The sequence below is a fragment of the Esox lucius genome, chromosome 9, assembly GCF_011004845.1.
Source record: "Esox lucius isolate fEsoLuc1 chromosome 9, fEsoLuc1.pri, whole genome shotgun sequence".
In the NCBI taxonomy this organism is placed as follows: Eukaryota; Metazoa; Chordata; class Actinopteri; order Esociformes; family Esocidae; genus Esox; species Esox lucius.
This window is the reverse complement of record NC_047577.1, coordinates 24177272-24321450: the sequence shown is the minus strand read 5'-3', so window position 1 is coordinate 24321450 and position 144179 is coordinate 24177272. Positions and strand designations below refer to the sequence as shown.

Genomic DNA, 144179 nt, shown 5'->3' with positions numbered 1-144179 from the left:
CATTTATATATGGGTCCTATTGTGTTTCCAAAGCATGAAAAGGTTGCCCTGAGGGTAATGTGGAAGTACATTAAAATAATGTTTGAATTTGTAGTTGAAGGCAATGATTTACTGCTGTTTGATATATCTTCTGTATCAAAAGCAGACACTCTATGAGTTCTCATACAGAAAATGAATCAAGGAAATCAAGGAAATGATCAAGGAAATCCAAAATTACATTTTATTTCATATGTGGAGGATGCATTAACATTATTCATTTTCTATTTCTTCACAGATAGCCGCCCCTTAGTCCAATAATTCTTTAGGAAAAGGGGTGGAATAAATCACAATACAATTCTTAATAGCCAATGTGCACAAATTCATGGCTTCACATACCTTTTGTTTTCTGCCATAGCCTGATGTCATTGAGACAATTTCACGTTGAGACAAAAACACTTAGTTGGTAGATCAGCTTTTTCATGCTTAGTGCCCAATGTTTGGAATGGCATCCAGTCGGTACTTCGTTTGGATGTCTTAATGCCCTCGGGTCAGTTTGTTGCAATGGCTAAGGATTTTTATATTGACAAAGGTGTATGTTTTAACTAACCGCAAAAACCATCAAGCGCTACAACGAAACTGGATCACATGAGGACTGCCCCAGGAAAGGAAGACCAAGAGTCACCTCTGCTGCTGAGGATAAGTTCATCCAAGTCACCAGCCTCAGAAATCATAGGTTAACAGCAGCTCAGATTAGAGACCAGCTGAATGCCACAGAGTTCTAGCAGCAGACACATCTGTAGAACAACTGTTAAGAGGAGACTGCGCGAATCAGGCCTTAATGGTCAAGTAGCTGCAAGGAAACCACTGCTAAGGAGAAGCAACAAGCAGAAGAGATTTATTTGGGCCAAGAAACACAAGGAATGGACATTAGACCAGTGGAAATCTGTGCTTTGGTCTGATGAGTCCAAATTTGGTTCCAACCGCCGTGTCTTTGTGCGACGCAGAAAAGGTGAATGGATGGATTCTACATGTCTGGTTCCCACTGTGAAGCATGGAGGAGGAAGTGTGATGGTGTGGGGGTGCTTTGCTGATGACACTGTTGGGGATTTATTCAAAATTGAAAGCATACTGAACCAGCATGGCTACCACAGCATCCTGCAGCGACATGCCATCCCATCCGGTTTGTGTTTAGTTGGGCCATCATTTATTTTTCAACAGGACAATGACCCCAAACACACCTCCAGGCTGTGTAAGGGCTATTTGACCAAGAAGGAAAGTGATGGAGTGCTGCGCCAGATGACCTGTCCTCCACAGTCATCGGACCTGAACCCAATCGAGATGGTTTGGGGTGAGCTGGACCGCAGAGTGAAGGCAAAAGGGCCAACAGGTGCTAAGCATCTCTGGGAACTCTTTCAAGACTGTTTGGGAAACCATTTCAGGTGACTACCTCTTGAAGCTCATCAAGAGAATGTGCAAAGCAGTAATCAGAGCAAAGGGAGGCTACTTTGAAGAAACTAGAATATAAGACATGTTTTCATTTATTTCACACTTTTTTGTTAAGTCCATAATTTCACGTGTTCATTCATAGTTTTGATGCCTTCAGTGAGAATCTACAATGTAAATAGTAATGAAAATAAAGGAATCACATTGAATGAGAAGGTGTGTCCAAACATTTGGCCTGTACTGTATATTATATTTGTGTTTGAAGTTTTTAATAAACATTTATTATAATAACACATTTCATAGTGAGTTTTATCTACAGTACTATGTGTAATTGAACATTATGCACTTTTAAGGGGTCAGAGAATTATGGGTGAATAATTGGATAAACAAGAAAATGGAGACTGATTTCAAGACTGCTTGTAAATGAATTAGCCTAAGGTTAGCCATACTGAGGCTTGTGTTTGGCTTTGATTTATTTCTGATTTATCTGAGAATGGACAGATTGTTAAAAAAAACTCTGTAGAATCCTTTTTTTAAGTGCAAAAAAGGCAAAGTCAAAACGAATAAAGACTAATATATGTGAAAATGACGAAATGACCTAAAAAAACACAGCATTGTCACAATGCACTAGAAAGGAAATTACAATGTAAGCAAGGTGTTGTAACAACCAAAATAAGTCTTTCACTTTTACATTGCAGATACATAACTGTTTACGTAACCAGTACTAAACCAGCACCAATACATACGTTGTCAGTACATTTAGACAACGAATTGTGTTTGCTGGGCCGCAGCAGCAAAAAAGCTGGTGGGCCGCGGATGGGCCGCTGGTGTGTTGCTTGCTGGGTACACAGAGTAAAATCAATGAGGGATGTCTAAGTTGTCATCTATACAGACTCGGGACATATATTTTCCACATGAGGCTGCATGGTTAGGCATGGCACTCCTCTTCCCTGTAGCATTTTCTTCAGCTTCCGCTTCATCTTCTACTTTTTTTGCGTCTTCCAGCCTTGGCCTTGAGATGCTTATGAGCTCTTAAATGCTTCCCTTAACAAGATCCCAATGGAGAGACAGGGAAACACACTGCTCAGCAATGGACAGCATGTTTTGCTCAGACACAATAGCCTTACACATAGCCAAAACTGTCATGATCAAATGGTTGGAGCACAAGAAACTCTATAAGTAACTCCATTTGAATCAGGGGAGTCTTTGGAAAATGTGGATGAGTTTTGTTATGGAAATGTGCATTTGAGAAATGTCTGTCTTTCCATTGGCTGGTATGTAAATCTTTACTTTGATTGTAAGACACATGTCTGTATAATATCATTAGGTATTTGGGCCATGTCCTCCTGCCTAGACAAAGAAGGGTGTCAGTCCTTTCTGTTCCTTAGGAATGTGGTCCTTGGGGGGAAGTAAGGTCAGTTGGCCCCTTTAGGTAAACACAACAGTAAACATTATGGCAGGAAGGATAAGGTGGGGGGACAGCCCGCCCTTTGGGTAAAACCTATGTGACACAAGACAGATGGGTAACAACTTACCACACCCCTTTTTCACTGTAATAAATACATATTGTGCATGTATGGAGTCTGAGACTCCTCGGACGATTATGTTGGTAAGCGTTTGACGCGTCTCTCTTATTTGCAAATAATATTAAAATGGTTACCTCGTGCTTGGAGAATTTTGTCTTTGTACTTCCTTATTTAAGAGTGTCGATCGATGGAATTACCATCACAGTTTAGTTTTGCTGTGAAATGCCCACAGGCTACGCCATCATCCAAAACCTAAGCTAAGATCTACCTCATCGGGTGCACTTACAAATTATTTCAGCTCCACCCTCCTGAAATCCCCTGGTGTTGTGAAACTGGAACGTAACTAAGTGCATGTTACTGTAGACATTTATCTGTAGTGTTTGGAATTCCCCTGTTCCCCATGAAGAGCTGAATAATCTGATATGCTTTATTGTATTTTATGGGTTATGGATCAAACTTTAAAAGAACATTGTAGAAATGGTTGTCCTTGTTTCATGTTGGACAACAACTGGTGGCAACACCCCATCCATTGGAATATTTTGCACTGATTAAGTGGGACAGTTCCTGTCCTTTGTGTTCCTTGTGTTTGCTGAGGTAAAGTAATGCTAATTACTATTTGGGTGTTCTAGATATGTCTGATTGTCATCATTAAAGAGACCTCCCAACGCATTGTGTTGTAGCTTGCTATTTACCCAAAGACTTCTAACTACAGTCAGATCCAGAAATATGTTAATAATTTTGCCTCTGTACACCACGATGGATTTGAAATGAAACAACCAATGCAAATGAAGTGCAGACTCAGCTTTAATTCAAGGGGTAAACAAAAATATTGTATGAAACGTTTAGGAATTGCAACCATTTTCATACACAGTCCCCTTATTTCAGGGACTCAAATGTGATTGGACAAATTAACACAATCATAAATACATTTTTCATTTTTAATACTTTGTCAAGAATCCTCTGCAGGCCATGACTGCTTGAAGTCTGGAATGCATGGACATCATCAAAAGCTTGGTTTCCTCCTTTGTGATGCTTTGCCAGGCCTTTATTGCAGCTGTCTTCAGTTGTTTGTTCGTGGGTCTTTCTTGCCTTAAATTCTGTCTTCAGCAAGTGAAATGCATGCTCGATCGGGTTGAGATCAGTTGATTGACTTGGACATTGCACAATATTCCAATTCTTAGACTTAAATTCCTGGGTTGGGTTGCTTTCGCAGTATGTTTTGGGTCATTTTCCATTTGTTGAGTGAAGCACCGTCCAAGCAACTTCACTGAATTTGGGTTTAATCTGAGCAGACTGTATATCCCTATACACTTCAGTATTCATCCGACTGCCTCTGTCTTCTGTCGCATCATAAATATACACTCGTGACCCAGTGCCATTGGAAGCCATGCATGCCCAAGCCATCACACTGCCGCCACCATATTTTACAGATTATGTGATTCAGATCATGAGCCGTTACAAACCTTCTTTATGTTTTGTTCTTCCCATCATTCTGGTACAGGTTGAGCTTAGATTAATCTGTCCCAAAACTGCTGTTCTGGAACTGGGCTGGCTTTTTTTGAGGGGGGGCAAAGTCTAATCTGGCCTTTCAATTTTTGAGGCTTGTGAATGGTTTGCACCTTGTGGTGAACCCACTGTAATTGCTCTCCTGAAGTCTTCTCTTTATGTTCGACTTGGATAATGATATACCTACTTCCTGGAGAATGTTCTTCACTTGGCTGGATATTGTGAAGGTATTTTTTTTTACCATGGCAAGGCTCCTATACAGTCATCCACCACTGTTGTCTTCCATGGACGTCCAGGTCTTTTTGTGTTGCAGAGCTCACCAGTGCGTTTTTTTTCTCAGAATGTACTAAACTGTTGATTTGGCCGCTCCTAATGGTCCTGCTATGTCTCTGATGGATTTTATTTCCAGCCTAAGGATGGCCTTGAGAGCTCCTTTGATGGCATGTTGTGGGTTCACAGCAACAGCTTTTAAATATGAATGCAACACCTGGAATCAACTCCAGACCTTTTACCTGCTTAATTGATGAGAAAAGTATAGCCCACACCTGTCAATTAAACAGCTTTTGAGTGAATTGTCCAGTTTCTTTTGGTCCCTTGAAAGAGAAGCTACATATTAAAGATCTGTAATTCCTAAACCCTTCCTCCAGTTTGGATGTGAATACCCTAATAGTAAAGCTGAAATATTGCACTTTAAGCCCATATTCATTATTTAACTGTAACTTTCATATATTTTGGTAAACACACAAAATAACAAAAATTATTTCTGGACCTAACTGTAATTACTTGGGGATAAAAAGGAATGCACTAAACAAAGGCTCAGTATGTTGGCAACAGACAAACAGTACTTTACAAAGGAGCTACACAACAGAACTGAACAGAGCAGATGAACAGATACACAGGTGAAACTCATCAGGACAAACACAGAGAAGAAGGCTATGTTCAAAACAACAGTGAAACAACATTACAAAATGAAACCAAAACATTAGAAAAAACATAGGTAAACCCAGACCTCACATCTGGGTTTCTAAAGTTTATGTGTAGCCCCAGGAACACATATGCCATTTTATTGTATGGTTCATGTTAAACGACCTACACCATATGGGCGCTTATGATAACTGATATAAGCACACTAGGGCTGTAACAACTAATCGATAAGAATCAATAATCAAAATAGTTGCCAACGAATGTCATTATCGATTAGTTAGGTCTACAAAAGACGCAGCAAAAATATATATATTTTGAAAGATAGCGGAGGCTGTGCTAGCGAAGGTGGTAGCTACACCGAAAGGATGTCAGGTACAACCAAAAACCAGTTTTGCCAGATATCGCAAGAGAAACAAGCAACCGGGACTGTCAAAAGAAGCCCAAGGCAACCATATTAAAGCTGCAGACGATGCCCAACATTTCCAGCAGAAAATGATAATGATAGCACTTTTTGCACGCAGTTTATGCACGTTTATTTTTACTTTATAGCTACTGCCTCCAGTTGTTTGAAGGCACTGTAAAGGGATAAGAAAAACACTGAACTAAAAGTTCTTAAATAAAACACTAAAATAATTTGTATTCTTTCTATCCGATTAATCAAAGTAGTAATCGGCAGATTTATTGATTATCAAAATAGTTGTTAGTTGCAGCCCTAAAGCACACACACATGTAAGTCGAAGTGATCAGACTTGTCATCCCTGAGTTCTGAGTCTCTGACCAGTCTGGGGGGTGTGGTGGAAATTACCACAAATTATGGAGAAAAGTCTGAATACTCAAATTAAACATTTAGTGATACAGCAATTGCAGGAAACAGTGGTTAGGCCAGGTCCAACACACTGGTTGGTGAATGATGATCGGACTAAATAGGAGTCACCCAGTGGGTCAGCCCCCTTCCCAGAGGTGTCACCCCAGTGGGTCACCCCTCTTCCCAGAGCCCTTGGGCTTTCTCTTTGCAGGAAAAAATAACAGTTTAAACAATTAACAACTTAACGGTTTCCTCTGACCTAGCCATCTGTCCAGTTCATTACTTCCTTATTTACCCCAAGAAACAACAAGATCCTTTCATGTATTGCAAGCCATAAATAAACGCCTGTTGGTTATCTTTTTGTCATATATCAAATTTCCTTTTCCAAAGTGGACACAGGAACACTTCATTTTACTGTTAGGCTCCTGACGAAAGGAGTACTTCCTACATTTTATGGTAAATTACGGTAACATTTAATTACAAACAGTAAGGAGTCAGATGAAACACTGCCAATTTTGCAGGTTTTCCCATTTACAAAGCATGTAGAAGTCTGTCATTTTTATCATAGTTACTCTTCAACTGTGAGTGACAGAATCTAAAACAAAAATCCAGACTCATCACATTGTATGATTTTTAAGTAATTAATTTGCATTTTATTGCATGACATAAGTATTTGATACATCAAGCAAAACTTAATATTTGGTACAGAAACCTTTGTTTGCAGTTACAGAGATCATATGTTTCCTGTAGTTCTTGATCAGGTTTGCACACCCTGGAGCAGGGATTTTGGCCCACTCCTCCATACAGACCATCTCCAGATCCTTCAGGTTTTGGGGCTGTCGCTGGGCAATATGGACTTTCAGCTCCCTCCAAAGATTTTTTATTGGGTGGCTAGGCCACTCCAGGACCTTGAGATGCTTCTTACGGAGCCATTCCTTAGTTGCCCTGGCTGTGTGTTTCGGGTCGTCATGCTGGAAGACCCAGGCACGACCCATCTTCAATGCTCTTACTGAGGGAAGGATGTTGTTGGCCAAGATCTCGTGATACATGGCCCCATCCATCCTCCCCTCAATACGGTGCAGTCGTCCTGTCTCCTTTGCAGAAAAGCATCCCCAAAGAATGATGTTTCCTCCTCCATGCTTTACGGTTGAGATGGTGTTCATGGGGTTGTACTCATCCTTCTTCTTCCTCCAAACACGGCAAGTGGAGTTTAGACCAAAAAGCTCTATTTTTGTCTCATCAGACCACATGACCTTCTCCCATTCCTCCTCTGGATCATCCAGATGGTCATTGGCAAACTTCAAACAGGCCTGGACATGCGCTGGCTTGAGCAGGGGGACCTTGTGTGCGCTGCAGGATTTTAATCCATGACGGCGTAGTGTGTTACTAATGGTTTTCTTTGAGACGGTGGTGCCATCTCTCTTCAGGTCATTGACCAGGTCCTGCCGTGTAGTTCTGGGCTGATCCCTCACCTTCCTCATGATCATTGATTCCCCACGAGGTGAGATCTTGCATGGAGCCCCAGACCGAGGAAGATTTACTGTCATCTTGAACTGCTTCTGTTTTCTAATAATTACGCCAAAAGTTGTTACCTTCTCAACAAGCTGCTTGCATATTGTCCTGTAGCCCATCCCAGCCTTGTGCAGGTCTACAATTTCTGATGTCCTTACACAGCTCTCTGGTCTTGGCCATTGTGGAGAGGTTGGAGTCTGTTTGATTCAGTGTGTGGACAGGTGTCTTCTATGCAGGTAACAAGTTCAAACAGATGCAGTTATTGCAGGTAATGAGTGAAGTGTACCTATGATAAAAATTACAGACCTCTACATGCTTTATAAGTAGGAAAACCTGCAAAATCGGGCAGTGTATCAAATACTTGTTCTCCCCACTGTATATTTATATTGATTTATCACTAAGGTTATGTTCCCTTACACTAATTTCCCTAGCTGTCCCCCGGTAACCTTCTAAGTGGTAAACCTTCACTAATTTCTCTCACCCTTCACTACACAGACAACAGCTAGCAGAAATAGTCCTCAAAGGAAAGCCTGGCAGCTGATCTACTGAAGTGTGTCTGGGATTTTCATAAACCTTTTTTTTCAGTTCAAAGTTGAGACAAAAAGTTGTGATCACAAGTGCTTAGATTTTGCACAAAACTAAAATGAAAAATGATTGGCAGCCTTCTGGAGAATTCTCAACATTTATGCAAGTGATTCTCATCTGTTGGATTATTTAACTTGCAGAAAATTGGAGTTGCTGGAGGTCTTTGGATTAAGGCTTTGTTTACAGATAACCATATGAAGTTTTCAAAGAATAGAACATCCTACCTGCAGTCAAATCCCATATGGAAAATATATATATTTTTGCAATGCAAAATGCATGTATTCCACCTTTTATTCCGAAAAGTCTGTCAAAATGTATAAATATATTTAAAATGTGTCCAAATCAATCAATCAAATTTATTTATAAAGCCCTTTTTACAACAGCAGTTGTCACAAAGTGCTTTACAGAGACACACGGCAAACAATAGTAGTGTTGAATTTCAGTGGCTAGGAAAAACTCCCTAAGAATGCCAAAATTTAGGAAGGACCCAGGCTCAGATACAGTGTGGTTGTTTCAAGAAGCACAATACGACGATACTTGAACAAAAATGAGCTGCATGGTCAAGTTGCCAGAAAGAAGACTTTACTGCACCAATGCCACAAAAAGCCTGGTTACAATATCCCCGACAACACCTTGACATGCCTCACAGCTTCTGGCACACAGTAATTTGCAGTGACGAGACCAAAACAGAGCTTTATGGTCACAACCATAAGCGTTATGTTTGTAGAGGCATTGACAAGGCCTATAGTGAACAGAACACCATCCCCACTGTGAAGCATGGTGGATCACTGATGTTTTGGGGGGGTGTGAGGTCTAAAGGCACAGGGAATCTTGTGAAGATGAATGCAGCATTTTATCAGAAAATACTGGCAGACCATTTGCATTCTTTTGCACGAATGCTGCGCGTGGGACGCTCTTGGACTTTCCAGCACAACAATGACCTTGAGCACAAGGCCAAGTTGACCCTCCAGTGGTTACAGCAGAAAAAGTGACAAATGCAATATATAGCCGCTATTTGTGGTAGAGGTAAACTTAGTAATAAACGTTAGTCAGTTTAAGTGTATCAATTTCATTCAAGAATGGCCAATTGACTATCCTAATGGCCAGTTGCAAAAGAGGATTTGTTCAGGATAGAGACAAGAGGCTATACTGACACCCAGCAAAATTATAGCTCCGTGGTGTACTGGTTAATGACACAGCCTTTCACATGGGCGACCCGGGTTTGAATCTCAAGATGGGAACACTTTTTTTATTGCGGGCCGGCTAAACTAGGCTTGCTTGGTTTCTTGTTCGGAGAGCAGAATGGAAGCAGTTTTGAGAGTTAAGTAAACAGTGGCTGTCCCAGGTACTTCTGTGAGTATATAAAGAAAGTGAATGACGGATTAAGAGAAGCTTTACAAAAAGACAGCAGGTAATTTAATACCTATGGTACAGGGGGAGAAAGAAAAAGCCTGTACTCTGGTGGAATGAGGAAGGCAGTGAGAAAGTGAAGATGATCACAGAAAGACTCACTTACTTCCTGGAGAGTAGAGGACTAATGTCACCGGATCAGAGTGGGAACAGTGGAGCCGGTACTGTACCTAGAACCAGAGGGCCCAGGAATATAAGGAAGAAAGCCTATGATGGAAGTTATTTCTTTGGGTACCAGCTCATGTGGGAGTGAAGGGTTATAAGGAGACAGATGTTCTGGCCAATTACGCTCTCAAACATAAAACTGTTGGCTTAGAATCAGTAAGGCAGAAGTGGATAAGATCAGTGGTGAATCACAAATGGCAAGAGATGTGGGACAGTGAGGAAAAGGGTAAAAATCTGTATAGAAAAAGGTTTGGGGCAGGAAAGTCCTCTGGGCAAGATGGAAAAGAGGAAAACATAATTACAGATTAATTAAGACTGAAATAGGGATATACAAGTCTCAATAGTACATTACATCGGTATGAACGCATCAGTCTGGGAGGTGTGGCAATTGCCAGATTGAGATGGAATCAGAACATATTTTATTTATGTGCCAGAGATATGGGAGGGGAAGGAAGGGATTTCTGTTGGTTGTCAATGATAATTCTGAAGAACCAGGTTTAGGCAAGCTATTGAGAAAATAATTTGGGGATGTAGTATTTAACAATTATTTTGTTTCCCTAGGGAGACGAATAATGGGGAGGACCTTCCCTGTCTCTGTACAACCCTCTAGTCCAGTTGGTGGCAGTAATGCACATTAAAAGTTGGTTGCCAAAAATTCACAGAAGAAGCATATTATTATTTTTATTATTATTACTATTATTTGACTTCATCCTGTGGGCTCATCTGGCCCCGTGTCAATCAGAGTTTTCAAGCGTCTAACTTCGACACACTATCTTCAGTTGTTACATAGCCCAGGGGTGACGATCTGTCCGTTTTGGTTCGCCAACCACCTGAAAGGAGAAAAACACAAAAGAAGAAAAACACGGGAAGTCGATTTGGAGACAATTACTACTTTGTGTTTCAAATAGCCCTTGAAGACCAAGTGAATTGAATAGGCCAGCTAAATACCTCTCTCGACTGAAAATGTCTAAACTACAGACGTTTCGTGTGTTTTTAAATGAGCGCTTAGCGGCGGCTACTGTGGAGATTTTGGGTGCAGTTGAGAAAACAGTTGCGGAATACCAAGAGGAGAATGATCGCTTACGAAGACTGCTGCGAATTACACCGAAGATAACACTATGTAGAATTGGTTCGTATGTAGATTTACTTATAGCTAGCTAGTTACAGATTAAATCAGGATCTGGGCAGAGGTGATTTTTTAATGACGGGTTCTCTGAGGCCAGTATCGTTCAGTCGAAATTCCCAATATCCAACTGTAAACGTATTACATATTCGAATTCTATATTTTTCATCAACTTAGACAACTACAATAAAATAACTTGGACATTACTGTCAATCGCAGGTCTTCTGATACAACAGCAGTACTATCCCAATACATATTGACGGCAGTAATGACTAGTGGGTCATGCGTTATGTTAATGGTTAAATTACGTTCTTAGGTCCTGGTTCAACTATACTAAGTGAATGAACAGTTTAGTCTATCAGTGATCACATTTCATAATTTAGTTTTTTAAAAATCACCATCTTTTGGCGCGTCAGAAGGCCCACAGTAGGGACAGATGTGTGTTGGGCCAGTAACCAAAATGTCGCTGGTTTGAATGCTGGCATGGCGGACAATATGGTGTTGTGCCCTTGAGCAAGACACTTAATACCAACCGTAATTACTTACAATATGGTTTTTGAAACATCTTTTATTTTGAGAAATTACCTTATAAATACAATGTACACTTAGGTACATTTGGTTTTGTATGATTGCTAGACCTTTTGTTTGGTGTAATGAATATGTTCACCTTCAAATTATGGACATGCTTAAGCTGTTCCTCCAAATAGTGTGACAACATACACTTCTGAAAACTAGCTAGAAAGCCTCTATACATTTCAAACTGTCTAGGTCAGGGATATTCAACTCTGGACCTTGAAGCCAGTTACACTTCAAATGTCCATTTGCAACCATTTCATTAGGGTCTTATTTAGACCAAGGACACCAGGTGGTGGTAAAACAAAGCCTGCACTCTCTGGACCTCATACTGTAAGAGTGGAATACCCCTGATCTAGGCTTTATGAGCCTTTTTATGTCTGAAAATTGTGTAAATAAACATGGAATGCATGTACCATTCCTATATTCCACCAGAGGGCAGCTTTACCTTGGTCATATTTAGTTAGCACCACCACAACAATGGCCTGGGCCACTAGCTGTATTGTTCCCTTAAATCAAAGTGATCAAGTGGTTGGTTGTCAATTCTTCTGTGTCTTTCCCTCTCTATCAGACTTTCTTTGTGGAAACATTTACATTTAAGATACCTTAAAAAGGCTCTAATCCAGAGAGCTTAATAGTAGTGATTGTATACATACATTTTCATTGTTTTTGTACTGGCCCACCCAGACGAATCATACCAACAACCCTGCTGTGGCAAGGGCCAGATTCTTACAAAATGAGCAGGAACCCCACAAGAGTACTGACATTTGTAATATGTCCTTCAAATTAGCTTTTATTTTGTCATAAGTTAAGAATCATGCACATGTTTATAACAACATGCTTCAATATGGATCCACTCCTGTAATTGTAATTTGTTTGAGTGGAGAAGACTAAAGAAGGACTGTCTCATTTATAACAAGCCCTTTTTCATATTAATTCACTTTTCTTTCCTCAATTACCTTTGACCATAGAGAATGGAGAAGTTGGGTACATTTGTTTGAAAATATCCCATCATTAGCCTTGGTCGGAGCCAGTAAACTTGGGTAGGAAACCAAAATATTGGAAACTACTGTCTTATGAAATGGGACGACATGACGGTTAGCCTTTTTTGTAATTAATATTGATCTTCAGTGAGACCTGCAAGGTGAGTTCATTTCCCAACTGTGCATTCATCCTGTTGACATATTAAACAGGTATGGGCGAGCATGGATTAACACCTAAATTATAATGGTAAAAAGAGGGTATAAAAATGTAATGTAAGTTTACAGATCTTGTTTAAATTTCTCCCATGGTTAAAAAAAAACATTATGTGCATTTTAACATTATTGTCTAATGACAACACACCAAATGTGGATGTGTGTGTAATATGACTAAGAAATGCAAAGAATGTATTACCCTAAGGAATGCCATATTGAATTGGAATGTTAATTTACTTTCATACCCCACAATGGAATACATATAAGGCTGTATAAATAATACTGCATCTGTTCTCTTCGCTTTCTATCCAGAATCCCTGGAGAACTCTCTCACAGTCTCTGAAGAACCGGTTCCATTTGAGCAGCAGTGGAGCCCCACCCTGGGACAAAAGGCCTTAGAGTCCATACAGATTAAAGAGGAGGAGGAGGAACTCTGGACCAGTCAGGAGGAAGAGCCACTACAAGGACTGGAGGCAGATATTATACAGTTTAAATTCACTCCCCGCTCTGTGAAAAGTGAATCTGATCAGGGTGATCCACTTCAAACCCTCACTGTTTCCCAAACTCAGACTGTGAGCAGAGAGTGTGAATATAAACCAGGAGATTTCAAAACTTCTGAAACTGGGACCTGCCTAAATGATCTTGATGTTACTTGTTACCCACCCGATAATCAAAACAAGGAATCCAGCCACACCACATCTAAAAAACCAAAACGTTGCCGTGACTGTGGCGAAACGTTTGCTCTGAAAGCCGACCTGCAAAGGCATTTCACTCTCACAAAGAGACCGAGGGAATGCAGGTTTTGCCAAAAACAATACAACTCCACTTGTAAACTGAAGGCCCATGTCCAACTCTGTCACGTGGAGAAACCGTGCCCAATATGTGGCAAGAATTTTAAATACAAAGGCGTTCTGTCCAGGCACATGATGAATCATGCAGGAGATAAATCAGCAGGATATAAACCTTATACCTGTGTTCACTGTGGAAAGAGCTTCAGTCAGAAAGGGCACCTAACCAATCATGTACGGACTCATACAGGTGAAAAACCGTTCAGCTGTGGATACTGTCCGAAAAGCTTCAGTCAGAAAGGACATCTAAATGAACATATTCGAACACACACAGGAGAGAAACCGTTTAGCTGTGGTGACTGTGGGAAAAAAAGCTTTAATCAGAAGTGGCTTCTTACCGAACATGTACGGACTCACACAGGAGAGAAACCATTTAAATGTAATGACTGTGGGAAAAGCTTCAGTTACAAGGGGGACCTAAGGAGGCATAAACTGTCTCACACAGGAGAAAAACCGTTTACCTGTGGCGATTGCGGGAAATCTTTCAATCATAAAGGACACCTAACCAAGCATATCCTCACCCACACTGGTGTGAAACCATTTAGCTGTAGTGACTGTGGGAAAAGCTTCAACCAGAAGGCAGCCCTAAAGACACATATTCTGACGCACACAGGAGTGAAACCGTTTAGCTGTGGTGAATGTGGAAAAAGCTTCTATCAGAAGGGACACCTAACTGAACACATTCGCACTCACACAGGAGAGAAACAACATGTCTGCTCAATCTGTGGTAAAGGGTTCACCCAGAAAGCTCATCTGGTGAGGCATGTAAATAACGTCCACAAGGAAAGAAAACTGTATGAAAACGGAAAAGAATAGACAGGCAGGTGGATGTAATAGAAACAAAATGCTTTGTCAACCGACAGGGAAAAATGTAAGAATGTGACCAAACGATTTGGTGCCAATTCATTTGATTGAACAATGTAGTTTATCATGTGTTGTACATCAAGCTTTATTGCTCTCAATTAATGGTGATCTGTGACATGCAGTGAGGTTTCTAAAATGTCTTGGGGAATTGAATAAATACATGAATGTGAAGAACTTGAATAGGTGATGTTCATTTCCCCCTTTCTGCAATAATAATTAAATATACATGTCCAAATGGCACTACAAAAATTTTGAATTTTTCTACTTGCCAGGGAAATTAGATTTGCACACAAAATGCTAGAACCATTAAACAAATTTTAAGTCAGTTAGGCCCCATGTATAACTTTATTTGCGTGTGTATTTTGTTGTGTATGTTTGTATTTTCTTTCTGATGTAATTATCAAAGGTGTTATTCAGTAATCAGTGGAGATTGTTATGATGGGTCTGTTGTAAACTAACTCAAGGGTTCTGAAACCTCAGTGAGGGAATTTCTTTTTTGATCCCCTGCTGATTTTGTACGTTTCCCACTGACAAAGAAATGATCAGTCTATAATTTTAATGGTAGGTTTAAACAGTAAGAGACAGAATAACGCAAGTATAATTTGATTTGCATTTTAATGAGTGAAATAAGTATTTGATCCCCTCTCAATCTGAAAGATGTCTGGCTCCCAGGTGTCTTTTATATAGGTAACAAGCTGAGATTAGGAGCACACTCTTAAAGGGAGTGCTCCAAATCTCAGCTTGTTACCTTTATAAAAGACACCTGTCCACAGAAGCAATCAATCAGATTCCAAACTCTCCACCATGGCCAAGACCAAAGAGCTGTCCAAGGATGTCAGGGACAAGATTGTAGACCTACACAAGGAATGGGCTACAAGACCTTTGCCAAGCAGCTTGGTGAGAAGATGACAACAATTGGTGCGATTATTCGCAAATGGAAGAAACACAAAAGAACTGTCAATCTCCCTCGGTCTGGGGCTCCAGGCAAGATCTCAACTCGTGGAGTTGCAATGATCATGAGAACAGTGAGGAATCAGCCCAGAACTACACGGGATGATCTTGTCAATGATCAAGGCAGCTGGGACCATAGTCACCAAGAAAACAAATGGTAACACACTACGCTGTGAAGGACTTAAATCCTGCAGCACCCGCAAGGTCCCCCTGCTCAAGAAAGCACATGTACAGGCCGTCTGAAGTTTGCCAGTGAAAATCTGAATGATTCAGAGGAGAACTGGGTGAAAGTGTTGTGGTCAGATGAGACCAAAATCGAGCTCTTTGGCATCAACTCAACTCGCCGTGTTTGGAGGAGGAGCAATGCTGCCTATGACCCCAAGAACACCATCCCCACTGTCAAACATGGAGTTGGAAACATTATGCTTTGGGGGTGTTTTTCTGCTAAGGGGACAGGACAACTTCACAGCATCAAAGGGACGATGGACAGGGCCATGTACCGTCAAATCTTGGGTTAGAACCTCCTTCCCCCAGCCAGGGCATTGAAAATTGGTCGTGGATGGGTATTCCAGCATGAAAATGACCCAAAACACACAGCCAAGGTAACAAAGGAATGGCTCAAGAAGAAGCATATTAAGGTCCTGGAGTGCCCTAACCAGTCTCCAGACCTTAATCCCATAGAAAATATGTGGAGGAAGCTGAAGGTTCGAGTTGCCAAACGTCAGCCTCAAAACCTTAATGACTTGGAGAAGATCTGCAAATAGGAGTGGGACAAAATCCCTCCTGAGATGTGTGCAAACCTGGTGGCCAACTGCAAGAAACATCTGACCTCTGTGATTGCCAACAAGGGTTTTGCCACAAGTACAAAGTCATGTTTTGCAGAGGGGTCGAATACTTATTTCACATCAAAATGCAAATCAATTTATAAAATCTTTGACATGCGTTTTTTCTGGATGTGTTATTCTGTCTCTCACTGTTCAAATAAACTTACCATTAGAATTATAGACTGATCGCTTCCATGTCAGTGGGCAAATGTACATAATCAGCAGGGGATCAAATTATTTATGAACTAGCACAACCAGTCCAATTATTAACATCTTGGCTGCTTGATTAAGGTGAGCTAGTTCAGGGCTGCCACACAATTGTGAGTCGGCTGGGGGTCCCCAGGAGAGGTTGAAGAACCACTGTTCTATGGGACCCTCAGCCACTCCATGTGCTTGATCTTATTCGGAGCTAGCACCCCTGAGTTTCATAGTCAAAATTATGAATTGTAGGGGCATTCATGTGCATTTTTCTTGTAATTTTGTTATGATTTCCTAATGGATGTGAATGGATTTGGCATTCATTTTAACTCAACAGTAGGAAGATTGAATGAGCACATAAACACCCTCTTTGTCACTCCCAACCGTTGGACATTTGCCACTTAACTGTCATTTTCAATGGTAATTTAAATATGGTTATTTCTGAAACTTCATTCTGATCATGTTTATACCAGTATAACATTTTCCAAATTCAATCACTGATCTTAAATGGTGGAGCCACCATACAGTCACGTGTTTCAGAGAACAGAGCCAAATCCTTTTATTTCTGCACTGGAGAGTCAACAGCAAGACAAACCTCCAAAAAGGGAATGTATTTGCAGGTGGTGGCCACAGACCATGACTCTCTCCTTATCCTTCCTCATGGATTTTTCTCTTATTTTGCATTTTGCTAGTGTTCCTGCCACTACTCGTAGCATGAGGTGGTACCCCATTCAGGTTGTACAGGTAGTCCAGCTCATCCAGGATGGTGCATCCATATGTGCCGTTGCAAGAAGGTTTGCTGTGTCTCCCAGTACAGTCTCAAGAGCATGGGGGTGACGGGCTGTTACACAAGGGCAGCACCATAGAAGGTCATCAACCCAGCAGCAGGACCAGTATCTCCTCCTTTGTGCAAGGAGGAGCACTGCCAGAGCCCTACAAAATGACCTGCAGCGGGCTACTGGTGTGCATGTTTCTGACCAAAGTGTCAGATACAGACTCCATGAGGGTGGCATTGTGTATCGGTGCATCCAACGCTGCCAAGTAGCGCCACAGACTGTCCAGGAGCTCACTGATGCCCTGGTCCAGGTCTGGGAGGAGATCCCCCAGGACACCATCCGCCATCTCATCAGGAGCATGCCCAAACGTTGTCGGGAGTGCATACAGGCATGTGGGGGCCATACACACTACTGAGTAACATTATGAGTTGCCATGATGAAATTCATGCAAGTTGAAACAGCCTCTGATTTCAATTGTTTACTTGTGTTTTCGGTGTGAGTTTGAATCCAGCCCTCAATTGTTTGGTGATTTTGGTTTCCATTGACCGTGATTACGTCATTTTGTTCTCCACGACTTAAACAATGTACAGTAACGATTTTTTGAACTGTATAATATGTAGTTCATTAAAACCCGATGTGTAATTTAAGTGGTCCCTAAATTATTTTTAGCAGTTCATATATTTTGTGGGATGCTTTCTAGACTAGGCAACTGGCCAGCAGTTATGACCCCTTAGTTTTTTGGTATTTCAATAGAAGCACTAAGTAGACCAAACCCAGCTGATATCAGTCTGATATCTATGGGAGACACGCCTTATTAAGCAGAACATATCTTTTTTTTAATTATAAAACTGCCTGAGCTGGCCATCAATAAAGCCCTGCAACTATGACCCTAATCACCAGACATATTGAGAACGTTTCACAAATATGCTTTCACAAGCACCCTATGAACATCAGACTGAAACAACCCGATCATACAAGCATGATCCTGTGTCGCATGGGTGACAGGGTTTTGTCATGTGTGGCCCCTCATCTATGGGACTCCCAAAGAGCCAGGTTCAATTTCCTCATTTAAAAAAAAAAACACAATTTAAGGCAAACTTATTCAAGCTACCTTTTAATTTGATTCATATTTTATGTATTTATAAAAAGAAGTTATAACTTTCATGTCTTAGAATGTTTTATATTTTTTTGATAACTCTTTTTATATAAAACATTTTAGAATGTTTTATATAAAAGCATTCTACAAATAAATCATTATCATTATATCCAGACAATCAGCTGCAGAAAAGTTACCTGGATTAGATTGGATAAGGCTGCTTTGCCCTCCGTCTGCAGCTGTTTAGTGAATTCTCCTGTATCTCTGTGCTTTCACCACCTTCTCCCATCCTTGTACTAATATCCTTGGACTCCTTTCTTGCTACAGCCTTTGGAAACCTTGACTTTGTGTAACCAAAATGTTGTATATGTTGTTTATGTGTATATGTTTATGTGGCAATATATGTAACAATCCCTGTATTGTTTTTTTGCTAGTTATGCAGAGTTATTATTCTGTGTAATATTTTATCTGTATGTAAAATGACATGTTACATAATTTAATATTTTCTTGGCATAGTTATGAGTACTTGACTGTTGCTCTCAGTAGTTATTTTACTTACCATTGAAATATATGGGCCAAAGATGGCGGTGAATCAGGTAATTTGCCCACCATAGCATTAATATTATGCATTGTTAGCTAAATTAGCTACCTGATAGTATGATAATGCTATCTTTTGTTGATTATGTATGGCTTTATACTATATGATGTGTGTCACAAAAAGGAAAATAGTGACGTGTTCTATATTCAGCAGCAGTGTGAAGTAAAAAACAAACATGAGTGGCACAGATTCAACATGTATATTTATAGCATAGTTCTCAATAAAATGTGGCAATCAAGTTCCATACATCAATCCATATTCATAGTTCAGTTCTAATTATTTGTGTCCCACTATTAGCCTTGTGATTAGCCCCCTGTCTCAGACCCAAGGTCTTACACTGCTATATTATTGTGCTGGGGGAGTAGGGTGTCACGTCCTGGCTGTGCCCCTAGCCATCTCTGCGCTGGGCTCGGGGCATAGCCAGGACAGGACAGGAGGTGGCCTTTAGCCACCTCTACTCCTTTTTTTGGTTTCCCCAATTGGAGGCAGGTGTTAGTTATTGCCTCCAATTGGGGACCCTATTTAAGTTTAGTTTGTAGGCCCCAAGGCATGGTTCATTTTGGTTTTGTTTGTCCTGTGTAAGGAATACCCACGTCACTGGTTGCTGCCTTTTTGTTTTGTTGGAGTCCTTCTTTCCTTTTTCATTAAAACATGGATTACCCTTGTGACCTTTAGTCTGCGCCTCTGTCCTTTAACCACCACAGCCGTGACAGAATGAACCACCAAAAAAGGAACCGCAGACGCACGAGGAAGACCCGCCATGGCCACAGGCAGCGCCCCCCGCAGCCAGCGCCCCCCGCTGGCTAAAGGCCACCTCTACTCCTTTTTTTGGTTTCCCCAATTGGAGGCAGGTGTTAGTTATTGCCTCCAATTGGGGACCCTATTTAAGTTTAGTTTGTAGGCCCCAAGGCATGGTTCATTTTGGTTTTGTTTGTCCTGTGTAAGGAATACCCACGTCACTGGTTGCTGCCTTTTTGTTTTGTTGGAGTCCTTCTTTCCTTTTTCATTAAAACATGGATTACCCTTGTGACCTTTAGTCTGCGCCTCTGTCCTTTAACCACCACAGCCGTGACAGAATGAACCACCAAAAAAGGAACCGCAGACGCACGAGGAAGACCCGCCATGGCCACAGGCAGCGCCCCCCGCAGCCAGCGCCCCCCGCTGCCCGGAAGCCGCAGCCAGCGCCGCCAGCGCCGCCAGCGCCGCCAGCGCCCCACGCTGCCCGGGAGCCGCAGCCAGCGCCCCCCGCTGCCCGGAAGCCGCAGCCAGCGGTCCCCGGGCCGCGACGGGCGCTGGCTGCGGCTCCCGGGCAGCGGGGGGCTCTGGCTGCGCTGGCTGCGGCTCCCAGGCAGCGGGGGGCGCTGGCGGCGCTGGCTGCGGCTCCCTGGCTGCGGCTGCCCAGTGGCCGCAGCCGACAGCTCCTCCCGCTGCCCAGTGGGCTCCCGACCGCAAGACCGGGACGACCGCAGCCGTGGCCGCAGCCGACAGCTCCTCCCGCTGCCCAGTGGCCGCAGCCGACAGCTCCTCCCGCTGCCCAGTGGCCTCAGCCGCCAGCTCCTCCCGCTGCCCAGTGGTCTCGGCCGCCAGCTCCTCCCGCTGCCCAGTGGCCTCGGCCGCCAGCTCCTCCCGCTGCCCAGTGGCCTCGGCCGCCAGCTCCTCCCGCTGCCCAGTGGCCTCGGCCGCCAGCTCCACCCGCTGCCCAGTGGCCTCAGCCGCCAGCTCCTCCCGCTACCCAGTGGCCTCAGCCGCCAGCTCCTCCCGCTGCCCTGTTTTCACTGCCGCCAGGACCCGCCGTGGACTGGCCGCCGCCCGTGTCCGCGGATGACTGGCCGCCGCCACCCGGGCCCGCGGATGACTGGCCGCCGCCGCCCGGGCCCGCGGATGACTGGCCGCCGCCGCCCGGGCCCGCGGATGACTGGCCGCCGCCCCCCAAGCCAGCGGATGACTGGCCGCCGCCGCCCGAGCCAGCGGATGACTGGCCGCCACCGCCCGAGCCCGCGGTTGACTGGCCGCCTTGTCCCGCAGCGCCTTCACCTGCCCAGGAGCCCCCGCATCGTCCCACGGCGCCCTCGCCTGTCCCGGCCTCAGCGGCGCCCTCGCCTGTCCCGGCTCTCCCTGACCCTCCGCCGGCTCTCCCTGACCCTCCGCCGGCTCTCCCTGACCCTCCGCCGGCTTCCCCATCTCCGGCTCCTTCGCCGGCTCTCCCACAGGGTTCTGACCCTCCGCCGGCTCCCCCGGCTCCTGCTCCTCCACCGGCTCCTATTCCCCCGCCGGCTCCCCCGTCTCCTGTTCCTCCGCCGGCTCCTGCTCCCCCGCCGGCCGTCAACCCTCCGCCGGCTCCCCCGGCTCCTGCTCCTCCGCCGACTGCCGACCTGCCGCCGGCTCCTATTCCTCCGCCGGCTCCCCCGTCTCCTATTCCTCTGCCGGCTCCTGTTCCTCCACCGGCTCCCCTGTCTCCTATTCCTCCGCCGGCTCCTACTCCTCCGCCGGCTCTTCCGCCAGCTCCGGACCCTCCGCCGGCTCCCCCGGCTCCTGCTCCTCCACCGGCTCCTATTCCCCCGCCGGCTCCCCCGTCTCCTATTCCTCTGCCGGCTCCTATTCCTCCGCCGGCTCCCCCGGCTCCTACTCCTCCGCCGGCTCTTCCGCCGGCTCCGGACCCTCTGCCGGCTCCCCCGGCTCCTGCTCCTCCACCGGCTCCTGCTCCTCCGCCGGCTCCTACTCCTCCGCCGGCTCTTCCGCCGGCTCCTGACCCTCCACCGGTTTCCCCGTCTCCTACTCCTCCGCCGGCTCTCCCTGACCCTCCGCCGGCTTCCCCATCTCCGGCTCCTTCGCCGGCTCTCCCACAGGGTTCTGACCCTCCACCGGCTCCCCCGGCTCCTGCTCCTCCACCGGCTCCTATTCCCCCGCCGGCTCCCCCGTCTCCTGCTCCTCCGCCGGCTCCTGCTCCCCCGCCGGCCGTCAACCCTCCGCCGGCTCCCCCGGCTCCTGCTCCTCCGCCGACTGCCGACCTGCCACCGGCTCCTATTCCTCCGCCGGCTCCCCCGTCTCCTATTCCTCTGCCGGCTCCTGTTCCTCCACCGGCTCCCCTGTCTCCTATTCCTCCGCCGGCTCCTACTCCTCCGCCGGCTCTTCCGCCAGCTCCGGACCCTCCGCCGGCTCCCCCGGCTCCTGCTCCTCCACCGGCTCCTATTCCCCCGCCGGCTCCCCCGTCTCCTATTCCTCTGCCGGCTCCTATTCCTCCGCCGGCTCCCCCGGCTCCTACTCCTCCGCCGGCTCTTCCGCCGGCTCCGGACCCACCGCCGGCCCTTCCGCCGGCTCCGGACCCTCTGCCGGCTCCCCCGGCTCCTGCTCCTCCACCGGCTCCTGCTCCTCCGCCGGCTCCTACTCCTCCGCCGGCTCTTCCGCCGGCTCCTGACCCTCCACCGGTTTCCCCGTCTCCTACTCCTCCGCCGGCTCTTCCGCAGGCTCCTGACCCTCCGCCGGTTTCCCCGTCTCCTACTCCTCCACCGGCTCCCCCGGCTCCTGCTCCTCCGCCGGCTGTCGACCCTCCGCCGGCTCCCCCGGCTCCTGCTCCTCCACCGGCTCCTACTCCTCCGCCGGCTCCTACTCCTCCGCCGGCTCTTCCGCCGGCTCCTGACCCTCCTCCGGTTTCCCCGTCTCCTACTCCTCCGCCGGCTCTTCCGCTGGCTCCTGACCCTCCGCCGGCTCCCCCGTCTCCTATTCCTCCGCCGGCTCCCCCGGCTCCTACTCCTCCGCCGGCTCTTCCGCCGGCTCCAGACCCTCCGCCGCCTCCCCCAGCTCCTGCTCCTCCGCCGGCTCCTATTCCCCTGCCGGCTCCCCCGTCTCCTGCTCCTCCGCCGGCTCTTCCGCCGGCTCCTGACCCTCCGCCGGTTTCCCCGTCTCCTACTCCTCCGCCGGCTCCTCCTTTTTTTGGTTTCCCCAATTGGAGGCAGGTGTTAGTTATTGCCTCCAATTGGGGACCCTATTTAAGTTTAGTTTGTAGGCCCCAAGGCGTGGTTCATTTTGGTTTTGTTTGTCCTGTGTAAGGAATACCCACGTCACTGGTTGCTGCCTTTTTGTTTTGTTGGAGTCCTTCTTTCCTTTTTCATTAAAACATGGATTACCCTTGTGACCTTCAGTCTGCGCCTCTGTCCTTTAACCACCACAGCCGTGACATAGGGTCAGTTCTCCTTCTCCACTAAGTTCTCCTTCACTATAAATCCTTGTTGATATGAGGAATACATTTTCTGAATTTTCCCGTTTTGAACTTAGGAGGACATGAGGTTCTGGCCCACAATCTGTGGAGTACCTGGCTAGGGGGACCCGTTTTTAGTCCCTGTCCAGAGTTCTCCTGGTTGTGTTACAGATCTAGACAATGCCTGACGATTTCAGCTGCCATTGTGCTGACAGCTCCTCCTTGTTGTCCCCGTCCTTGCCCATCTGGTCATGCTTTCCGACCTGGACTAAGTTTAAATAAACTCTAGATTCAGCCCACACGCATTTATAAATTATTACAATTGTAATCTTAATATGTTCACCTGGCACAGCCAGAAAAGGACTGGTCACCCCTCTGAGCCTGTGTCCTCTCTAGGTTTCTTCCTAAATTTTGGCATTCTTAGGGAGTTTTTCCTAGCTACTGAAATTCTACAGTGCTGTTGTTTGCTCCTTGGGGTTTAAGGCCAGGTGTTTTGTAAAAGCACTTTGTGACATCTGCTGATGAAAAAAGGGCTTTATAAATACATTTGATTGATTGATTGTGATTACACTTTCTTCACTTTCAACCTGAGGACCTGCCTACTTCCACTTTTTTAGGGTATTTCTGGAGTACTTTTACTTTATTTACAACCGTCTCCAAAAAAGTAGTGACACTGTGGGAGACCAGTTGCAGTAGTTTTGAAAGTGGAATGTTGTCCCATTCTTGCTTAGTAAAGTATTGCTGCTGCTCAACTGTTCGGTGTCTCCTTTGCTGTATTTGTCGTTTCATAATGTGCCAAGTTTTGTCACTGGGGACAGACTCTGGACTGCAGGCAACCAGACTCTTTTACTACAGAGCCATGCTGTTGTGAGATGTGCAGAATGTGGTTTAGAATTGTCCAACCAAAATAAACAAGGCCTTCCCTGAAAGAGACGTTGTCTGAATGGCAGCATATGTTGCCCCAAAACATGTATATATTGTTCAGCACTTCTGGTGCCTTCACAGATGTGCAAGTCACCCATGTCATGTGCACTGATAACAAGTCGGATGGTCCCTCTCCTCTTTGGCCGGAGGATGCGCATCCATGATTCCTAGAAATCATCTCCAATTTTGATTTGTCAGACCACAGGACAGTTTTCCACCTCACCTCAGTCCATCTAAAATAAGCTTGGGCCCAGAGAAGGCGCTGGCATTTCTGGATTTTGCTTTAGTATTTTTTTATTTAACATTTATTTATCCAGGAAGGACTCACTGAGATTACAAATCTCTTTTTCAGGAGTGTCCTGGCCAAGACAATCATCACAAACAAAAACTTGTTTAGAACACACAACACAAACATAGGAAAATAAAAATGTACCAACCATACCATCCAGCGCCAATAAAAAATAAATACAGCAACAATTTAAAAAGATGCAACATTTTTAAAGCAATTACATTGTTCTCAGTTTGTCTTTAAAAACACCCAGTGCTACATGCTCCTGCATTTTTAATTCCAATTGAAGACCATTCCATGCTGTAGGAGTAGCAACCCTAAAATCTTTTCTGCCCATCTCTGTGATGAAATCCCCAAACTGTTGGTAATTTTACGTTGTGGTACGTTATTCTTGAATTGTGGCACTATTTCCCCGTGCAGAGTTTCACAGACTGGTGAATCCCTCCCTATCCTCACTTCTGACAGACCCATCCTCTCTGGCAAGGCCGTAATTACAATATATATTGGGGGGGGGCATCCCCCCAACAAGAGGCGAGTCAATGTTTATTCATATAATAATCATTGCCATTCAGATCAGAAATGGTTTGTAATCCATTCCTGAACATCATGGCAAGAAGCTTGTTTACTTATATTTGTTTCCTGTTCACTCTGGTGCGTTCAGAGTAAAGAAAGAGAGGGAAAGAGAGGGTATGAGGATGCATGGCAGGGAGAGCAGGTGACATGGAGGTGAGTAAGAAAAGGAGCAAATATTGATGACCGATCAGATAATGCCATGTTGGTGTTGTTCTGACAACATCATAATTAATGTTGGCAAAGGTACCAAGATGGTTAGGTTAAGGAACAGATGTCTCTGAGGTTAGAGTTAGGTCAAAGGGTGGGGGTCAGGGGAATATTCTGTCTTTGGACTGGGGTAACCAACTAACTACAGGTCAGTTGCAATGATGGTCCTGGAGAAACATTAATTATGATGGGTTTATATAACTTTGATATAACTTTTTCCTAGATGCTAAATATCAAAGTGCGTGAAGATCGGACATTTGGTGCCACAGGAGTAAATTTTTTTGTGTTTTTCCAAAAATCCAAAATTGCAGTGAACTGCTGAACCCCTAATAATAATAATTAACTGGTACAAAAATAAGTGTTTCACCAATGAACTGCTGAAACACTAATAATAATAATAAACCAGAACAAACACAATAGGGTTTCACCAGTGAACTGCTGAAACTCTAATAATAATGAACTGGATCAAACACAATAGGTGTTTCACAAGTGACTTTGGTAGGGCATGGGCATATAGCCTACGTGCCCATGAGTTGTTGTTAAATTACAACTCTGATTTAGTTTTAATTTAACTACCATGTCTACAGTTTAAAGGTGAAACTGATAAGTTTAGCCCTCAGTTAGAAGTGGAACTGTAGAAACCAATGGAAACAGAAATTACTGAAGTACTGAGAATGGATTATATACTGAGGCTTAAACACTTAACACCCTGTCTACCAAAGGCACATTTTTAATAGTTAAAGCATTGGTTATAATGTTCATGCCACCAGCATGATTTTAGAATGACTAACATTGGCTTTAACTGAGGTTAGTTTATTTCCATTAGCTAGTGTTACTAGCTAGATAATGTCATTAGCATTTATCGCTAACGTCAGTGTCATTAACTATTTTTTATTGACACTGCTAGATTTTTTTAATTTTTTTATTAAATAAATCATGGCAGTGTTGCATTCCACAACATATTTGACTATAGTAGCAAATCATTGTACACATTAAAACAGTGGATTAATTTAGCTACTGAGCATAGATTAGCTACTAAGGCTGGAAAACATGACACTATATTAAAAAGGCTAAAACTGTTTTTTATAATGTTCATGTCATCAGAATAATTTTAGTTGGAGTAACTAGCTAGCTAAAATTGTTATAATTATTGTTAACGGTATCACTGTTAGCTATTTTAGTGCTCTTGCTAGCTGTTCTTTTGGATTAAATCATCATGCAACATAGCATTCCACTAAATATTTGACTGTTAGTGGTGTAATGATTCCGCAAATCCTCGATTCGACTTTCGATTTGTAGGTTTCGAATTTCGAATATCTACTTTTTTCAGTGTTAACTACACTGCTGTTAAGATGACTGACCCTGTTTGGTAAATAAAAAACAATAGCTTTTCATTTAAATATTTATGTCACAGGTGTGTCGAGGTGCGTGAATAAGGGAGCCAAACGCAGGGAGGTAGTTACTCTTCTTTCTTTCTTATTAACAAAAATGGCATGCGTAACAACAAGAGCGCAAAAGCGTGCAACAGCTTTGCAATTACAACACCAAACATAGAACAATACCACACAAAGACGCCCAGAAACAAGGGATATAGGCGACCTAATGAGGGAATGGACACCAGGTGTGTGCAATAACAAGACATGACAGTGCCGTGGGAGGAGGAGCGCCGAACACCACGTCGGGAGGGGCCCCGGGGCCGACCCGGAGGACGCCGCGCAGGACGATCAGGGCACCGACGATAGAAGTCGGCGAGGAGCTCCGGATCAAGAACATCCACCGCCGGCACCCAGCAACGCTCCTCCGGGCCGTACCCCTCCCACTCCACCAGGTACTGCAGGCCCCCCCCCCGGCGCCTCAAGTCGAGGACAGAACGGACCGAATACGCCGGGCCCCCCTCAATGTCCAGAGGGGGCGGAGGAACCTCCCGCACCTCAGGTTGCTGGAGGGGACCAGCCACCACCGGCCTGAGGAGAGACACATGGAACGAGGCATTAATCCTGTAATCAGGGGGAAGTTGTAACTTATAGGTTACCTCGTTCACTCTCCTCAGGACTTTGAACGGCCCCACAAACTGCGGGCCCAGCTTCCGGCAGGGCAGGCGGAGAGGGAGGTTCCGGGTCGAGAGCCAGACCCGGTCGCCCACTGTGTAGACCGGGGCGTGGCTGCGCCGGCGGTCGGCAGCAGACTTCTGGCGAGCCCCGGCGCGCCGGATGTGCCGATGAGCTACGGACCAGGTGTCCTCAGCGCGCCGGAACACTGAACAGGAGGACACGTACACTCTCACATCCTTGGCCAGACCAGGCCACCAGTACTTGTCGGTAAGGCAGCGCACAGTACGGTCTATGCCTGGGTGACCCGTGGAAGGGGACGTGTGGGCCCAGTAAATGAGACGGTCACGGACATCCAGCGGGACGTACTGACGACCCGCAGGACACCCAGGAGGCCCAGGATCGCCACGCAATGCCCGCTGAAGGTCCGCGTCCACGTCCCACAGAACCGGCGCCACAATGCACGAGGCAGCGTGTCTGCCTTGGCGTTTTTCGTACCCGGCACAGCGTGAAATCAATCCGGGTAAAAAACAACGCCCACCTGGCCTGACGAGGGTTCAGTCTCCTCGCCGCCCGGATATACTCCAGGTTTCGGTGGTCGGTCCAGACTACAAACGTGTGTCTCGCTCCTTCGAGCCAATGTCTCCAAACAGTCAAGGCGCTAAACACAGCCAACAGCTCCCTATCACCGACGCCATAGTTGCGCTCTGCCTCACTGAGCTTCCGCGAGTAAAAAGCGCAGGGGCTACGCTTAGGAGGGGTACCTGATAGTTGGGACAACACAGCACCTATCCCAACCTCAGAGGCATCCACCTCCACTATGAACGGCAGTGACGGGTCGGGGTGAGCCAAAACCGGGGCAGAGGTGAACATTCTCTTAAGGGTGCGAAAAGCCTCATCTGCCTCGGCCGTCCAGGTGATCTGGCTCGGCCCACCCTTCAATAAGGAAGTGATAGGAGTTGCTACCTTGCCGAAGCCCCGTATAAACCTACGGTAGAAATTGGCAAACCCAATGAACCGCTGCACCGCCTTAACCGTGGTAGGAACGGGCCAATTACGCACGGCTGACACACGATCAACTTCCATTTCCACCCCATCGGCGGAAATTCGAAACCCGAGGAAGGAGACGGCTCGCTGGAAGAACACACACTTCTCTGCTTTAGCGTACAAGCCATGCTCCAACAGCCGCCTCAGCACCCTGCGAACAAGAGACACATGCTCAGCACGCGTAGCGGAATACACGAGGATGTCGTCAATGTAAACCACAACTCCGCGCCCCAGCATGTCCATAAACACATCGTTCACAAAGGACTGAAACACTGCCGGGGCATTCATCAACCCATACGGCATCACCAGGTATTCGTAGTGACCCGTGGTGGTGCTGAAGGCGGTTTTCCACTCGTCTCCCTCTCGGATTCTCACCAAATTATACGGACTCCGGAGGTCCAGTTTCGTGAAGAAGCGCGCCCCATGCATTGACTCAATATATTGGGAAATCAGGGGGATAGGATATGAGTACCGGATCGTCAGTTTGTTTAACGCCCTGTAGTCAATGCACGGACGCCAACCCCCATCCTTCTTCCTCACAAAAAAGAAACTTGAGGAGGCGGGCGAGGTGGAACGGCGGATCTGCCCCTGCCGCAGGGATTCGGCTACATAGGTCTCCATCGCTGCAGTTTCTGCCTGCGACAGGGGATACACATGACAATAAGGCGGCACAGCATCTCCCTTTAGGTTTATAGCACAATCCCCGGACCGATGTGGTGGCAAACGACTAGCCATGGACTTCGAAAAGACCAGTGCTAAATCGGCATATTCCGGGGGAATGTGCACTGCGGAGACACTGTCTGGACTTTCCACCGAGGTCGCACCAACGGAAACACCTAGACACCTCTCCTGACACCCCTGAGACCACCCTGTCAACACTCTCTGCGACCAGGAAATAGTTGGGTTGTGTACCGACAACCAGGGAAGACCCAGCACCACAGGGAAAGCAGGTGAGTGGATAACATGGAATTCGATTAGTTCAGTGTGGGCGTGCTGTACGGTCATCGTGATAGGAACCGTGACGTGCTCAATGAGACCAGTGCCTAGTGGTTTGCTGTCTTAACCCGTAATGGACCTAGGTTGAGACAATGGCACCAGCGGAATGCGCAGTTTCCGTGCGTAACCGCTGTCCATAAAATTCCCAGCTGCGCCTGAGTCTACGAGCGCCTTACACTGAGAGTTAGCAGGAAAATCAGGGAAGGCCACCAAAAGTGTCATGTGCTTCGCAGAGAGCCCTGACAGTGTGTGTGGTCTACGCACCTGACTCAGTGTAGGGGTGTCAGGCCTCCTCCGCTTGACCCTCTCTCGCTGGAAACAGCGCCGTAATGGGCCAACCCCGGCCCGTTAGTGGACCAAACGGAGTTGGCCCAGTCCAACGCCTTGCCCCTCAGGCAGGAGACAAGGGCCGAGACCTTCTCCCTATCCCCCGGGTGAGGGCTGAGGGAGGCAAAGTAGAGCTCCAACTGGAGCAGGAACCCAGAGCACTGGGCAGGGTCTCCGCTGAATCCCTGAGGAAGGCTCAGTTGAATGGTCCTCCTCTGCGACGGTGGAGACGATGGCAGGGGCACTCCAGCCGGGTTGTGTGTCGGGGTTTGCTGCTCAGATGGCAGCCTCGCCTCCAACCGCCGCATAGCTTGGACCATCTCTGTCACGGCCTCCCCCAGGGACGCGATCATACTCCCATGCTGGTGGATAAGGTCGCTCCCCGCTGGCTCCATTCTGGAGGTGTGGAATTCTGTCACAGGTGTGTCGAGGTGCGTGAATAAGGGAGCCAAACGCAGGGAGGTAGTTACTCTTCTTTCTTTCTTATTAACAAAAATGGCACGCGTAACAACAAGAGCGCAAAAGCGTGCAACAGCTTTGCAATTACAACACCAAACATAGAACAATACTACACAAAGACGCCCAGAAACAAGGGAATTAATATAGGCAACCTAATGAGGGAATGGACACCAGGTGTGTGCAATAACAAGACAGGACAGTGCCGTGGGAGGAGGAGCGGCGTGGCTAGAAGGCCGGCGATGACGTGCGCCGAACACCACGTCGGGAGGGGTGGCGCGCGTCCTCCATGCGCGTCCTCGTTACAATTTAAATAACATTTAAATACAATGTAAAAATAAAAGCATAGAACATTTAATATCTTGACCAACTCGCAAAAATAGAACACTTACAACAATAAAAATGTTTAAAAAAATAATTGGTTGCAACTACGTCCAACACTTTTTGTCTATTTTAATTTAACTATTTACATTTTGGCATTTATTTGGCAAGGCTGCATATCCATTGCCATAAACTTTGCTATTGCATTTATTATTTCTTTGGCAAGAGTATAGTTTATTGGTAGTTTGGCTATAAATGTAGCTGGGATAGAAGGTTGAGTGAGTGTTTTCTTTCCACTTATATCAATATATTTATTTCACTCTCAAATAACCATTATCTAAAACTGTTCATGAATCACTTACCAGACTCCTACTGAAAGCCAGCTACTATCTAATGAGGTAATATGAATTTAATGTACAGTATAGTGTTGTATTTGAGGTTCAAGAGGGACTAGAAAATAATTTTGCTGGATGTAGCACAGTGCCCCATGATTTCACATTATATTTGTAATTTTACAAACTCTCCTGAGTATTTCATACAATGCATTTTTTGCGGTACTGAGATTTTTCGCAAGAAAGTATTCCTTGTACATTACAGAGGGGGGATGGAAAATATACTTTGGTAGGAAGTTTTAAACAAATCCTCTCCAAAGCTAATGAGCACAAGCAAATTAACAACAGTAACATTAAAATATAATGTTTTTTATTAGATAACATTGTGTATATTAATTTAAACTCTAACAATTTTTCAGTGTGCTCCACCTTATGTTTTGTTATGCATTCTTATGCATTTCGTTTACATGAACCGTACACGAACAGTTGCATGGATATGGTGGAGGTGGTAACAGCTGGCCACAATCAATGACATCCATCCATCCATCCATCATCTTCCGCTTATCCGGGGCCGGGTCGCGGGGGCAGCAGTCTAAGCAGGGATGCCCAGACTTCCCTCTCCCCAGACACTTCCTCTAGCTCTTCCGGGGGGACACCGAGGCGTTCCCAGGCCAGCCGGGAGACATAGTCCCTCCAGCGTGTCCTAGGTCTTCCCCGGGGTCTCCTCCCGGTGGGACGGGACCGGAACACCTTCCCAGGAAGGCGTTCCGGAGGCATCCGAAACAGATGCCCAAGCCACCTCAGCTGACCCCTCTCGATGTGGAGGAGCAGCGGCTCTACTCTGAGCTCCTCCCGGGTGACCGAGCTTCTCACCCTATCTCTAAGGGATCGCCCGGCCACCCTGCAGAGAAAGCTCATTTCGGCCGCCTGTATCCGGGATCTTGTCCTTTCCGTCATGACCCAAAGCTCATGACCATAGGTGAGAGTAGGAACGTAGATTGACTGGTAAATCGAGAGCTTCGCCTTGCGGCTCAGCTCTTTCTTCACCACGAGAGACCGATACATCGACTGCATTACTGCAGAAGCTGCACCGATCCGTCTGTCAATCTCCCGTTCCATCCTTCCCTCACTCGTGAACAAGACCCCTAGATACTTAAACTCCTCCACTTGAGGCAGGCACTCTCCACCAACCTGAAGTGGGCAAGCCACCCTTTTCCGACTGAGGACCATGGCCTCGGATTTGGAGGTACTGATTCTCATCCCCACCGCTTCACACTCGGCTGCAAACCGTCCCAGTGCATGCTGAAGGTCCTGGTTAAAAGGGGCCAACACGACAACATCATCTGCAAAGAGCAGAGACGAAATTGTGTGGTCCCCAAACCTGACACCCTCCGGCCCCTGGCTGCACCTAGAAATTCTGTCCATAAAAATTACGAACAGAACCGGTGACAAAAGGCAGCCCTGCCGGAGTCCAACATGCACTGGGAACAAGTCTGACTTACTGCCGGCAATGCGGACCAAGCTCCTGCTTCGGTTGTACAGGGACCTGACAGCCCTTAGCAAAGGACCCAGGACCCCATATTCCCGAAGCACCCTCCACAGGATGCCGCGAGGGACACAGTCAAATGCCTTCTCCAAGTCCACAAAACACATGTGGATTGGTTGGGCAAACTCCCATGAACCCTCCAACACCCCGTAGAGGGTATAGAGCTGGTCCAGTGTTCCACGGCCCGGACGAAAACCACACTGTTCCTCCTGAATCCGAGGTTCTACTATCGGCCGTATTCTCCTCTCTAGAACCCTGGCATAGACTTTCCCGGGGAGGCTGAGAAGTGTGATCCCCCTATAGTTGGAACACACCCTCCAGTCCCCCTTCTTAAAAAGAGGGACCACCACCCCGGTCTGCCATCCCAGAGGCACTGTCCCTGACCGCCACGCGATGTTGCACAGGCGTGTCAACCAAGACAGCCCCACAACATCCAGAGACTTGAGGTACTCAGGGCGGATCTCATCCACCCCCGGTGCCTTGCCACCGAGGAGTTTCTTGACCACCTCTGTGACTTCAGCCCGGGTGATGGACGAGTCCACCTCTGAGCACTCATCCTCTGCTTCCTCAATGGAAGACGTGACAGCGGGATTGAGGAGATCCTCGAAGTACTCCTTCCACCACCCGACGACATCCTCAGTTGAGGTCAACAGCTGCCCACCTCTACTGTGAACAGTGTTGGTAGGGCACTGTTTCCCTCTCCTGAGGTGCCGGATGGTTTGCCAGAATCTCTTCGAGGCCAGCCGATAGTCCTTCTCCATGGCCTCACCGAACTCCTCCCAGGCCCGAGTTTTTGCCTCCACAACCACCCGGGCTGCAGCCCGCTTGGCCTGTCGGTACCCGTCAGCTGCCTCAGGAGTCCCACAAGCCAACCAGGCCTGATAGGACTCCTTCTTCAGCTTGACGGCATCCCTTACTTCCGGTGTCCACCACCGGGTTCGGGGATTGCCGCCTCGACAGCCACCGGAGACCATACGGCCACAGCTCCGTGCGGCCGCTTCGACAATGGCGGTGGAGAACATGGTCCACTCGGACTCAATATCTCCAGCCTCCCTCGGGATCCAGTCGAAGCTCTGCCGGAGGTGGGAGTTAAAGATCTCTCTGACCGGAGACTCGGCCAGACGCTCCCAGCAGACCCTTACAGTACGCTTGGGCCTGCCAAGTCTGTCCAGCTTCCTCCCCCGCCATCGGATCCAATTCACCACCAGGTGGTGATCAGTTGACAGCTCCGCCCCTCTCTTCACCCGAGTGTCCAAGACATACGGCCGCAGGTCAGACAACAAAGTCGATCATCGACCTGCGGCCTAGGGTGTCCTGGTGCCATGTGCACTGATGGACACCCTTATGCTTGAACATGGTGTTCGTTATGGACAAACTGTGACTAGCACAGAAGTCCAATAACTGAACACTACTCGGGTTCAGATCAGGGGGGCCGTTCCTCCCAATCACGCCCCTCCAGGTGTCACTGTCGTTGCCCACGTGGGCGTTGAAGTCCCCCAGTAGAACGATAGAGTCCCCAGTCGGAGCACTTTCCAGCACCCCTCCCAGAGACTCCAAGAAGGTCGGGTACTCTGCACTGCCGTTCGGCCCGTAGGCACAAACAACAGTGAGAGACCTATCCCCGACCCGTAGGCGCAGGGAAACGACCCTCTCGTTCACCGGGGTAAACTCCAACACATGGCGGCAGAGCTGGGGAGCTGTCAATGACATGCTGTACTTAATTACAGAATTGCGAACTCCTTTTAAATTTTGCAGTTCGAAATCTAACCTAAACATTTGCAAATAAAAATTGGTATACCCCTATAACCGCAATTTTCTAAGCCCATATAGCATCATCTTGATTAGCCCCTGACCAACTTTTGTACATTTAAATCGCAGTACTGACCTGTGGGTGTATGCACTTCCGTGAGCATTTTATGTGCCATATTACCTTAGGATGGGGCTATTAGATTGGTCGATTCTTTATAATAATTTTATAATGTATTATAACAGCTCCCTGTTATGTTGCGCGCGCATCATGTATTGTGCAGGTCATTCAGATCAAGAATGTTTTTTGGCACTGTCATGGTGTGGTGAGCAGCAGCGCCACCGTGCCATATTTCCACAAGTTCCCATATTCTCACGAACACATCCCGGACTGTCACATGTTTCCCATCTTCCACACCAGGTCCCAATCTAGCTCGTTTGTATGTGTATATATGTTTCCCCTCTGCTCCCCACATTGTGGATCATTGTTGCTGTGTGTGCATTTAATCGGTGAGTGTTATTGAATGTACTGTTTGAATGTTAATTGTTAAGACGCATGTTGCGCACTTTTATTTAATTCAGTCATTAGTATTGTTTTTCCGTTCGTGTTTGGTTTGTTTGTTGTTTTAATAAATCCCACGAACGAGAGTACTGCCTGCGCCTGGTTCCCTCCAACACTACACCTTGACAAGTTGTTACAGGCCCACGCAAATTATATTCTATTTGTCTTCGCCTGTCACTTTCAGTAGGGGAAAGCGTTAACAATTATCCAACAACATAAACAAAATTATATTTAGATATGTGTATAATGTATATCCTATTCATATTTTCTAAAATTTGCTGTTTTTTCTGCATGCATCGTAGCTGCATGGCTTATAGGATATTGGTTTGTTTGACCTCAACATTGTTTCAACTGCTTATTTTCCGTGCTAATGGAATGGACAGGTATTGTAGAAATTATTATGGGTGCAACTTCCGGTGAGTTAGCGGAATGAGCTGTTTCCTAGTTCCTAGTGTTTCAACTATATTTTAACTAACATTGGTTTGTGTTTTAACATATGTTGTTATTATTATTGTTATAAAATGTCATTGCGGAGCTCTGGTACTTGTTGCGCCTGTTTGCGGCTAACAACCAGACTAAGGTAAATCTGTGGCTTCAACAACAGTGTTGACCGTTGACCACACACCCGCAACAAAAATTAATTGTTCTTTTTTAACTCTTCCCATATCTACAGGTGCTGGTCATAAAATTAGAATATCATAACAAAGTTGATTTATTTCAGTAATTCCATTCAAAAAGTGAAACTTGTATAATGTATACATTCATTCCACACAGACTGATATATTTCAAGTGTTTATTTCTTTTAATTTTGATGATTATAACTGACAACTAATGAAAAACCCAAATTCAGTATCTCAGAAAATGTGAATATTGTGAAAAGGTTCAATATTGAAGACACCTGGTGCCACAATCTAATCAGCTAATTAACCCAAAACACCTGCAAAGGCCTTTAAATAGTCTCTCAATTTAGTTCTGTACATAGACATCCTATATAAAGGCTAGACGTCTCATGGTGCAGTTACTTCCGGCATCACTGTCGGCCATCTTGTCACAGGCAGGCTTTCTGTCGGGCTCTGTGGTACCTGATGTAAGGTGAGTGATCAGCACGAACACAAATACTCTTATCTCGCTGAAACCTTTACGGATATACAAACGGTTTGGTGTCTTACTAACGTTATTAATGTGGCTATAATTCTGAATGCTTGAAAATGTTGAAATTACAGTTTTTCTTTTCTAAAAACGACTCAATCGTGCAGCGTAGTTGTGTATCACGGCTACTTGGGCACGTTATCACAATCGAGCTGTTTGATTATAAAGGTTTTACTGACACCAATAACGATTTTATGACAACTAATGTTTTGTCTAAATTACAATATTTGTGGATGCAGTTGTAGTTATTTGCTGGCTAATAACAATAAGCTTTGAGTGAGACCTATAGCAGCTAACGTTACAGTTTAGCTGCTAACCAGAAAAGTTTCACATGATTTTCAATCAGGTCGCTTTAAAAAAAATTTTTGCATTATGATACAGGAAATTGCCAGCAAGATGCCAGACTTTTGTGCAGCCTGCGGATGGTCCAATCGCCGTAGTCTCAAAACGAGAGCCCGTGGGATCACCTTTCACCTGTAAGATATGACAATATTATGATTATATTTTGGATAACTGAGTTACTGAGTGGGTGTATGTACAATACAGGTCCTGTTACACAGGAACAGCAGGGCAATGACATAATAGTATACAAGATTGTTGTTGACCCTAAGCTTTTTAGATGTTTATTTACACAATCACTGAATGTTTCTTTTGCACACCTTTTTATAACTAGTTTAGTGTGGTTGTCTTATTCTAAAGTACATACATGCACACATACATAGGCTACATACTATTATCCTAAACATATGTTAATTTAGGTGTGTATTTTTGTCCTTACCCTCAATGTTGAAAGAAGGGGGGGGGGGTGGAAATGTTAATATCTTTATATATCTGGTTACATTTCTCATGATTTTTTAAGGTTTCCCAAAACTGGAAAGATAAGGAGGCAGTGGGAACTTGCCCTAAGAAGGGATGGATTTGTTGCCTCTGACAGTGAGCACTTCAGGAGTAAGGACTTTGACAGAACGGGGCAGACTGTCTGGCTTAAAGATGGTGTTGTGCCAAGCATTTTCAACTTTCCAGCTCATCTTCAAAGGGTATGTGTATCATTGACCAACAATAATTCAAGGTGTATCAGACTGATATATCAATATGTAATTAAATGTCACTTTTTAGGGTTTTTTTCTGCAAGTTATATAATGTGTAGTTTATCACAACACATTTCAGACACTCAAAACTTCTTTACTTTATTTTAGCTGGTAGCAACAAGAAGCACAACCACATCTAGAAGAGCGGAAGACAACCTGCCAATGGACTTGTCTCAGGATGTACCTCAACCTGATGTTGTGAGTGTTTGCCTATGGAATGTCAAACAAATGAGACCAGCCTAGTTCTTGTTATGAACAAATGAGGGCATCATGTGAGTTGTTATATTGAATCCTTTAAGGTATATGATGGTGTTAGTAGTCTAAGAGCCCAATATTATTTGAGATGGTACTCTGTGTAAAAAGTTTGAGAACTACTGGCTATCTCACTTGCTCCGTCGCTCATACACTTAAATGAATAAACGTGTGAACATTGAAACTTAACCCAGGGGTAGGCAACCTTTACAATCAAAAGAGACATTTTTCTCCAGAGCCACAAAACATATTTTTGCTTTATAAGTGGACAAGCCTTTACAATTTCTTAAATGTATGCTGTTGTGTTTTCTGTTGGAGAATTGGAGAACCTTAACCTGTATTTAGCCTCACAGAATCTAAAAGTGAAGATTGAATTGTTAAAGTAGCTTATTAATTTCCATATATAATTTATATATTTGTATATTTTGGCAAAACAACAGGGAGCTACTGGTGAGAGAAGTTTGAGCCGCAAGCGGCAGGCCACTGACCACTTGTATTCATTGCCTGCTTGCCCTAAGGCAATAAAGGCCAAACTTGAAAAAGCCTCAGCGAGAGTGAGGAAACTGCAGCGGGAGAAGAGTAATGCCTTGAGGAGAGAAGAGGGCCAAGATGAACATACGTGCTCTTCAGGAGGAACTGAAGGAGAAAAATCTCATCAACGAAGAGCTGAAAGACAACCTTGAATGCTACTCAAGTAAAATAAAAATATTATATTGAATATTTTGTATATTTAATGTTCTTTGTTGACTTCCTAGTTACTATTAAAAGGATACCTATTGAATTACTTTTGCAAATTGAATTTCAGATCTTCCGATTCATCTCCTGTTGAGGCAGGGCGTAGAGTACACCAAGGCCCAGAGAGATTTTGCCCTTACGCTCCATCTGCATGGTCCAAAGGCATATCAATACCTGAGAGAGACCCTGCATATTCACCTGCCACATCCCAGTTCATTGCAAAGGTATTCCAATTTTATACTGAATTACATTAAGTACACCAGACAATATTATCATAAATTGTTAAACTTACTGATCTAACAGCTCATGTCTCATGCTGATACATGTTGATATTATAGCTATTTTTTGTCTGTCCAGTGTCCACAATAGGGATGCTTGGGTTAGTGGTTAAATTGCTGCGTGGTTAAATGTCTACTTTTTAATTTAACTAAGGTGGCTGTGCTCTCTTGATGCCAGACCTGATCTCAATAAAATGATGTTGGACATGCTGCGGCGTCAGGAAGATGAGGTCAAGTACGGATGTGTCACTCTGATGCTGGATGCCATGTCCATCAAAAATCACGTCCAGTATGATCCTCAGACACAAACAATGTTTGGATATGTGGACATGGGGGATCGATTGAATGAGACTGACGTGGCTTCCGATGTTCTTGTGTTTATGGTGGTTGGGCTTCAAGGTTATTGGAAAGCTCCAATTGCGTATTATTTGACCAGGTCCCTCACACCACAATCACAGACAGTCTTAGTAGAGCACGCATTAGAAGAGCTTCGTCGTCGTCAGATAAGAGTGGTGTGCATGACAATGGATGGTCATGCATCAAATGTCAGTATGTGCACTCAACTTGGGTGCGATCTAAAAGCAGAGCCCTTGAAGACCCATTTCCCACATCCAGTAACCCATGAAGATGTTTTTGTTATGATGGACGCTTGCCACATGCTGAAGCTGACACGCAATATGTTGCAGGTACATGCTCATTGTTGCCTACATTATTGCGCATATTTGCTCTGGTTGTCTCTGTTCAGCTTTTTATACATTTTGATTGTATTTACAAAATTGTGCAGAATATGGTGCTTTTTAAATTTGACGTGTGCAGTGAAAATATAAATCTGATTCTGCAGGCATACAGCCCAATTAGAAGCATAACGGGCAGTATCAATTGGAAGTACATAGTTCATCTGAACAATGTCCAAAAGAAAAGTGGACTACATGCTGCCAATAGAGTACTCTGGGGTGTATACGTCACTCTGGGGTGTATACGTCACTCTGGGGTGTATACGTCACTCTGGGGTGTATACGTCACTCTGGGGTGTATACGTCACTCTGGGGTGTATACGTCACTCTGGGGTGTATACGTCACTCTGGGGTGTATACGTCACTCTGGGGTGTATACGTCACTCTGGGGTGTATACGTCACTCTGGGGTGTATACGTCACTCTGGGGTGTATACGTCACTCTGGGGTGTATACGTCACTCTGGGGTGTATACGTCACTCTTTTTGTTTAGTCCGTTCTTTGACCTCTGATTCTGTACTCCTATTCAGGAAGGCACTAATGACAATGTTGCTTGTTTTCCCTGATTCCCATGTTTTTTCTGGTGACTCACCTGTGTGTGTCGGTTTGTGCTCAGCCCTCCCTGAACCCCGAAGGGAACGTGACCGGGTCTGATGTGGTGCTGCTGAACCGCTGGAGTGTGAGGACACCGATAAGCATGTGAACTTTGCTAATCAGAAGATTAAGGTATGTTTGTATGATTTATGTATATATGGCCGCAATAGTAATGGGCTCTAGGGCTTTTTTGTGTTTTTATACTTTTTGATGATGTTTGTTGTATCTTGTAGCGCCAATGTGCACTTAATTTCTCCTTAACTCAATCAAGGTCTCCCTGGCTGCTCAGACTTTGAGTAGCTCTGTGGCAGTGGCGCTCCGCACGTTGCAGGAGTTGGGCTATGCAGAGTTCAAGGATTGTGAGGCTACTTCGGAATTCATTAAGGTAATGCAGCTAGGGATTTGCATCATTGACCAAAATCATTTCCAACATTTGAGTGATTAATTGCTTTAACACCCACCCTCCCTTTGAAGTTGGTCTGTTGGTCAGCAACCCCAAAGGGTGTTTGTTAAAATGTGAATGCCACCAGGATTAACCCTTTATCTTTTTTCTTTTTTTTAATATGGGCAATCGGGAACGATTAAATAATTTTGACAAACCTCAAATTTCACAGTATGCAAGAACTTGGATAAAACTGTTTATACCTACCTCATACTTACCTCAGAAGCACCCTTATTGTCACATCTCAGATTTACAGGTTTAGAGCAGTGCAGCAATTTAATTTTAAAAAGCATAGCCACAGAGGAAATGGAAAGAAATCAAACTGTCTCATACTTGGTGTTTACTATCTGATACCTGTTGACACTCAGTTATAGTGATGATTTCAATGCTTCCAGTTAATTTAGATATTTGTTTATAGATAACAGAAAGGCTGTTTGACATCTTGAACAGCTGCAATCCTAGAGCCAAAGGGTTCAAAGCCCCCCTTGGTTCTAGGAATTGGACAAGCACCAGGGAGTTCTTGTCAAAAGCCAGGGGGTATTTGCTCACTTTGAAGATGGAAGATGGCAAACCCCTTTACCGAACAAAGAGGTCTTTTAAAATAGTGACTGTTGTATTAGTGATGCAGTGACACCATTTGTAGTTGCCAATACCCAGTACAAATTCTTTATTGTAATTAATTTATCAGACTGCTGATTGATAAAATATGGGTTTGTTTTATTTGTTAGATGTATACAAGTAGTCAATTTACAAATCATTAAATGATCTAAGGTGAAACTCTACTGGTTTCAGTGCATCCCTCAAGTCCATGATATAAGTTCATGAGATGCTCTGTTCTCTTGTTTATCTTCTGCATCAAGTTCATAAGATGCTCTGTCCTCCTGTCTGCATCGAGTTCATGGTGTGGTACGTATTATTATTATTATTATTATTATTATTATTATTATGATACTATCTTGCTCAAATTTGTTTGTCTGCAAATGTTTCAGTTCCAATTCTCTTGTATGCAGTTTTTCTCCCCAGATGCCAGTGTCAAAATGGTATGTATTGGATGGTCTGCATGCTATGTTGTCAATTGATTCAAGAAGGTTAAGTGTCCTAAAAGTAATTTTAAGGATCCTAAACCTCACACTGATGATACTTTTAAGGTCAGGGATGCAAACTAGTCCGCTTTACTAGTCACCCTATACCGTTAGTTTGCATTCCTGCTTTCTTGTGTCCTGTTTTTGCAGGATCATCATAGTAACACAGTATTTGCTTTTGAAGGTTCCTCTCTGTCCTGGGCTTCATCATAAACATTGACACATTGATGTCGATGGTTCCTGTGCTGCTTGAAGGACAGCGATATGTCCTGACTTAAAGGTTCAGCCAGGACCACTTGGAGCTTCTCTTCAACTCCATCAAAGCATCTGGTAGGGTTCATAATTTATATTTACCAGCCACAACACTAAGTGTCACAGTGTCAGCAAATGCTTGTTTTTTTTTCAGTTTGTCGGTCTATATGTTTTTATTTTTTGGGTAAAATGTGTCTTCTGAAGACATACACCCTAAGACATATACAATACCTGGAAGTGTCACAAACCATTTTGAGTATTTAGAAAAATGCCTGTGTTTGACTATTTGTTTGCAGAATTGATCATCACTGATAGTCTGAATTGTATGATAATGTCATTAAACTTATTTTATGTGGAAAGATCATTCAGGGGTGGCTAGTTCTAAACTGTCTTTCTTTTTTTTAAGCATAAAACATTTTAAAGCATGTATTGAATATCTGTGTACTATACTCGTATATCTTGTTGTTTTTATTTTATTTTTTTAAGGTGGCTGGAATAACAACCCTAATGCCAGCCAGTTCAAGTACATCTTTAGGCAGCTGATGGCCCGGTGTGGGGTTGTTAAACCATGCAGAGGCAATGTGACGGCACAGGATGACAGAGTCCCTACCAGCTGTCATCGACACCTCTACAAGCCTGTCAGCTGTAGATGTGTCCTCTGCAGCAGGAGGAGAAGATCTTCCATCCCCGTTTGCTGACATTCCTGCCCTAGTACATGACCACAGCTACCTTCCCGTCCGCTTCGATGGTCTTGTGGACAACGCTCATGTACATTTGAGGTGAAGGCTAACTGAAAGTCGATTTTCCCTATAACCAAAAGTGCCAATAGTCAGAACTCAGAATCTCATGATAGTCCAAAAAGAGAAGTGTTCCCTTACTTTCCCCATGCTTATTAATGATTATTGTTATAAGTTATGATATTAACTAAATTTCAGGATTTGTTGTGCGACGGGCTCTGAAGAAGCTGTCATGTGATGTCTGCCGTGCCAGCTTGGTGTCCCTGTTTTTTAAGTTAAGGCTGCACCACATCGCCAGTTACAAACCTCACCTTACAGAGCAACAACATGTGACAAACTTAATAAAACTGTCCTTTTCAAAGGGCACTAGCCCAAGGTATGTGTTTTCAAGGTACTGTCCTCTTTTAGTTCAACAGTAGTGTAGTTCTCTCTACAGAATTTTTTTGGGATATTTGTAAAGGGGAATCATGTACCTATTTTTTTTGGTGTGCAAATAAATGTCACTTTTTTATAATAGTTTAAAAAAAGACTTTTGTGTAATTATTCCATATTTTTTGTGGTCATTCTATATCAGAACCCCTGTCATACAATCCAAATAGTCTACAGGTAACCTCAGTGTGCTTCTACACGAAGAGGTTGCCACACAGTAAGCCTTTTATTGTCAGCATTTTGTCTAAAATGGGGGGAGTTTCCATAGGGCATTTTACAATACGCATGACCATACCTTGGCAAATAATGGTCTAAGGTACTCAATTTCATTCTATATTGATCTGCTTTTGCACACAGCTTCACAAGACCTGGTGCTAGGGCTCAGTTGTTTCTAAAGTCATATCAAGTGACCTAGAGGGCTGAAATGTGGTCAGTTCAGAGATGCTTGTTATCCGGCAGAAAGGAAAAAACATGTAATCATTATTTTATTGTAATAGTAATGTTATTATAATAGTACGAAAGTGTGTATGTCATGTTGCCATTCTGTACACTGAGTTTTAGTAGCCTATTTATTGATTTAACAAAATACCTTGTTTGTATATTCATTACACCTATCTGGTTCTGTTCAAGGATATTTTCATCTTGAAGTCCATGTTTTAATGGTTCATGTGTATGCAGTGTCATAACTACATCTCTGACGTTTATAACAAACCATTTGAAAATCAGTAGAAAATTTAGCAAGTTATGGTTATTTAGAAAGTACATGCACCATAAAACACAATGTTACGAGTGAGCAAGCGGCCTGTGGCAAGATGGCCGCCATTTGCGGACGTTGACCTCCATTGGCCAACAGCGAGGACAAGGTATCTATCCTTTATATATGATGTCTATGGTTCTGTAGGCAACACAATCATGGGGAAGACTGCTGACTTGACAGCTGTCCAAAAGATGACCACTGACACCTTGCACAAGGAGGGCAAGACACAAAAGGTCATAGCTAAAGAGGCTGGCTGTTCACAGAGCTCTGTGTCCAAGCACATTAATGGAGAGGGAAGGAAAAGATGTGGTCAAAAAAAGTGTACAAGAAATAGGGATAACCGCACCCTGGAGAGGATTGTGAAACAAAACCCATTCAAAAATGTGGGGGAGATTCACAAAGAGTGGACTGCAGCTGGACTGGGTTTTAAGCTGTCGCATTCCTTGTGTCAAGCCACTCTTGAACAAGACACAGCCTCAGAAGCGTCTCGCCTGGGCTAAAGACAAAAAGGACTGGACTGCTGTTGAGTTATGTTCTCTAATTTTGCATTTCCTTTGGAAATCAAGGTCCCAGAGTCTGGAGGAAGAGAGGAGAGGCACAGAATCCACGTTGCTTGAAGTCCAGTGTAAAGTGTCCACAGTCAGTGATGGTTTGGGGTGCCATGTCATCTGCTGGTGTTGGTCCACTGTGTTTTCTGAGGTCCAAGGTCAACGCAGCCATCTACCAGGAAGTTTTAGAGCATTTCCTGCTGCTGACCAACTTTATGGAGATGCAGATTTCATTTTCCAACAGGACTTGGCACCTGCACACAGTGCCAAAGCTACTAGTACCTGGTTTAAGGACCATGGTATCCCTGTTCTTAATTGGCCAGCAAACTTGCCTGACCTTAACCCTATAGAAAATCTATGGGGTATTGTGAAGAGGAAGATGCGATACGCCAGACCCAAAAATGCAGAAGAGCTGAAGGCCACTATCAGAGCAACCTGGGCTCTCATAACACCTGAGCAGTGCCACAGACTGATCGACTCCATGCCACGCCGCATTGCTGCAGTAATTCAGGCAAAAGGAGCCCCAACTGAGTATTGAGTGCTGTACATGCTCATACTTTTCATGTTCATACTTTTCAGTTGGCCAACATTTCTAAAAATCCTTTTTTTGTATTGGTCTTAAGTAATATTTAGTTCTAAGTTATAATCATCACAATTAAAAGAAATAAACATTTGAAATATATCAGTCTGTGTAATGAATGAATATAATATACAAGTTTCACTTTTTGAATGGAATTACTGAAATAAATCAACTTTTTGATGATATTCTAATTTTATGACCAGCACCTGTGTAAGTGTTGAATGATCTACAGCAGAGCTGGCCAACCCTGTTCCTGGAGAGCCACTGTCCTGTAGATTTTCTATCCAACTCTTATTCAGCACACCTGATTCTAATTAGTAGTAGGATGAAATGCGGCTGAAGAGAAAACCAACAGGACAGTGGCTCTCCAGGAACAGGGTTGGCCAGCCCTGATCTACAGTGTCAAATGCTGCACTGAGATCTAATAGAACCAGAATTGTTATTTTATCTGAATCAGTATTCAGCCGTATATCATTTAAAACTTTAATAAGGGCTGTTTCAGTACTGTGGTGAGGTCGGAAGCCTGACTGAAATTTTGTCTAAGAGACTGCCTGAGGTCACAAAATTGCTGAGTTGATTGAAGACAACCTTCTCAATGATCTTGGCTATAAAAGGGAGATTTGATACAGGTCTATAGTTGTTCATTATAGATGCATCCAGTGTTCTCTTTTTTAATAGGGGCTATTAAAAAAGACCATAAACATCTTTTCAGGTCATTCTGCTTCCCATGGAAGAAGCAGGTCAGGCTCCATCCCAATACTTTAAACACGCATTTTACCTGTTACTTTGTCTGAAGTAATCACTGCTTTGGATTTTGAGTTGATGTGTAAATAATACACAAAAGTTCAAAATAGGCAGAGCGAACGTGTTGGTTAATTACCAGTCTGTTTAACTTGTTAGGTGATGCAAAAAGAATATGTCAATCTCTGAAAAGTTATATTCTACCCTCACTCATATGTAGGTGATTATGTGCTCCCTCTGGTCCCTCTAGCCCAGAGGTCAGTCCCATTGCCAGGCCTTTGACAGCTGGACCAATACCCACACTAAACAGCAGACGTGGAGACCCAAAATGTTGGCAGTGTCACTGCTACCATGGCCATAATGTCTGGATTTAAGATGAGGAAAGTGGATGCACAATGTGGTGGTTTAATAAATGTTCAAAGAAACCAGAGGACAGTTTAGATGACAGTATTTTAACTGCTGGTAACATTAAATTTGTCTTTGACTCAAAATGTATTCCATATTAATAAATATTTTTGTGTGCCAATACAATACTGCTTAATACAATGGTGATTCACTGTTAAATACATTTTGTTTCTTTGATAGTGTAAAAGTGTCAAATGAAAATGGGAAAAGGTTAGATCTAGGAATATGCTCATTCTTCCTACCTAGCTTCTTTGCAATCTGTGTTCTTGATTCTGAGGTTGTTTTCAGGGATGTGAAACAGTCAATTGAGTTTCTCTCTCTAAAATATGAATTATACAAGTCTATTGTAGCCAATAGTTGTAATATAATCTTTGATTCTTTTGGACAAACCTTCTCTTGAAATGTGCACATAGAAATGTAGCTAATAGAGCCGATAAAACAAATAATGAAATGCAATCACACATTTTCACTGGTTCAGTAGTACATTTTCATACAATGTACGTGCATGACAGCACTATGAAAAGGGATTTGTAATTATTGATCTTTTTCCATATGTGTTCCTGACTTAAAATGTATGGCGGTTCAGCCATTCTGATGTAAATGTTCTTGTTTTTAAACAGGTGTACATTCAGTTCTTGGGTGGACTGACTGACATTCTCTTTTAGAATTCTCTGATACAGCCTACTTATCAGTGCAACATCATCACTATGGTCGTAGATTTGAGACATGTTCGTGCCATTGGTGGTTGTGGCTGAGGGGGTTCCCATTGAGTGGCGTGTATTAGGCTAGGTTTGTTTGTGGAAGGGGGAAACAATCAGCATAGGGGATTTTCTTGTGAAATTGCAATTTAGCAACATCTCAGGCGGGTTGGGCACCTGCCAACTGGCTAAGTATAAGATAATGCAGGCAAGGAAATAATTTTAGTTTTGTAAAGTAGGTGGGTTTTCCAACTTCATCTATCCTAATAACCTGGTTTGACCAGAATAAATCGGGTCATCAGAAAGGATCAGCCAGTAAAGTTTCTTGTCTTTTTCCCACTTGACTACACTAAAATTAGAGATGCCTTAAATGGCATAGAGATGGATAGAGGTCTCACTGTGTTTCAGTGTGATTGTGTATAAGTGTCTGTTCCAGCTTGGGCAGAAACATTGAGGAAATGTCGGTATATTTCAGTGGCTGATCCCTCCTGATGAGAGTTGTGATCACTTGATCAACCAGGTCAACGGGAGAGATCAGGCAATGAAACTGGCAGTGCCACTCAGTTGACTACATTGAAAGGATGGACGCTTTTATTGGTAATGTATATGCTAGGATGCATTTTCTCAGTTATGTAAGTGACTAGCAAGAAGGCATAGCTAAGGCTAAGCTAGATCTGAGGGGACTAGTTATAGTGGAAGAAATGTGTCTGCTGCTGTATTGATTATGAAGACTGATGTTCCTGAGGGTCGCCAGAGGGAGAAGGAGAGATGGAAAAAACGAAACACAGCTCAAACAGCATGCCTCTATGAGCAGGAATAGTTAAAGTCTTCATGGATGATTTCAAGCATATGACAACTTTCATGTAACCCTTAACACCCTGTTCAGATTGTGTGCTTTTCCATCTCCCCTCATAGTCCCAGTATCTTTCTATGAAGCTCCGGTGGTGTTTAAAATAAGGATAGTGAGAGAGACAAGCAGCCCTGTAGCAGGGCACATACTAATCATGTCTAAGAGCGCCACCTGAGGACAGCAATGTGAGATATGTAGGCCTTGATATACTGCACAATATACATAGCAAGGGATTTGCTATGAAGAGAATGAAGAGAATGAAGGGAACTACATGTAAAACAAGTCTTGGGCTTACACCTGAAATGAGCGTTGTCATAAGCAGTCCACTCCATAGGGTGTCTAATATGGGACGCAAGTGCTATTTGGGATGCATACTAGTATGTAAACTAGTTAGCTGGAAGGACGATTACCAGTCCATTACGATAGCCACGCAGTTAGCTAACTTTTCAAGTCACAAACAAACATGATCATTATGTTTTCAACTGGCTGTGAGTAGTTAGCTAGATTTCCCAACATTAGCCAAAACATTTCAATAACGTTTTCTATCTGCACTCGATGTAAACGAAATGAACACACCCTGGTCGTCAGCCCCTCCTCTTTCCCCGCCTACCTTGACGAGTGCTCGTTTACAAATATCCTAAGTGAGAAACATAGAACGAATAGTGTCTATTTCTGTATTTACTCACAGCTTGAAATAACAAAAACGGAAAATAAGGGTGATGGAGAACATTGTTTTCTGTGGGATAACCAATGAACAAATCGTACACGGACCATCAACGTTAGTTGAATACGCACATGAGCATTCAACTAAGTGGTTGACTGATTAACACTCGCAAATCGGCCCGTTTTCATAAATTTTCTTTTTACAATCCGTGCAATTACTGACGCTTTTTAGCAAACTATTATTTATTTACACAATAACAGTGCAAAATGACATGTTGGTGTTAAAACTATCACAATCAACATGACGATATACGTAACTTGTATATTACATTTTAGTTTTCCACTTTTTAGTACATTTGAAAGTAGTACCAACAGCAATCGACCGACTGCATTTGCTAGGGTACGTTAAAAACAATTGGACAAACCGCACGCAGAACTGCAGTAAACCGCAAAACAAATAATAATAATAATGTCAATATGTTTAGTTTAGTTATGATTATGTTTACATTTGCTAATGTTTGTTTTTGGACGGCGGTGCATTCTTGCCTGTCGTAGCATAGCGCATTTTTATTTATTTTATTTATTATTTATATATCAATATAATGGGGGGGATGTTTCTCCCCAATATATATTGTTATTACGGCCTTGGTTTGTACTATCACAAATGGTGAAGACCCGACATAGACTAGGATAGACGCCTTCAGTGGAAACAAATAGGTAAGTTTAACAAGGACATCGTAATTATTAAACACTAACGTGTATAACTGTACACGAAAAATGTAAATCTTCAAAAACGTGCCTGCTTTGTTTTTTAATATGCATATAATACTTTTTGGAACAGAAAATCTATTAAGATCGGCAGAGGTTAGTTTCGGTTTGTGTTTGTTCCATCACTCTCCGTACCCCACTGCGCGTGATCTCCCCATGGGGAGGGAACAATCGGAGGCTGCAGAACCATTGGTTCTCTATCCTTCTCTAACCGATGCAGAATCGAAATGCTTTCTGGGATACCTGTCATGTCAGCCGCCACGGAGTGGCTGATACTGTTGAATGACTTGAGTCTTATGTGACATTAAACACTATATTGACCATGAGTTTAAACTGGATAGCCTAAACACAAGGTGAGTTATTTTTCTGTAATCGGGTAGGAAAAAACCTGAGGATTTTCATTCGTTGTCCTTATGCTGCAATCTCTTGGGACTATGTAGTACCTTCATTTGGAAAACGTTTCTACACTGTCACTAAGTTTACGGACATCCTTACTAAACTGCTAATCAGAATTGTTCTATAACATCTAACATTAGCCTACACCATTTCAGAAATACACATTACTTTCCGAACACTGAAACCGCCTAAGCTTCCCTATGGAAATATGCTATGCATGTGGACGATGCTGTATAGCATTCAGATCTCTCAAATGTATATTTTCTGATTGGTCACCATTTTATTCAGGTGGACCTGGTCAGGTCATCAGGATTTTTTGCCATAACACACTAGTCAGGAAAGCGTTTCTCCTATGGAACTCCAAATATGAAAGTAAAACAGCGACATAAGTTATTTTTAATTAAAAAAATTACAGTTAATTAAGGTTTCAAACAATGTGCAAACTTGGAATAAAAATGTACATAATTGTTACTAACTTGATATTTGGAATCATGCAAATCATTAATAACACTTACTAATATAAAATACTGACGCTCAGAGTTTTGTCACTGCCTGAAAGAGTACACATGCGTCCTCTTCCAGGTAGGTTCATCTCAGCTCTAGTTGTTTTTGATAATTGCCCTAATAGTGGAGTTGGGTATTTTCATATGTGTAGCTTTGTCTTTATTGCCTTTGGATGATTTATGAAGGTCATACATTTTTCAATTGTGTTTTCAGGCCTTTCCCATGTTGATGGATGATTAAATGAGGTTGGCTGTGTGTCAGCTCATATGTACAGTGGGGAGAACAAATATTTGATACACTGCCGATTTTGCTTTGTAAGTAGGTTTTCCTACTTACAAAGCATGCAGAGGTCTGTAATTTTTATCATACATACACTTCAACTTTGAGAGATGGAATCTATTGCATGACAAGTATTTGATCACCTACCAACCTGTAAGAATTCTGTCTCTCACAGACCTGTTAGTTTTTCTTTAAGAAGCCCTCCTGTTCTCCACTCATTACCTGTATTAACGGCACCTGTTTGAACTCGTTACCTGTATAAAAGACATCTGTCCACCCACTCAATCAAACAGACTCCAACCTCTCCACAATGGCCAAGACCAGAGAGCTGTGTAAGGACATCAGGGATAAAATTGTAGACTTGCACAAGGCTGGGATGGGCTACAGGCCAATAGGCAAGCAGCATGGTGAGAAGGCAACAACTGTTGGCGCAATAATTAGAAGATGGAAGAAGTTCAAGATGACGTTCAATCTCCCTTGGTCTGGGGCTCCATGCGAGATCTCACCTCGTGGGGCATCAATGATCATGAGAAAGGTGAGGGATCAGCCCAGAACTACACGGCAGGACCTGGTCAATGACCTGAAGAGAGCTGGGACCACCGTCTCAAAGAAAACCATTAGTAACGCACTATGCCGTCATGGATTAAAATCCTGCAGCACACGCAAGGTCCCCCTGCTCAAGCCAGCGCATGTCCAGGCCCGTCTGAAGTTTGCCAATGACCATCTGGATGATCCAGAGGAGGAATGGGAGAAGGTCAAGTGGTCTGATGAGACAAAAATAGAGCTTTCTGGTCTAAACGTGTTTGGAGGAAGAAGGATGAGTACAACCCCAAGAACACCATCCCAACCATGAAGCATGCAGGTGGAAACATCATTCTTTGGGGAGGCTTTTCTGCAAAGGGGACAGGACGACTGCATCGTATTGAGGGGAGGATGGATGGGACCATGTATCGCAAGATCTTGGCCAACAACCTCCTTCCCTCAGTAAGAGCATTGAAGATGGGTCGTGGCTGGGTTTTCCAGTATGACAACAACCCGAAACACACAGCCAGGGCAACTAAGGAGTGGCTCCGTAAGAAGCATCTCAAGGTCCTGAAGTAGTTTAGGAAACGTATGATCTCTGTACCAAAATATTAAGTTCTGTCACTCGCAGTTGAAGATGCCGTCAAGCTGATGGAGTCCTATCAGGCCTGGTTGGCTTGTGGGACTCCTGAGGCAGCTGACGGGTGCCGGCAGGCCAAGCGGACTGCAGCCCGGGTGGTTGCGGAGGCAAAAACTCGGGCCTGGGAGGAGTTTGGTGAGGCCATGGAGAAGGACTATCGGCTGGCCTCGAAGAGATTCTGGCAAACCGCCCGGCGCCTCAGGAGAGGGAAACAGTGCCCTACCAACGCTGTTTACAGTAGAGGTGGGCAGCTGTTGACCTCAACTGGGGATGTCGTCGGGCGGTGGAAGGAGTACTTCGAGGATCTCCTCAATCCCGCCGTCACGTCTTCCATTGAGGAAGGAGAGGATGAGGGCTCCGAGGTGGACTTGTCCATCACCCGGACTGAAGTCACTGAGGTAGTCAAGAAACTCCTCGGTGGCAAGGCACTGGGGGTGGATGAGATCTGCCCTGAGTACCTCAAGTCTCTGGATGTTGTGGGGCTGTCTTGGTTGATACGCCTGTGCAACATCGTGTGGCGGTCGGGGACAGTGCCTCTGGGATGGCAGACCGGGGTGGTGGTCCCTCTTTTTAAGAAGGGGGACCGGAGGGTGTGTTCCAACTATAGGGGGATCACACTTCTCAGCCTTCCTGGGAAAGTCTATGCCAGGGTTCTGGAGAGGGGAATACGGCCGATAGGAGAAGCTCGGATTCAGGAGGAACAGTGTGGTTTTCGTCCGGGCCGTGGAACACTGGACCAGCTCTATACCCTCTACGGGGTGTTGGAGGGTTCATGGGAGTTTGCCCAACCAATCCACATGGGTTTTGTGGATTTGGAGAAGGCATTTGACTGTGTCCCTCGCGGCATCCTGTGGAGAGTGCTTCGGGAATATGGGGTCCTGTGTCCTTTGCTAAGGGCTGTCAGGTCCCTGTACGACCGAAGCAGGAGCTTGGTCCGCATTGCCGGCAGTAAGTCAGACTTGTTCCCAGTGCATGTTGGACTCCGGTAGGGCTGCCCTTTTTCGCTGGTTCTGTTCGTAATTTTTATGGACAGAATTTCTAGGCGCAGACATGGGCCGGAGGGTGTCAGGTTTGGGGACCACAAGATTTCGTCTCTGCTCTTTGCGGATGATGTTGTCGTGTTGGCCCCTTCAAGCCAGGACCTTCAGCATGCACTGGGACGGTTTGCAGCCGAGTGTGAAACAGTGGGGATGAGAATCAGTACCTCCAAATCCGAGGCCATGGTCCTCAGTCAGAAAAGGGTGGCTTGCCCACTTCAGGTTGGTGGAGAATGCCTGCCTCAAGTGGAGGAGTTTAAGTATCTAGGGGTCTTGTTCACAAGTGAGGTAAGGATGGAACGGGAGATCAGTGCAGCTTCTGCAGTAATGCAGTCGATGTATCTGTCTGTCATGGTGAAGAAAGAGCTGAGCCGCAAGGCGAAGCTCTCGATTTACCAGTCAATCTACGTTCCTACTTTCACCTATGGTCATGACTGAAAGGACAAGATCCCGGATACAGGCGGCCGAAATGAGCTTTCTCAGCAGGGTGGCTGGGCGATCCCTTAGAAATAGGTTGAGAAGCTCGGTCACCCGGGATGAGCTCCGAGTAGAGCCGCTGCTCCTCCACATCAAGAGGGGTCAGCTGAGGTGGCTTGGGCATCTGTTTCGGATGCCTCCGGAACGCCCTCCTGGGAAGGTGTTCCGGTCCCGTCCCACCGGGAGGAGACCCCAGGGAAGACCTTGGACACGCTGAAGGGACTATGTCTCCCGGCTGGCCTGGGAACGCCTCGGTGTCCCCCCGGAAGAGCTGGAGGAAGTGTTTAGGGAGAGGGAGGTCTGGGCATCTCTCCTTAGATTGCTGCCCCCGCGACCCGGTCCCGGATACGCGGAAGATGATGATGATGATGATGATGATGATGATGGAACACAACCATTTTACTCTAAGTACAGAGAACCTACTGTACAGCATGACTGCAGCGGCCTATGTGAAATGAAATAATTGTTTTATTTTGTATTTTTTTTAGCTCTGAGATGAATCGGGTGACTGCCCTGATAAGTGGGGTGAGACTGATAACCCGTACCGACCTTACACAGGTTGCCAGTTACTTCCCTTTTACCGTCCCTGGACTTCCACTGACCTGCCACCTTGCTAGATTCCTTGCAACTAAGCAGGTAAAATCCAGTGGCACACCAACATTGCCATATTAACTCGATGCCTGTTATGGTAACTGTCAAACACTAGCAACATCGCTAAGCATTTAAATCACAACCATCCAAACCTGTATAGAGTTTAAAGAGCGACAGGTGTGTGTTTTGTGATTCAAATCCCGTTGCAAATAGTCATAAATCCAGGAATAAAATAATACATTCAATTTAACAAATATATATATATATATATATATATTTATTTTAATTTTTTTTACAATTGAGAGGAAAGTTTTCACCAAATCCTAAATGCAAACCAATGAAGTAGTAGATGTGTCATGTAAAGAAATACATTAGCATATGCTATTGAATATATTCCCTTGTATTGCATTTGGCATAGCAGTGGTTATTAGAATTATTATATTATTATAATTATTATAACAATTTTAACATGAAATTATGAAACATTAGGTGTTTATTTAAAGCTCATTTTATTTATCCTTACTTTTCTATACACATTGTAAAAGGTTCCAATTGAAAATAAAAGACTAAACCATTGTCAGAATCCGATCATAGAAAAAAAGCTGATTATTTTGAAGACTTCATGATTAACCATTGAAACATGCAATTCTTTGATATTTGGTTTATAAAACGTTTACTGGACTGTCCAAAGGCAGTAAGGCACAATCCTATAGTTGCATCTTCCCTCTTAAATTTTTTCTCATTAGCTATATCATCAATATATCCAGCTATCACATTACAAAAACAGCTTGCATCAAGTTGGCATTTGAGAATGTTCTTTCGATGTGCCGCCATCTTCCTGATGAACACATTTCATCGCTTGTAATGTGATTTAATCATTCATAGTTAATGATCTATTAAGCTAAATATGATGAATTCATTGTCCTTGTGTTTAAATGTTTGCACGGAACCACTGGTTAATGCATTTTGTGTTTTTCTGGCCCATCGTCCTGCAAACGTCCCAAAGTTTGTTGAACCATCCCAGAAGTATTTTTGATCGTCCCCGGGACAATGTTAATTTCTAGCCCTGTTTACATCCCACATGTAAATACAGTGCCATCCATTCCTTACATTAATAAGGGCCACACACACTGAGTTAATGCACGATTTGTATTTTCATCTTTTTTATTTTCTAGGGTAAAAGCCCTAATAATGTTCAAAAAGTAAAACGGAACCTGGACAAGCAGGAAGTTGAAATAATGCAGAGGATGACAGTGTCTGCACTGGCTCAAGCTATGAACAAGGACTTTGGTAAGGCTAATTCATTTCAAGTTCCTATTTATTTAAAAGAAATATATTGTGTAAAGTATTGAGTTTGTTCCAACATGATTGAACTTGAAATTACTTACTATTGTCCAGTAAGAACCGCATGTTTTTTTTTTTATTATTACATAATGCTTTTATATACACACACACACAGTTGTGTATATCTTTGGATATCTTTTTATATCCTTTTCCATCTTTATAAATTTGTTATGCAGGTCAATTTACAGTTATTTTCTGCTCCCCATGGATCAGTATCTATCCTGCTCAGTGCATCCACATGAGAGCTAACAAACTCATTGACTATTTATACACAGACAATAATTGCAATTAGCACAGGTGTGGGAAAATCACCTATAATTGCCATTTTCACCTGTTTATGTCACCTTGTGTGTCTGTAAAAAGTCCAAACATTCTAGGGTATGTAAACTTTTGATCAGGGCCATTTGGGTGATTTCTGTTCTCATTGTGACTTAAATAGGAGCCAAACAACTATGATAATAAATGGCTTTATATGATCAATATCCTTAAATAAAAGGCATGATCAGTCATATCGTCAAAATCAATGCCAAAATTCCACAATTCCTGCCAGGGTATGCAAACTTATGAGCACAACTGTATAGTGTGTGCACTGATGAATACATGCAGTCTGATGTGAGGAGACTCATTGTCTATACAACAGACCATATCTTCGAGGCACTCCTCAACACATCCATGGACCTGGATTCCTTAGAGCCCCAATCTATTCTGGAAGAGAAGTGGATCAAGGAGGTTGTGAAGAGGTCTGGGATGAAGTTCAAGTGGGCCAAGCTGGTGGAGTCCAAAGAGCGTGAGAACAAAGACACTCAGCGAAGGTGGAGAACCTTTGGTCTTATCTTCTGTTCTGAATAACTTGATATGAAATTATTATACTAGAACATGTTGTGTGTTCTTTATTAGTTCAGTATGTTTATATATTTTTTGTCCTATTTAATCACACAATCAAATAGCACCTCGTGGATTAACTTTAAACCAGGATTAGCATTTTAGGTTTTTGTTTATTTGTACGGTCTTTAACAATGACTTATGTTGATTTATCTAATTTATTAGAACGCACCTAATACTAAGCTGTGTGTCTGTTTCTTCTAGCTGTCATAAAATGTATGTACTTAAGGTAAATCGATCTGGATAGGAGTGTCTACTGAATTACTAAACTTTTACCCCATTCAGCCATAACATTATGACCACTGACGGGTGAAGTGAATAACACTGATAATCTCATCATGGCACCTGTTAGTGGGTCGGATATATTAGGCGGCAAGTGAACATTCTTTCCTCAAAGTCGATGTGTTAGAAGCAGGAAAAATGGGCAAGCTTAAGGATCTATGCGACTTTGACAAGGGCGAAATTGTGATGGCTAGACGACTGGGTCAGAGGATCTCCCAAACTACAGCTCTTGTGGGATGTTTCTGGTCTGCAGTGGTCAGTACCTTTCAAAAGTGGTCCAAGGAAGGATAAGTGGTGATCCGGCGACAGGGTAATGGGCGGGCCAAGGCTCATTGATGCACAAGTGGAGCGAAGGATGGCCCGTGTGGTCCAATTCAAGAGAGGAGAGACTAGCTCAAATTGATGAAAAGGTAAATGCTGGTACTGATGAAAAAGATTTGTTGCGTATGGGGCTGCATAGCTGCAGACCAGTCAGGGTGCCCATGCTGACCCCTGTCCACTGCTGAAAGCACATACAATGGGCACGTGAGCATCAGAAGCAATGGAAGAAGGTGACCTGGTCTGATGAATCATGTTTTCTTTTGCATCACGTGGATGGCTGGGTGTGTGTGCATCACTTACCTGGAGAATACATGGCACCAGGATGCACTATGGGCAGAAGGCAAACCGGCGGAGTCCGTGTGATGCTTTGGGCAATGTTCTGCTGGGAAAACTTGAGTCCTGACTTTTATGTGGATGTTACTTTGACACATAACACCTACTTCAGCATTGTTGGAGACCATATGCACCCTTTCCTGGCAACTTAGTGAGAGTTTTTACAGTATCTTCATTTACTAAGTTTTTCAATGTGGCTACACACCACCTCATTCATTCAAGACAGGCAGACGTTCATTGGTGCAGCCGCTGGGTAGTCAGCAGCCAGTTTGTCTGCAATGCCCACAACATGCAGGGACTTAAGAGCAGGATTTTGGTAGTTTTTCATTCCCATGAAAACTGACCATGCCTTATTGGATTTTGTTGGCAACGCCTAGAATACAGCCCTGTTTCCTTTCCTCTCTAAAAAAGTTGAAAAGGAAGGTTTTGAGTGAGTAACAGAAGCGTTCAATTTGCAGCTGTCTCTTAATTTTAACCCTTCTGTTCCGAACTCAAAACCTTCCTTTTTGACTTTTTTGGAAGGGAAAGAAAAAGGTGCAGTGGTCTTAAAAAGAATTCCGGAGCTGTATATGGCAGTATGTGTCCCTTGCCATTATCATTTTCTACCTATGGAACCTGTTCTTTCAAAAATTATCGCGTTTGCTTTTCCTCATGCAATCCGGTACAATCCCATGTTTGGTTCCGTCTCTAGAATGCACTATGAGCTATGATTGGTTAAAACAGACAAGCCTCTGAATATTATTGGTCAAAAAGACGACACCAGAATTGTTGCACCCCAAGGAGGGAGAAGTAATGCCACAGAAACATTTTAATGCGAGAACAAGGGGAAATTGAAGCTGGGAGAGTGACAAAGATGACAAGCAAATGTTTTGATAAAATACTATGAAGTTGAATGGGGAAATTGAGCACTGGCCCCAAGGGCCCTATGGGCCAGTGACTGTCTTAGTGTACTGGCCCGACATTAGGTCTTACTGGCCCAGGCCAGCGGGCCATCCTTTATGTTGAACCCTGAGTAGTTAGTACCTTGATGAAAGCAGATCCTTAATCTCCTGTGTGAGTTGCTCATCATTTTCACTCATTAGGAAATCAATGTCTTGATTGGTCTTGCTGGAAACAATACAAAAGCAATGTGTACCATAATTCCCAACAGTTTAGATGTTACATTTCTCTAATTATATTTGTTACTATTAATAAGGTTATAACTGTAGCAGGACTGTAGCCTACCTGGTCATTTTGCTGGTTTTTCCGTGTTCAGCGTTTGACTGGAGTGTGATGGTAGTGTTGTTGAATAGTAGGATCCTTCACTGTAATTCCCATGTCTAACAGTATTTTCAAAATGGCTTTAGTAATTCTTCCGTTCCTCCTCCAAGCCTTAATCTGTTCCCTTAAATCAATTAAAATCAAGGTCATAGTACCAAGTAGCCTATAGTGCTGTGTTTAAGACCGTAAAAGACTGTCTGAGGAGTCTACTGTATTTATGGCAAAAGATGGTTCCAAAGAAAGCAGTGAGATTTTATTTGATGCTGGAAAATGTTTGTGTACGCAGCATTTGTGTGGACAAGTCACTTCTTATTGTAGTTTGAGGATGCTAATTCGTGTTCTTTTGTGTCCATCTCTTCTAAGCAACTGTAATCAAAAGGTATTCAGTGAAGCATCATGCTGCTACAGTTATGAAGGAGCACCTTGGAAGAATTTCAACTTTGGAGGCTGAAGACAAGTCTTTCAAGGCAGAAATCCAAGAGACAGATTCTCTGAGGGCAGTGATAAAGACAACAGCTGATGCTCTGATTAGGTGCAAAGCCGACTTGATGGAGAGTCAGTCCGCATTGGGGGAGAGTCAGAAGGAGGTGGAATAGAGGAGGGAGTTCCAATCCATGCAAGGCACACCTGTTAGTTCGAGAACTCCATCTCCAAGAGAAACATATCAGACCCAGAACTCCAGCTGGCAGATAACGCAGCAGGCAATATCATATGTCTGAATGAACAATGAAGATTATCAAGCTTGTATGATTTTGGCAGATTAACACTATGAAACAACAACAATAAGAAAATAATTACAATTTCAAAGAACACAGGCTATTGTATTTGAATAAGATTCTGAACATCTATAAAATGAAACTCCAACACTTAAATTCTTATGTAAATCCATAATATTTTTTGATTACTATGCCCAATACAGGTAAAACGATTTGCATTAAGCTTACCAAAAGAGTCATGAAACAGTCAAGGGTATGATTTTTATTTAGTTTTACTAATAATGAATTACTGTAATACCTTTGAATTACACAGGAAGCTAGATCCTCTTCATGGTTCTATAAAATAATCAGTGAAATTTTATGAATTCAGACATTCATATTTTGTTTCTGTCCTAATAACAAAAGGAATTTCACAAATTAGATTGCAATACTATGTTTAGAGGTAAAAAAGATGTTGTCTTTCGTGTGATCCACATTGATCAACTGTCATCAACATTATATAGCTTCAGTCTCATTAAGTTAATTCACGTTCAACCACAAGGAGCATGATCTTTTATCTGGGGGTATCGTCCATTAAGAGTGATTAGCGCTTGCATTGGACATTCAGATTTTGATTGCATAGGTCTATACAAATGGCCAACACAATGATGGGTTGTTGGTGTTGTTGGGTTGGTGTTGCCTTTTGCCTGTTTAGCAACCGAAACGTCCTTCATGTGAACGCGCTATGTTAAACACTTGAATAACATTTTCGTTTGGGTCTACTGTGGCATATTGTACTTTATCAAAGAAATCTGGTTGGAAAAGTACTTTCCTTTTTTAGAAGTCTTGATTGAAAGATAATTATTTGTGCATAGAAGTAGCATCAATGAAATAAAAGGTTATGTTCACTTGGTAAAAGCCTGCAATTAGCCTAGATACATGTCAACTTAATTGATGTAATCAACGGCTATATTTCCATTCAAATAATTGTATTTCAGTTGAACAAGCCTTTCAGATCAGCGGTATCAGCCAGAGCGGAACACTTACTCGTCATTAGCATAAGAATCGGCCTTATTAGCATACACATTCTACTCCGCAACATCACCCTCCAGCAAGAGCATCTACTTGGTCTTCATCAAACAAAATAAAATCCTGTAATTCATTATTTTTTAGACGATTCTATTTAATTTTTTATCATTATGAAAAAAACTATAAAATAATACATAGAACAATTTTTTCTAAGAACACAGGCTATAGTATTTTCACTTAAATTATTCAAAGATAATCACGATACATTTCAAAGAATGAATAACACATGGGTTACAGGCTGTTCGTCAAAATAAAATTGATAGATCCAAGGATAGCAAGCAAGTTTATTTATATAGCACAATTCATACATAGAAGCAATTCAATGAGCTTTACAAGGAAAAAAAATTCAAATACTCGAATGAAAACATAACGTTGAATAAGAAAATAGAAGTGGGATAAAAACAGGAATCTATAAAAGCTGTAAGGCTAAACAGTGTGGTTAAGTGCTCAGTCATAGGCGTGTGAAAATAATTTTATTTGTCTTTTTTTACCTGGATTAAAAAATGGATACGTTTGGGGCACATCTAAGATCTTCTTGTAGTTTATTCCAGTTGTGTGCAGCATAACTACTAAAAGAAGCACACCATTACAGTAGTCAACCCTGTTAGAGAGAAAAGCATGGATGAGCTTCTCAAGCCCTTGATTCTGGCTATACAGCTCCGGAAGAAATTGGGACTACTGCACCTTTTTCATTCCTTTCCAAAAAAACTCAGACCACACATTTAAGTCATATCAAAGCAGTCACCAAAAAAGTAGAAAAAGTTTTGAGTGAGGAACATAAGCATTACATTTGCAATGGTCTTCTAATTTTAACCCTTTTCTACTTTTTTGGTGTTTTGGTGCTCTATACAGTGACACAGTGTTTCTATATGGTTTGAGAGCCATATATATTTGAGTATGATCGGCATAGTAGTAGTTAATGTTGTTCTGTAGAATTTGGCCCAGAGGTCGCATGTAGAGATTGAACAGAAGCGGTCCAAGAACTGATCCCTGGGGAACTCTGCATGTCATAGCACCCTATCAGATTCATGATTACCAATGGTGACAAAGTAACTCCGGCCATCTAGATAAGATCTGAACCAATTAAGGACTGTCCTGGAGAGTCCTACCCAATTTTCCAGCCTATCTATAAGTCTTGCTGCAATGCTGCACTGAGATCTAATAGAACCAGAATGGTTTATTTTATCGGAATCAGTATTCAGACGTATATCATTTAAAACTTTAATCAGGGCCGTTTCAGTACTGTGGTGAGGTCGGAAGCCTGGCTCAAATTTGTCTAAGAGACTGCTTGAGGTCACAAAAATGCTGAGTTGATTGAAGACAACCTTCTCAATGAGCTTGGCTATAAAAATGAGATTTGATACAGGTCTATAGATGTTCAATATAGATGCATCCAGTGTTCTATTTTTTAATAGGGACTTAATGGCAGCTGTTTTTAGAGATGTAGGGAAAATGCCTGATTGCAGAGAGCTTTTAACTATTTGCTGTAGGTCCATTGTTACGGAGTTACATTATATTTTTTGTAAGTCTGATGGCAGTGGAATTGTGACATAATAACCAAGTTATGTCTTTGTGGTCATAGTGACGGTACAGTGTCAGACTGTGTAGTTCTGATGGTCTTAATTTAAAATACCTTACATTTTTTCCCTAAAGAAACACTCAAATTCATTACATTTCGCAGTGGACATGAGTTCTGATGCTATCTGCTTTAGGGGTTTTGCAAGCTTTTCGACCATGGCAAATAGAGTGCGGATATTGTTGATATTCTCGTTGATCATTCCCGATTAATGTTGCTATCTGGCCCTGCGTAACTCATTGTTGAAGCAACCAAAGCTTTGGTTCCACTTACGTTCAGCTTTACTACATTCTCTTTTCAGGGCGCTTACCGTCATGGTGGTTCTCATTGGTGTTTTCTGTTTGCTTATAGTTTTCTTTACCTTTACCGGTGCAACACGATCCAGGACATTCAATATTTTGGCATTAAAATTATCCAGGAGTACATCGACTGACTCAGCACTTATTGTTGGAGAGATTGCTATGGCTTCCATAAACTGAGCATTGGTACACTCATGAACGAACCCTTTCTTAACAGAAACAGAGTTTCCTGGAACATCCAGGTTGATCAGTGATTCAAAAAAGACAGAAATGGTCAGACACGGCCAAGTCTTTAACCATGTCAGAGGAAATATCGAGACCTTTAGAGAGAACCAGATCTAGAATGTAGCCTTTAGTGTGAGATCAAAAGTGTCAAGTAGTGCAAAAAGTTATTTGGCATTATTGTCCGTACTATTATCAATGTGGATGTTTAAATCATCAATAACATTTGCAGAATATCGTGGAGGTCTGGAAATGGTTAAAAACAAAATGTTGTGGGTACCCTTCAATGTAAAACAAAGGTTTTCAAAATAAATAAAATTAGAGTTGTGCCCCCGTTTGGGACAAGGACAACTTCTGGAAGCATTGGGTGTGTTTAGTTAGAGGGTCAGGAGAGGGGGGGTGGATACTCTGCCTATGAGTACTGTCCTTCATGCTTATCTTGTTTGGAAATGGCATTCCAAGAGCATGACGTATGTTGGCACCAAGGAGCCGGCATCCCATGATGTTTGGATGAACCCCACCAGGTCTAAAGCAGTCTTTACAGTTCCAAAAGATATTGAAATTGTCAATAAACTTGTCAATAAACTTGCCGATGTCAGCCACATATTCAGCCCAAGGGGTCTGCTAAAAGATTAAATTCCTTTCCCCAAGGTTGGAATGGGGCCTGAGATGGAAATGTTTTGTTTAAAATTTTCAGTAGCATAGAATATATTTTTTTCAGGATCTCAGAGACAGTTTTCCTTCGTGCAATGTCAAAAGACCCAGTGTGGATAATAATCTGCATGTTGCTTGGATGTGTAGAGAGAATAACTGGCAACACTTCCGTAAGCTCTCTGACTGATGTGTCAGCCATGGTTAGGTTTTCAGTCTTTGCTATTCTGATATGCTTGGTTATATTTTCCTCAATCAAGATAGTATCTGGTTTATCAATGTTGGCAAAGTTTCTTTTCCCTTGTCCTATAAGTGGTTTTAGGGCTATTTCTTGGATTTTGGTTAGCCCTAATGCTAGTGTTGTGGTTAGCTAACCCTAGGTCCATTTACACACATTTCATTCTGATTCAGTGGATCATACCTGTTTTGCAGTGAGAGTTCAGGTGGTGGATTGAGGGTTGGTGCTCTATTTGATTTCTTGCTGGATTTGCATCTGCGGCATACGACGTCAGACAAAGTCCCCGCTCGAGTTGATGCCTTCAGTCTAGCCCCGGTGCTGTGCCAGTAAGATGTCATTGGGAAAGGCTGGTTTGAAAGCCTCTGCGGTTAATCCAGTGGTGTTAGCACACGTCCAGGGGAGTGTCTCAGCCAGGTCTGTGACATAGTGCTCTAGATTTGAACGTATCCCTTGTATACCAATCTGTGTCTGGCCCCTAGAGTAGCTGCTACAGAGTAAATTCATTGTTTACTCGCACGTATTTCAAGCTGTGTTATCATGTCATTTAGTTGCTCACTCTAGAAATTCTACCATACAAAGAATAAACCACATATAAACAAGATATAGAAATGCTGCCGCCTTCTTTGGGCCTGAGATCATTTAAGATGGACTGAGGCAGAGTGGAAAACTATCCTGAAATTCGGAATTATTTTTGGGGATCATGAACGTTGTGTCCTCCAGGTTAAAGAGGAGAAGCACCATCCGGCTTATCTGTGCACAGTTCAAAAGTCAGCATCCGTGATGGTATGGGGGTGCTTTATTGCACATGGCATGGGTGACTTGAACATGTATGAAGGCACCATTACTACAATATATACATGTTTTGGAGCAACATATGCTGCCATCCAGATGGTGTCTTTTTATCAGGGAAGTCCTTGCATATTTCAGCAAGACAATGACAAACCACATTCTGCACTTATTACAACAGCATGGCTTTGTAGTAAAAGAGCCTGGGTGCTAAACTGGCTTTCCTGCAGTCTAAACCTGTCACCCATTGAAAACATTTGGCGCATTATGAAACGAAAAATACAACACAGGAAACCCCGAACTGTTCAGCTGCTAAAATCCTGTATCAGGAAAGAAAAGGAAAATATTTTCACTACAGCAGTTGGTCTCCCCAGTTCCCAAACGGTTAGAGTATTATTAAAAGAGGAGATGCAACACACTGGTAAACCTTTCCCAACTTGAAATGTGTTGCTGGCATCAAATTCAGAATGGGCATGTATTTTTCCAAAAACTATTCAATTTCAGTTTCAACATTCTATATTTTGTCTTAGTACTATCTTCAATTAACAATGGGATAAATGATTCTGTTTTTATTATCCTTGTACGCAGCATAAAAAAAAGAAAAGAAAAGGAAACTGGGATGTAAACACAAATGTTTTTTAATAAAAGTACCAAGCTTTTGCACACCTGCAGATCGACCGGTGCGCCGGAGAAGACGTGATGAAGACAACCTGATGAAGGTCCTCAGACCGAAACATTGTTCTTAATAAATCTACTTTTGATATTGTTAGTGATCTGGACAGCGTGAGGGAGTTTTGTGTTCAGTTCAATTTTTTCATGAAAATTCACAGAAATAGAAGTTAAATTCTAATGGAAATCAATGTTTATTTTAGACCTCCACCAGATACTTCTGTCCTGGTGTCTCGTCCCCCTGTCGTCACTATCATGGGCCACGTAGATCATGGGAAGACCACTCTGCTTGACAGCCTTAGGAAGAGTCAGGTGGCTGCGGGGGAAGCCGGGGGTATCACCCAGCACATTGGGGCTTTTCTGGGTAAGGAAACACCAAAAAGTGTTGTTTCGCTATATACACACATTGTCTTAAGGTTTGTTGAAACATTTTGTGAAAGTGCAGCTAAGGTGAAAGTAACTATTAGGATCTTACAGAATCTAGCAGTATAAACAAAGTGGTATATTTAAATGTTGATTGACGGCAGTATGTCAGAGGCCTGTGATCATCTTTGTGCAGACCATTAATAACTAAACTGGATAATTTTATCTGAACCTGCTGCAACAATGCCCTTGTTTCAATTATAACAATAGGGGCTTGAGGATTTTAGATTTAAGCTTCTCAGATTTCGAAATGTTTGACTTATTTGTTTCTGTAGTTCAACTTCCTTCCGGGGAGAAGATCACGTTCTTGGACACCCCAGGACATGCAGCCTTTTCTTCCATGAGGGCCCGGGGAGCCCTGGTCACAGACATTGTCATTCTGGTTGTAGCGGCAGACGACGGAGTCATGAAGCAGACGATTGAATCTATCCTACATGCCAAAAAAGCCCATGGTACTGCTATATTTCCTGTTGCCGTTCCAACAAGTTATTCATATATGAAATTTTCATTTTATTTATTTAGCAGATGCTTCTCTCAATAACAAGTTTTAGAAGCAGTTGGGGTTAACTGTCTTGACCAAGGAAACAACAACAGATCTTTCACCTTGCCAACTCTGGGATTTGATCTAGCAGCTTTTCAGTTACTTGCCATATGTTCAAAACCACTCATCAATCTGCAGCACTATGCCCATTATGTACCTGAGTAGTTTAAATTGATGAGGGCTTTCTTTGTATCTGCAGTGCCAATCATTGTGGCAGTGAATAAGTGTGACAAGCCTCAAGCTGATCCAGCTCGTGTGAAACAGGAATTACTTGCCCATGATGTGGTATGCGAGGAGTATGGAGGAGAGGTCCAGGCTATCCACATGTCTGCCCTGAAGGTGAGTTCCTAGTCTTACAAGTTAACAATCAACTATCCCTTTAAGATGTTCCTGTAATGTGCTTTTGGCAGTAAGCTTGCCGCCACACAAACACTGATTCACATTGCATGTATTTTATTACTGTCGGTTTTTGTTCATCAAATATTGTAAGGATACAAACTGTCTAATTAATGTATTTGTCCAGCACATAACTATAGGCATGTGAAGTTCCAGCATGTCAAAGGCTTGAAATTAAGATGTAGACTAGAAATTAAAATATATTAATATGATTCCATAGGGGGACAATCTACTGGAGCTGGCAGAGGCCACAGTTACTCTGGCGGAAATGATGGAGCTGAGGGGTGACCCAACAGGCTTAGTGGAAGCCACCGTCATTGAGAGCCGCACCGATAAGGGCAAGGGGTAGGTCTCCCTACCAAACAGCTGCAGTCAAGAGAAAAAGCTTAGCATTTCTGGTACCAAGCCAACACTAAGTACTGTTGTATGTAAAAAGTTACATTCATAGTGTAATTTGAAATGGAAAATGTTCATTACTAAACATTTTAAGTCAAGATTTAATGTTCAATAATGCTGGTTTTAAAAATGTCTTGTTTTACAGGCCAGTTACAACAGCAATTGTCCAGCGAGGCACATTAAAAAAGGGCTGCATTCTAGTGGCTGGAAAGACATGGGCCAAGGTGCGTTTTATGTTTGACGAAAACAATTGCACAATGAAGGAAGCTGGGCCAAGCAATGCTGTGGAGATTGTGGGGTGGAAAGAACTCCCCTCTGCTGGCGAGGAGATTCTGGAAGTGGAGTCTGAGGTACTAAATGTAATGTCTGTCCCAGGACTGTAAGGTATGACAAGTAATCATAGCCATTATTGAAGTGCACCTACAGTAATAATTTAGCAGTGAGTCCAGAGAGACTTATGCAAAAAATTGTGGTAAGATTTCTCTCCTGTGTCAAATTTTATATACATTATCATGGCTTGTGTATATAATTTTTATGATATTTTAAAGTAATTTCAATGCTTTATTTGCTTGGAAAGTGAGGAAAGCTAGAGATTGGGGGGAATAAAGCGTTTTACTGAAAGAGCATTGGGTCAGATTCAAACCCATTCTGCAGCAGTGAATTTGCCCTGGAGGCAGTGATTTATATCGCTTGACCACATTAAACCATAACTCTTTCAGGCTCTTGGTTACATTTGTCTTGTTTTTGTAGTTGGTTTTATACATATTTATATATGGTTATACACCATATTTCCCCTTTCTCTGTACCATGATCCAATCAACAATAGAAAAGGGCACGGGAGGTGGTAGAATGGCGCTGCTACCAAGATGAACAAGACAAACAGAAAGAGGACCTGCAGGCCATTGAGGTAAAACAACAGGAGCACCTAGAGAGCTACAAGAAGGACCGGGAGCCTTTGGCCCACCTCAGCTGGAGACAAAGAAAGTCTGCTCTGTACAAAGCCAACAGAAAGCTCATGGCCATGCGACCCAGCGAGAAGGTGGAGCCCCAAGAACTCTCTCTACCACTCATTGTGAAAGGTGGAGTACCACACCAAGTTTAACTAAATTAATGAATACATCTGGTATTCCCTAAATAAATCATGATTAAATTATGGGTATACAATTGAATGATAATAGTTTGATTATGAAATACAAACCAAAATGTTTTACTGTTTTTTTTTTTTTTTTATAATATTAGAATTATATCATGCCTTGCAAAAGTGTTCAAACCCCTGACTGATTCTGTTGTTACTGAATTACAAATGGTGCATTTAAGTTTTCTGTAGGACATTTTATTTAATGTAGATTATAAAATGTCTGCATTAATTTGAGGGTATTTACATCTATAAACTGTGACCAGTGTAGGAATTACTTTTACGCATGGTCCCCAATTTTAGCACACAAAAAGTAATTGAATAATTGGCTGCTCAGCTGTTTCTTGTCAGGTGTGTGTGGTTGCATTGTTTGATCATTCACATAAAAGCCAACACAAGATCTAGAGGTGATATTGCCTTTGCTTGTGGTGCTAGTTGCTGTCAAAGTCAATAAAGCAGCCCATCATGAGACTATAATGTAATTATTAATTAATCAGACACATAACAGCAAAAATCTTGGATGGCATATCATCGGGCAGCAGGAGGCTGACCCCATATTACTGATCCAATTACTTTTTCAGTGGCAAAATTGGAATGTTCTTGACATCAAACCTGAATCCAAGTGAGCATGCATTTCACTTGCTGAAGATAAGACTGAAATCCAAAATGGCCATAAACAAACAGGAACATTAGATGGCTTCAGAACAGACTTGGCAGAGCATCACCAGGGAAGATAGCCAGTGTCTGGTGATGTCTATAGATCGCAGACTTCAGGCAGTCATTAAATTAGAAGGAATTGCAACACAGTACTACTACAGTAACTGATGATTTCAAGATAAAAATTAATTCATGGTTTACAGTTAAAAAATACTCTGAAATTATAGTTGGCGGTCTGTACTTTAACCCCTTAGTCTTTGTTGAATTTCTTATCTAATATGCCGGAGTACAGAGTCAAATCAACAAAACATATGTCACTGCCGAAATCCTTGTGGACTGCACTGTATGTACCACCATTGTGTAATTTTGCTGTATATTGTTCAGGTGAAATGGCATTGATCTTATTTTGCATCTCTAAAATACATTTAAAAGAACTGTAAAATGGTTTCTGCCCGTCACATTTGACTCTAGCAGAATGCTCTCTGAAATGCAGTGTATAATAAATGAGAAAGTCAGCTTCCCATTCAATTTCCCATTTCCTCAATCTAAGCTATAATAATTCAAAAATGTTTTTACATGATGATATGAGAAAAGAAACTCCCACTCCCAGCCACTGAAATCTGAAACTCCTTCGAATTTATTCTCAGCCTCTCTGTTGCTTCTCTCGCAAATGTCCTTGTTTAAGCACCAAGTTTTGAGGGATGGCTTTTTTTTTAAACAGTGCCTAGGTGATGTGATTCAGTAATACTTTCTGATGATTCATTCAACTCTGCTCTTTCATCTGTGTCAAGTAGGAGTTGAGTACTTATGCAAGCAACATATTTCAGTTTTTTATATTTCTTACAAATAGTTTAAGAAGATTCAGAGTACCATCAATAATTTTACAGAATTGGTCAGGGGTCTGAATACTTTTGCAAGGTGCTGTATTTCAGAGAAATTCAAAGAAACAACTATTCTCAAAATAATCCCACTAATATAAAAATATATGCTGTTTAGTTGCTGCTTTTTAAATGTGACTTCCACATTCATGCATGTAAACACAGAATGGATTTTTATGAGTACCGCATATTTGTGTTATTTAATACTGACTTGTCTGTTATCACTGCAGGTGACGTGGATGGCTCAGTCGAGGCCATCTTGAACATCTTGGACAGTTACGATGCACATGACCAGTGCCAGTTGGAGGTAGTCCACTTTGGCATAGGTGATGTCTCTGAGAATGATCTCAACCTGGCTGAGACTTTTTCAGGTGTGCATCTTTTACACAAAGGTTTGCTCTCAGTAGAGGAATACAATGCCAGCATCACTGATATGGTAATGTGCTCCAAGAGTACATCTATCTTGTCATGAGAGTAACAAGTCTTTTTGAGGTTTGAATGTCAACAAAGTTTCTTTGTATGTTTTATCTAGCTAGTTGTTTACTCAGGTCACACGTCCCCCCCTTATGTTCTATGGCTATAGTAACACAACATTTATTCCAATTTCCAGGCACCATATACGGTTTCAACGTGGGGGTCAATAAGTCCATTCAGCAGGTGGCTATTAAGAAAGGCATTGCAATAAAGACGCACAAAGTTATCTACAAACTCATTGATGACTTAAAGGAGGAGCTGAGTCGTAAACTCCCTCCTTGCACGGTGGAGAATGTGATCGGTGGGTGGCCTTTTACTTTATTAAACCAGGATAGTCCACTTGGTAGCAGTTTACATTGGGTGTGTTGGGATAAATTGAAACTATAGCAAACATACATATGATAGAGTAAGTATCTAAAATATAATTGTGTGGAAGAAATTGGCACCCTTGTTTTTGTCTATAAAGTAAAATGGATAATTATTTTCTCATTTCAAACTGTGTTAAATAGAGTGCATTCTACCCTTTATGCTTTACCTGATCACTGGGTACTGCATTGTAGCTGACATTGTTGCTACTTCTTAAAGGTTCAGTGTCTTATGGATTAATAAATCTTAATAATCCTCAGGAGAGGCATCTGTCTTGGCTATGTTTGACGTGACTGTGGGGAAGAAGAAGGTGACTGTTGCCGGCTGTAGAGTTCAGAAAGGTCAGCTAGATAGAAAAATGAAGTTTAGACTGCTCCGTCGCCAAAACATCATCTGGGAAGGTGAGCATTACAGTGCAAACAACCATGCTAAACAACTGTTGGTCATGTCAGTCAATAGAGATCCTCAATATGATGTCAACACCTTTTGTATTATAAATTGTTACCCAATGTCATTCTGTGTGAGAAGTGCCTTTGTATTTAAACTCTGGCTTTAACAAGAAAGGGAACCAGGCAAGCCTAGTTCTGCCGGCCCACCATTATAAGTAATGAATGTTGTCCCAGTCTGGATTTGATCCATGGTGGTCTGTGTGGCAGACTACGCTATTTGAACAGCGGGTAATGTTTCATGTAATACATGGGTAGAGATGGGTGTCTGTTCACTTTAGCATTGTCAAACCAGTTAGGCTAGTCAACTCCACAGGTCGAAAACTAGTTCCCTACATTATTAGCTGACATCCAAACCAACAATAGGTAGAACAGGGTCGCTACACTAGATTCAACTTGTTAAATTACAAAGAGATCAGAGTAGAGGGCTAGCTAATAGCTATAAAGTTCCTATTAGGAAAACAATGACAGTTGAATAGCTAACCACTACGCTATGTAAACTGAAATCTAGAGTGGCTCGATGATATTAAGGTCAGGAGACTGTGATGGCCACTCCAGAACCTTTACCTTTTTCTGCTGTAACCACTGGAGGGTCAACTTGGCCTTGTGCATCCCACGCGTAGCTTTCGTGCAGAAGATTGCTAATTGTCTGCCAGTATTTTCTGATAACATGCTGTATTCAACTTGCCATCAATTTTCACAAGATTCCCTGTGCCTTTAAAGCTCACACACAAAACACACAAAATATCAGTGAGCCACCACCATGCGCCACAGTGGGAATGGTATTCTGTTCACTATTGGCCTTGTTGACCCCTCTCCAAACATAGTGCTTATGGTTGTGACCATAAAGCTCTATTTTGGTCTCGTCACTCCAAATTACACTGTGCCAGAAGCTGTGAGGCATGTCCAACTGTTGTCGGGCATATTGTAACCAGGCTTTTTGGTGGCATTGGTACAGTAGGTTTCTTTTTGGCAACTCGACCATGCAGCTCATTTTTGTTCAAGTATCGTCATATTGTGCTTTTTGAAACAACCACTGTATTTACCTGTGGGTTTTTCTTTGTATGCTTAACAATTCTTCTGGCAGTTTTGGCTGAAATCTTTCTTGGTCTACCTGACCTTGGCTTGGTATTAAAATATCCCCAGATTTTCCACTTCTTAATAAGTGATTGAACAGTACTGACTGGCATTTGCAAGGCTTTGGATATCTTTTTATATCCCTTTCCATCTTTATAAAGTTCCATTACCTTGTTATGCAGGTCAAATTAGTTATTTTCTGCTCCCCATAGCTCAGTATCTAGCCTGCTCAGTGCATCCATGTGAGAACTAAAACATATTGACTATTTATACACAGACACTAATTGCAATTTAAAGCCATTTTCACCTGTGTGTGTTTCACCTTGTGTGTCTGTAAAAAGTCAAAACATTCTAGGGTATGTAAACATTTGATTAGGGCCATTTGGGGGATTTCTGTTATCATTATGATTTAAAAAGGAGCCGAACAACTGTGATAATGAATGGCTTCATATTATCACTATTCTTCAAGAAAAGGCAGTTTTTTTGCATGATCAGTCATATTTTCAAAATCAATGCCAATGTCACAATTTATGCCAGGGTATGCAAACTTAGTAGCACAACTGTAACCGAAAACTTACTAGACTTACTATAATGTAGCTACTTGTAGCCAGCAAAGTTTTAGATAATCCTGAAAAAATCCTAATTGTTTTGTCCATGGCGAGGATTGAATGCCGGTCGCCTACGTTGCAGTTCGCGTCTTTAACCACTATGCTATTTAACAATAGTCCGTAAGGCAGGCACTCACTCAGTAAGAAACATTCTCTCTTCTTGGTCGACTCCGGCAAAACATTTTGTAAGTATGTGTATGCTGTATTTACAATCAAGACTAATCATCTATCAAAATGTTAGTGCTTACTGATAATGGGTAAAATTGGTGTCTTGGTTTAGACAGATTTTGTCCTACAGTATGTTGTCCAACCTTCTTTAGTCAGTCAGAAATACCTTTCCTGGATGCTGGTCTTCTGTTAGTGATTCAATAATGTTCTCATGGTGAAGTTCTTTTTCCCCCCCTGGAGGTTCCTTAACTGCGCTGAAGCACCATAAAGATGATGTCCAGGTGGTGAAGACAGGGATGGAATGCGGATTGTCTGTGGCTCAGGACATTGAGTTCAAACCAGGAGATGAAGTAGTGTGCTTTGAAGAGACTGAGACTCCGCAATTAATTTCCTGGGATCCAGGATTTTAGAGTGTGTTATGGATATTGACCTTTAGGTACAAATCCATGCTCTGAATTAAAAAGTACTATTTATGCTACAGTCTGTTTGGACTATGCATTTACATGTACAGTTGTGAATGTTGCAACTATAATTGAGAATTTTATTGTACTGCTATGCTAGATGTAATTAAATTATTTCTAGTAAAAAAGATATATTATAAAGAGTTCCGTAGCCTACTGTGTACTTTCATGCAGCTTATATGGGTTCTACAGTTTTTTTAAATGATGTTTTGCTTTTTGTATTTTGGGATGGTCAGCAAACTTGGGAAACTGTGCCAGTACATTATTCATTGTAAGCAGTTTTATGCAGATAGTTCTGGCAGTTTATGATTTCGGGTTTGAAAACTCAATTAGTTGTGATCCATATTGCCAAATAAGTGGATGAAAAATAAAATTAAGCTCTGTTTATTTACCTTTCCAAGTCTTTTGATACAATTGATCATTCCAATTTGGTTAAAAAGTTGACATTGTTGGGCATGGCAATGCGTACTTGTTTATAGTTTCAGAATGATCTTACAGATATAGAACCCAGATCGTTGAAATGGATGGGGTAGAATCATTTGTTGATGATTAGAAGGAGTTCCCCAGGGGTCAATTTTGGGTCCTTTGTTTTTTACTTTGTACAACCCTGTTTCCAAAAATGTTGTGTAAAATGGAAATAACAGAATGCAAAGATGTGCAAATCATTTAAACCCTATATTCGAAATAGATAATAGTACAGTCAAATGTTAAACTGAACATTTTTATTGTTCCTTGAAAAGCAAAATGTTTCATAAAAGCTGGGACAGGGGCATCAAAAAAAATACATTGTCTATGAACACAGTTTGTCACTGCATCCACAAATGCAAGGTGAAACTATTACCATGCAAAGAAACCCAATATAAACAAGATCCAGAAATGCTACTGCGTTCTCTGGGCCCTTGCTCATTAAAGATGGACTGAGGTGAAGTGGAAAACTCGTGTGGACTGACAAACCAAAATTAGAAATTATTTTTGGGAATCACAGAGCCTGCGTCCTCTGGGCAAACGAGGAAAGGGACCATCTGGCTTATCAGTGCACAGTTCAAAAGCCAATATATACAGTATATACAAGTTTTGGGACAACATATGGTGCCATCCAGACTGTCTTTTTCAGGGAAGGCTTTCAATATTGGTGCCTTCACAGATGTGCAACCATGTGTCCTCTTTTGAACGGTGCGCTGATAAGCTGGAATATCCCTCTGTAGTCTGGAGGATGCGTCTATGATTTCCAAAAATAATTTACATTTTTCATGCCATATTCCCAGTTCACCTCAGTCCATCTCAAATGAGCTCAGGCCCAGAAAAGGCGGCAGCTGTTCTGGATGGTAGTTTCAACTTGTATGCAGTGACGTATTTTGTTCACAATGGTTTTTGGAAGTGTTCTTGAGCTCATGCAGTGGTCCATTACAGAATCCTGTCTGTTTTTAATGCAGTGCCGCCTGAGGGCCCTGAAGATCGCGGACATCCTGTTTTGGTTTTCGGCCTTGCCCCTGACATACAAAGATTTCTTTGCAATTTTACCTTGATGAATGTTATTTTGAAATTTGCCTGTGCTGTCTTTCACATAGGGGTGAACCCATCCTAACTTCTGACAGACATCTTTTAATACCCAATCATGTTACTGACTTTTCCAGTCTTTTGTTGCCTGTCCCAACTTTTTTTTAAATGTGTTGCTGGCATCAAATTCAAAGGGGGCATATATTTTTCAAGAAACAATACGTTTTAACGTATGTTTTCTTTGTACTTTTTTCTATTGAATACAGGGTTTAAATTATTTACACATCATTGCATTCTGTTTTTATTTACATTTTACACAGCATCCCAACTTTTCTTTGTAATGGGATTGTACATAACTGATATTTCTGACTCTTTGAGAAACTGTAATTATCAGTACTGTATGCCATACTACTGGTACTGCCCCATCTTGTTCAAGCATCAACTCTATAAAATGTAATTATAGAGCTTAAGCTGCTCAAAACAATTAAGGGAGCACTGAAATCACACCGGGTCTCTGTGAATTAAAGATCAAAATCTTTACTGTATATTGTGTATGACGTAACAATGGTCAATGGAAACCAAAATCACCAACCGATTGAGGGCTGGATTCAAACTCACACCAAAAATCTGGGTAAACAATCAAAATCACAGGCTATTCCAACTCGTTTGAATGCCTATGTCATCCAGGAACGGCCTACACACTCTGGCCATATGAGGCCGGGCATTATCCTGCACCAGCAGTGGGCCCCATCTGACGATGGGTCTAAGGATTTCATCCCGGTACCTAACAGCAGTCAGGGTACTGTTGGCTAGCACGTGGAGGTCTGTGTGACCCTCCAAGGATATGCCACCCCAGACCATCACTGACCCACCGCCAAACCGGTCATGCTGGATGATGTTGCAGGCAGCTTAACTTTCACCGCGGCGTTCCAGACTGCTTCACTGTCATGTGCTCAGTGTGAACCTGCTCTCATCTGTGAAGAGAACAGGGCACCAATGCTGGTGTTCTCTGGCGAATGACAATCGAGCTGCACGGTGATGGGCTGTGAGCACCAGGTCTCAATAGAGGAAGTTGGGCCCTCATGCCACCCTCATGGAGTCTGTTTCTGACAGTTTGGTCAGAAGATGTTTTGATGTTTTGCTGCATATAGGGCAATTCAAATGCCTGATAAATTAACTTTTTGATGCTCAATGTGAATGTCTCAGATGACCGACCCACCCAATAGTGTAGCGTTTTGAGATGCGCACTCCCAAGCAAGAAGTCCCGCTTTTCAACCTTGTCCAAGTCAAAATAAATTATGCATTAGGATTTGTTCAGGATAGACAGACATTTTGCTTGCAACCACCTTCAGTAGCTATGTAAGCCTAAAATAAAACCGGTTTTGCAACGTTCTGGTGGATTTTCGAAGTACGGGTCCATGCATGCTTTTTGGGCTAATTTTGGCTAGATCACATCACCTTTGCACCGTAAAAGAGTAGGGGTTTTCACGATTCTCTCGTCTTTTCACAACGAAAAGGTCAGTTATTGTCAACTATATTGAAAGTTATTGTATCAATGTCATTCACGAATGAAAAAAGAAATACCTTGTTGTGCCATGAAATAGGATTGGCTGTGTAAAGTCCATCTTCAGTCTTGCAAGAAATTGCTAAATTCTTATGACTATTCCAAGTAGTAAGTTAGTAGATACTAGTAAGCTTATTACTGGCTAATAAGCTGTTAAAACACCCAGTGGTAAATGCCATACAGTTCATAGATGTTAGTTGTGGTAGAAAACACCACAAATAAGAAACAGTCAGTTTAACACAATGCTTAATGATGTCTAGCGAAATATTCAAACTTAGTATGATGTTAATGCGTGACAATATTATCTAAGGTCGAGCGGCTATACCGACACTCAGTGAACGTATAGGTCTGTGGCCTAGTGGTTAAAGACAACCTTTCATGTGGGAGACCCAAGTTTGAATCCAATGAGGGCAACAACATTCCTCACTTGTAATCACGGGATGGCTGAACTAGGATTGCCTGGTTCCTTTTCAGGTTTCTTAATGTTTTTATTTGCTGTATTACAGGGCTCATCTGTAAAGTCTCAGTCTGACTGTATAAAAAAGGTCAAATAAATATTGGGCACAAGTGGATCTTCCAGCAAGACATCAAAATCTTGTTTTTGGAGACAGATGCTGCAAACCTTTTGTTCCACCTCATCCCAAAGCCGCTTTATTGGACTAAGATCTGGCAACTGTGTCACTGGAGTAAACTGAAGCCAGTCATATTCATGGAACCAGATTGGGATTAGGCCTGCTCTGTGACATAGTACATTATCCTGCTGGAAGTATCCATTTGAAAATGGGTAGACTGAACATTAAGGGATGTGCATGTTCAGAAATTTGTAGGTATGCTATGGCATTCATATGAAGCTCAATTGGAATTAGAATGGGCTAGTGTATGGTAAGAAAACCATCCCCACATTGTTACACAACCCTAGTAAATCTAAAACCCACCACCCTAAAGGCCTACATAGTTTATTTGTTACAAATTGTCACAGTTTGGTCAGCACCCGAATACATGAAATATGTAAAGGCATTACTTTTGTATGTTATCTGGGTACCATGAAATTACCACCCTTTTAAAATTATTATCAAGGACAGGCAAAAGGATAAAGTGATTGCACCAGTTGAACATTTAACGCACAAGCAATTTCCCTTTTCAATAACACTGAAACAATGGGTTTTTTCAATAACACTGAAACAAAGAAACAAAAAGTCAGGTCAAAAAAACAAACAAAAAAACCTTTGACACAGCCAGAGACTCCTCTCTTGATTGTTTCCAACATAATAACAAAACATGTATACAGTATTAAACGCTGCTGGACTCTCGATTCCTTAAACGGATCCTCCTCTACTACATAAACTACAGTACTAGAGAAAATCGAAATGAGTCATTATTTTAAGGCATTTTGGCAAGTGTTGGATGATTGTTGTCTTTTTAAACAGACATTCCTTCCTTTGGGTGCTCTGGCTCCTCCTGGTGGAGAGGCAAAAAAAAACTAGTAAGAATATTTATGTATATTGAAACAAAATAATTTTCCTCACTGATAATAGCAATAAGGGCACAAAAATGTATACCGTCACATCAAACTACATACAGGACCTGGCCTATTCTTTTTTTTAAAGCCTGTGGCTCGCCTACCTTCCCCACAAGTTGTCCTTGCAAGGTTTTCACAGTGTCCCTCTCTTTGGCAAGCTGCTCTTGGGTGGCCTTGAGCAGTTGCTGAAGCTTGATCGCCGCTTGGCCCAGGTCCCTGGTTAGCTTCTTTTCTTTCTCCAGCCTCTCCTGGACAAGGAGATTAAACAAATATATTAAGTTATTGTAATTAAAAAACAAGAAAAGGAACCAGACGAGCCTAGTTTGGCCGGCCCGTGATTAGAAGGCATGAATGTTGTTGTAAAACACAATACAAGCCCAATGCCAGGACGAAGTGACTGAGGGGGCAGTTAAAAATGGAGAGAGGGCGAATCAGTTTTTTGCTATTTTTCTAGTGTCTTTGACGCCTAAGATCACACCAGTGTAATCAGGCTAGAGTGGTCCCTGAAGCATACGATCACTGGTATGACCGCGCTTTTATTTACTCACATTTAGCTCAGTGTATATAAATGTATTTCCTCACTGTAATTGTTTGAAGATCTACACTATGATATTAACGAGGTAGCAAGTGTTCAAATTGGGACAAGAGGGGTTACTTACGTACCTACAGGCTGCCAACACTAGCAGTCATTTTTCTAAAATAAATATAATACATATGACACAAAAAACTAATAATATTAGTGACTAGAACATCTTATCATATCTTAGGAGAGCTGTCAACCGGTATGTCATTTCAATAATATTTATACAGTAACACACAATGAAAGCACTTGATAGCACGCTGATTATAGACTCTTAATAGCGTGTTTATATGTTTCAAAAGATTGTGACCCGACCCCCCCCCCCCCAATTGCCACACAATGGTTCTATTTTCTGATGGTAGGGTTCACATACAATAGCTGAATTTGCAGAGCTACAGTGGTGAGCAAACCGATGGCGCAAACTAAAACAGTATTACAGCACTACTTTTGGTGTCCCCTTGGGAATTGCTCGAGAAGAAAGCTCAAATATCAATTTTTTTCACTGATCGTATTTGTCCATTAATCAATATGCAAGAATCTGAATTCATAAATTGTGATAAAAGAGAGCTTCCGAATCATTTCGTAAATAAATGATTTACACACCACCTATGGCCTGATAATTAGCGTGTGTTTTATTGATACAAGTGAAGAGTGTAAGTATCTTTTGAGCTGAAATTTTTTGAAAAATTACAGAATTTTTCTAAAGATTGCTCAGTGATTATCCGATATACATTTTTAACAGTAGCCTAATACTACCAGCAGTAGTTTGCTAATGTAATTGAAATATTTGTATTTATTTATAAGCAACATGGTGTTTTTGGGAAGCAGTGGATGAAATGAATTGTGATATCATAAGCACATTGAACTCTGAGTGAGTACTGGGGGGCCATTAAGTGATTTTTGAAACTGACGGGTGAAAAGGTTAAAACTTAAACTGGGGGGGCTCTTGCCCCCTTGTGGCACCAGGCCTGTTGCAATATATCTGTAAACAGTTTTATTTTAGGCTTACTATAATGCACCTAGTGAAAGTTATAGCCAGGGTAGTTTTTGTCTATCCTGAACAAATCCTAATGCATAATATGTTTTGATTGTGGCGAGGCTCAAACACAGGTCCCTTGCATGGCAGTCTGCATCTCTAACCACTACGCTATTTAACAAGGATCACTCCCTCCCTCACTCTTTTTTACTTTATGGTTAATACTTTTAAATGTTAAATCCAAATGGTAACTTCTTGATGTTCAATTGGTACTCGCTTGTGTTCATTATAGTGAGTGCTAGAAGTGTGTACCTAATATGTTATTTTTATTTTTTTTGCATTTATTAGTGTAACTATTGTTACTAAAATTAAAGTTTCAAAGCTCACAACACCACCCACCAGGTCCAGTTCGGTATGCTTTTACAGAACAAAGGCAGAGTTTGTTGATGGCCTTTTCAGTTTAGATTGTACTTGGAAGCCATGAAAGAGGGAGTAATGAAGTAAACAGTAATACACACTTTGAGTTCTCCTGTAGATGAGTCATCTTCTGCTTTCATTTGGTCCATCTGTGTCTGCAGGTCAATCACACACTTCTGAGCCTACAAGGCGAGAGCAAAAAGATTTCAGGAAAAAAAAACGTTTGTTTTGATGCAAAGACCAACAGACAAAAGGTTTTGTGTAATTTCCCACTATTGGGTTCTGACGAGAAGTACAATATTGTACTCATCTACTTGATCAGTGGTGCCCAACTAATGGCGAAAGATAAAGTTAAAATCTAAGGAATGCTTAAAGTTGCCCACTAGAGGGCAATGCAGATCCTATTTCGATATTATTTCAGTCTTAAGCCTCGTTCACACCAGACACGGCATAAAATTACTGTACGGTAATTTAACGCAAACATCGCAATCAATCTACGCAAAATACCCAATCAATCTTCCGCATCTTCATAACCAGTATCGCAAAGACGGAGGAGAACCTCATTTTGCTAGTGTCTAGCCACCCTTGTTTGTATGATACTACCTCAGACGTTTACCGAGACCTAAATGTTAAAAATGCTGCGTGGAAAAGTGTAGCCATGCAAGCATGAGCAGAAGCTTTCTCAGTTTGTTTCATTGTAGTAGATGAAATGAAAACGTCATCCAGGCTGTATATATATATATATATATATATATATATATATATATATATATTTTCCCTCAAATATGTTTTAACCAATCAGGTCTAGGATATGTCCCGCTCAAATATTTAGCGTTTCAAACTTTGATCTGGTAGGCTATTACAAATAATTAATGAGCTGTCAAATCTATTTTTGCGATCCCATAAACCCGTAATTGAAAGCTACATATTAGCTCTTCTTCGGTGGTACATCAACTTCCGTTTCTGATACCGTACAGAAAAGCACCGCACAAGTTGGAAAATTTAAACTCATGCGACACACCTGCCGTACCGCAACCAAATCTGGCCGAGTACGGTAGATTAGACGCAGCGGTGCGGATTGCTTTCTATTGAAATGAATGGACTTCCGCCGCAACGCATAAAGATTGCCGTGTCTGGTGTGAATGAAGCTTTACAGTGGATTTCCTTGTTTATGTCCCGTCTCCAGCCTGAAGCATGAAAATTTAAATATTGTTGCAATAAAACACATACTACATGAATTTCAGTCTCACCATCTGGATGGCACCAGTTAAAATATAATGTGTAATGTAAACTATGTTACATGTTTCCTAGAAATCAATCTTGGTTGCACTCCTTTTAACACTAGAATTGCCAATTATTATTATTATTATTATTTGTTTATACTAAAACAAATACAAAAAATAAGCTAAGCCTAAATCATTATACGGATGATGATATTATCCAAGAGACATATTAGTTCTAAATCAATTTCTATTTTGGTCACTGTCCACCGTCCCAATTCCCCCCTTATAATTGCTGTTTTTCCTTCTATTTTAAATTCTCCTTCTAAACTGCATTTTTCTAATAGCTCAAACCCATATCAGCTAGAGTTAATTTACCTGTCCTTACAAGGGTACACCTCTCATTTTCCCCCTTATTTATCTAAATTTTTGTAAAGAATTTTACCTTTTTATAACATATAGATGCGTTTTACAATAAGTTTGTATCTAGGTGACAATTGTATATCCATCTATGCAATACCTTTTTAATAGTTCATTAACCAAACATGTGTGGTGTGTTCCTGTACCTATCCTCTCAAAGATACACCAATATTTAAGTCAATTCTCTGTATTTTATATTATAAATATATGTATCAATACAACTCTATTACCAAATATACATAACTGTTAATATAACTTTTTTATAATTTGCTATCAAGAACACATGTAGTTCTTAAACCACATTTATTTTGGTCATTGACCTTCCTTCTCCAGAGTACAGACCGTGGATTTGCCATTTTCAATTTCTTTAATTTTAGCAGCTTTTGTCCTTCTCTACCACTATTTTTAGTAGCTCATTATCCATTTTAGTTACAAATTGTCAAACATATGTGGTCTGTTCCTTTACCTTTTATTTTTTCCAAAACAATTCTCTGTAGGAAATTTGCTAACTACAATTTTGTTATTACAACTCAATTACCTAATTCACAAACTTTTTTCAGTAGCCTCCTATCCAGATGACATGTACCTCTAAAACCACATACATTTTGTTCACTGATATTCCTTGTTAAGAGTACACCCCTTAGTTTTGCCATTGTTGATTTTGGTGAATTTACAGGAATGTATCTTTCTAAACAACCATTTTTAATAGCTCACTATCCATAAGAGTAAGAGATCTCTTCTCAAAGGTACACATCTTTTTCCAAATTCATTACCTGTATTTTATTTTAAAATTACATGCATTGTTACAACTATGTTACCTAATTCACATGAACAATTTTTAATAGCTTTCAATCCAGATGATATGTACCTCTAAAACCACTTGCATTTTTATTAAAGAGTTTTAATAATGCATGTAATTTTGAAATGAAATACATAATGAATTTGGAAAAAATAAGAGGTGTACCTTCCAGAAGAGCGTTAAATGAACACAACACACGTTTGTAGATCTCTAACTCATTATGGATATTGAGCTATTAAAAATGTATAGAAGGATCAATTCTGTTATAATCACCAAAATGTAAAAGGGAAAATCTAAAAGTCAGCGACCAACATACAAGTGGTTGTAGGTGTATATGTCACTTCCATAGAAATCTATAAAAAAAAATAAAAGATATAAGGTGCAACAAAAAAAATTGTAGAAATGTATACAAAAAAGTTGGGACATTGAAAAAATAAATTAAATAATTTACAAATCTCATAAACTTATATTTAATTTACAATAGAATATAGATAACATATTGAATGTTGAAAGTGAGACATTTTGTAATGTCGTGCCAAATATTGGCTCATTTTGGATTTCATGAGAGCTACACATTCCAAAAAAGTTGGGACAGGTAGCAATAAGACAAGTTAAATGTACAGATAAGGAACAGCTGGAGGACCAATTTGCAACTTATTATGTCAATTGGCAACATGATTGGGTATAAAAAGAGCCTCTCGGAGTGGCAGTGTCTCTCAGAAGTCAAGATGGCCAGAGGATCACCAATTCCCCCAATGCTGCGGCAAAAAATAGTGGAGCAATATCAGAAAGGAGTTTCTCAGAGAAAAATTGCAAAGAGTTTGAAGTTATCATCATCTACAGTGCATTATATCATCCAAAGATTCAGAGAATCTGGAACAATCTCTGTGTGTAAAGGTCAAGACCGGAAAACCATACTGGATGCCCGTGATCTTCGGGCCCTCAGATGGCACTGCATCACATACAGGAATGATACTGTAATGGAAATCACAACAAGGGCTCAGGAATACTTCCAGAAAACATTGTCGGTGAACACAATCCACCGTGCCATTCGCCGTTGCCGGCTAAAACTCTATAGGTCAAAAAAGAAGCTGTATCTAAACAGGATCCAGAAGCGCAGGTGTTTTCTCTGGTCCAAGGATCATTTAAAATGGACTGTGGCAAAGTGGAAAAGTGTTCTCTGGTCAGACAAATCAAAATTTGAAGTTCATTTTGGAAAACTGGGACGCCATGTCATCCGGACTAAAGAGGACAAGGACAACCCAAGTTGTTATCAGCGCTCAGTTCAGAAGCCTGCATCTCTGATGGTATGGGGTTGCATGAGTGCGTGTGGCATGGGCAGCCTACACATCTGGAAAGGCACCATCAATGCTGACAGTTATATCCAAGTTCTAGAACAACATATGCTCCCATCCAGACGTCGTCTCTTTCATGGAAGACCTTGCATTTTCCAACATGACAATGCCAGACCACATACTGCATCAATTACAATGCCATGGCTGCATAGAAGAAGGATCCGGGTACTGAAATGGCCAGCCTGCAGTCCAGATCTTTCACCCATAGAAAACATTTGGCGCATCATAAAGAGGAAGGTGCGACAAAGAATACCTAAGACAGATGAGCAACTAGAAGTCTGTATTAGACAAGAATGGGACAACATTCCTATTCATAAACTTGAGCAACTTGTCTCCTCAGTCCCCAGACGTTTGCAGTCTGTTATAAAAAGAAGAGGGGATGCCACACAGTGGTAAACATGGCCTTGTCCCAACTTTTTTGAGATGTGTTGATGCCATGAAATTTAAAATCAACTTATTTTTCCCTTAAAGTGATTCATCTTCTCAGTTTAAACATTTGATATGTCATCTATGTTGTATTCTGAATAAAATATAGAAATTTGAAACTTCCACATCATTGCATTCTGTTTTTATTCACAATTGTACAGTGTCCCAACTTTTTTGGAATTGGGTTTGTAGTTATGTTTAATAACACAAAGTGTCTGTGCCCATGATTTTCCTTTACAGGGGCAGGTATTATTAGGTTGACACAAAATAAAATAGAATTTTTAGTCACATTGAATCAGCGGTATTGCACTTTCATGACGATCGCTGAACAACTGAACAGACATTCGACAGTGTTTTGCTAAATTTTGGGCTCTGCTAAACTAAAAGTTTGATTTTCAATAAAATCAAAGGGTGTACCTTGCTCTCTACCCTAATCCACTGTCGTCTTTGTACAATTTTTTTTGGAAGAGGTATTGATGATCCAACCCAGAATATCAAACATAAAACCCAATTTACCCCGGTGGCACTAATCACCCCTCACTGAATGCATGACATCAATAGATGAATGCCCCATTCTCCCAGATGAATGATCAGAGCCTTGGTTGAATTTGAATGAACTTAGAAATTAAATAAGATTTCCATGATATTCAGCTAATCTCCTATTGAAAATGTAGGCTAATTCATCAAATGTACATCTACAAATGTATTATGCTTAATAATTATTCACGAAACACCAAGGATATTGTTTCCCAGTCACCAAATACCAATTCAACAAAGATATTACTTGTTAACGTTTTTATATTAGGAGAAAGAGAAACTAAATTGTACACACATCCTATCATGTCTCTGAATTTTCTCTGCTTATTTTACTGAAGAATAATATTCTACAAATGTATTAGGCTAAAGAATTATTCACGAAATGAAATACCAACGATATTCTTCACCAGTCACCAATTACCAATTCAACAAACAAAAGTTACTGTTTTTATTTTAGGAGAGAAAGAGCAACTAAATCTCACACATATCCCATTGTTTCTCTTTGAACTTTCTCTGCTTATTTTACTGATGACTAATATTTCACAAATGTATTAGGCTAAATAATTATTCACGAAACACCAATGATATTCTTTACCACTAAAGCTATGCATTGGCGTTAAAATCAACTCAATAGCCCCACTACAACCCCCAGGAGAGACCTGCAAAGACGTTCACATGGCCTATTCATTTTGTTGTCTTTTTTTCTAATAACTCCTCTCGGTTTTTCGATAACGTATTCATGTCACCTACAGACAATTCATGTCACCTATAGATTGGCTGTGTAATTTTCTTTCTTGTTGTACTTGCAGTGCCTAATAAATGATTGAAAATACTACAGCCTGTGTTCTTAGAAATAATCATATTATTTTCTTAATAGTTTTTTTCCTATGATAAGACCTTCAACACAAACCCATTCTTGTATTCTTCAAATTCATTGCCAATTTTAGACAAAATCTGTAATTTATTTTTTAGAGTATTCTATATAGTTTGATAATGACCCAGTAGATGAACTGATGCTCTGGCTGGATGGTGATGCTGTGGAGGAGAATGTACATGCTAATAGGGACGATTAGTATACTAATGACACCAAACGGCATTCGGTTCTGGCAGATACTGGGGGTCTGAAAGGCTAAATGGGAAAGAATGACTGTGACTGAATTTAGTTGAAATTATTTATAAAGATTTACCTGGTCAAAGTCAATGGTCAGCTGCTGTCTCATCTCTTCCTCCATTTCCAACTTATTTGTTGTCTGTTCCAGTTGGGATTGGACCTGAGATATAACACACACTGGTAAGTCCAATCATTCCACCCACACAGGTCCCATTAGGAACAGTAGACCACAATGGTGTATCAGTCGAAACTATGCAGTGTTCTGCACAAAACGTGAGGTTAGAACATGTAGAGACACATGGAACCATGTTCAGTTCAAATTAAACAAGCAAGTTACACTATTACCACATTATGGGCCGTTACATTAGCAGTTTCCAACTTAGGTCCTGGAGTACCCCCAAACAGCAAACTTTATTGCAACCCCAATCAAACATAACATAATTCAACTTATTGAGTGCAAACTAACTATATAGCAACTATGTTACTCAACATGTGGTTCAGTATTTCCATAGCCTATCTTGCTCATTGGATAACTAACCGAGTCAGCAAAAGTTTTTGTATACGTGTCCTAGGTTAGATGGGCAAGACAGGGAAAGCTTCCTAGGATAAGCCTAAGGCACTACTTATATAAGTTTGCTAAATTTGCATTCTATGTAATGGTATGGTCCTATACACTGTGTGTTTTAAAATGTTCATCTATATTGCCTATCCTGCCGGTGGTATGACTACAACAAAAAAATACATTTGTCCCAGGCTATTGACTGTGGCAGCAATGTATGGTATCATCAAGTCAGTCTTCAAAATAAAAGCCCCCCATACAACTTGTAGTACACTTTACATGTTAAAATGAAATATGGCCAACAGCTAGCTTTTCAGGTCCATATCTACCTGTGTATTCCTCCATCGTAAACGTTTTTATGAGAGATTTTCTCCTTTGGACTGGCAACTACTTGATCAACTGTCTTCTGGATATTACATCCTGCATGACATCCGACTAACTCAAACTAAACACCAATAAAACCAAGGTCCTCCTTGTGGCTCTCTGCTAAAGAAAGTAGGTGACCTCCATATTTCCATTGATGGTTGCTCCATCTGTCCATCCTCTGAGGTCAGAAATCTATTCCTTTTAGACTGCACTCTCTCCTTTAAGTCTGTGACAAAAGCTGCCTTCTTTCACCCCTGAAACATCTCCAGGCTTAATCCTTCACTAACAGACCCTGTGACGGAAGCCCTACTACATGTTTGTGACCTGTGTAGCAAGGGGGACCAGGCATTCAGTGTTGTGGCTCCCAAATTGTGGAATGCACTCCCACCAGCAACCCACAATGCAGACTACTTCAAGAACAGGCTAAAAACCCACTTCTTCACCATGGCTTTCCCCTCATATGTTGGTCCACAATCTGCTACACCCATTTTCTCCTGCTATTTGTTTATTTTGTTTTGACTTTCTTGTTATTCATTCTTATTACTGTAATTGATGTACAGTGTCCTTGTTTTTTTTAAAGGTGCTTAAAATGCAATATGTTGTTATTATTATTATTATATTATACAAATGCACCAAAATAAGAGAGAAAAATGGGAACACGGCAACATCTTTCCCCAATACTGTTTAATAAAGTAATTTGTGTTTTTGGCTTTTGTTTGGAGGAAATCTTACTAATGGTTCCGTTAACAAAGACAACCTACCTCCTTACCATTGAGATTGGGCTATAAACTAATTGATTACATTTTTATTTATGAGAGGATGTTAGCGGTTTGCTTTTCCAAAATGTAAAAAAAAAAAACTGGATAACAGACCGGTCAACGCAAGAAAGTCTACAGATAGAGTTAAACATAGGCATGGAAAGTGACATGGGAAAGTATTTGCCCCATTTCTGAATTTATTATATTTTTTGCTTTTGGTCATAAATGTCTTCAGATCTTGAATAAAAACCTAATATTTAATAAGGAAACAAAAAAGGTATTTATTAGATGATAAATATTATGCAACAACCAATGACCCTCTAGTGGAAACATCACCCTCATACTCCAACTGGTTGTGTCACTTTTAGCTGCAATGATTGATCAACAAGTACAGGCTTACAGTGCTGGACAGCCTCAGGACCTGAAAGTTGGAATCATGAATTCTGCTCTGTAGCTGAGAATCCTAAAGGAGATCCATCTGGGACTTGAAACTCATCTGGGTCATGCAGCAAGAAAATTTTTGTTAACACACAAGGATGTCTACATCATATTTACTGAAAAGAAACCAATTTATCGTTTTGATTTGGCCTTGTCAATGTCCAGGGGTAAACCCAAGTGATGTTATGGCAGGACCTAAAACGAGTGGTTAATGAGAAAAAAATTTTATTTGGTTATAGTGATTAAAGCTAAAGGTGGCACAATCAGTGACATTGCCTACCTTAATTTCATTAAATACAAAAAAGTATAGAATTGTGTTATTTGTTTACTCTGGTTCTCTTGATATAATATAACGTTTTGGTTAAAAAAATTTTTTATGAAAAATATCTTCCCCTCCATGAACTGCCACCTTAACGTGGTGGAGGGGTTTGAGTACTCGAGTGACCCTAGGAGCTATGTTGTCTGGGGCTATATGCCCCTGGTAGGGTCTCCCAAGGCAAATAGGTCCTAGGCGACGGGTCAGACTAAGAGCGGTTCAAAACCCTTTAATGATGAAAAACATTTTGAGGACCGTGACGTCGCCCTGTATAGCGCAGCCGGGGTCCCACCCTGGAGCCAGGCCCGGGGTTGGGGCTCGTATGCGAGCGCCTAGTGGCCGGGCCTTTCCCCACAGGGTCCGGCTGGGCTCGGCCCAAAGGAGCGACTTGGGGCCGCCTTCCCGTGGGCTCACCACCTGCAGGAGGGACCATAAGGGGTCGGTGCGGGGGCCTCGACAACCCGATCCCTGGACACGGAAACTAGCTCTAGGGACGTGGAACGCTGGCTATTGGCTGGCCTTGAAGAGATTCTGGCAAACCGTCCAGCGCCTCAAGAGAGGGAAACAGTGCCCTACCAACGCTGTTTACAGTGGCGGTGGGCAGCTGTTGACCTCAACTGGGGATGTCGTCGGGCGGTGGAAGGATCTTCCGTCACATCTTCCATTGAGGAAGCAGAGGCTGAGGGCTCAGAGGTGGACTTGTCCATCACCCGGGCTAAAGTCACTGAGGTAGTCAAGAAACTCCTTGGTGGCAAGGCACCGGGGGTGGATGAGATCCGCCCTGAGTACCTCAAGTCTCTGGATGTTGTGGGGCTGTCTTGGTTGACACGCCTCTGCAGCATCGCGTGGCGGTCGGGGACAGTGCCTCTGGGATGGCAGACCGAGGTGGTGGTCCCTCTTTTTAAGAAGGGGGACCGGAGGGTGTGTTCCAACTACAGGGGGATCACACTTCTCATCCTCCCCGGGAAAGTCTATTCCAGGGTACTGGAGAGGAGATAGTAGGACCTCGGATTCAGGAGGAACAGTGTGGTTTTCGTCTGGGCTGTGGAACACTGGACCAGCTCTATACCCTCTACAGGGTGATGGAGGGTTCATGGGAGTTTGCCCAACCAATCCACATGTGTTTTGTGGATTTGGAGAAGGCATTCGACTGTGTCCTTCGCGGCATCCTGTGGAGGGTGCTTCGGGAATATGGGGTCCTGGGTCCTTTGCTAAGGGCTGCTAAGGGCTGCCCTTTGTCGTCGGTTCTGTTTGTAATTTTTATGGACAGAATTTCTAGGCACAGCCAGGGGCCGGAGGGTGTCAGGTTTGGGGACCACACGATTTCGTCTCTGCTCTTTGCAGATTATGTTGTCGTGTTGGCCCCTTCAAACCTTCAGCATGCACTGGGACGGTTTGCAGCCGAGTGTGAAACAGTGGGGATGAAAATCAGTACCTCCAAATCCGAGGCCATGGTCCTCAGTCGGAAAAGGGTGGCTTGCCCACTTCAGGTTGGTGGAGAGTTCTTGCCTCAAGTGGAGGAGTTTAAGTATTTAGGGGTCTTTTTCACGAGTGAGGGAAGGATGGAACGCGGTCGATGTATCGGCCTGTCGTGGTGAAGAAAGAGCTGAGCCGCAAGGTGAAACTCTCGATTTACCGGTCAATCTACGTCCCTACTCTCACCTATGGTCATGAGCTTTGGGTCATGACCGAAAGGACAAGATCCCGGATACAGGCGGCCGAAATGAGCTTTCTCCGCAGGTTGGCTGGGCGATCCCTTAGAGATAGGGTGAGAAACTCGGTCACCCGGGAGGAGCCCAGGGTAGAGCCGCTGCTCCTCCACATCGAGAGGGGTCAGCTGAGGTGGCTTGGGCATCTGTTCCGGATGCCTCCTGAACGCCTTCCCGGGAAGTTGTTCCGGGCCCGTCCCACCGGGAGGAGACCCCGGGGAAAACCTAGGACACGCTGGAGGGACTATGTCTCCCGGCTGGCCTGGGAACGCCTCGGTGTCCCCCCGGAAGAGCTGGAGGAAGTGTCTAGGGAGAGGGAAGTCTGGGCATCTCTGCTTAGACTGCTGCCCCCGCGACCCGGCCCCGGATAACCGTAAGAAGATGGATGGATGGAAAAATATCTTTACGTTATCAAAAGGGGGCAGTACTCTTTTCTGTTACAGTGGTTAAAAAAACTGATTTTTATTAAAGCACTAAAGTGGGGTTAGCAAAAGCTGTTGTCTTCAGACTGATTTATTTGTGTGTCCTATTTGTTTCTACACTTGATACTGCTCCTATTTCGGGTTTGGGTGTTACACTTAAACATTTTGATCAGGAAAGTAAAATATTATTTTCAATTTAGGATTACATGAATGCAAGATTTTAAATTGCATTTAGATTTCAATGATAACTGAGTCTGATATTTCTCAGCAGGCTTGTGCAGGGTGCACCCCATCGTTCATGCACCCTGACCTGTGTGGACTCATGGGCCTCCTTGATCTGGACACGCTCCTTCGCCTCGCTCAGCTGCCGTCTGACCTGTAAGAGGAATTTAGGATTTTTGGGAAATTGTGACCAAATGCGCACGTCAGGAATAAGAACATTTTTGGGAGAAAACCAAATGCCCTGGTTCAAGGGTGCTTTCAATAAACACAAACAATTTAAATCATGTGGAAAGTAACTTTGAGGCACATCTTTTGTGGACATTGTCTATTTACCTGAATATTCCATATTGTTGTCGCTTTTTGAACTCAATTCTGTTCAAAGATGCAAAAGTACCTGGTTGTGAATTGCCCCCTTTTGAGGGTGCAATAAAGCAGGTAGAAGTGATAGTTCACCAAAAACAAGACCTGAAGTGGAAATGGCACCATCTAACGGGACTAAAATGCTGACCCGAGCATCAAACCTACCACAGAAAGTTCCTCTGCCTGGCTGTGTGCTTCCAATTGGGCAATCTCCAGCTGACTCTGAGTCTTCATTAACAAGGCCTTTAGCTGCAAAGGCAAACAACCAGAGGTACTGAGAAATACATAAATACTATGCGGTGGTAGATAACAGTAAGATCATTTTACCAGTAACTGAATGTTTGCTGGATTCAATACCCATAAAAGTCAGTTGTTCTTTCCTTGAATCTGTAAGTCTCTGGAGAGGGCGTGCAATGACCCAGGTGTACAGTAGTAACATGACCTGCCTACCTGAGCAACCTCCTCAGCGCAAGTCTGGCTGAAGCTGATGGACTCCAGCTGCTTCTCTAACTGGGCCTCCAGAAGCATCACCTGTGCTTTTAACTGCAGAGAACACAGGAACATAAATATCTTGTATATCAACCATCACCATTACAAAGCTGGTTAAAAAACAGAAAAGAAACCAGGTAAGCCTAGTTCAGACGGCCCGCAATTAGAAGTGATGAATGTTGTTGCCCTCACTAGATTTGAACCTGGGTCTCCCGCAGGAGACGCCATGTCTTTAACCACTTCACCACAGAGTTATACACTTGCCTGGTGTCAGTATAGCATCTCAACATTAGATCCTTCTGTCATGCATTAACATCACCCCATTAAGTTTGAATTTCACTAGACAACATTACGCATTTTGTTAAACTGACTAACGTTTCTTATTAAGTTCCACCACAAATAGCATCAATGAACTGTATGGCTTTTCCCACTGGCTGTTTTAACAGCTTATTAGCTAGTAACATACAGACAAGAATAATTACAGCGTAATTACATATTAGGCAGTTTTTCAGTCACAATAATTAGTTTATAAGGTTGTTATTATTAGCCCTTATTACATGGATTGGCAGAATGCGTGTTATTTCTTGATAACAGACCGTTGCCATTAAAAACAGACCGTTGCTATGGACGCAGCAGGATTCTAACCAGAGACGGAACGGACTATTTTCTTTAGAGCAAGCAATACAATCATTTTTAAATCAATAAATTCCTTTAGAAATCTATATTTTGTGTCAAATTATTGATTTATTTGGTAGGCTGCCATGTAATAAGCGGGATAAGGTATAGCGAGGCGATTGTTATAGCGAATACAACCCCTTCAGGTTGATTCAAGATCCCTCCGCTTCGTCCCCCCAAAAAATTGTACCGCGGAGGAGAAAAATATTTGATTTTGAAATCGAGCTTCGCACCGAGCGCACGTCAGAAACAGAGGACAGTGTGTGTGTGTGTTCATCTCTTTAGTACTGTGACTTGACTTGACTTGAAACTTATAAGGACTCGACTTGACTTGCTTAGGGTGAACCCTTGACTTGACTTGACTTGCTTGATTTATCTGAACTGTGACTTGAGACTTGACTCGAGACTTGATGGTTAAGACTTGAGACTTGCTTGGACTTGACCATGTGTGACTTGTCCCCATCTCTGATAATAACTATGTGACTAGACGAAAGAATCGTGGAAACCCCTATTGTTTTACTGCCCAAGCGTTTGTGATCTAGCCTATATTCCCCCAAAAAGCATGCATGTATGGGTATTTGGAAAATCCGCCAGAAATAGTAGAATTATATAACCGTAAACCGCTTTATTTTAGGCTTACTATAACGTATCAAATGTAGCCAGCAAAGTTTTTGTCTTTCCTGAACAAATCCTAACGCATCATTTGTTTTGACTGTAACGAGACATGAAAATGGAACTTCCGGTATGGTAGTCCGCATCTCTAACCACTAAGCTATTTAACAAGGGGTAGTCAGTCAGTCACGCAGTCAGGTACCCATCCACCTACTCACTCACTCAGTAAGAGACATTTGCTCTTCTTGGCCAGCTCCGCTTACGCGGTCTGGCAAAAACTCACCTGATCTGTGATTTCCTTATCCATCTTCATATCCTCTGCAGCTTGCTCCAACACCGTTACCTGATCTAAAGCCTGTATAATGTAATACATTAACATTTTACTAATTTCGTGGGCACTCTTATCCAGAACATACATTCTCATACAGGCCCCTATGAGAATTGAACCCAAAACTCTGGCCATACAAGCAGAACATACAACCCACAAAGCAACACGAGACCACAAAGCTTGTCACTTTAATAACAATATTTTGAGTCCCAAAAGTGTCTGTAGATGCTCTACAGATGATTTACTTACTATCAATAACATCATCACTAACTATCTAGTAACCCTAAACTTTATCCTAACCCTAGCCCTTACTCTCAATTCTCAGGTTTAGAATAACCTAACCTAAAAATTGTAAAAAATATATAATAATTAGCAAGCAGTTCCTTATCAGTTTTTTGTCGATAGTATTGCTATCTATTGAACATCTAAAGATTGGGACTTTCAAAAGAAAGCACAACCTTAACGTCTTATCAGGCAACTATCTCATATGCTTTTATTACGGACCAGATTTAAATTGTAAGGCATATCACTCACTGCTAGGCGTTGCTCCTCTGCCTCTGTGATTTTGGCTTTCCACACATGCTCCTCTTCCTCCACACTTTTCTGAAGATCTTTCAGCATGCCCTCCTAAAGATATTGAAATAATGTTGGTATGCAGTATCACGTTCCTACCACCAGGTGGCTGTGTTATAATACCTAAAACAAACTGTAACCAAAGAGTACTGAACGGCACAGACAGACAGGGAGATAAGCAGCCCAGTTGATGTAGAAATCTGTATCCTGTAACCATCGAGCAATCCCTTACATCGACTAGAAGGAACTGTTTACCCACTCTTTACAAAACTGCTTCAAATGTGCGTTTGAGAGATTTCTTCTTCAGAACAATTCAAGTACCCTCACAGCATTTCCATAGATACATTTTTTCTCTTTCCTTTATTTTTAGGAATTATTAGGATTTGTTAGCAAAATCTATTTTAGTTTTAGTTTAAGAATTTTCACATTCTCCTTAAGTACACTGTGGTACAATGTCTAAATCTTAGTTGACTTGAATGACAGCAAAGCAGGCCCAAACCATCAACTCGACTGTTGAGAACATATCGTTCCTGTAGTCTGGTTTTTAACCCATATGTTAACTGGGAAATGTAGTAAGTCAAATATTGTTATATCCACTTTCATTTTTGAAAAAAACTGTTGAAGCAGAGGCATATTACTTTCAAACCTCCTAAGTAGGCCAAGTTCATGCAGTCTTTAACATTTCTACTCATTAACTTTGATTTAAGCCCTGCCACCCTAGGGCTCTAAGGCTGCATTTACACAGACTTTCCAATTCTGAGATCATTTTTGAGCTTATTTGGGCTGCAAATGTATCCTTTGACACTTGATCGAGCATCTTTTGGTTAGCTGTATTTGTAGGAAAAGTCTAGCTTAGATAGACTAGAATGTTCTCCACTTGTAGATTATCCGTCAGTGGAATTACAAAGCGATTCATCACAGACTCACTGGCATTCACAATCTTTCTTCAGAGGGCCTCCCATAACATGCACTTGCAGCAAGCTTGATTTTGAACACACCCATTTCAAATCTCAAATGCACACTTTTAGCATGTTCTACGCACAAGCAAATCACAAGCAGATTGATTAGGGTCAAACCAGACAACTATCGGAAAGTAAGGCTAGACTTCATTACCTATACGTTGCCCCCCCCCCACAACCTATAGGTAGATTAACTCAAATGACCAGTACCCGCGCACACCAACCCAGTACTACTACAGTACTATTTGTAGTGCTAAGAATTACAGTTATTCTTTTTTATTTCATTAATTTGTTGCCATTTTTAGAGAATTTGGATTGAACCTAAAGTGTTAAAAGACTGGATCTTTAGCTTTGCTTACAGTGTCAGCCAGGACTGTTCTGTACTGCTCACACTCTGCCTGTAGTGTTTTCTGGGACTCCTCCGCTTCTCTGAGTTTTGATAAAAGCACCTAGAGTACAAAAAAAGAACGGACAAAAGCCAAGAAGCATTTGTTCTATCTGTTTTCATAGAATAGTATGTCAGCTCTACTTCCAACAACTGGTATTTTGAAGCAGTCCAACATTACAATATGCTGATAGCTTCACAACGTAATGTATAAACTAAATCAAGATTTTCAGTTGCACTGAAATTACATTTTCTTTGGTTGTGGGGTGTGCATAATTCTGCTTTATTTTGACAGAGTTGCCAAAAACAGAAGAGAAGTTTTAACCAGTGAGACGTATTGGAACCCATGCTACAGTGGTATGTTGTGCACTAGAGGCAAACGCTTAGAACTTGAGACATCTTTTGCTTTTTCCAAACTACCCCAATGACAATCATATTTTACCCATTAACATACAAAAAAACACTTCCCTTTTTCACTCTAAAAAAGTGTGATTATTTAACCGTTCGCAATTATTATTTTTTGTCATTGGAGATCCTTGCCAATGGGCTTTATGTATAAGGGGTTCTTGACATATTTATAAGTGAACCTCAGAGTCTGTGGCTGGCTGGTCTTCTTTGCTCTGTGAAATTTCAAATTCCTTTGCTTTCTGGATGAGTTGCTCCAACCAGTTATTCTGTAGAAAATGAAATATAATGGTTAAAAGGAATAATTAGCTGTTTAGAAGAAAAGGCAGTTGGTGAAATAATTTAGGGTGAATTCCAATTATATTGAATAGATGACTTACATGTTTCTAGTGATTTATTTTTCCATTTCCACTGTAGTTAACTACATAGTACATTGCGAATCAAATCTGCAACCTTGGACTGAGCTACATGGAACTAAACGTGCTCTACCAGCTGAGCTACATGGAACAAATTGAATTAAATAAAGGCAACACTAACTCAGTATGTGTCGGAAACTGGAAACCCAACTTACCTGCTCTAAAGAAATGTCAGGGAAGTAAATCTGAAGAGCCTTTTGAGCTTCTGTCTGAAAAGACATCAGTGCTTCTTCAGCTATCCTCTACAAACAGATAAAGTCCAAGAATCAGGAAAGCCATCCATCACAAACAGTATTCACATTTTTGCATGACGGACATCCTTGTGTCAACTAGATTGTGGCTAGAGTGTTTGATGGTCTTAAATGCTAGACATCAAGTTGCAGCCTCTGAGCATTTTGTTAATTCCATGAGCATTTCAATTCCAAGGCACAGTCTGCCTACTAAATATGGCTGTGATAGGTCATTTCACCAACCCCAGTAGTAACTAGCCCAACTATTCTTATCAATCAATTATTTATTTTTAATGTTTTAGACTTAATTAATGCATGTTAATTGGATTTTATGAGTATCAAGTGTGCTTAAAAAGCAATAGAGCCATGAAATTGCCCCAAGAATCTGATCCAGGGCCAGTTTTGTATTTCCTCCAAAATGGGTTAAATTTAGAACCGCAGGAGGGGAAGCAAGCCCTAGAACAAACATACCTGCGAGTACAATGTACACACAGACACATGTCAGTGTTACATGTCATTCACCTGTGCACCCTTCGCTTCAGCCAGTCTCTCTTCATTCAGCTTTTCAGCAGCAGTCAAGGCTTCCATTGCTGCCCAGTTCTTTTCACGTATATTCTGAAGGGTAAAGCAGAGTGCAGTTTAATCCAGGATATATCCATCTGCCAGTAAAGCCAGAATTGAACCCTTCTTTCCTCACTCAAAGCATTTCTTTTCAACTCTTTTGTCATGCTGAATAGTTATATTTTCCTTCAAATTACCGTTGAGGTACTACTTGCACTGTCTTTTCCATCCAACTGGTCCTATCGCAAGAGGATAGTGATGACCACAGCAGTGGTTTTTATACTTTTCCTTGTTAAATTAGATTTGGTTCAGGTAATCACCTAATCAGTACCTCATAAGTAAAATTAGGTGTGCCTGTGTTGGAATTTAACAGACACTGGAATGGCTGCCATACATGATGAGGTGCTGATTTAAGAATAATTAGGAGTGGTCTCTTAATTTTTACCACAGCTGTATATACACACATTATATAGAAACTAAGGATCCCAGCTGTAACCAAAAGGCTAAGCTAAGAAATTAATTGGACAGCAGGCATACATGCCGCCCAATTGCAGCAACTTACATTGCTCTTGTTTTTAACTTGTTCCATTTCCTCCTTCAACTGTTGTAGCTCTTCTTCCAAAGACAGCATCTGCAAATCTTTCTCAAGGCTGAAAAGAGAACAAAATTAGCACTGGTAGGGGTAGGGGGTGGTTTCGAACACAGACCAGGACTGGTTCAGGAACAGTGAGTTAACACACCTCAATTGCTTTAAGAGTGGGCAAATACAGACAAATACCTTTCAAATTGCTGTCCAGCGGTTCCTGACTCCTGTGTTGGATGCATTTTCAAGATGACAACAAATCAGTACGACTTAGCATAAGACCCCCACAAAAAAAACTAAAAAACTTAACACCTCATTCACCCAGAACCCACCCACTCAACAAGCCTTACAGTGTTTGTGTTCCTCCTTTGCTCCATCTCAATGCTCAGCTGTTTGAGCTGTTCCTCTAATGAAGCCACCTGGCTCTCTCTGTCCTTCAGCCTGATCTGAAGCTGCTCCACATCTGCTAGGCTCCCTGCCTGCAGATCAGATCCAACACAAATCATATTACATTATATGATCTGGTCTGGAATAAAACATACAGTACATCAAGATATAAAGGACAGTCTGCCAGGTAATGTTGAATTTTAACTCTAGGTTGTGGACTCACTGCATCAGTTCTCTTCAACGCCATCTCAGCTGTCAAAGCCTGAAGTTGATCCTCGAGAGACTTCACAATGTCCTCTTTTTCCTTAAGGCTGACATGGGGCAATGGTCAGTCATTAAGTTCTGAAGACAGACTATGTGGTAGCACTACAAACTAGACCAGACGAAACCTAATTCCTCAAGGATGGCTGACTGCAGGCCCAACTTGCTGATGGTGTTCAAGGACAAGCTGGGATATGCCAAAATCAGTTGTGTGTGTCCAATAGTACAAATGTAAGTACCCCATATTGCATATGTAGTTGTTTGTCAGACTACAGGATAAATGATCGATTACAATAATCAATTTTGGAGTATTTGGGGCTTGGGAATTGTTCCTTCTATTCATTTAATATTTGAAGAGCCATTCCAGTCATCTAATTATCCATCTTACAAATCCTTCCAGCTGAAAGTTCCACCTTGCCAACCAATCATCGGTTTTGAAGACAAAGAGACAACCAACTGCGGCTGACTGAAACAGATAGAGCAGTGCATTCCCTTCCTGAAACGACCTGCTGCACCTGATGAAACTCACAGTGATTGGTGGTGATATGTCTGAGACAGGGTAAGGTGACTGTCTGTATAAGAGAGCTACAGTTAGGTCCAGAAATATTTGGACACAAACATTTTCATGATTTTGGCTCTGTACGCCACCACAATGGATTTGAAATGAAACAACCGAAATGAAATTGAAGTGCAGACTTTCAGCTTTAATTGGAGTTGAACAAAAAAATTATATGAAACGTTTAGGAATTGCAACCATTTTCATACACAGTCCCCTTTTTCAGGGACTCAAATGTGATTGGACAAATTAAAAAAAATTAAATTTTTAATACTTTGTTGAGAATCCTTTTTAGGCAATGACGGCTTGAAGTCTGGAATGCATGGACATCACCAAACACTGGGTTTCCTCCTTTGTTTTGCTTTGACAGGCCTTTACTGCAGCTGTCTTCAGTTGTTTGTTTGTGGGTCTTTCTGCCTTAAATTCTGTCTTCAGCAAGTGAAATGCATGCTCAATCGGGTTAAGAACAGGTGATTGTTTGTCTTAAAAAAGTCCTAGGTTGCTTTTGCAGTACAGGTGCTGGTCATATAATTAGAATATCATCAAAGAGTTGATTTATTTCAGTAATTCCATTCAAAAAGTGAAACTTGTATAATGTATACATTAATTCCACACAGTCTGATATATTTCAAGTGTTTATTTCTTTTAATTGTGATGATTATAACTGACAACTAAAGAAAACCCCAAATTCAGTATCTCAGAAAATTTGAATATTGTGAAAAGGTTCAATGTTGAAGACACCTGGTGCCACACTCTAATTAACTCAAAACACCTGCAAAGGCCTTTAAATGGTCTCTCAGTCTAGTTCTGTAGGCAACACAATCATGGGGAAGACTGCTGACTTGACATCTGTCCAAAAGACGACCATTGACACCTTGCACAAGGAGGGCAAGACACAAAAGGTCATTGCTAAAGAGGCTGGCTGTTCACAGAGCTCTGTGTCCAAGCACATTAATAGAGAGGCGAAGGGAAGGAAAAGATATGGTAGAAAAAAGTGTACAAGCAATAGAGATAACCGCACCCTGGAGAGGATTGTGAAACAAAACCCATTCAAAAATGTGGGGGAGATTCACAAAGAGTGGACTGCAACTGGAGTCAGTGCTTCAAGAACCGCCATGCACAGACATATGCAAGACATGGGTTTGAGCTGTCGCATTCCTTGTGTCAAGCCACTCTTGAACAAGACACAGCATCAGAAGCGTCGCGCCTGGGCTAAAAACAAAAAAGGACCGGACTGCTGCTGAGTGGTCCATAGATATGTTCTCTGATGAAAGTAAATTTTGCATTTCCTTTGGAAATCAAGGTCCCAGAGTCTGGAGGAAGAGAGGAGAGGCACAGAATCCACGTTGCTTGAAGTCCAGTGTAAAGTTTCCCCAGTCAGTGATGGTTTGGGGTGCCATGTCATCTGCCCAAAGAATGCTGCTCCAGAACTGGGTTGGCTTTTTTAGATGTTTTTTGGCTAATCTGCCCTTTCTATTCTTGAGGCTTATGAATAGGTTGCACCTTGTGGTGAACCCTCTGAATTTGCTCTCGTGAAGTTTTCTCTTTATGGTAGACTTGGATAATGAAATGCCTACCTCCTGTGTTCTTGACTTGGCTGGATGTTGAGAATGTTTTTTTTTTACCATGGAAAGGATCCTACAAACATCCACCACTTTTGTCTTCCATGGATGTCCAGGCCTTTTTGTGTTGCAGAGCTCAGCAGTGTGGTTTTTTTTCTCAGAATGTACCAAACTGTTTATTTGGCCTCTCCTAATGTTTGACCTACCTCTCTGGTGGATATACATTTTTTTGCAGCCTAAGCTCCAAATGCAAATGTCACATCTGGAATCAACTCCAGACCCTATTACTGCTTCATTGATTAAGAAATAACAAAGGAATAGCCCACACCTGTCCATGAAACAGCTTTTGAGCCATGTCCAATTACTTTTGGTCTATTGAAAAAGGGGGGGTACATATTAGAGCTGTAATTCCTAATACCCTCCAATTTGGATGTGAATACTCAAATTAAAGCTGAGAGACTGCACTTTAAGCCCATATTCATAATTTTACTGTAACTTGAATATATTTTGGTAAACAGACAAAATAACAAGTGTCAATGTCCAATTACTTTCGGACCTAACTGAATATGACCAAAATGGATAGTTGAGTGGATAGTTGAAAAGTAACACCAAGCAGGACCATGTGCTATAGGAATGTTATTTGAATAACAGTACTGGCCAAGTAATTATGAAACTAAAGGGAATTGTTGGTAATAGAGCTATAATAGATTCCTCTCTTACCTGTCCTGTAGGAGTTTGATCTCTGCTGGGTTGTCTTTCTGCACCAGCTGCTCTTTAACAGGTGACTGCTCCTCTTCTTCCTTCACACTGCATGCCAGAAAAATAAGACAACAAGTGATGTGTCTCAATAACAGTTGGAAAAATACATAAATAAATAAAAGACCCACAAAACATGGTTGCCCAACTGTTGAGAGTCACATTGCTTGACATTTAACTAAAGAAACTCCAGGCCACATGGACTCCCATTAATGTAACATACCCATTGAGCCTCGGCTCCTCAAAGGCCTGGGCAGATTTCACCAGCTCCAGTTCAACCTTCAGCTGTAGGAGCTTTTCTTCAAGATTAGCCACATGACATTCTTTAGTGATCAGACTGAAAGAGATGGAGAAAGTGACTAAATATTCCCATCCGGCAAACTGAGATGTATAGATATGACAAACGGTATCAGAAATAACTTATGTACCGGTTCTTTAGCTCTTCCATCTCAGAGGAGTTGTCAGCCTGTTTGGAAACAAAGATGTATAGGACAAAATCTTGGAACATGCTGTGTGGTTTAAAACACACAGTCTGGCAGTCCAGCAGCATCATTGTGACCAGTGTTCTAATCCTGATAGCAAGATATACCAAAAGGCTCTAGGAGTTGCGCATGCATGCTTGCCCCAAATTTGTGAATCAAAATAGTTGTATGCATTGTATTCTGAAAAGGTGCACGCATGTAGTATGAAATGTATACAAACACAGATCTGTAGTTGTTTGAGGGGTTTAAGCAATATGGTAACAAATTCACCCTATAATCTGACAGTTTTTAAGATCTACAAGACTCTCTAGGGGAACATTTGGAATTGGACTTTAGAAATCTACTGTCTGAACTATTTGGTGCAGGGAATAAAGACTGCGGCAGTTGGTGTTTACTTGGATTTTTGTCTTCTGCTCTTCTACAGTGGTTTTCGAACCAGTCGCCTGTAGGACAGCCTCCTCCTTGGCTGCTGACATAACGACCTGTTGGGCCTTCAGGGCCTCCAGCTCAGCACAGCGGTCCTTCAGCTGGACCTCCATTGCGTCCATGCGCTCTTGGACCTCTGTGGCGATCAACAGAGTTCAATTTAATTCCATTCAAAACCAGAGTCTAGTCATCCAAGTGTATAAACACTAATAACTTATATGCTGAAATGTGGAGACGAGAATTGATAAGGTTCTGGCCAAGTCTTGAATTCAGACATGCTTTGAATCAGAGATTTTCCTGGGTTATTGAGCATGAACTGCTTTTCATATAGTGCTGAGCTGCAGTTTGTGAACACTTAGTATCTTGTGAATTTCCTAAAACTACATCAAGTGGACCTGATTGAAACAATATCAAAAAATTATTTTATTTGTAAATGTATTCTTTGTGCAAATATGTCCAACATTCAGTTTCTTTTTGACCAAAAGCATCAAACCTTAAATTAGTCCAATGTTTTGTCCCATATCCTTTGGATGAAATGAAAATGATATCAAACATGAAAGTCTACAAACGCATTAGATGCACTTGCAGTTTTGGGTTGTGTTTTATGTTATGTTTTGCCCAATTGTAACTCAGTGGTGAAAAGATGTTTCTCAGCAGTTATATATCCTTATAATGTTATGATTAACATGATAATCTCCGGTAATATTTGTACTATTGATAGGTTGTTTTGTAGACTGCTACCTCTTTATTCATACTTTAATTCATAATTAATTCACAATATATCTTATATAAGACATTTTCAAGATACATTTAAGGTTCAAATACTTATGCCCACAAAGAAACTAAATGTTGGATATACAGTATAGGCCAAAAGTTTGGACACACCTTCTCATTCAATGTGTTTCCTTTATTTTCATGACTATTACATTGTAGACTCTCACTGAAGGCATCAAAACTATGAATGAACACATGTGGAATTATGGACTTAACAAAAAAGTGTGAAATAACGGAAAACATGTCTTATATTCTATTTTTTTCTAAGTAGCCACCCTTTGCTCTGATTACTGCTTTGCACATTCTCTTGATGAGCTTCAAGAGTTAGTCACCTGAAATGGTTTTCCAACAGTCTTGAAGGAGTTCCCAGAGATGCTTAGCACTTGTTGGCATTTTTGCTTTCACTCTGCGGTCCAGCTCACTCCGAACCATCTCGATTGGGTTCAGGTCCGATGACTGTGGAAGCCAGGTCATCTGGCGCAGCACTCCATCACTCTCCTTCTTGGTCAAATAGCCCTTACACAGCCTGGAGGTGTGTTTGGGGTCATTGTCCTGTTGAAAAATAAATGATGGTCCAACTAAACGCAAACCGGATGGGATGGCATGTTGCTACAGGATGCTGTGGTAGCCATGCTGGTTCAGTATGCTTTCAATTTTGAATAAATCCCCAACAGTGTCACCGGCAAAGCACCCCCACACCATCACACCTCCTCCTCCATGCTTCACAGTGGGAACCAGACATGTAGAATCCATCCATTCACCTTTTCTGCGTCGCACAAAGACACGGCGGTTGGAACCAAAGATCTCAAATTTGGACTCATCAGACCAAAGCACAGATTTCCACTGGTCTAATGTCCATTCCTTGTGTTTCTTGGCCCAAACAAATCTCTTCTGCTTGTTGCCTCTCCTTAGCAGTGGTTTCCTTGCAGCTACTTGACCATTAAGGCCTGATTCGTGCAGTCTCCTCTTAACAGTTGTTCTAGAGATGTGTCTGCTGCTAGAACTCTGTGTGGCCTTCAGCTGGTCTCTAATCTGAGCTGCTGTTAATCTGCGATTTCTGAGGCTGGCGACTCGGATGAACTTATCCTCAGCAGCAGAGGTGACTCTTGGTCCCCCTTTCCTGGGGCGATCCTCATCTGAGCCAGTTTCATTGTAGCGCTTGATGGTTTTTGCGACTGCACTTGGGGACACATTCAAAGTTTTCGCAATTTTCCGGACTGACTGACCTTCATTTGTTAAAGTAATGATGGCCACTTGTTTCTCTTTACTTAGCTGATTGGTTCTTGCCATAATATGAATTCTAACAGCTGTCGGCTGTGTATCAACCTGACTTCTGCACAACACAACTGATGGTCCTAACCCCATTAATAACGGGAAAAAATCCACTAATTAACCCTGAAAAGGCACACCTGTGAAGTGAAAACTATTTCAGGTGACTACCTCATGAAGCTCATTGAGAGAACACCAAGGGTTTGCAGCGCTATCAAAAAAGCAAAGGGTGGCTAATTTGAGGAATCTATAACATAAGACATGTTTTCAGTTATTTCACACTTTTTTGTTAAGTACATAATTCCATATATGTTCATTCATAGTTTTGATGCCTTCAGTGAGAATCTACAATGTAAATAGTCATGAAAATAAAGAAAACGCATTGAATGAGAAGGTGTGTCCAAACATTTGGCCTGTACTGTATATGTTTAATAAATAAATATAGAAGTACTTTTTTGTGTTAATGGTTCAAATCAGATTCAAATTTAAATGAAGACCTCTTAACATTTTAGGACACACGCTGAAATTCTGAAAATGCTAAAGGGTTCACAAACCTTTACTCAACTGTAGGTCCTGTCTCAAAACCAAACTACATATTGCTGACACACCAGATTAAATTAGTCAAATATACAGTGCAGTCTCTACAAATTGAATGGCAAAAACATGGCAAAAAACTAAACAAACAGGTTGACAACTCATCTATGAATCTGCTGAGCAACAAATCTGAATGTGGTTTGCTGTTTATTGTATAATTTTAATGGTAATTAACCTTGCATTCATTGTATTACTGGTTATTTGTAGGCATACACTATTCATGTGATTCTGTGTTTTTTATTGCGCCCTTTGTCTTTGCCCAAGTCGTCAATTAAAATCACAAATAACTTACTTGATTAAACAGCAGCAAAATAAAAATTATTTTAAAAAAATGCATGCAGGAAGAGTTTGGAAAAATTTACCTGAGAATGTGGCCGCCTTCTGCTGAGCTTTAGCCAGTTGAGCCTGAATGAGTTTGCTGGTTTCCTGGGACTTCTGGAGCTTCTGACTCACCTCCTCCAGTCTCTTCTGCATGGCCCGCTCACTCTCTGCCTGGGACACCTACAGACAAACAAAGCAGTTGCTTATCGGCATGTATAGTAATGAGCACTATGCGTGTTGGTTTCCAGAAAACCGGTTTAATTAGACATTAGCCAGTGAACTGTGCATAATTCCGTGAAATGTCTCATCTTGAGACATATAGGCTGACAAACATTTGCTTGACAGCAGCAACCAAAATAACCAATTGACAGAATAAAGACAGGCCATAATTTAATTTGACACAAAAGTTATTATGTAGTACTGTAGTACTGCACTATTGAACCAGCAGTGTATTAAAACTATTAGTTGACCGTGAGAAGAGGAGGTTTTACATTTTGGGTTCTCACATGTAAAAGTTCTCACATTCTCATCTTTGTAGACAAAAATAAACCCCATTTAAGAGAGTTCCCAATCAGTTAGGAAATATTTATTAGGAAACATTGTGCCTCTCAACGGTATTCATGAAACAATGAAATTCATATTTTGAGAGACAGAATGCAAGGCATGCAAGAAAACACCTCACTGTTGTTCTCCATTGAAGGTAAATATTGTGAAGATTAGGGAAAGGCAGGAGGACAGGGCGGTGGCCGCTTATCTGGAGATACTGGGATAACAATTTCCCTAAAACCTAGGATCAGCCTCATTAGTGGCGGAGAAAAACTGACAGAAGAATGGCATCCAGGGGCAACTTCACTGACTCTAGTCACCTTGGACTGGGCGAGTTTCTCCTCTGCAGCTGCCACCTTGGCCTCCAGGGCCTTCCTGTGCTCCTCGTCAGCCTGCAGGGCTTCGGTCCTCTCACCCAGGTCCCGGTTTAGACGAACACATTCTTGCCTCAGCTTTGCTAGTTCCGCATTCTGCCTAGAGGGGAAAAGTGATCACTTGACTTGATGAATTTCCATACATTAGTGGAACAGTTTTGAGTATGGACTGAACGTTAAGAATGCACATAATTAGGATCTCTGAATTTGTATTATGTTCATACTTTGCAATAATGTATACAAAAACAGAAAGGTAATTCAAGGACATTTGGACTTGCTTTAGCCATGTTGGTAAAAGTCCAACCAAACTAAAGTACTGAACAATTCTGCATTAACTTATTAGGAATCAATATTTAAATATGTGATAAATATTTAAAATAATAGATAAATAATTTTATAAACTTAGTCAAATTATTTATCTATTATTTAAAATATGTATTAGAAATCGGAGGAAGTGTTTGGGAATTACAGCTATTTAAAATTGGAGGAAGGGTTTGGGAATTACAGCTATTTAAAATTGGAGGAAGGGTTTGGGAATTACAGCTCTAATATGTAGCCCCCTCTTTTTCAAAGGACAGAAAATAAATGGACAATTGACTCAAACGCTGTTTCATGGACAGGTGTGGACTATTCCTTCGTGATTTCTTCAATAAAGCAGGTAAAGGGTCTGGAGTTGATTGCATTTGTGCCATGGAATTGATTCCATGTGTGCCCACAATATGCGGTCAAATTAGCTCTCAATTAGCTCTCAATACAAGTGAAACAGGCCATCCTTAGGCCGCAGAAAAAAAAATCCTTCAGAGAGATAGAAGGAACATTAGGAGTGGCCAAATCAACAGTTTGGTACATTCTGAGAAAAAAAGAACACACTGGTGAGCTCTGCAACACAAAAAGGCCTGGACGTCCATGGAAGAAAACAGTGGTGGATGATCATAGAATCCTTTCCATGATAAAGAAAAACCCCTTCACAACATCCAACCAAGTGAAGAACACTCTCCAGGAGGTAGGCATATCATTATCCAAGGAACAGCATTCTTTGGACAGATGAAAGATTAACCTGTACCAGAATGATGGGAAGAAAATAGTATGGAGAAGGCTTGGAACGGCTTATGATCCAAAACATACCACACAATGGAGGCAGTGTGGCCATGTCCATGCATGGCTTCCAATGGCACTGGGTCACTAGTGTTTATTGATGATGTGACAGAAGACAGAAGCAGCCGGATTAATTCTGAAGTGTATAGGGATATATTGTATGCTCAGATTCAGCCAAATTCAGCAAAGTTGATTGGAAGGCACTTTACTTAACAGATGACCCAAAACATTCTGTGAAAGCAACCCAGGAGTTCAATATTCTGCAATGGTCAAATCAATCACCTGATTTCAACCCGATCGAGCATGAATTTCACTTGCTGAAGACAAAATTTAAGGCAGAAAGACCCATGAACAAACAACTGAAAACAGCTGCAGTAAAGGCCTGTCAAAGCAACACAAAGAAGGAAACCCAATGTTTGGTGATGTCCATGCGTTCCAGATTTCAAGCAGTCATTGCCTGCAAAGGATTCTTGACAAAGTATTAAAAATAAACATTTTATTTATGATTGGGTTAAGTCAATAAAATTGGAGTCCTTGAAATCTTGAGTCCTTGGACTGTGTATAAAAATGGTTGCAATTCCTAAACGTTTCATTCAATATTTTTGTTCAACCCTTTGAATTAAAACTGAAAGTCTGCACTTCAATTGCATCGGTTGTTTCATTTCAAATCCATTGTGGTGGTGTACAGAGCCAAAATTATGAAAATTGTGTCCGGACCAAACTGTATATATATCCGGACCAAAACTGTATCCGAACCAAACTGTATATATATCCCGACCAAAACTGTATCCGGACCAAACTGTATATATATCCATCTAGCGGAAACATCCACACACTACCTTTTACATTTACATTTTAGTCATTCAGCCAACGCCCTTATTTTATATCCTGAGTGATTTTCAGTAGTTAGTCCATATATTTCCGACCTGGTCCCTCATGGTAATCAAACCCAGAACTTCTGGCGTTGCAAGCACCACGCTCAACCAACTGAAGTACACAGGACAATATACTCACTACCTCATTACATAGTAATAAGTAAAAGATTTTAGAAGTACAAAGAAAACGTCCCTGGCCACCTAATCACCTAATTCGCTACAGGGAATGCAAAGTGGGAGCTAGATAGAAAGCAAAGACAAAAGGGCCCCATAAACAGTTTGCTGAGAATTCTGATATGCCTGTGACTGGGAGTGTCTGCAATAAAATTCTTGGCTGCCATTTGAATATGCCCTGGGGTTGGACTGTGTTAGAGTCAAGTAAGAATTGTTTTTCCTAACACAGGAGGATGCATGGCATCAACCACACAGCTTTAAATTAAACTAAATACTAGATTTTCAAACATGGTATTTGATTTGCACCGGAAGTAAATTACACATGTTAATCCAACCGTATTTTAGCCCACGTAACGCGCGCATTATATGCATTTTTACAAACCCCGCACCCAAACTGCACGTTATCTGCTTGTGCACAATATACATGATCTTTTTTACATGTAAACGATGTGCAGTCTCCTAATAATTCTATTGCTCTGTTTCAGGTTTTGGGTCAAACAACATCAGGGACGAAAACGTCCGGAAGGCAGAATACAAAGCTACTCTCCTATGATAAATGAATTACCAGTACTTCTGCATTGTAACGGCACCACCGATTTATCTACTTTTACAATTTCTACAATATAACAACATACAGATTTCTGCGCGTCACGTGCTTGTTATGTAAAAGTGTGCGTAATACGTTTTTTACACAAACAAGCGCGATATGAAAGTGTGCGCGTTTATGGCCTAAAATACAGTACCTTATCTTGTTTTACTGCATGTTTCAGTTATGTTAAAAAAAAATCCTTAATGAGATGAATCAGGGCTTGGTAAAAACAAACGGACACACTGAGAAACCACGTTTTTGGATAAGAAATACTGACATTTCAGATTTTTGACTGAAGAAGAGTCTCCTTGCCTCTTTCTGAAGATCATTTTGAATAAGGCAAGGACAGAGGACTAGATTGACTTCTTATTTTCTTGTTGATCAGATCAGTGTTTTATTAATTACAGCAAGATATTTCAGCTTAATTTTCTTACATCTAGTGCCTACTGAACCTGGAGTTTTGTATTGTTTACATCCCCCCAACTACCTGCTCTCCGCCTGGCTCGTGGCCTGGTTGAGGGCATCTCTCAGGATGGAGTTCTCCTGCTGCAGACGGGCTAGCTGAGCAACAGGGCCATTGTCCAGCTGCTCTTGCAGGCTTGCTATCTGTAACAGGATGTCATTCAAATAAATTGTTAGAACATACTTTCACTATGTTTTCATACGGAAGTGAAGTCGATTCACAGTAGATTATTCTAGTCTTGTCTGTTGCATTTTTTTTTCAAAACCTTTTATGTAGTCATCAAAATCAAAGGCTTTTATCAATGTCCCACAAGGAAGAATTTGTGGAAGCAACAGGTCCACATTCAGTCATGCATTGCCATTGGGTGCAACATTACAATATAAATACCTTTATATTTTAATGTGTATAACACATGTCATTTAAATGTAGAATCAATCATATCAGCTTTAGTCAGGGTATTTCTCTTTGTACCATTTACTACATTTAAATTATCTATCCTGAACATGACCCTGATATTAAGGAGTTTGTGAATTCTAACCTTGAGGTTGAGTTGCTGGGTCTCAGCCACGTGGTCCTGGTAGGAGACCTGCATGCGAGCCTGTAAGGCAGTGATCTCCTGAGCGCGAGCACTTAGCTCTGAGCTCAGACGGGTCTCCACTGATGCCATCTTGGATTTCTCTGTGTTCAACTCCTGTGTGGGCAAGAGCGATCCTTAGTGTCATCACAAACATAATATATTGGAATATTTCAATAAGACTGAATCCTATTTAAATATTCTGGTTGAATATATTTAAGATACTTAAACTAAATACATTAAAAAATATAGGTATATATAGTAGTAAAAATTACCCCATGACATAACTATTTGGTTAGAGGTTAAGTCTCCTCTATATTGGCAAATAACAATGAGTCAAATCACTGAAAAGTCTTCTAATATACACCGATCAGCCATAACAATATGAACACTGATAGGTGAAGTGAATAACACTGACAATTTCATCATGGCAGCTGTCAGAGGGCCGGATATATTAGGCGGCAAGTGGACATTATGTCCTCAAAGTTGGTGTGTTAGAAGCAGGAAAAATGGGCAAGTGTAAGGATCTGAGTGACTTTGACAAGGGCCAAATTGTGATGGCAAGACGACTGGGTCAGAGCATCTCCAAAACTGCAGCCCTTGTGGGTTTTTCCCGGTCTGCAGTGGTCAGTACCTATCAAAAGTGGTACAAGGAAGGAAAAGCAGTGAACTGGCGACAGGGTCATGGGCGTCCAAGGCTCATTGATGCACGTGGGGAGTGAAGGCTGGCCTGTGTGGTCCGATCCAACAGACGAGCTACTGTAGCTCAAATAGCTGAAAACGTTAATGCTGGAAATGATAAGAAGGTTTCAGAACACACAGTGCATCGCAGTTTGTTGCATATGTGGCTGCGTAGCTGCAGACCAATCAGGGTGCCCATGCTGACCCCTGTACTGCCGAAATAACCTACAATGGGCAGATGAGCATCAGAACTGAACCATGGAGCAATGGAAGAAGGTGGTGTGGGGTTTGATAAATCCCATTTCCTTTTACATCATGTGGATGGCCAGGTGCGTGTGCGTCGCTTACCTGGAGAACACATGGCACCAGGATGAACTATGGGAAGGAGGCACGCTGGCGGGGGCAGTGTGATGCTTTGGGCAATGTTCTGCTGGGAAACCTTGGGTCCTACCATTTATGTGGATGTTACTTTGACACAAATCGCCTACATAAGCATTGTTGCAGACCATGTGTACCCTTTCATAGCAATGATACTTCCAGATGGCATTGGCCTCTTCAGCAGGATAGTGCGCCCTGCCAAAAAGCAAAAATGGTTCAGGAATGGTTTGAAGAACACATCAACGAGTTCAAGGTGTTTGCTTGGCCTCCAAATTCCCCAGATCTCAATCTAATCGAGCGTCTGTGGGATGTGCTGGACAAACAAGTCCAATCCATGGAGGCCCCACCTCTCAACTAACAGAACTTAAAAGATCTGCTGCAAAGTCTTGATGCCAGACACCACAGCACACCTTCAGAGGTCCATGCCTCGACGGGTCAGGGCTGTTTTGGCATCAAAAGGGAGACCTACATAATATTAGGCAGGTGGTCATAATGTTATGCCTGATCGCTGTAAATAATGTATTATAAAGTATGTAGGATAATTTACACTGAAGGCTACAGAAGAAACTGTAATATTTCATTAACATATACACTCACCTAAAGGATTATTAGGAACACCATACTAATACTGTGTTTATTACAGTTTCCTTCAGAACTGCCTTAATTCTACGTGGCATTGATTCAACAAGGTGCTGAAAGCATTCTTTAGAAATGTTGGCCCATATTGATAGGATAGCATCTTGCAGTTGATGGAGATTTGTGTGATGCATATCCAGGGCACGAAGCTCCCGTTCCACCACATCCCAAAGATGCTCTATTGGGTTGAAATCTGGTGACTGTGGGGGCCATTTCATTACAGTGAACTCATTGTCATGTTCAAGAAACCAATTTGAAATGATTCGAGCTTTGTGACATGGTGCATTATCCTGCTGGAAGTAGCCATCAGAGGATGGGTACATGGTGGTCATAAAGGGGTGGACATGGTCAGAAACAATGCTCAGGTAGGCTGTGGCATTTAAACGATGCCCAATTGGCACTAAGGGGCCTAAAGTGTGCCAAGAAAACATCCCCCACACCATTACACCACCACCAGCAGCCTGCACAGTGGTAACAAGGCATGATGGATCCATGTTCTCATTCTGTTTACGCCAAATTCTGACTCTACCATCTGAATGTCTCAACAAAAATCGGGACTCATCAGACCAGGCAACATTCTTCCAGTCTTCAACTGTCCAATTTGGTGAGCTTGTGCAAATTGTAGCCTCTTTTTCCTAGTTGTAGTGGAGATGAGTGGTACCCGGTGGGGTCTTCTGCTGTTGTAGCCCATCCGCCTCAAGGTTGTGCGTGTTGTGGCTTCACAAAACCTTTGCTGCATACCTTGGTTGTAACAAGTGGTTATTTCAGTCAAAGTTGCTCTTCTATCAGCTTGAATCAGTCGGCCCATTCTCCTCTGACCTCTAGCATCAACAAGGCATTTTCGCCCACAGGACTGCCGCATACTGGATGTTTTTCCCTTTTCACACCATTCTTTGTAAACCCTAGAAATGGTTGTGCGTGAAAATCCCAGTAACTGAGCAGATTGTGAAATACTCAGACCGGCCTGTCTGGCACCAACAACCATGCCACGCTCAAAATTGCTTAAATCACCTTTCTTTTCCATTCTGACATTCAGTTTGGAGATTGTCTTGACCAGGATCACACCCCTAAATGCATTGAAGCAACTGCCATGTGATTGTTTGATTAGATAATTGCATTCATGAGAAATTGAACAGGTGTTCCTAATAATCCTTTAGGTGAGTGTATATATACATATATATATATATATATATATATACATACATAATATACATATACACTGAACAAAATTATAAATGCAACACCTTTGTTTTTGGCCCCATTTATCATATACTCAAAGATCTAAGACTTTCTCTATATACACAAAATGCCTATTTCTCTCAAATATTGTTCACAAATCTGTCTAAATCTGTGTTAGTGAGCACTTCTCCTTTGCCGGGAGAATCCATCCACCTCACAGGTGTGGCATATCAAGATGCTGATTAGACTGCATGATTACTGCACAGGTGTGCCTTAGGTTGGCCACAATAAAAGGCCACTCTAAAATGTGCAGTTCCATCACACAGCACAATGCCACAGATGTCGCAAGTTTTGAGGGAGCGTGCAATTGGAATGCTGACAGCAGGAATGTCCACCAGAGCTGTTGCCCATGAACTGAATGTTCATTTCTCTACCATCTCCAAAGGCGTTTCAAAGAATTTGGCAGTATATCTAACAGGCCTCACAACCGCAGACCACATGTAACCATACCAGCCCAGGACCTCCACATCCAGCATCTTCACCTCCAAGATCGTCTGAGACCAGCCACCCGGACAGCTGCTGCAACAATCAATTTGCATAACCAAAGAATTTCTGCCCAAACTGTCAGAAACCGTCTCAGGGAAGCTCATCTACATGCTTGTTGTCCTCATTGGGGTCTCAACCGGACTGCAGTTCGTCATCGTAACCGACTTGAGTGGGCAAATTCTCACATTCGATGGCGTCTGGCACTTTGGAGAGGTGTTCTCACTGTTTTTCTGATTTTCACTGTACAGGGCAGATGGCAGACAGCGTGTAGGGCGTCGTGTGGGTGAGCGGTTTGCTGATGTCAACGTTGTGGATCGAGTGGCCCATGGTGGCGGTGGGGTTATGGTATGGGCAGGTGTGTGTTATGGACAATGAACACAGGTGCCATTTTATTGATGGCATTTTGAATACACAGAGACACCATGATGAGATCCTGAGCCCCATTGTTGTGCCATTCATCCACGACCATCATCTCATGTTGCAGCATGATAATGAACGGCCCCATGTTGCAAGGATCTGTACACAATTCCTGGAAGCAGAAAACATCCCAGTTCTTGCATGGCAAGCATACTCCCTGGACATGTTACCCATTGAGCATGTTTGGGATGCTCTGGATCGGCGTATACGACAGCGTGTTCCAGGTCCTGCCAATATCCAGCAACTTCGCAAAGCCATTGAAGAGGAGTGGACCAACATTCCACAGGCCACAATCAACAACCTGATCAACTCTATGCAAAGGAGATGTGTTGCACTGTGTGAGGCAAATGGTGGTCACACCAGATACTGACTGGTTTTCGGATCCCCCCAGACCCCCCCCCCCCCCCAACAATACAGTGAAACTGCAAATTTTAGAGTGGCCTTTTATTGTGGCCAGCCTAAGGCACACCTGTGCAATAATCATGCTGTCTGATCAGCATCTTGATATGCCACACCAGTGAGGTAGATGGATTATCTCAGCAAAGGAGAAGTGCTCACTAACACAGATTTAGACAGATTTGTGAACAATATTTGAGAGAAATAGGTCTTTTGTGTACATAGAGAGAGTCTTAGATCTTTGAGTTCAGCTCATGATAAATGGGGGCAAAAATAATTGTTTCGTTTATAATTTTGTTCAGTGTATTTAAATATAAAGTACCTGAATTTCTTTAGTGTCAGTATTTTCCACATTGTTGCTACTGTAATATATTTTAATGCATTTCATTCATTAATGTATTTTATAAATATATTCAGCCAATATACTGTATTTAAATGTTTAGATTTTATTGAACTATATTCTAATATATTATTTTAGCATATCAATAGTCAGCATTCTCCAGACACTGCGGCGCACATGTTTCTCTTCCCAAGTGATCCAGCTGGCACAGAACAAGCCAGTGGACTGAGTATTGTAGGTAGAGGCTTATTGTGAGCACCAGCTACCAAATCCTGTCCTATTGCACTAAAGACAAGACCTGTTTAAGATGCTTCCTAGCACAGCACTACCATAATTAATTGAATGAATTAACTTACTACCAAGTGATTCATAAAACGTATAAGGTGTGTTTGGTGTAAAGAACTAAAAACATTTTGGGTCACATTTTACTCTATTAAAGAAATAATTCTTCCCAATGGCCCATCCAGACACAAATCCAATGATTATATCCAATGGATCAACCCATGTCAATATAACCTTGCTGAGCTCTCTCAAACGGTTCTTGGCGGCGATGGCACCTTCCTGCTCAGTAGACAGCTGTTTCTCCTTCGCCTCCAGCTGTTTCCGGAGGGCAGCCATGGGATCCCCCTTCTGAGAAGCCTAACCACCAGATTTGACAAAAATTGGCCATCACTGATGTGCCACAACAGAAGTTAAGCTAGAAAATGACTGCAGCCCAAATTGTGCTGTGTCTGTCCATGGAGGGAATACTGTACCAGTTGCCAGGAGTCAAGGCCAGCCTTATCACTGAGTACCTCAATGAGCTTCTGGGTCTCTCGTTTGCTAAATGTCATGCTGCTCACGGTGGACAAGAGTGTCTTGTATGGCAGGAGGAGGGGAGCATCAGCAGAATCGACAGCAGCCACCACTACAAGGGTCAAGGGAGACGAAGAGGAGAAAGAGAAGATACCCAAATATGCTTAATCTCTTTTAGAATCAGAGGAAACTGTGTAAGCCCTGCTTATTATCAAGTGTTAAGTCAAATAAGGGGTGTTTGGTGTAAAAAACAACAACATTTGGCCCCATTTCCGTGTATGTTTTCGTTATATGTCATACCAATAATACACAATATGGTTATGTTTAAATGTACTTGGCAATTAAAGATAATTGTATTTCTGATTCAAGACCAACCTAGTTCAACCTTAGCCTTCTTCTTCTTTGTAGGGGCCTCAGTCTTGGGCTCCTCTGCCTTGGTAAGGGTCACGGCGGCAGTGTCCTTGGACACCGGAGGGAGGGCAGCAGTCACTGGGGCAACAGGTGGCACCACAATGATGGGCAATTCATTGACTGCATTCTCTGACATGGCGGCAGGTACAGCGGTAGGCAGCGCCACCTTGGCCACCTTTTTCTTCTTCTGCTTTGGAGAGGGGGTGGTGGCAGGGGCTTCCACAGCTACTGGGGAAGGGGCAGCACAGGAAACAACAGCAGACTCTGGGACAGCGACGATTGGCTCTTGGATGGTGAAAGGCACAGGTTCGGGCATGCTGGCAAACTCAGTGTGCTCTTCAAGGAGTTCCAGGTCAGGGAGTTTTCCATTGGGTTGCTCTTCCTTTTTTTTGCCTTTGCTCTTGGTATCCAATGACTTCAGCTTCTTCTTAATCTTCCCAAAGAGCTGGGGCTGGGTGGACTTGCCCAGATTGCGACGCTGCTTAGCCAGCGCCTCCTCATATGATGTCTCCTTCATAGACAGTGTAGACACCAGAGCGATGCTGATTGCAGAGACCACCATGAATCCACCAAAGACCATGAATCCAAGGGTTTGGGGGTCGTACACATCCATGTCTGTTGTTTTTATCTTGTCCCTCTTCAAAGCCTAGTGCAAAACATAAAAAAGCAAAATATCAGGATGGAAGTCACATTATGTATTCAGTACTGGCCACTCGCTTTTCCATTCCTTATAATCATGGTTTATCAAAAACATGTTGAAAATGTTTTAGTTTTTTGTACAATGTGTATTTATATAAATAACACTATGTAATAATTTTTGCTCCTGGGCAGTAAGTGTTATTTCCTAATTGCTTATGCCTAAAAAGTACAGAAAATGTATATTATTCCCCCCAAATGTGATATTTGGACAATGATATTTTGAAATCTATCCATCTATCCAGCCTTGGAGACCCATTAGGAATGCCACCATTTTTAAGTCTCCTAAAACCTCAAAGCCATACTCATCATACATCAAGGCATCCAGCAAGCACTGGATGCTGTTGTAATCCTGTATTTATACTACCATTTATATTACTGGAATGTTCTGGATGGTACTCCAAGTTTACTCAGTACTGAACATATCTTGAATGCACTGGAAAATAGGTACATTTCAAAATATCACTTTCTGAGTCAAGAAAAGCAAAGTTAGTGGGAAATAATAGCAATTTTCTACACATTTGAAACATAAGCATTTAGGAAAGAACACTTACTACCAAGGAACAAAAAAAATGTATTTGTTAAACTGTGTAATCAGTGGTTTAGGAATAAGATACATTGCAAAAGTAAAAATAAAGATGATGCTTCTGGAAATATATCCCCCCCAAAAAATTGCCTTCTCATGCTCATCAATGTGAAGACTTCATTTAATTAGGGTAGTTGGCTGACAGACTAATCCACAAAACTTAAATCATCAGTCAAATAGATATTTCACAAGCATGAGAATGTATGGGATGCATCAATAAATAACATAGCAGCAGGTTTGTCATCCCCTACAGAAATGCATAGAGTGACCGACACACAAATGAAAGACACTAAACATCATGAACGAAAATGTTTCCATTTTAAGCAATCAACAGGGTAAACTTATGAGCACAACTAACCAGACAATTGGGTGTACACACACACACACACCTGTCTGGTTAGTTGTGCTCATAAGTTTGCTTACCCTGGCAGGAAATTGTAACATTTTGGCATTGATTTTGAAAATATGACCATGACCATGCATATTTTTATTTAAGGATAGTGATCATATGAAACCATTTGTTATCACATAGTTGTTTGGCTTCTATTTGAATTATAATAACAGAAATCACCCAAATGACCCTAATCAAATGTTTGCATAACCTTGAATGTTTGGACTTACAGAATTACTTGGTGACACACAGGTGAAAATGGCAAATAAAGGTAAATTTCCCACACCTGTGGCTTTTTAAATTGCTATTACTGTCTGTGTATAAATAGTCAACGAGTTTGTTAGCTCTCACATTGATACAATGGGCAGGCTAGATACGGAGCAATGAGGAGCAGAAAATAACTGTCAAAAGACAGTAAGAAAGTAATGGAACTTTATAGAGACGGAAAAATGCCAGTCAGTACTGTTCAATCACTTATTAAGAAGTAGAACATTCGGGGATCTCTTGATGCCAAGCCAAGGTCAGGCATACCAAGAAAGATTTCAGCCAAAACTGCCAGAAGATACAAAGAAATACAAAGAAAAACCCTCAGGAAACCTCAGGGGAAATACAGGCTGCTCTAGAAAAAGACTGTGTGGTTGTTTCAAGGAGGACAATACGCCAATACTTGAACATAAATTAGCAGCATGGTCGAGTTGCCAGAAAGAAGCCTTCACTTGAACCAATGCCACAAAAAAGCCTAGTTACAATATGCCTGACAACACCATGACACGCCTCACAGCTTCTGGTAAAATTTAGCTTTATGGTCACAACCATAAGCACTATGTTTAGAGAGGGGTCAACAAGGCCTATAATGAACAGAATACCATCCCCACTATGAAGCATGGTGGTGACTGTCATGGTGCGGTGAGCAGCAGCGCCACCGTGCCATATTTTCACAAGTTCCCATATTCTCACAAACACATCCCGGACTGTCACATGTTTTCAATCCTCCACACCAGGTCCCAATTTGAATCGTTTGTATGTGTATATAAGTTTCCCCTCTGCTCCCCACATTGTGGCTCATTGTTCTTGTCGTGTTTGGAGCCGTTGTTTGTAAGTATGTGTTCCATTGTATATTGTCGTTTTTGCTGCTTTAGTCAGCCCTTTGCTTTTGTGTGTTTTGTGCTCGGTGTTTGTTTATTTCTGATGTTTTGGGGGCATGTGAGCTCTAAATTGATGGCAAGATGAATGCAACATGTTATCTGAAAATACTGACAGACAATTTGCATTATTCTGCACGAAAGCTGCGCATGGGACGCTCTTGGACTTTCCAGTACGACAATGACCCTAAGCATAAGGCCAAGTTGACCCTCCATTTGTTACAGCAAAAAAAGCTGAAGGTTCTGGAGTGACCATCACAGTCTCCTGACCTTAATATCATCGAGCCACTCTGGGGAGATCTCAAACGTGCGGTTCATGCAAGACGACCAAAAACCTGGAGGCATTTTGCCAAGACGCATGCGCAGCTATACCACATGCTAGAATTCGGGGCCTCAGACAATTATTACAAAAGACTGCACACTGTCATTGATGCTAAAGAGAGCAATACACAGTATTAAGAACTAAGGGTATGCAGACTTTTGAATAGGGTTCAGTAAATTTTTTCTTTGTTGACATATTTTGTTTTATGATTCTTTCATTCTGTTATGACCTACAGTTGAATGTGAATCCCATAAGAAATGAAAGATGTGTGTTTTGCCTGCTCATTCATGTTTTATTTACAAATGGTACATACAGCTCTAGAATCAAAAAACCAGGCAAGCCTTGTTCAGCCAGCCTGCAATAAAAAGTGTTGATCGTTGTTGACTGCCCGAGATTCCAACCCAGATCGCTCACGTGAAAGGCTGTGTCTTGCCACCAAGCTATACATCTGCTGGGTGTCGGTATAGCCTTTTGACATTATAGAATTGTGTCACGCATTAACATTACATCAAGTTTGAATATTTCCACAAATAGCATCTATGAACTGTATGGTTTTCGCCACTGGCCGTTTTAACAGCTTATTTGCTTTTTTGTCAATGACTTTGATACAACTACTGTATCAATATAAGTAACGATAACAGACTTTTTCATCTTGTGAAAAGTCGAGAAAATCATGTAGTCAGCAAAGTGTGTCGATCCTGAACAAATCCTATGACATAATTCGAAAATCCACCAGAAATAGGCACATTATAACACTAAATAGTTTCATATTAGGCTTATGAAGTAGGTACAGAAGGTTTTAGCCAGCAAAGTTTTTGTCTATCCTGAACAAATCCTCTTTTGCCACTGGCTGTTTTAACAGTGAATGACATTGATACACTATCTATCAATATAGGTGACAATAACTGACTTTTTCATCAAGTGAAAAGATGAAAGAATTGTGGAATCCTCCAGAAATAGTTGCAATACTACATAACTGTAAACAGTTTTGGTTGAGGCTAACTATAATGTAGCTACTGAACGTTTTTGTCTATCTTGACCCAAAAAGCATGCCCGGATGCGTACTTCAAAAATCCACAAGAAATAGTTGCACTATAACCGTAAACAGTTGTATTGCTGCCCGCAATTAAAATCATTAAATATCACCATCCTTACTGGATTCAAACTCGGATCTCCCATGTGAGTGGCACAGTCTTTGACGACTAAGCCAATGTGCTACATGTTTTATTAGTCGCTAAACATCATTCACCATTGTGTTGAACTGACTAACGTTTCTAATTAAGTTTACTTCCACAACCAATAGCGTCTATGAACAATGGCTTTTGCCACTGGCCATTTTTAACAGCTTATTAGCCAGTAATAGGCTTACTTGTATCTACTAACTTCCTAGGAATAGTCATAAGAATTGAGCAATTGCTAGAGAGACTGAAGATTAACTTTTCCCTGCCAAATCTATTGTATTTCATTGCACAATACATTAGTTTGTGTTTCATTCATGAATGACATTGATAGAATAACTATAGGTGACGATAACTGACTTTCTCGTCAAGTGAAAAGACGTGAGAATCGTGGAAACCCCAACTCTTTTACTGCCCAAGGAGTTTTGATAAGCATGCACAGATGCGTACCTTTGAAAATCCACCAGAAAAGTAGCAATATAACCATAAGCAGTTTTATTTTAGGCTTATTATAATGTACATACTGAAGGTTATAGACAGCGAAGATTGTCTAAATGCATACTTTGTTTAGACTGTGAGGAGATTTGATCGTGGAATCTATAGCTGGCAGGTCCGCTTCTCTAACCACTACGCTAATTAACAAGGTATGTCAGTCACTCACTCACTCAGTAAGAGACATTCGCTCTTCTACACCAGCTCCGCTTACCCAGTCTGGCAAAAATTAAGAGACCACTCCTAATCAGCATCTCAACATGTTTGGCAGCCATTCCAGTGTTTGTTAAATTCCAACACAGGCACACCTCCTTTTACTTAATGAGCTACTGATTAGGTGATTACCTGAACCTAATCTAATTTAACAAGGAAAAGTATAAAAACCACTGCTGTGGTCATCACTATCCTCTTGCAGTGTAAGTAGTGCAAGTAGTATCTCAATCTGAATTCTAAAATAACTAGGGATACAGTGAGCATCAGGTCGCTTCCATCCTGAAAATTTCAAAGACGGTCAAGCAACAGACATTGGGGACAACAAAGCTACAGACTGGCAGGGGGCAAAAACGACCATCAACTGACCGAGATGACCCGCCAACTCATTTGAATGTCAGTCAACAACCAAAGGATGACATCAAGTGACCTACAAAAAGAATGGAAAACAGCAGCTTGGGTGAAGTGCACAGCAAGGAGAGTTCGAAACAGGCTCCTAGGGGAAGGGCAGAAGTCGTGCAAAGCTAGAAAAAAGCCCTTCATCAATGAGAAGCAAAAACGAGCCAGGCTGAAGTTCACAAAAGACCAAAAGGATTGGACCATAGAGAAATGGAGTAAGGTCATCTTCTCTGACGAGTCAAATTGTCAGCTTTGATCTGGACCACCAGATCAAGACCCTATCATGGCCAGCCCAATCTCCAGACCTGAACCCCATTGAAAACCTCTGGAATTTGATCAAGAGGAAGACAGATGGTCACAAGCCATCAAACAAAGCCGAGCTACTTTAATTGTTGTTCCAGTAGTGGCATAAAGTCACCCAACAGCAATGTGACAGACTTTGCTGTTGTGGAGAGCATGCCAATGCGCATGAAAGTTGTGATTAGAAATCAGGATTATTTCACCAAATATTCATTCCTGAACTCTTCCTAAGTTAAAACATTAGTATTTTGTTGTTGAAAAATGAATATTAATTTGTTTTCTTTGCATTATTTGAAGTCTGAAAACAATGCATATTTTGGGGGTTATTTTGACCAGCTGTTATTTTCTACAAATACTCTAAATGACAATATTTCTATTTGGAATTTGGGAGTAATGTTGTCAATAGTTTACAGAATAAATGTAAATTTTACTCAAACACATACCTATGAATAGTAAAACCAGAGAAACTGATCATTTTGCAGTGGTCTCTTAATTCTTTCCAGAGCTTTATATTACCAATTCTCCAAGGGTATGCAAACCTTTGAGCACAACTTTTGTATATATATCCCATTCCAACTTCATAATTATATAAAAGTACAAGAAGTCTAATCTAATGGTCATCAACCTATAGATTGACTAATTAATTGGAATGTAATATCAATCACCAGATTTTTATAGCTTATGGCTAGCCTTTCAGGTTTTGTTGTTGGTCCAACTTTTGAGACAATTAGTCAGCCAGAATAAGAGATCCACAGCTTTCTGAAGCTTCTGTGGATGCTTTGATCTTCAACAAAACCTAATATTACAAAATAAAGGCTCCAGACTGCAATTTTCAAAACCCCTATTTTAATTTGTTGATTCAGCACATTTTTCAAAAACCAACCAAAATAGTAAAATGATATAAGACTTCAAATGGCAATGTGAATCATTCATGTCTTAATATCAAACATTCAGCAATACCCCCCTACTGTGAACAAGAGGCTTCCATGTACAATCATTATTTGGCGTCTTGGTTTTTCAGTGTAAAGAACCAAAGTAAACAATATTTCTATATTTTATAATGAAAAATGCTATGCATTGCCCAGTGCCCCCCTGTAAAATCACAACGAGCTCTTAACTGAGCTCTTAACGATACGCCTGCAACCCAAAGCTTCCTGTACTTTTACATTAATGTTTTGCGCAATTCTGGCAAATTCTTTGAAGTTAAATCTTTGTAACTCATCAATATATGATCATTAAATGCTCATTTCATATTGACTCTTTTGGGGTGTTTTACGCCCAGAATTAGCCATGGAGGTGGTATAGTTCATTTGGTTCCTATTCTGAAAGTTTCATAAATTGTGCATAATGACATGTCTATTTAATTGTGCAACAAATGTATTTAGGGTGTCAGACTCATATACTGTATTTAAATGAAACCAGGGGCACTTCTGAAAGATCTGGTAGCACCCTCTGGCACTTGCCAGGATGAGGAGCCATCTAGGCTTTGCGTAATTTGGTTTTATTTGTGTATTTTCTGTTAGCAATAGGATAAACATTTTATTCCCTTTATTTTTATTTATATACTATAAGTTGTTTCTATTATTCTTTGTTACTTTTTAATATTTGAGACTTATTTTTGTATATATTTTTGGGGGGGTAGGGGGTGGGGGCTGAGAGCCATAAAAGCTAGAACCGCCGCTGGGCACGACGTCAGGTTTAGGTATGAAAATTAACCAGGGCCAAGTTTCCCAAAGCACTAAGATGATTGTAAGATGCACGTGCCTCATTATTTTCTCAGTGCTGTTTAATTTACGAGTGCTCTGGACCACTTGTTAGTCCATCTTAACCGATCTTAACAGGCACTTTGCTGTTTTTGTGAAATAGCGCATCCATCAACATGCGAGGAGTGATCGCCAACAGGCAATAGAAAAATGATCAAAACAGTTTAGATTTAGGCCAATTTATTTAGACAAAGTATATAATAAATGCGTGAGTGGATGTGAATGCAACTGAATTTCACTGTCAACTGAGGATAACGAAAAACGTGAAAAACTAAAAATAATTAAGAAAGCATTCAAAAATCAGGGGCGAAAATCTGATATCAACTTTGGACGGGACAATTACATATACTTTTTTCAAGGGCTATTCGCCTTATTCACCTACCGCACTTCCTTTAAACCAAAACGAGGCTGAGGGGTACGGAAGTAACGTTGACTTCTGTCATAACGTTACCTACAATGCCGCCGCATTGTTGTGTTCCCAAATGTACGTCTTCAAAGAGAAAGAAATCCTATACAGGTCTAACCTGCCATCGTTTCCCCAAAGATCCTGTACTTTGCCGTGAATGGATTCATAAAATAAGAAGAGATCGCGGTCGCCCATTTCAAGGTAAGATATTAACATTAGTTTACGATACTAACGTTAGCCATATTTATGTTAACTGTCATAGAGATAGCTAGCTAAACCTTCTGGCTAAATAGACATGACTTGATTAGCCACGAACCGGTCCTTTTTAAGTTATAACAAGCGAAGGGCTGATTCGGGTGTAACGTTAAGCAAGTTGTTTGCTCTTTTTACTAGCCTGGTCAGCTAACATCCTGCCACATGTCTTACAGCAAAATATAAACAAGACGTGATCTGTGCCTGTTTAAGATAATAAACATTGCTAATCTAGACCATGTTAAGCACACAACTACGTATAAACAGTAACATCCATTTTACTGGGTTCGTGCATCCCAGTAGACGATACTGATTCGTTTTTAGCATCTGTGTTACCTGTGAGACCTGAATAGTACCTTCCCCAACCCTACGTAACATCGCTATGTGAACTGAGCAACCCATGCTTGTAAACAAATTAACTTATACTTAATAATTATTAATTTTAATAACCAACAGTAGCACCCTGCCTTGCTTTGCAGTGACACATTGGAAACAAGCTATTTTGACTGGTTCCAATACACTTTTAGCTAAAGATCACATCAACTGCACATAACATGTTATTTTTAGTCTAGCAGGGAAAGATGAACTGTTGATATGTACGATCAAGATGAACTGTTGATATGAACGATCAAGATAAACATTTGAACGTTTAGCAAGCGTATTTGTTCTAGCAGTGGCACCACTCCGCAAACTGAGCAGTTTATCCACAGTCATGATACCTGAATGTTGTAAGGTGCCTCGTTTTTTCGCATTGAACATAGTCCACTGTTATTTCGGGAAGACATGAAAGATTTGATGGCCACACAGGTATCGCCATGATGACAGACACCCGCTGCTGCGCTCTGTCAATGAACTTTTGGTTTAGAGTGTACCCCCTAGCCTCGTTTTGGATTTCAAGGTGGAGGCGCGGTGAATAAGGTAAAATACTTTAGGGGGACACCAAATGTATTGCTGCAATACTGTTTAATTTGAGCCCTCGGTTTGCTCGCTATTGCAAATTCAGTTAGTGTGTGTGTGAACCCTACCAACATAAAACAAACTTACTGGACGTTAGCTATGTGCATTGGGTTCCTTTCATGCGGTAGACACGAACAGTGTCACATTTACAGCTAAGGAACGCTTCATACCTGTTATTCCGTTGTTCATTTTACCATGGCAAGAAAAAATAAATAATCGTTTTTAAGACAACATCCACATAATTTGTCAGTGTACAAAACCGTTCTCATGAGTATTTAGCACATTGAGCCATTTTCTGCATGCAATTTAAGAAACGCATAGTAGTCAGAGCCACCAGTACGCTCTACGCAGAGGAGCTGAACCAGGAACACAGATGTCCTGCCCGCGTTCCAAACAGCTCTTATTCTCCCGACGCGAAAGTTTGGCTAGCTAACACTAACAGTACTAGTTTGTACTAGCTAGTTTTTCATCCAAAATTAAATGCTACGTAAATGTATCGGTTTTCGATGGGGTTATTGCCAGACTGCTTAGGCGGTACCAGCCAAGAAGAGTGAATGTGACCTTCCCATCGACCCACCCTTGTTAAATAGCGTAGTGGGTAGAGACATGGACTATAAAACAACCTGTCCCGTGTTCGACTCCCATTAAATTGTGAATTTGGATTTGTTCCTTATAGATTTAAAAATCTAAAACCCTCAGTATCTAAGTTATAGTAAGCCTAAAATAGAACTGTTCGCGGTTATATTGCAACTATTTCTGGTGGATTTTTGAAGTACGCATTATTTTTGGGGTACTATAGGCTAGATCAAAACCCCTTGTGCAGTAAAACAGTAGAGGTTCCCACAATTCTTTCATCTTTTCACTGGAACGAAAAAGTCAGTTATCGTCACCTATATTGATAGTTATTGTATCAATGTCATTCAGGAATGAAAGAAAAACAAACAAACACTTTTGCACCATGAAATAGCTTTGGCTGAGTAAAGTTCAAGTAGTAAGTTAGACACTAGTAAGCCTATTACTGGCTAATAGGCTGTTAAAACGGCCAGTGGCAAAAGACATACATTTCATAAATGATATTTGTGGTGGAGGTAAACTTAATAAGAAACTAAATATTCAAACTTGGCATTAACACACGACAAAATGACACTGTAAATATAACTATGCATTTTATTCCCAGTTAACCAATCATGTGTTGATTGCTACATGACCTAGGTAACATATATTCTATATAGCTATCAGAGGAACTGATAATTTGTCACGTAATCGATTTCCGTAATCGAAGTCCATTCCATTGGTTGGATATAATGATTCGTCCACCCTAAATTTCACTACTGACTAACGTTTCTTATTAAGTTCCACCATAAATAGCATCAATGAACTGTATGGCTTTTCCCACTGGCTGTTTTAACAGCTTATTAGCTAGTAACATACAGACAAGAATAATTACAGCGTAATTACATATTAGGCAGTTTTTCAGTCACAATAATTAGTTTATAAGGTTGTTATTATTAGCCCTTATTACATGGATTGGCAGAATGCGTGTTATTTCTTGATAACAGACCGTTGCTATGGACGCAGCAGGATTCTAACCAGAGACGGAACGGACTATTTTCTTTAGAGGAAACAGTACAATCATTTTTAAATCAATAAATTCCTTTAGAAATCAATATTTTGTGTCAAATTATTAATTTATTTGGTAGGCTGCCATGTAATAAGCGGGATAAGGTATAGCGAGGCGGTTGTTATAGCGAATACAACCCCTTCAGGCTGATTCAAGATCCCTCCGCTTCGTCCCCCCAAAAAATTGTACCGCGGAGGAGAAAAATATTTGATTTTGAAATCGAGCTTCGCACCGAGCGCACGTCAGAAACAGAGGACAGTGTGTGTGTGTGTTCATCTCTTTAGTACTGTGACTTGACTTGACTTGAAACTTATAAGGACTCGACTTGACTTGCTTAGGGTGAACCCTTGACTTGACTTGCTTGATTTATCTGAACTGTGACTTGAGACTTGACTCGAGACTTGATGGTTAAGACTTGAGACTTGCTTGGACTTGACCATGTGTCTTGTCCCCATCTCTGCTAAGTAGTAGTAAAATAATACATTGCCAGCGACATTATATGCTTCTGATAAGTAATCAAGCTCTATCAAAATGCAATAGGCTATATTTTAAAACGTATGAATGGCCTAATTCCATTCCAAACAGCCGTAATGTAGCACTTAATTGAGTGACATACGTGATGATTTGGGACACAGTCGTTAGTCCGTTATGAACAAATCCATAAATGCTATAAACCCCCGGCATTTTACGTTCCGATAAGTGCTACAACAGTTGTCCGACAGCCGGTGGGTGTTAACATTTCATGTTTTATGGGATGATTGGCGTGGTCTGCATATTAAAACCACGCAGATCCCGGTGATGGTCATTCAGTATTGTCTGAGTAAACATACCTACATATTACAAACCATGGCGGATTGTGCAGCGATCAACATTTTAGGTGAAACACAATTGAAATCTTAACAGCTTTACCGCTGCTCAGCCAGTCGGCAAGAGATTACAAATGGACAGCAGAGACGCAATCAAGATGCTAGCCCAGAAGAAACCAAAGCAGAGTTTAACCCGAATCCATCAACTGCACCGGGATATGTTGACACAGGATTGGAAGTTGGACGACGGGCGGATTGTGCATCCATTTTCAACCCAAAGTTGCATTTTATGACATACCCAAAGGCCAAGAGTTTAAGGCCGGTGTGACTGATCAAATGGTTTTTAATGCCAGTTTATGGAACACCTTTCGAAGTGTTTTATTTGGGACCAAAACAGGGCACACAAACGGTAGACGTACTGTTTAATGTTGTCCAAGGAATGAAGCATTATGCCTCTGTTAGATTGGAAAGATTTCCGGAAAATGTCCGGCAGGTTAGAGTGTGACTGTGACTGCGGACTGTTCGACTGGCATAAGACCCTGAAGCCCCGCCTTAAGCTAACACAGTCCTCAACACAGCATAAAAACAGACCGACCGCATGTGACTATCAAGAAGTCGGAAGAATTTACGAAACATGTCTCAAGATTACAACCAACCAAACCTTTAAGAACCCAAGGCTGAGGACTGGCTGTGTGACGCCTTGGATGACAACACTGAAGCCTTCTACGGAACCCCGGACCCCAACAGCTCGATTCCACCGGCATACCCAACAAGAAACTACAATTGGCTTGACCGGTTTGGTGATCAGCTCGGATCCTCTTAATCTGTCATAAAACGGACAAACGCCTTACACCACATTTTAAATATCATCAAAGCAACATTGGGTATGATTCTGGAAAACTTTGTTGCGGCTATTCTCCAAAAATCATGCATCGGATTTGAAGTGGATCACCCAAGCCAGAGAAGACATTCTTGTCTCGACCAGCCTGATTTTGTTTTTGAGACCCATTATGATGACTTTGTTTTAACACCAGGACTGAAAAATTTGTTGCTCAAGGCTTTGAATGTATCAAGGTTTCATGCACCGCTGACCGATGTGCAGCCAAGAACTTTCTGCATGAGCTCAAGTTGGAGCCGAACATCCCACAGAGACTGAGTGAGAACAGGGATGAATACATGGCTACATTTAATGAGGAAGCTGTATGCGACACAGTAGCGTCTTGGTGCGACAAAAGCAAAGAGACTGCTGTATAAGGATGGGTGACTTCAGTCGTTGTGTTCATATGTCTCTAAACAAATCCTATGTGGCTTTGTTGATGTGCAAAGCTATCAAGAGTGGAATTGATGGTTGTAGACCTTGTAATAACCAAGTCCATGTCAGTATAAAGCGTTTTAATAATCTGAACAAGCATACGGAAACGGTCAGGAACACATCTGATGATTGGCTGCAATTGTTGTCAAACGATGTTGAATCAAAGGCTCTAAACAACTTCATGTATAAACTTCTAACATTTTCAAATGCTGACAACAATGTTGAGGTTATTCAAGATTTAGTTAATGGTTACAACCACAGCTACCATCGGTCTATTAAGATGAAGCCTGCTAACATTTGTGAAGAAAATGTTAGACTAGTTCTCAAGAACCTGTATGGTACAACAATAATAACAAATGGTAATCAAAGTTACAAGCTCCGGGTTGGGGAAACTGTGAGACTCTCAAAGTTGAGAGGAGCGTTTACCAAAGGCTATGAAAAAGGGTACACTGATGAATATTTTACAATAACAGAGTGCATTCCGCAGGTACCTCCTGTATATAGAATAAAATATTACGATGGTGATGTGATAGTTGGGACCTTTTATGAACAGGAATTACTGAAAATACTCGTGGCTATGGATATAACTTTTAAAGTGGAAGCAGTTCTGGATAAGAAAGTGCAGAAAGGGAAGAATGAGTCTGGTGAAATGGCTTGGTTAGCCTAAAAATTAAAAAGCTAGATAACATCGGAACAAGTCATTGACATTGACTGCGATCAGCATGGGTGATTCATAGTGATATCTTCTTTCAAGAGAAACTCATGTTAAACAGCGTTGACATAAAGGTTAGGATGGTCCGCGATAAGAGTTCTGTCTTATGGGGGTAGGAAATGTGTGTTATCGTTTGCATATATTATTTGCATCACTATTTGCCAAGAAAGTGTCTGCTTGCAGTGGTTGAGTTACTCGCAACCACTGCCAAGTACCCAATTGAAAGAGTGTGTATGAAGACATTTAGTTTACTGGCGGGGGGTTGCGTTTGCAACCAGGAAAACCTATTTTAGGACCTCTGCCAAAATCGTTGGATAGGTGGACAATGACAGTTTTACAGCAAGTTTTTGGAGTTTATGGCCATGTATGTAGACGGTCAGCAATTTCCTAGCAAACCAATCCAACCAAATTACACAACGGGTTCAGCAGTGCGTGAACTTTACCAATTGGCCTTAGCTTCAGGAAACACCTAAAGGACCAAACCATGACTATTGACAGGTCTGACATCTTACAAGGTTATGCCCTTTATGCTTTCAGCTGCGCAGCGGATGAGGAATCGGGTCAGCACCTATCCTTGATCAAGTCAGGGAATGTAAAACTTGAGATGAGGTTCAGACAACCACTGCCTGACACAATTTGGTTGTTTATTCAATTTCTTACTCCATTATCAAAGTGTCAAACCAGCGACAACTAATGGTTGACTACTATTATGAAAACGGTGTGGAAATGAATACCGCAGAGTTAATCGGTGTGGTGAACCAATTTAGGACACAGTTCTGTGGTGTGCTGGCATGCGACCAACTACCTAGTGGACCAGTCCGAGATGTTGCATCAATTGACCCGAGTTATCACCCCGGGGAGCACTGGCTTGCTATTTACATAACAGACGATGGCATTGGACGGTTTTCATGACAGTTTTGGAAACCCCCCAGATTTTATGTATTTCCCAAGTCAATCAGTGCCTTTCTGCAAACCTGTGAGAATGTGGAATACAGAATACAATCAAATCCAGGACATGATTTCAACCAAATGTGGACAACATTTTGTGTTCTTTATCTAATGACAGGAGGTCTGAGTTTTAAAGATGCTATGTCTTATTATATTGAAGATTCACAAACAAATGATGTGCTACTCTCAAAGTTTGTATCTAAGAAGTACCACAGTAAGTGTGATAAGCAAATGTTTAATTGCATACAGCATGCTCAATCTTGTGAATTGTTTAATTTGTGTCATGGCTGTTGAAGAAATAGAAAAGTAAATCATGTGTATGTCTGCTTCATTATTCAAAAATAAAACCATTTGTAAAACCACATCAATGTTTATATAGTATTTTTCATACAATTATTCTAAGCAAAACATACACTTAGACAATGAATCACAAATGATTAATAAAATGGAAGCCATTTTCTGGGGTCTGTGGTAGGAGATACAAAGAAAGCCTTGGTTGGTTGATAACCAGTTACTGGGGGAGTGGCTAAATCATCCACTGTTAAATCATCTACTGTGTCACAAATATCAGGCTTCAACAGTATATTATGAATCGATGAGTCCAAATAATTTTCAACAGATTGTCTTACATCAGTGCTAATCGTTTTGGATTCTCACAGTTTTTCTAACTGATGTTGTGGCACAAGAAAAAGTTTGAGCACGATCCATGTTGTTTAACCGTGCCTCAATGCAATTAGACAGGTTAGGAACGGTACTGCATCGCTTAGTAACAGTAGTAGAAAACCTCCATATTGGTTGATGGCTTTTCTTTTCTTTGCGACTGAAGTGTTCTTTCTAGACATGTATAAAATGTTGGCTTTTTGTCTCTTTACTTTTCTGAGCTGAGATTCTGTTAAGGGTATATTTCCACACCTTAGATTAAGAGCTATTTCACAGAGTGATAGAATGAGGTCGGTGGAAGCTGATTCTAAAATAACTTTTCGATGACTTGCCGGTCCGTAAATAGCATCTTCAAAAGTGGTACATTTCTACAAATGCATTTAGACATGATCAAACTTTCTCAGGAATGTACATGACAGGCCAATCCCCTGAAAACAACCCCGTTCTCAGGCAGTAGTCTTCTGGTGTTGTAGCTTTAAAGTCAATAAGTAAATAACCAAAAGGATGATGTGTTGCGTCTTTAAAACTCTCCATGAAGAATCGAGAGACCGGGATATATCTGTCTGCCTAAAATATTAATCTGTTGATTGTCACAGGGGTTTTAAACAAAATGAGGTAGTTTGTGTTCAAGTTAATAGTTCTACTAGATTTGCCTTTAACAAACTTGTTTTGGACAAGGTAAATTGCACTCAGGTTATAGTGGTGTGAATATTGTGTGAAAACTCTCCATCTCAAAACTCTCTGATGCACTTTTCATTAAATCGTCAATAATTAAAAGGTTGTTTTTCTGAATCGGTAGCAGATTGTCACAGCGATGTTGGTAGACGTTCTATAAAAGTAATGTCCCTCACTTTCAACATTTCATCATACAGCGTTTGCCAACATGAATAAACCCAGATGATTTTCTGAATTTCTTTGGAGAAAACAACGTCAGCATTATCCAACAATTATCTTCACAAAATGTTTTACCAGAGTTACTGGGGCCACTATTGACACAGCTGAATGGGTGTTGAAGTCATGGGTCAAAACCGCTATCCATCCTAGAATGTGATTTAGTACCCTTAAGGTCTTGTGCTGTAATCAGGGAGCAGTACACGCTTGTTGTACACGATGCTTAGACACTACTCAGTTTTTCAATGTGAATTGAGTCTGCATTAGCAAGGACGTGATCATCATCAACACCCTCACCTCATATAAAGTTATCAACCAGTCGTGTTAGCGTCTCCAAATTAACAATGGTTGTGTTGTAGCTGTTGAGTGTAATGTCTTTTGCTTTGAGACAGGAAAGACCTTTAACGGTTTTGTAACCGTATGTCTTTGGCCCACCACTAACAAATTGAGTGATGCTGTCACCATCTGGTAACTCATCGATCAAGTCACCCAAGAATGGCCCCAGTGGGGGCATCCAGCCCCCATGGCGTGTGACAAAGATCACTAAATCAGTGTCTGTGTAGAGTACACGTCTATCCAACTTCTCCAAGAGTGAATAAAACTAGCATAAGTCTAGCATAAGCGGTTGTGAATGCGGCAATAAAAATCGGAAGCCATTATGGTGATGTAGTCTGGATCATCAGCGGGTCCTCACACTGTTGGTTGATATACAGAGTACAAAGATTCAGCTGTATGTATATTGTGGTAATTTATAGTGGTAATTTCTATCATATTTTAGTACAACACAAAACATTTTTTTAAATAATTATACTTACACAAAAAGTATCTGTTCAGGACATGTAAGATCACAACCGTGTAGTCCAATCAACACCACTGATGGTTACTTGGTCTGAAATAAAAACAATCTGGGGTAACAAGCGTATACAGGCATTTAAAGCTGATTAACAATAATGTTAAAAGACTGGTTACCAAGATTTGAAGGCCCAAAAATGTGTTTACCAAAATCGGCTGGATTTATTTCCGCTCACCCTAAACCAGAGATATAAAACAGACAATATGAAAGACATATAAAAGTGCATGGATTGCTCAATCATGTATTTACGCAATCTTAAAAAGTTCAAATGTGTCATTGGTTAGTGTTTTGTAATTGCAACACAATTCAAATCAATGATTTCAAATAAAATAACTTGTACTTACAATGTAAACGGCTTACTCCGCACTGGAAACAACAGCTGTCTTCTGTGGAAGCCACGGATTTAATATTGTCTTTACATCACAGCCAGGCGCCTCCAGCAGGTCACGCCTCTTAACTATCTCATTGGTTATAAGTCATAGTTCTTCACGTTAGAACTATACTGGCTACAATGATAACAATTGTGGATAAAGCTTAACTAGATAGTTGTTGACGTTTGACAACGAAATATATTGAAAAGACGTTTTCATTAGTTATCGCGGCTCAGCCATGACATCATGTCATTTAATTTTATCTATTAATGAAAAAACTAATCCGCTAACATACTGGCTATTGTCACCACATCACCATTAATCTCTTCAACATTTAACAAATACAAGGCCATAATACAGCAATAAATAATCAGATTTCAAGAGTTGCTTCAAGACATTATGAGAATTCACCACATCTTACACGGAAGTCCCAGCATCCGCCCACAATTACACAGACCGGTATTCTCAAACTCACAAATGCAAGTTTGTAACCATTGCTGCCTGTTAAACATTTCTACCAATGTGAAGAAACCAATCTTGCGTTGATCCCCGTTGTACAATTTCATTAGATGCCTTTACAAAAGTTTTGTTTACCTGAAATAACATATCCTGTTATTAACAACCTGGCCCTCAACGCAAAGTAAACCAAGGAACTCATTGTGGATTATAGAAAATCTAAAAGTTGCAGCAACGCCCCAGTCCTCATTGAGGGAAGTAAATACTCAAGCTCCAGTCAAAAAGGCACAGCAGATCCTGTACTTTTTGAGGCTGAAGAAAGCGCGCCTTTTCGTGAACTTTTATCGCTGTACAATCGAGAGCATTTTAACAAACTGCGCCACAGTGTTGTTTAGCAGCTGCTCCATAGCCAACCAGAAGACCCTGCAACAGGTGGTGTAAACTTTCCGTCCTACGCTATTTGCCTTAATTGCACATTTACTATTGCCATTTGTACTGCATTTGTCTTCATTGCACATCTACAATATTCCACTTGTAATATACTTATACTTGTAAATACTTGTACATTTTCTGCCCTCTATTTGTACTTCTGGTTAGATGCTTACTGCATTTTGTTGTAACGGTTCAATTACAAAGTTTAATCTAATCTATCAAATGTTTACTATGCTACATGGATGAGTCTTCAGTAAAGCATATTTGATAGATGTTCTTTCCCAATTTAATGCAGCAGTTTTTTTGTCTTACAACTATAGCTGACATTAGTGATGGCCATATGAGGCTTCATTATCATTTTTCTAGCAGTAATATATTCTGCTAGCAGCGCCAACTCAGATTTTATTTTTCTAAATAAATGCCATCATTGAAATATATAAGGCAATATAATTAGTAGTCTAGTCTGTACATTTCATGTTTAATGTTTGTTCCAATATTGTTTGTGTCTGTTATTTTTTACATACTATATTGTTATCTGTGCATGTTGGACTCCGGCAGGGCTGCCCTTTGTCACCGGTTCTGTTCGTAATTTTTATGGACAGAATTTCTAGGCGCAGCCAGGGGCCGGAGGGTGTCAGGTTTGGGGACCACACGATTTCGTCTCTGCTCTTTGCGGATGATGTTGTCGTGTTGGCCCCTTCAAGCCAGGACCTTCAGCATGCACTTGGACGGTTTGCAGCCGAGTGTGAAGCGGTGGGGATGAAAATCAGTACCTCCAAATCCGAGGCCATGGTCCTCAGTCGGAAAATGGTGGCTTGCCCACTTCAGGTTGGTGGAGAGTGCCTGCCTCAAGTGGAGGAGTTTAAGTATCTAGGGGTCTTGTTCACGAGTGAGGGAAGGATGAAACGGGAGATTGACAGACGGATCGGTGCAGCTTCTGCAGTAATGCGGTCAATGTATCGGTCTGTCGTGGTGAAGAAAGAGCTGAGCCGCAAGGCGAAGCTCTCGATTTACCGGTCAATCTACGTTCCTACTCTCACCTATGGTCATGAGCTTTGGGTCATGACCGAAAGGACAAGATCCCGGATACAGGCGGCCGAAATGAGCTTTCTCCGCAGGGTGGCTGGGCGATCCCTTAGAGATAGGGTGAGAAGCTCGGTCACCCGGGAGGAGCTCAGAGTAGAGCCGCTGCTCCTCCACATCGAGAGGGGTCAGCTGAGGTGGCTTGGGCATCTGTTTCGGATGCCTCCGGAACGCCTTCCTGGGAAGGTGTTCCGGTCCCGTCCCACCTGGAGGAGGCCCCGGGGAAGACCTAGGACACGCTGGAGGGACTATGTCTCCCGGCTGGCCTGGGAACGCCTCGGTGTCCCCCCGGAAGAGCTGGAGGAAGTGTCTGGGGAGAGGGAAGTCTGGGCATCCCTGCTTAGACTGCTGCCCCCGCGACCCGGCCCCGGATAAGCGGAAGATGATGGTATGGTATGGTATGGTATATTGTTATCTATATTGCTGTATAAATGTCAAAGATGACTTTTATTGTGATAATGAAAATGAAGCCCCCTGTGAAAAAACAAACGAAGCCTGGTTTGGCCATCACTAGCTGACATTATACTAAGACAATTGGTTCTGTTGTATAGGAACGGTGATAATTTTGATCCTGCAGGCAGATGCAGCAGTGGTTCCCAACTCCTGTCCTCAAGTAACCCAAAAAGCACATGTTTGTTGTAGCTCCGGAAAAACATAACCAATTCAGGACCAGATAATTAGCTGGGAAGTTCTATCATCTCAGCATGAAAATTAGGTTTTGCAAGCCACTTATGTCGATATTAAATTATGGCGATGTACTGTTAGTGCGCACTTCCACTTCTGTATTGAAACCACAGGATTCAGTCTATCATGCAGCTCTGCATTTTATGATTGATGGAAACTTTTGCACACAACACTGTCTCCTACACTCTTCTATTGGCTGGGATTCCCAGATTTTTAGAAGGGCCAGACATTGGCTGATGTTTGTTTATAGAGCCATCTTGCAGTACCTACTCTTGAAAAAGAGTAGGTGCACAAAATAATTATGACATGTTGCATGTTTGATTTATTTGTTTAATGTTTAAAAAATATTGTTATTTGAACCCAAATAACAATAGCGCGCCTCATTTGTTGTGTGTGTAATCATCATGCGTGCAAAGGTGGGCGCACATAACCAGATTAGTGACTGATGAAGCGCTAGTTTAATTTTCCGGTTTTGGTTGGTTGGAATGGCTGTTGAAAACAGTACATCTACGATAATATTAGCCAACCCATATAACATTTGATTTAGTTGCCTACTATTGACATCTTTCTCAGAACAATGATCAACTGGTGTTATATATATATTTTCAGACAGGAATTGTTTATATGATTAGGCAATTATTTGTTAGACCACTGTAACATGGAGCTGCCTTCAAGATTAAACATTATATGGAATGTATTATGATATTTGAGCAGAAAAGGTGTCGGGAAGCACTCTGCCAAAGGATGATGATTTGCATTTGATGCAGCCACCTCAACTCCATACAGGTAGGCCCTTTGATTCTGTTTGATTTGCATCGCATAAAATTCCAGTCATTGGTTATCATTGGCTGCTGACGACACTGACTTTTAGCCTAAAGTGCAGGTGTATAATCAGTTTATTTCTATCATTTGCAATTTGAAAATCAATTGTTGGTGGCCTAATAATCATGTTACATATATGTGCAAGTGTTCACAATTGCCTGGGGTTTCTGTAATGTTTTGACAATGTTGGTGGTTGTGCAGAAAAATATCAGACTACTGTAGATTTAGTGTATGCGCGAAAAGCTACCGATATCTGGATATTTAAATACAATAATGTCAATGCCCTTTTCGAGAAATTGCCATTTATTTTTCAAGTGTTTTGAAACAATAAAAAATATGAATCACAGAATAGGCTAACACATGTTCAGATAAAACATTAAGATTCAAGATCAAGGGTTTTGGATTGGTTGTAATGACTGAATATCTGACAGACCTTTAGCCTGGAATGTAGCCCAATCAGTGGTATAGTGGTGCCCAGAGAAGTGGGTACACTGTAATCAGGGGCGTAGAATATTATAGATCGGTCAATGTGATCCTCCTGCTAATGACTCAAAATTGTATCCTAATTTAGTTACTTGATGTTTGGTAAAGTAGGCCCTTTGCATCATCAATACTGACTCAATGACAAACAAGTAATTCCAAAGAATACAAATTATGCCACCTTTATTCATAGCAAATAGTAATAATTTGATTGTTAATCATAAATATAATAAATGTTTCAGGCAGTAATTAATGCAATGTATGCAAAATCATAATCCTATTAAACAGCTACTTCAATTAGGGTACGATCATTTAGCAATCAATTATTTATCAATCATTGGTACCTATTTGGAAGTTGAAAACAAACATTTTAGCACTTTGTCAACAATTAAATGATCAATATGTTTTGATTTCAAATGAAGTAGTAGCAAAGTTGCAACAGAACCTGTCAAGGAGTATTAACCCAACTCCAACCATTGAATGTATTGAGAGCCTCAGAATATAGGTATCGGACACATTCACATTAATAGTATAGTACAAACATTTACTTAAACTTGAATAGAGAATACTACAATAGAGAATACTACAAACCAGGTATTCAAAAACAGTTCAAAGGTTCTACCAAAAACAGTGAAACGTATGCGTGAGTGTGGATGAGAAAGTAAGCATGTGTGAGTGTGTGTGAGCGAGGGAGTGTATTGAATGAGAGTGTGTGCCCTGTGGCCTACATTGCAGAGGTCTTTTTAGCTACTGACGCATTTAAGCATAAACTAACTTTCCAAAAAGTGTGGCATTTAGACGTCATTGATGATGGTGATCAGTCCAGCAAAGGAAAATAAACTGGATTGGATGATTGTGTTCAACCTCCAAAAAGGTGCTTGATTAGGGGATACTGCTCCAAAGACGCCAAGTACACGTTTCTCACCTTGACCTTCAGTTATAGATACCTTTTCTGTTCTGATCTCAACAAGACTTGGCAAATTACTGACTAGGAACCAATCAGAGGATGCATTTTTATGATGTCATCATGTAGAGTTTTCACAAACTATTTTTCAGTTTTTATAAGCTACAAAATACAGAACACTGAAGTATTTTGATATAAAATACGGAGCCATTTTCATCAAATATCAATTACAAAATCCCATTTTGTATTTGAAATACTTGTATCATAAATACTGCCTATTCATGTCTAACACCATAGATACATTAGAACTACCCTAACCTACCCAGTTTCTTACGTCCTAACCAGAGGATTTTGGACTTCATTACTTTACTGTCTATAGTTCTGGCCAGTCATTGGTGTCTATGAAAAACAAAAAACACACAGTATACTCAGTAATTTACATTGAAAGTGCAAATAAGATGACCAATTTAAACCACAAGATTGCAATTATTGTATTAAATAATAATAGCAAGCTATGTATGATCCACTCTTTGCCATATGAAAGCTGAAAGGTTACAAATATGAAATCTAGCTAACCAGCTACCAGTCCTGATGTCAGCTTCCCTACCTGCATTTTTCAATTGAACTAGCTACCATTTCAAAAACAAAAAAATTGTCAACAGTAAAGTTAGCTAGCTAGAAAACGTTAGCTAGCTAAGGCAGTTAACGAGGGAGTACTGCCAAACCGCAACAGTGGCAAATTGGTTTAATACGTAATTTACTGATATACTGTACCAATGGAGGTACGAAATTCTTACCATGGACGCTTTCTTTCAAAATCTTTGTCATCGGTTGAGGGAAGTGCACCAGCTGAGCTGGCAGTTTTTTCTGCTGCTTGACTACGTTCATTTTGTTGGACAAATGACAAAGTTGTTCAATTAGTTTGCTTCATAATGTATTTCGGAAGTAACGTTTAGCCTATGGAAATATAATTTTGCCTTGCGGAAAGAGACTGAATATTAGAAACCCTTTCCAAAAGATAAAATCTCTCCAAAGACATACAACCAGTGCTAGAAATCCTAATAGTGGTAAAGAAAACTGATATTGGAAAATAAACTTCACAGCTTAATCTCACAGTAGTAATTAATGTTAAACATTAACTGGTTGGCCAAGATTCTGGTTGGTCAGTTTTCCTGCTAAAGGATCAGCCAAGGGTACATACTAACTTAGCCAGTGTAACAGTCTAATGTGTCTTAGACAAAGGTGCACATACAGTAGCATCCATACACCATATGAATGGTCTGTAAAGTTACAGCTGCACATTCCTTGACATATTTTCTATTCGTTTTGTGCCTAGGGCTAATCAGATTTTTTTTCTTTCTCTCTTAGTCTTCAGCATCTCAGAGTGGTCACCAACCCTGCAATTTTTTTCTCTGAATCCAAATGGTTGAGGTACATTTTTCACCACATTTAAAAAAAAATAACACCCATCTCAGTACCAAGGTTTTACATTGTGCCGGGGGAGTTGGGTACATTTTCCTTTGTAAATCCTTTGTGAATCAAAGTCATTCTATCTCAAAATTTTCCTTGTGTTCTGCTCTGTGTTAACTTAGGAGGACAGGTGCCCTTGGACCACACCTCAGGACTACCTGGCCCAAAATGCTCGTAGCTGTCCCTGTCCAAAGTCCTGCTGGTTTGGTTGCAGTTCAAGTAGCTGACGATACCTGACGATTTCAGCTGCCCCTCCGCCGACCATTCCTGATTGTCCCTGTCTTCGTACATGTGGTCATGCAGCAGACTTGGATTATGTTTTATAGACTCTGGACAAAGCCTACATGCATTTATTAATTATTACAATTTGTACTCTTAAAATGTTCCCCTGGCACAGCCAGAAGAGAATTGGCCACCTCTCAGAGTCTGGTTCCTCTCTAGGTTTCTTCCTATATTCCGTCCCTTTTAGGGAGTTTTTCCTAGCCACTGTGCATCAACCCTTTTGTTGCTTGCTCTTTGGGGTTTCAGGCTGGGTGTTTAGTATAGGCACTTTGTTACAACTACTTGCGTAAAAAGGGCTTTATAAAATCAATTTGATTGATTGATCACAAAATGTAATCTTGCATCTGACTACAGAGGTGGTCGCAGAGAACATTCCAAGGCTGCAGACAGTACAGGGCATGCTGCAAGACCATAGCACTAATGTTGAGGACTATTTACGTCATCCTCATCCTGAATGCTCCGGGAAGTGTGTGTAGGATCCTACCATGGAAAGAATCCTACCATCTTCCACCACTTGTCTTAGGTGGACTTTCAGGCCTTTTTAAGTTGCCGAGCTCACCAGTGCGTTTGATTTTTCTCAGAATGTACCAAACTGTTGATTTGGCCACTCTTATTGTTCCTGCTATCTCTCTGATGGATTTTTTTGCAGCCTAAGGATGGCCTGTTTCACCTGCATTGCAAGCTCCTTTGACCGTTTGTTGTGGGTTCACAGCAGCTGCCAAATGTGAATGCCACACATAGAATCAACTCCAACTCTATTATCTGCTTAATCGATGAAGAAATAATGAAGGAATAGCCCACACCTGTCCATGAAACAGCTTTTGAGTAAACTGTCCAATTACTTATGGTCCCTTGAAAAAGAGGGGGCTACATATTAAAGGGCTGTAATTCCTAAACCCTTTCTCCAATTTAGATGTGAATACCCTCAAATTAAACCTGAGACTGCACTTTAAGTCCATATTAATTATTTAACTGTAACCTGAATATATTTTGGTAAACAGCCAAAATAACAAAACTTGTGTCAGTGTCCAATTATTTCCGGACCTAACTGTATATACCACTCTCCATAGAACTAATCCAGGCATAAATCCCCCATTAATACTTTTTAAAATAAAGAAAAATATATCTTGAGTTCAAAGCCATTATGTTTACATTAGAAACAAGCAATCCCATCTATAATTTCCAGTTGACATCTATACTCTGTTTACTTGCAGCTACTCATCATTATGGTGAAGGATTCCTCTATAGTGTGCATTGAGCTAATCCGTAGGCCTGTCCGTGGGGCAATGTTGACTCAATAGTAGATAAGGCCTTTGACCCAAATGGAACCCTATTCCTTACATAACTGCACTGGTCCCTCCCATTAGGGTTGCAAACAAAGATGCAAACAGCATTGCAAGAATGGATGACTCTGTAGGAGTAAAGACACACCCCCTTCCATGCTCTGTCTCTCTGCAATAATTTTACGTTGTTGTACTTTGGCAAACATCCTTATCCAGGGCATCTTACAAGATTAAGTGCCTTGTTTAAGGGCACAAAATACATTTTCCCTCATTGGCTCAGGGTTTCAAAACAGCAGACTTTTAGTCACTGGAACAACACTAACCATTAGGTTGTCTGCCACATAATTCAATACACATTACCCATCACAAAGAAACAAGAAAGCAATAGCAGTAGTTTAGTTGATCAATATATGGGTTTAGCAATAGGCTTCTAACCAATCACGATTAAAATTGGGTGTGCTGTCCAGAGAATATTACATAATGTAAAAACTTCACCATGGCAGGGATTACATGTAACAAATATAATTCCCTAAAAGTTTTTGATCAATCAGATCTCTGACATTTCTTAATGAAAATATCTAATGTGATTGGTCGAAATAACAATATTTCGGGAAACTGTCAGAATTAGACCGCAAGTTTAAACGCAGTGTTAATAATGCTGGAATTTATTTCTCAAGGGTGTAAAAGAGGCTACGTGTCTCTATAGACAAGTAACCTCTTGTGATGTACACCTCTTATATAACAAGAGCAGGATCTACCGCTGAATTCAAATATCTACCTATTGCATTTACTAGCTCACTTGCTGTTTTAAAAACGTTGTCATCTTAAAAATAACTTACATTCAAACACAGTCACCATGACTAATGAAAGCAGTTAATCTGAAAAAAAAATATTATATGTAAGTAAGCATATTCACACGAAAAAAAATAATCGGACATCCTCGAATTAAAAAAAACAAAGCCATCGAATGCTCTAGCCCTCAGCCGCGTCCCCCAGAGACTATATTAATTATGGCCCATGCCAGTTATTTCATTGCAGCCCACGGACTGATCACTCACTTGACGATTGTATCTAGATTGGTTTGATGATGGGCACATAAACTCAAGAATAAGGGAAGTTAAGGCTTCACCTATCACTATAGCCTACCGGCATTAAAAGATCACCTCGTAAATGCTAAACGTCGGCCTATTTGAAACCACAAATAGTTTTGACTAAACAGGCTAAAGGTTTTAATAGATAAGTATGTATCTAAAGAGGTTTTCAAATTTGCGTGTCCCAAGAAAGTATCCATGGAGTTGGTTATGAGCTACCCCTAAACAGATAACCTTGGCAACTGTCAGTTCTTTCGAACCTTAAAGATTAATCAATATTATATTATGAAAAGATTAAGCTGTTAACGATAATTGTGAATTCAAAGTCCCAAGAAAGAGGATCGTTCTCGAAATTGTCATAAATGTATTAATTTGATAACAATATGCATTTGTCTTTTCAGGTAAGACTACAAGAAAATTATACAGTTAAAAACATTTTCTATTCAATATTGTGATTCATAAATATTTTTTTAAGAATCTCTTACCCGACCACCAATATTCACTCTCACTGAACAGCCGCTGAGTGTGGAGTCGTGGCACTTTCTCTGAGTTGGCAAAAAGCCTACCCGTTGCCCAAAAAAAACTTATTTCGAAGAGTGATTTCATTGGGTAGAGGGAAATCAGTCAAATGATTTTGAACCAATCATGTACTTTTAGGCTACTCTAGACAGAGGAGGCGTGACTGTCTTAACAAGACTGGACTCCTGGGATTTGTAGTCAATTCTTAATATTTATTTCGGTTACACAATTTAAAACCTGAGCCATCTGAAAAAGATGAAATATGTAGTATTCAGGGATTGCCATTGTCTCTACAATGGTAATCAAATGTAATGAAATATAGTTCTAATGAATGTTACAGCTACCTTATGGAGTAAGCCACTACTCAAGTATTTTCAAATGAAAAATATCTGTCAAATTCTGACTGTATTATTAAGCAAGCATGCAGGGCCAGTATGCCTTGACAAAAGGACTGGTTTTATCCAAAATGCAATGCTGAATGCCTGGATACAGCCTTTGGAACAACCCCTTGAAGTTACTTATTGCTATACCAACGCAATACCAACGCAATATAAATGTTCTTCTAAAACCTGTGGTATGTCAGATATTCCATGTCTTTCAGACAATTAGTATCCAGTAAACAATACAGTCAATAAAGGAAACAAGGAGTGCATTTTAACTGGCTATGGCTTGAGCCTTTTTAATGTTTTTGCACCTTCTACATTAGTTTAGACCAGTGTTTCCCAATCCTGGTCCTTGGGATTAGGAAACACTGCTAACCACACCTAAACAAAGCTAACTGCACCTGTACATGGATAAATGAGGACATCTAGTGAATGAGCATACCGTCACACATTGACCCACGTGACTTCCATGTTGGAAGGGAAAAAAGAATAGCTTACCACAACCTTGAACATTCATAAAAACATTGGTTAGGTGTTGTTATGACACACAGCCTTAAAAAACTTAATCTTCAGGCATCAATTTCCCTTAGCGCCTAGTGAGGCAGCCAAGTTGTTTTGAATGCAGCTCAATGTGTTTACATTTGGAAAGCAGAGCTCTGGTTGGCTTCAGCCCTGTTCCTTTCAAACACACGCTCATGTGCAAACCAGATGGAAGAACTGCAACTCCTGAAAAGGTAAAAAAAATCTGCAGAAAATCAGAACACCTGGCGATGCACTTACCCCTCCTCTCAGTAGTTCCCAACCTTTTCCAGTACTGTACCACCAACGGCAAACTCCTCCCACCCGAGTCACCTGCTTTTCCAAACATTCCCTCACCCAGCAGAGATATGTTAGGTGGGCCATACAGATTAATCATGACCAACAAATACGGTCACCAGTATATTGGGGGTTTCACCAGTGAACTGCTGAAAACCTATTGTGTTTGTTCCGGTTCATTGGTACATAGGTGTAGCTCCTCATGGTGAATAGTTTTATCATTGGAACCCATAAGTCTGCCATGATGGATTTTCTGCCACTTTGGATTTTTTGAAAAACACTCATCAATTAACTTCTCTGGCACCAAATGTCTGATCTTCACAAACTCTGAAATTTGCCATCTAGTGAGCAAGGACTCTATAATTAAATCAGCCAGGCCAGTATGTCAAAAAACATAGATGCCATTGACCATTGAACATGTGTGGGGGAGTGATTTTGCACACTGATGCACACATCTCCTACAAGGATAAATGCATAATAATTCTACTTTGTATATACACTCACCTAAAGGATTATTAGGAACACCTGTTCAATTTCTCATGAATGCAATTATCTAATCAACCAATCACATGGCAGTTGCTTCAATGCATTTAGGGGTGTGGTCCTGGTCAAGACAATCTCCTGAACTCCAAACTGAATGTCGGAATGGGAAAGAAAGGTGATTTAAGAAAATTTGAGTGTGGCATGGTTGTTGGTGCCAGACGGGTCGGTCTGAGTATTTCACAATCTGCTCAGTTACTGGGATTTTCACGCACAACCATTTCTAGGGTTTACCAAGAATGGTGTGAAAAGGGAAAAACATCCAGTATGCAGCAGTCCTGTGGGAGAAAATGCCTTGTAGAGGAGAATGGGCCGACTGATTCAAGCTGATAGAAGAGCAACTTTGACTGAAATAACCACTCGTTACAACCGAGGTATGCAGCAAAGCATTTGTGAAGCCACAACACGCACAACCTTGAGGCGGATGGGCTACAACAGTAGAAGACCCCACCGGTTACCACTCATCTCCACTACAAATAGGAAAAAGAGAATACAATTTGCACGAGCTCACCAAAATTGGACAGTTGAAGACTGGAAGAATGTTGCCTGGTCTGATGAGTCTCGATTTTTGTTGAGACATTCAGATGGTAGAGTCAGAATTTGACGTAAACAGAATGAGAACATGGATCCATCATGCCTTGTTACCACTGTGCAGGCTGGTGGTGGTGGTGTAATGGTGTGGGGGATTTCCTGGCACGCTTTAGGCCCCTTAGTGCCAATTGGGCATTGTTTAAATGTCACAGCCTACCTGAGCATTGTTCCTGAACATGTCCATCCCTTTATGACCACCATGTACCTATCCTCTGATGGCTACTTCCAGCAGGATAATGCACCATGTCACAAAGCTCAAATCATTTCAAATTGGTTTCTTGAACATGACAATGAGTTCACTGTACTGAAATGGCCCCCACAGTCAGCAGATCTCAACCCAATAGCATCTTTGGGATGTGGTGGAACAGGAGCTTCGTGCCCTGCATGTGCATCCCACAAATCTCCATCAACTGCAAGATGCTATCCTATCAATATGGGTCAACATTTCTAAAGAATGCTTTCAGCACCTTGTTAAATCAATGCCACGTATAATAAAGGCAGTTCTGAAGGTGAAAGGGGGTCAAACACAGTATTAGTATGGTGTTCCTAATAATCCTTTAGGTGAGTGTATGTTGATAAGGACGATACAGAAAAAAGACTGCAAGGATTTTTTAAATAACAAATTCCTGTGAAAATGTGGCACTATTAAGGTTTTTCACTGTAGCAAGTTCACCATGCTCACCCCGCTTGAGTTACAGCCTTGAAAAGAGGTAAATAAGTCCACCTGCTCACAAGGAACATAAAGCTCTGGAAAACAATTATCAGTTTCTCTGGTTTTACTATTCATAGGTATGTGTTTGAGTAAAATTAATATCATGATCTTCTTCCGCTTATCCGGGGCCGGGTCACGGGGGCAGGAGTCTAAGCAGGGATGCCCAGACTTCCCTCTCCCCAGACACTTCCTCCAGCTCTTCCGGGGGGACACCGAGGCGTTCCCAGGCTAGCCGGGAGACATAGTCCCTCCAGCGTGTCCTAGGTCTTCCCCGGGGCCTCCTCCAGGTGGGACGGGACCGGAACACCTTCCCAGGAAGGCGTTCCGGAGGCATCCGAAACAGATGCCCAAGCCACCTCAGCTCACCCCTCTCGATGTGGAGGAGCAGCGGCTCTACTCTGAGCTCCTCCCGGGTGACCGAGCTTCTCACCCTATCTCTAAGGGATCGCCCAGCCACCCTGCGGAGAAAGCTCATTTTGGCCACCTGTATCCGGGATCTTGTCCTTTCGGTCATGACCCAAAGCTCATGACCAAAGGTGAGAGTAGGAACGTAGATTGACAGTGTTAAAATTAACAGTGTTATTTTATTCTATAAACTACTGAAAACATTACTCCCAAACTCCCAAAAAAGGAACATACAGTATCTCACAAAAGTGAGTACACCCCACACATTTCTGTAAATATTTGATTATATCTTTTGTTCACTTAGGGGTGTACTCACTTTTGTTGCCAGCGGTTTAGACATTAATGGCCGTGTGTTGAGTTAGTTTGAGGGGACAGCAAATGTACACTGTTAAATGTACAATTTAACAATGTACACTCACTACTTAACACTGTGGCAAAGTGTCATTTCTTCAGTGTTGTCAAATGAAAAAATGTAATCAAATATTTGCATACATGTGAGGGGTGTAGTCACTTTTGTGAGATACTGCACATGTAATATGGTTTACAGCTATGGACATTAGCAGGATATGTGTCCTATTGGAAAAAAATGCAATCTGGTTTGTAATAGCTTAATGCTAAAACCCGCTAAATTCTGCTTGCAGATTTCATTCCAACTGCAATTTGACCCAGGCAACTAGCCACTCATACAGAGACTAAACAGACTATGCTGACAACATCAACCACTGCCAAACTGTTAACTGTTAAACAACTAAATTATACTTTCACCCCAAAACTCCAGTATATATGTATATATATGTACAAACCCAATTCCAAAAAAGTTGGGACACTGTACAAATTGTGAGTAAAAAAGGAATGGAATAATTTACAAATCTCATGAACTTATATTTAATTCACAATAGAATATAGATAACATATAAAATGTTGAAAGTGAGACATTTTGTAA

At 41.5% G+C, this 144179-nt stretch overlaps 3 protein-coding genes and 1 long non-coding RNA gene across 9 annotated transcripts; 3 read left to right on the top strand and 1 right to left on the bottom strand.

Annotated features, from left to right (window-relative positions):
- The first annotated feature begins 10535 nt into the window (after positions 1-10535).
- LOC105028757 (gastrula zinc finger protein XlCGF57.1-like) lies at positions 10536-14784 on the top strand. Its single transcript, XM_010901719.4, has 2 exons — positions 10536-10984; positions 13060-14784. The coding sequence occupies exons 1-2, from the start codon at positions 10819-10821 to the stop codon at positions 14409-14411; spliced, it is 1518 nt and encodes a 505-aa protein (XP_010900021.1). The 5' UTR covers positions 10536-10818; the 3' UTR covers positions 14412-14784.
- A 22923-nt stretch (positions 14785-37707) lies between these two features.
- Positions 37708-41173, top strand: LOC114839835. 2 transcript variants are annotated; one of them, XR_003782211.2, is made up of 4 exons: positions 37708-37919; positions 39323-39432; positions 39572-39685; positions 41009-41173. It is a non-coding gene; the product is annotated as an uncharacterized LOC114839835 (long non-coding RNA). The 2 variants fall into 2 exon arrangements; XR_003782210.2 differs by lacking the exon at positions 41009-41173 and adding an exon at positions 40603-40664.
- A 6948-nt stretch (positions 41174-48121) lies between these two features.
- On the top strand, positions 48122-71515 carry mtif2 (mitochondrial translational initiation factor 2). Of its 2 annotated transcripts, none has more exons than XM_010901721.5 (14): positions 48122-48201; positions 52596-52743; positions 53874-53988; positions 54683-54854; positions 63549-63709; positions 64044-64220; positions 64509-64648; positions 64926-65050; positions 65247-65451; positions 65928-66180; positions 68002-68142; positions 68382-68546; positions 68872-69012; positions 71151-71515. In XM_010901721.5, exons 2-14 carry the CDS (start codon positions 52603-52605, stop codon positions 71318-71320), a joined length of 2106 nt encoding a protein of 701 aa, XP_010900023.3. In that variant the 5' UTR covers positions 48122-48201; positions 52596-52602; the 3' UTR covers positions 71321-71515. The 2 variants fall into 2 exon arrangements, with proteins under 2 accessions (XP_010900023.3, XP_010900022.3); XM_010901720.5 differs by lacking the exon at positions 48122-48201 and adding an exon at positions 48473-48605.
- Positions 71516-75372: 3857 nt separating this feature from the next.
- Positions 75373-139801, bottom strand: rrbp1b (ribosome binding protein 1b). 4 transcript variants are annotated; one of them, XM_020052873.2, is made up of 32 exons: positions 139756-139781; positions 130257-130298; positions 130059-130088; positions 129875-129948; positions 112980-113661; positions 112565-112716; positions 112326-112448; positions 107201-107353; positions 106687-106805; positions 103413-103566; positions 102588-102726; positions 99558-99724; positions 99109-99146; positions 98904-99017; positions 98645-98731; positions 95769-95856; positions 95509-95637; positions 95354-95385; positions 95138-95225; positions 94537-94629; positions 93940-94026; positions 93551-93637; positions 92938-93027; positions 91581-91673; positions 91002-91073; positions 89393-89485; positions 89108-89191; positions 88671-88736; positions 83869-83952; positions 78026-78106; positions 76056-76199; positions 75373-75890 (listed from the first exon to the last, which is right to left on the bottom strand). In XM_020052873.2, exons 5-32 carry the CDS (start codon positions 113626-113628, stop codon positions 75852-75854), a joined length of 3345 nt encoding a protein of 1114 aa, XP_019908432.2. In that variant the 5' UTR covers positions 113629-113661; positions 129875-129948; positions 130059-130088; positions 130257-130298; positions 139756-139781; the 3' UTR covers positions 75373-75851. The 4 variants fall into 4 exon arrangements, with proteins under 4 accessions (XP_019908432.2, XP_019908431.2, XP_019908433.2 ...); XM_020052872.2 differs by lacking the exon at positions 139756-139781 and having other exon boundaries at positions 130257-130359; XM_020052874.2 differs by lacking the exons at positions 88671-88736; positions 139756-139781 and having other exon boundaries at positions 130257-130360.
- Positions 139802-144179: the final 4378 nt, after the last annotated feature.

Bases quoted from the DNA above. Each gene is read 5' to 3' on its own strand.
- LOC105028757 (XM_010901719.4), top strand. From the start codon at position 10,819: ATGTCTAAACTACAGACGTTTCGTGTGTTTTTAAATGAGCGCTTAGCG. The intron at 10,985-13,059 runs GTTCGTATGTAG...CTTTCTATCCAG, and splicing joins GATAACACTATGTAGAATTG to AATCCCTGGAGAACTCTCTC.
- mtif2 (XM_010901721.5), top strand. From the start codon at position 52,603: ATGAATCGGGTGACTGCCCTGATAAGTGGGGTGAGACTGATAACCCGT. The intron at 64,221-64,508 runs GTACTGCTATAT...TTGTATCTGCAG, and splicing joins ACATGCCAAAAAAGCCCATG to TGCCAATCATTGTGGCAGTG. The intron at 66,181-68,001 runs GTGGAGTACCAC...TTATCACTGCAG, and splicing joins TCTACCACTCATTGTGAAAG to GTGACGTGGATGGCTCAGTC.
- rrbp1b (XM_010901722.4), bottom strand. From the start codon at position 113,628: ATGGATGTGTACGACCCCCAAACCCTTGGATTCATGGTCTTTGGTGGA. The intron at 95,638-95,768 runs GTGAGTCCACAA...TCTGATCTGCAG, and splicing joins CGTTGAAGAGAACTGATGCA to GCAGGGAGCCTAGCAGATGT. The intron at 93,028-93,550 runs GTTCACTTATAA...TTTGTACTCTAG, and splicing joins AGCCAGCCACAGACTCTGAG to GTGCTTTTATCAAAACTCAG.